The sequence below is a fragment of the Boleophthalmus pectinirostris genome, unplaced genomic scaffold (genome assembly GCF_026225935.1).
Source record: "Boleophthalmus pectinirostris isolate CB_2022bp ecotype Guang Dong unplaced genomic scaffold, ASM2622593v1 HiC_scaffold_2, whole genome shotgun sequence".
In the NCBI taxonomy this organism is placed as follows: Eukaryota; Metazoa; Chordata; class Actinopteri; order Gobiiformes; family Gobiidae; genus Boleophthalmus; species Boleophthalmus pectinirostris.
In genome coordinates, this window is record NW_026571152.1 from 22,234,493 (window position 1) to 22,378,671 (window position 144,179).

Genomic DNA, 144,179 nt, shown 5'->3' on the forward strand with positions numbered 1-144,179 from the left:
TATGGCCCCAGCAACAAAGGAGGGAGGACACGACAACGGCGATTGTTTATGCTCTCTGCTGGGGCATTTATTAATAAGTTACACTAAATATGTGCAAACAGTGCTAAAGTGCGTTGTGACAATCAACTGATGGTGTGGCCAGGTGGAGTCGGGCTAGAGGAGCAGCCCTGGGTGTAGGAGGCTTGTCCCTTTTATAGGCGGCTGGATGCGCTGAGCCCTAGTGCATCCAGGTCACCTCGAAACAGAACAATAGTTAATACAAACACGGCACAACGGGGTCGTAACAAAGTTGTTACGAGTTATTCTTAATAAATTATTTACTCACTATGTTAAATATGAAGTCTTTGTTCATGGAAATCATAATCACATTAGTTGTAGCAGAATATTATAAAAAGCTCTTTTTAAATTAATAACAGCCAGCGATCATCCATTCCAACCATCACCCTGCAAAAACAGGCACAAAATTACAAACATTGTAAATTGCATCATATATATTTGATTGTGCACAGATGAAAGGACTTTGAGTTTCCTGACGCAATTCCTAACAACATTTCACTGGTTCATTTTCTTTTTCAGTGGCTTTGTTTACCTGCACTTCATAACTTAATCACTATCTGATTTTTGGAGTTATCAGGTTATTGAAATGCCATGATGCAAGTAATCAGAGTTCTTTCACACATGTGCAGGATTGAGAGCAAGAAAAAAAAAAATGGGGGTTCTAATGTGTCAAAGACAAAAATGAAAGAGAAAATGTGAGTTATTTTAAGATTCATTTAACTTTATCTTCCAGATATAACAGTTTCTCATCATCATTTCATTTAATCAGATTTCCTTTGTGCATTTCAATGTCCCATTTTTTCTGATCTATGTTATAATGTTTCTCCATCACAAACATATCTGGAGTTGTGTTTTCATTACATAAACATGTGTGACTGAAACAAAACACAACTCTAGGTTCTGTATGTTTTGTTTTTAATACCTCAATAACATAGCTTAAAGTCAGTTTTGAATTTTATAGAACCTTTAAACACACACCACAAATCTGAGGTAATTATTGGCCAATTATTGTTATTAATAATTATTATCTGATCTTTTATTGTGCATGTAAATGCACGTCTCCTTGTATATATGCATGTGTCTCTATAGAGTAACTTGAATGGCCTATTCTCTTCATTGAAATTCCAAAACATAAACCCTCACCATCTCACTAGAAGAATTGTTGCATATTTTCTTTAATGTGGAGACATTTGCAGTATTTTTGTAACAGTCTCTACATGTGAATAAACATTTCAGATAACACAAATGCTTTTGACAGAATCATTCTTATGTAAATGCCCAAGACAGCTAGGATTAAGATAGTAAAATTAAAATGGAATCTGTAATTTGCTGTGGAGGAGCAAGGAGCACCTGAGGGACCCCACTTACGTAACAGTGTCCTTTCAAGTCATCACTTTGCATTGTTCTGGTTTCATAATCGGCATTGTTATAGACAGAAATAATGCTACACTTGGGCCTGATTTCTTCACTAGGCGTCATAATCCCGTTTTATTCTTTTCAGGGGTTGTGGCCAGTTACAGAGACTTGGAGCCTTCAGGGGTCGACTGTAGATACTTGTGTGTGTGGGTGTGTGAAGAGGAGGAGATAAATAAGCTGTGGTGGCTTAATATGGTTCTATTGCTGCAGTGAAAGTATCAAGAATATTTATTTGTTTAGCGCCTTTTAAACAGCGAGAAGGTGCTTCACAGAGCAACTGATACTTTGCAGCTGAAGTCATCCACATTTCCTGGGTGTGTGACGCTAACTGAAAGCACTACTCTGTCAGAAGCTCTGTTACTCAAGAACGCTTGCGGGTAAAAATGACAAAATATTTTATCAGAAGTGCCTTTTGTTTAGACGGTGATGGCATTTTGGGGACTTAAAAATGCAAAAATCTGAAACCACCCTCCAGAGTGGAAAAGCTGAATACGCTCTACCGTAGCGATTCTGTCTACACTGCCCAAGACACAAAACTCTGGTCAGATCTGCTCACGTCGTGTACTCGTTTACATCACATACATCACCATCTACCGTCACCACCTAACCGCCTGGCATGCATACCCAACTGAATTCCACACACTTCTGCGTCACCGTATGCATGCAGATTTCCTTCCGAAAACGCTCGTCTAAACGTAGAATAAAAAATGAAGACGCAACACCACTTTTGCGTTTTCTGTTCAGACCATCATCATATAAACATAGCCTTAGACTTTAATCTGATGTTTATTTGAACACAGTCTGGCAGAAAAGAGCTGACTTAGTTGGAATTACAACAGGTGAGATGATTTGTGCGGTTAAACGGGTTTCTCACACATAAAATTAGTCCCAGTTTTTCAGTTAGTCACTCTCACCTTTTTGTTGAAAATCAAACACCTAAACAGAACTATGAACGCTTGTATCAGTCACAAACACCTGAAAATGTTTTTACTTTTCTTGAGTTTTCAGACAATCTCAAAAGTTTTTTGACAGTGTTTGCTTATGTGTGCATTTTGTCACCGTGGTAACTGACAAACATTCTGCCAATAAAGATACATGTAAAACACCCCCAGCGTGATGTCAATGTAAAGTATCAATAGAAAGGACATATATAGGAGATATATACTGTAGGTATCACTTCAAGATAGTGTTAAAGAGTTAGACTGTTAAAAATATATAAAGATTTTCCGGTGCATGCTGTATGTTGAAGGGGTTACCTGATTTATGTTTTGTCATGTCACTGAGCAAAATTTGTTTGGCCCTTGCCGATATATTGTGGCCAGGTTGGCACCATCTAGTGCCTCAGCTCAATTTCATTTCTCTCCAGTGACTAGGTCAAGAATCGGAATATACTAGACGGTTTGTAAGAACCCCTGAAGTGTGAGTTCAGGCACCGGCCAATCAGCGAAAAGCCATATATTCTGTGTTGGCAACGATTCCAGAGATCAAGGATTTAAAGCCAGAACCAAGAGAATGTTTGTTGAATTTTATCAAGGGGAAAGATGTTATTGCCTTTCTTCCTATGGGATTTGGGAAAAGATTAATATACCAGCTAGCCCCTTTAGCGGCGCATTACATACGTCACGACCAAATAACAGGGATTGGTTAATTAAAAAAGTACCCACCTACGGTTGAGCGAACTAATCCTAATTCTGCTAGGTCATCTGATGAATCAAGCTAGATATATTGTACCTGTTGGGGTTAAAAATAAGGCTGCTGTGTGCTGTTAGCTTTACAGTGAAAAGTTCTTAAACCTCTGAGAAATGCATTAAGTGAAAGAGGAATAGCACTGAACTGATGCAAGCCTCTTAAAATGAGCTAGTAAAATGACTAGCTATGTCCATGCAGTCTGTGGTTTTAACACCCTAAAGTTTGCACTTCATGCAATGTTATTTCAAAGTTATTGATTAAAAAAATATTTGGATGTTTTCAGAAAAGTATCTGAACTTGTATATTAATGCGTCTTCATACATTATAGCTGGAGTGCCCGGTGAAAATCCATCTAAACCTTATTATGACAAATTACTAGACTGTGCAATATCAAATCATTCCTTTGCTCTTTTGATCCTAATGCATGCAAACAGCCTCTCATCCCTGTGTGCCTGTGAGAGCGATAACATCCGATGCACCAATCTAATTATGCTTTTTAATTCTGCCAAAATCATGTCAGCTATTGAGATGTCACTAACCAGAATTAATGAGTACAGAAAATAATATCTTTTAAAACCAGTCCATCAAATGTTTCTCTTCACAGATTCTGACATTTAAACAGGATGGATCTAGAGAAATGTTAATATTCTTATACCACTGTAGTTTTTATGTAGCAGCAGCTAATTTCACTTTTCATTTTTAATGCTCTTGTGTAGTTTTATGAATCATTTTGACACAAGTTTAACTCTGCAGTTATTCATGCTTGAAATTACTACTACTGCCTGTGTATTTAAAGGTCCAAAAATGACGCTTTGTTAAGGCATGTTATAATGCTGTTACCTCAAAATATTGTTTTCCACCTTGTGATATTGTGCGGAGGTAGTTTTCAAGTTAACAGCTACCTTTTACCTTTGTAGTGATTGGCAATTCCAGGACTGAAGTAATCCAAATGATTCAAGTGAAGGTGTATGGAGTTGAAATACACAGTGAATCATAAGATGGAACAGAGTGTTTTCTGTTTGAGAGAAGAACTCAGGGTAATATGCAAGGTTTGTATCTTAAACAAGTGTGAATGAAACAAAACACAACTCCAGGTATGTTTGTGATGAGGAAACTACATTATAACTTAGACAGAAAACAGTGTAATATGGGCCTTTAAGAAGAACATATTACTTACTCAACATATGTATAACCTGTATAATATAATTCACTGTGTTTCTATAGGACACAAGGACATCAGTAAGAGAGGCATTCAACTGAACTGAGCAGGATTCAGACAGGAAAATATTTAGAACAAGAGAGATGACACAAATTATGGTCCCTCCACCGCAGACTTGCTTGTGTTATTTCATTGTTTTGATCTGCTACATGAAAAGGGAAAGTGAAAACTACCAGAGCTTCTGTGTGTTTATTCTTGCTAGCATGCCTAAAAATCCAAGTTAATTTGGTGTGTATCTATATTTGCAAATGTGTGGTTATATGTGTGCTTGCAGCTTTTATTAGCAATTTTATTATTATTTTTTAGTAATGCTATACTTTAACCTGCATGTAGACTGGGACTAGAGGGTTTTTGTTGAGAAGAAGATGAAGAGTTTACTCTGATTTACCTGCCCATGCTCCTGTCAGGTTGGCCCAGCAGCAAAAAAGGGAGAAGTCAAATCCAAGGTTTGGGAATAGGGATGCACCAATACTATACTGGTATTGGATATTGGCATTTTTTAATGGATCAGATACTGGATATCTCTCATTTTAGTCTAAAATTGGTGTAATAAGACAATTTACTGGTCAGTGTTGGCCCAAACACCTCTTAATATTGGAAATATATTTTTCAAAGCTGATCTTTTGTTATGATAAATAGAACAATGCTGTATGCTGTTTGTGTACAAATGCAACAAATGCTGTTTTCAGTTTCTGCCCTGTTATCGGTTGATATTGGTATTGGTAGATACTTCAGGCCAAAGTATCAACATGGGAGCATCACAATTTGGGATTTGCTGTCTCCTAAACACCCTCTCAGTTTATCATTATTTAAAACCTTATACCATTACTTTAAATTCTGATTTTTTTGCAAAATCTAAAAACATTTTTGTATCCACCCTGCATCATCACCTGATCCCAGTGCCCACTACATCACCCACCTACAGATAACCTCCACTGCTTCTTATATAAGTAAATCATTTCAGTCAAACCTCCAGCTTCTTGTCCATTTTCTGCTCTTACCACCTCTTGGATTGGAAGTCTTATCTCACCATTCATACAGGGCCCAATCTCTGGAGTAAAGCTGCAGGCCAGGGTCATGGAGTGAATGTGGCTGTATTAACCACTGTGTAATCCGGGGCAGTGGTTTCCGATTAGTATGCTGTTGACGGTGATGGTCCTGGAGCCCTGGCTGAGAGAGTTTTGTTTCCTTGTCAGGGTGTCAGAGCAAAGTACAAATTCTATCAACAGGCTTTTATTCAATACACTTTGGTGTCACCACAAAACCCACAACAAGAAAATGAAATGATTTTACTTCTGCTTTTTTTTTTTTTTTTTTTTCCAGAGTTCACATCGCACTGTCCAATTAAGGTCTGAAGACATGAGGGAGGGAGCAGGCCCCAATCCAGACTGGACAATCACAGAGTGTGACAGGTGAGAGAGAGAGAGAGAGAGGGAGAGAAAGATCTAGTTATCACAGATGCAGCAATATAGTTTTGTGATGATTCGATTTGTATCTCAACACATCCAATTTCAATACATTTTAGGTGAATAACGAAGAAAGGTTTTATTATTATTTTCAGGCAAATGATCAAAATTATCTGTCAAAGATAAGCACACTTAACCTTTTCATCGCTCTGGTCTGGAGAAAAGACACAAGCATATTGAGCCATACATTTGTATTGAACTGTGAGGGTTGTGTTGACCAATTTAATATTGTTCAGTATTCAGTATTGAGTAGTGTTGCTTCCCTAAGCAGCTGGATTTCCCACAGTAGGGTAACATTACAGAGTTAGTGCAGATTATAATTTTAACTGAGATTGCATGATTATCTGAATTCTCAGACAGATTGACATAAAGCAGCGGTGTCCAAACTTTTTTCATCAAGGGCCACATATCTAAACACAGACGAAGCAGAGGGCCGATCAAGGGCCGTAGACTGGTGCTCAGTACAGGGAATAATTGAAATATGTGCATGTTTAACACGTTAGAATGAGCCATCGGTCTTTATTCATGCTAAGATCCTTAAAATCACACACAAAATATTAAATATTAGCTTCATCAAGGTAGAATTTCAAAAAACTTGCAGTAAATTTTTTTTTTTTTAATTGATGCAAGGTAATTTGGGCTAATTCACCTGGAAGCCTGAGGGCCAAGAAAAATTAGTCTGAGGGCCACATTTGGCCCCCGGGCCATAGTTTGGACATGCCTGACATAAAGTCTTCTTAAATTAGAATTATACAGTTAATTGCAATTAATTATACAAAATTATACCAATCTATTCTAAACTATCTGAATGAAAATACAGAGGACATCTGAGTGTTCAAGAACGTTTCAAATGATCCACCCACAACTCGCATGTGGTATAACAGAAAGACAATCTGGCATTAAACACATAAATATGTTCATCTTTACCACTATAAATTGTATAAAAGTTTTACTTTCTCATAATTTCTTCTCATTTTACTTAACCAGTAATAATGTGGATACAAAAAATATATTTTGTCACATTTTTCTGTTGAAGTATTTTATGTTGATCCAAAGCAAATTATTATTTTTTTTAAGATTATATATTTAAAATATAATTTAAAACATTTATTTTTTATTTTTTATGGATAAACCCTTTGTGACACGCTGTATAACATATCATTAGACTTTACTGATACTCCTATTTGAATAATAGAGGGTGTTTCTTGTATGGCAATGAGATCTTTTTGTCCCAGTGGCGCCCCCTAGCAGCTGTGGTGGGTAGTGCAGCTGCTGGTTGAAGTGGTGTAGGAGTGACATATTGTGACAGGCACATTACAGGTGTTTGTGGCTCGCACAGGACTGAAGTGTGCTTAGATACTGACAGAAGAGCAGAGCCTGTGTCAGGAGCACCACACCGACTGTTTCACCAACCTGCCACTTTCACAAAACCTGCCACTGCATGTTTCAATATAACCTGGGAACTGTCAAAAGGAGGACAGACAGCAAGATTTGTAGAGCTGTTATACGGCCTCCTGCCAACTGGAAATCAATATTTAGCGTTCAAGATTTATATCCACTTGCAAGGGAATTTAAAGCTGTACTGCGCAACTTTTCTGCTTGCTACCACCACAAAGAGACATTCCTGTGTCTGGAAAGTTGGACAGTATAGCATTAAACCTAATCTTCCAGTTATCTCTTTATTGCTCAAAAATATATTTCTCATTGTTAACACAAACACATTTACACAGATCTGACTTGTAACAGTTAGGTCTAGTGACATCACCTGCTTGTCTCTATGGAGTTAGATAAGTTCAATGCCATAGTGTGAATTTTTCCAGATAAAACAATAAGATTTCTGTGGAGAAAAGCACATGTGGGCAAAAAAGTTGACATATCACACTTTTTTAAGCTAATATGTACAATGATAAATGTTAGAATTATGTAGTTTATGTGTACCATAAATGTAGCACTATATTTAAGTAGTATTTCTATAAGTAGTAGCAGTAGCACTAGAAAATACTCTGTATAGCCAGTAGTTACTTATTAACGCTTCCGGCTGTAGTGTTGTTTATATGCAAGTGCTAAAAGCTTGAGATTTTCTGCTAATAATATTACGTTGAAGTACTTCAAGGACTTTATCAAGGCACTGTATTAAAGGCGCACTGTGTAATTTTGTGGCACTTGTCCCATGGAAATGTTACTGCTTAACCTGGAATGTCCCACAGTATTACTTTAAATGTATCCCTATGGAGACAAGCAGGAAGCAGCAGGAGGCAAAGTTACCGGTCAGACCTGTGGAAAGGTGCCATAGCTCATAGTGAGAAAGTGTGTTTTTTGAGGTAATTTCAAGCAATAAAAACACCTGCAGTTGTTTTATAACAATTTCATAGATATATTTAATGCCTTACTGTGGAACATGCCAAGCAAAGCACAATAGCTTCATGGAGACAAGCAGTTGGCAGACTGGGCCATTAACAAAAAAGTTTTATAGTGGACCTTTAAGTGGTACTCCCTCTGTTAAACAAATTCTTATGTTTTAATTTACCAGACGAAACAAGGCACAGGTTGATGGATTGTGTTTGGCACAGATGTAAAACAGCCACCAGAAATAGTCTCAGTAATTTCACTAATAAATCTTTGCGTTCAGTACATGACAAGTACTTAGCTTCAGCAATCAATAAACTAATTCCAGCAACAGTATAAGAATGAGTGCACTCTAAAGATGCCATAGTGCAATATGAGCCTATGCCTCCACAATGACAGGGAGTGTGTGCTATCTCTGAGTGACTGCAAGCTAATTGCCCTTAATTAGTGAGTCTTGATTAAGGTGCAGCAGCTTCAGACTCACAAAAGGAAGCCACGAGCGATGATCCCTGTCACTATCTCTCCATTGTCATTGTTCATTTTAGCATTAATACTGCTTAATTGTTCCTACAAAATTAGCATAATTATACCTTATTTGACTTTTTAGTTTCAGACTAGAAAATTAGTAAATTGGTTAAAAATAGAGGAAATGGCATTGCAGATACAATAGATTTGGTGGCATATGAGAAGTACCTATTGTTTTAACTTTAAAAGTGTTGTGTGAAACCTGCATTTATGTGAAAGCACTTTTTTGAAATAATTTGACTTAAAACGTTACTACCATCACTATAATAAGTCTTCTAATATTTGTGCTATAATTAGTACTTGTGTGCTATCATGGCAACGTGCCTGTGGTCAGTCGCCATTCGGTATGGGGATTTTCCTTTACATTTCCTTTACGTCATTTTAGAGTTACCAGACTGCCAAAGGACCAACAGTCTGAAGGCCATTTTTACACCTTGGAAAACCCATCTGGACCAAGACTGAAAGCCTGAATATGTCTACCTCCTATCTGGGGACACAGAGTCTGACTGTATACAAGTCAAGTTACTTGTATACAATTTCTTTAAATAAAATGTAAGTTTTGAGCCTTTAAGTTGAATTCAGCCTTTGACATCTGTTTTCTTTGCCTATGTTTGGTCCACTACAATGCCCTATTCTATAGCTTCTACTCCAGCTATTACTTACTTCACTGTTGTTGCTACCCACTACTACATACCGTACTTACTAAATACACAGTGGTACACAGTGGTAAACATTGTGGTAGACCGTCTGAGGACACTGTATGTTTGCTTATAATTAGATTTGCATGGTCCAAAGGCTACGCGCTTGTAATCATTGTTATTTCATGAAGCGAGCAGTGCTATCAATCTTCCCCCTCTGACTGGACATTTATATGCAAGGCCGAAAGACATTCTCACTCAGAGTTCAGTTGAGGTTCATAAATTGCTTCACGGACTGTTATTTTATTGTAACTACTGAGGTGGAGCTTAATGGTATAGACTTTATTTTTAGAAACCATGACTTCTAAAAGGTGCAGTGTGTAACTTTTCTAATGGACGTCCTTTATCTGCATGTCTCTATTGACATTATTTTGCCTAAAATGTTCCACAGTATGACATTAAATGTATTCATCTCCATGGAGAGAAGCAGGTGGTGGTGCCACCTAGCAAAGTTACATGCCAGCTCTGTGGAGAGCAATAAAGCAATAAATAAATTCATACCCCTCTAACTTTATAAATATAAGAAATACATTTATTGTCACATTGAGAAAAATTCCAGGCAGTGCAATAACTCCCCATGGTGGCAAGCAGGTGACAAATTCTCCACCTGAAAAGTTACACAGGGCATCTTTAATGTGATGGTCATTCAACAAAACATAATAAATACTATTCAGTAACAGACAGTATGGTGAGTTGAAAGAAGTGTTATAGTGCCCTCTGCCTAAAAATGTTACAACTGCATCCACTAGAGATGCAGTTTTGGAGATGCGAGGGGTTAGATGGGTCCACTTGTTCCTATAGAATCAATTTGGCCTTTAATAAAGTAGGCTATTTATAATAAATTCAAATTTCACTGATAATAACCTCTAGCTCACCCACAAACAGTGTTCAGTCAGTAGACATAACCCTTTGCCTTACCTCTGTATATTTCTTTTTTTTTTTGCTATAACATCCTTTTTACTGTGAGCAGGCCTGCAATGTCACAGAACTGACCTGTCACTGTTACTGTCAGCATCACCTTGTCTCGTCCTGGAGATAGGTAAGTCTAATGTCATACTGTAGAACATTCTAGGCAATGCTATAACATCTCCATAGAGACAAGCAGGTGGCATGCTCTCCATCAGAAAAGTTACATAGTGCACCTTTAAAAATTATGTTAAAAATATAGTCCATGTCATTATAGTGCACCTCTCATCTCCTCTTAAAAGCCCATGATAATGTGCTGCTTTTCATTTCCTTTCAGGGCCTGTTTGATTCCCCAAGGAAATTACCAGTGTTTCCAGTAAGTGTTCAATTCAATTAAAAACATGCTTAATTTCATCCTCATTGAACCTGAGCGTGAATAATCTTGTCGCTTATGTGCACACGTGGGCTTGATGTGATCTGGTGTTACCTGGAAACAATGGGCCACTAGGCAACTGAGGACTCCTGTTTCTTCATAGAGTTATAACAGTGTATAAAACAATAGACCCTTTTCTGAAGATGGATGGATTGTAGATAAGAAAATACATTTGAAACTGATAGCCAGTGACACCTTTTATTGCTTGTTTTTATTTCATGACAACACATTAAAAATTGAGTCGTGGCAATATAAAAAAAAGCAGCAAAAGGTTTATAACATTTAAGTTCGATGTTTCCATAATTTAGAAAACATATTGGATATACTGGTTTTACCTATGTTCTTAGTTCTGCTCTACTTTTAATTATACACAAGTTTTAATTATATATCGATATAGTATTTGTTTATGTTTATGCTTAGTATTTCCATAAGTGGTACTTTGTTAGCCAAGAATTTTCTGGGTTGTCATTTAGTTGGCATTTGCTGTCTAGTCAAAAGTAAATACAATACAGTAACATTTGTCCATCATTGCATTTACATACCATCTTGTTTTGAAATTTCCTTTCTTTCCCAATAAAGGTGCACTATGAAACTTTTCTGATGGAGGGTCAGCCACCTTGTCTCCATGGAGATGTCAACAGCACGGCATAAACTTATCTAGCTCTATAGAGTCAAGCAGTTAACAGCATCAAGCCAAGTTATCGATCAGGTCTGTGGAAAGGCAGCCCTGCTCACAGTAAGAATGCATTTTCAGGGTAATTCTGAAAATAGATAAGTTTAATGCCACGTGAAACAACCCAGACAAAGCATTAGTATCTGCAAGGAGATAAGCAGGTGGCATACTGCCCAGTCTTCACCAGAAAGATTGCATATTCAACCTTTAAAGTTTGTAATAAACACCAACACTTTTAAGATGAAAGTTTAAAAAAGTATTTATAATATGATACAAGGATATTTTGTGCAAGAGGTTGTGTGGGCTATGATCCTGTACAATATGAACAAATGCATTAGAAATTCAATAGCAATCCTGAAAGCAGATCATGACCATATAAGACCATGGTTTGTCAACAACTAACTACTATAGCTACTGCATACTATATGATACAAATGGTTTTCATATACATTGGCTGTATATTAGATTACATATTTATATAAAGTGCAATAAGAATAAACACTTACAGTAAAGGCCTGTAGTGCTTTGTGACTGAAAAACCCACCACCACCACTACTACTACTACTACCACTACCACATGCCGCATGCTGTCTCGACTCATGGCAACAGTCAACAATAACACTAATACAATGTTGGCCAAATATATACTGTAGTATAAAATGTATGAAAGGATTAACAATGCTTTACAAATATAATCGTTCTGAGAAAAAGCTATGGATTTTTTTTTTTTTTTTTTTTTACAAATTCAAATGCTTTAAAATTGCAGCTTCAAAGCATAGCACCACTATTGAGTATGAAATAACCTGAATTCAATCCTGTCCAAGGGGAATGGGGCATCATAAAAAGAGATAAGAAAATATAATGCAAGGTTAGTGACTAGATTACATGTTTGTGTATAGTTCATAGTTCTTTACATGTCCGTATAAGGTTTCAAGGTTACACAAAGAGAGTGAAGTCAGTATCACAGTCTTGAGAATACAGGAGGAGCATGGAGCGGTCCGACTGACTCTGTCCATTGCAGCCACTAACTCCCGCAGCAAGGGATTCTGGGAGTTTGTCTAGGTCTGCTGTGAGCCCTAGAGGAAGAGGATATCAGATAAAAATCTATAAGATTAAACATATAAAACAAAAAAAATAAAGGTCTGGACCACAATATGTATAATATCATTCAGTCAAGTTTTTAGACTTCATATAATTATCTCAATAATGAGATAAAATGTGCCTTTGTTAGATGAAGTTTAAATAGCTCACACAAGGTCAATAGACAGAATTCAAGGTGTCATATTACGCTTTTTTTTACTACTTAAAATGGTCAGTTAGTAATAAAAAATTAAACCATTGACTTTCAGTTAAAAATGCAGAATTGTGAAGTCCCGCCTTTCCTTGTTGCATTTCTTTCTAAGAAACAGCACATTTCCATTTAAATGTTTTTGCTGTTAAAAAATGGCTATGTGACATTTTTCATGTTATGACCCCAAAGGGAAGAAGGTGGAAGTAGGAAGCATGCATGACTCAAAATATAACCCCGAGTAAACTAGTAAGGAAGGAAAACCATTAGAACAAGGCTAAAGCTCATTAAAGGGGCTATATTATATAAAATTGACTCTTGTGATCTTCAAGCCATATTAGGATGTTGTTATCTCATCAAAAACATACCTAGTTTTGTTTCATTCATACATGTTTGAGTAACCCTTTATTCTTAGTCTGTCGACATCTCAAAATCTCAAAATCTTCTGCTCCACGTTATGATGTCATGAAGCTGTAGCTTTCCAAGTTAACAGCTAGGGAATTAATAGGGTAATTTCAATAGAAATGACCTATTTCAGAGCTGCAATTAATTATCTAAATGATTCTAGTGTAGGTCTATGGAGTTTAAAAGCACAGTGAAGCGATTCCTGTCTAAATGTGCACGGCTGATGAAACAAAACAGAACTCAACAATGGATATGTTTATGATGCATAAACATGATAATAAGGTCTTTTTGTAATAGTAATTGGCCATTGGCAGTTTTTGTTATGTTCATTGACAATATCCTAAATATTCAAATTTGACTAATTTGATATATATTTCCCCTTACCGAGTTGGTTCTCTTGCGTTTCCAACAGTCTGGGTTGAGTCTCTTCTGCTCCTCTGCGAGAGCTTTGGCCTCCATGGTGTACATCCTGCGCTCCTCGTTCTTCATCTTCTTCCACTTGTCACCCAGAATGACACTAATGGCTCTGAGGTGAACAGAGGCAGACAGCACATCAAATACTGGACCCCTCCATCTGTCTGTGGGATGGGCTCTGTCTGACACTCAAACCTCCCTCTGCTGTAACTGTCTGAGAAATATCGCAACCTTATACTCTTCATTTCTATATTTTTGTAAAGGCATTTGTCTACTAAACCAATAGCTATCCACTAATCATTAGAATGGAAAACATGAAGAAAGTCATTTTTGGTATTTCATTGTATACAGTTCAAATATGAAATAGGAGGAACACTTAATCGTTTTTGTCAATAGAGTTTCCTTAATTACAAACATTACTGGTAATTCCAGTTTAAAAGGCAACTCTGCCTGCATTATTACAGTTAAATGTGTCATGGTGCAAGTAATTACAGGTGTTTAACTTTGAAGAAAGGCAGCCCCAAAAATCAAGTACATTTTCACTTTGGATTGTTGTATCCTTTTATTATTTAAGGAGTTTATGGGTGTTGTTACAAGCATACTCGAAATCTTATTATTATAAGTTATGAGGCTATTAAAATGATCTGTTAAAAGCACCATTATGTAGTTTCATCCTGATCATGGTCCCTCTGATTACTCACATCAGATTTTCCATTTAAATGGAAAATAAATAAAAAATAATAAATAATAAAATTTTAAAGGTCCAGAAATTAGGTAATAATCAGATTTTGGTATGTATGTAAACAATGTCACTGTGCTCTCAAATGTTTGGCCTTATTTGATTATTATAAAAGTTGTACTCTGAACAGAATCCAGATTTTACAATATAAAAATATAATTAAAAATTGCAACTACATATATATCCAAAATTGTTCAGCCCTACTACATACTAGTACCATACTTCTTACACTGTTATACAGATGTTTTTCAAAGCTAATTCCAAAACTTCATATTGGACTCACCTGTTGTCTTTCCCAGGATACATCTGTGTGTACTCCACTCTGTACTTCTTGGCAAACAACATAAAGGCATTCATGGGCCTCTTGCATTTGGTTGGCGTGGCACTGCTGGTTGTCCCTGAGGTGTGTGCCCTGGATCTGTGGCTGGAGGATTGTGGGGAGTAGGAGCGTTCAAGTTTATCACAGTCTGGACTCACAGCGCCCCCACTGGACAGAGAGGTCCTGCGCTGGCGGGCCATGCTGCTCAGGACATACACAGCTGAAGAGTCAAGTGGGGTGAAGTCATAGCTGAGGAAGGGAAATAAAAGACGGTCTTAGTCTTTCGATGTAAAATACTGTGGCAAATGTAAACATAGTGACTTCACTGGTTTCTTTGTGCACATGAAACTCTTTTCTTTAATAGATCATTACCTTCTGAAAGTGTCAAAGACAACTGAGTCGTCACAGTTTATGGCATCTGGGTGGTTTGGCGGCAGGCATACGTCACCAAGCTGCATCTCATAACAAGGGATACCATGGTGCACCACAGTAAGGCTTGGATAGAAGGAGGACCACCCTGTTGGAAACACCATTTAAAAGCTTAATAGTGTTTTGTGATATTATAGGGAACATAAATCCTGAATGCTACAAGACATTTACCCTTATTTTTTACAAAAAATGGGTGGTCCAACCGACACTCAGCAGTCAGAGGGCTTTGGTCAGGTGAACCAGGGTCAAAGGTCAGTTTAAGAACTGCCTGACCATAAGATACAGTCTCCTCATGGCTCATCAGCTTCAACCCCTCTGATCCATATCTCTGTGCAAGAGCAGAGCAGAGAATCTGAATCAGCAAATGACAATAATACAGCTGTCAATACAGCTTTACCTATTCTGCCTCCTCATGGTCATTATAAGATACTAGATTTTCAGAAGACATCCACACTACTCCACCATACAAGGTAAATCATTTTAATACAAACAGGAAGAGAGTGAGGTGCATTATGTGTTATATGTGAGAGTTTTGTAATGGGTTTGTTTCTCACTTTCAGGGACGTTGAGGGCATCATTGTTTCCTCATCAGAATCATCGTCGGAGTCTCTGAGTTCGTCTGCTTCCTGCCACTCCACATTTGGCCCTCGGTGGAAACGGAGCCGTGTCCCTGGACAACAAACAAGGTAACAGCTATACACATCATGTAACAGGGTATGTTTGTTGTACTGCAGTTTATACACTAGAGGGCAGACATATCTACTGGTGCTTTGCATTGATCTTGTGGAGTAAAATTGGCAAAAATTTACAATCTTTATAAAAACAGAAACAAAAGCATAATTTTCATCATTGTTTAAATAACTTTTTTTTAATAATAAAGTTGTAACAAGACCCCATTGTGCAGTTATTACATACAGTACTACATTAAAAACTGAACAAATGAAGGGCAGTCCATTTAAAAGTGTGTTATCTATCCTTATATTCCTTATATAGCGTAAAGAACAATGAATTACAGTAACAGTCCTAAGCTTCATGAAGCTGCCAGAACAGGTTCTGTTTAAACTAGTGAAATGTGCCTAAAGCAGTTTCTTCGGTTCCCTTTGGGCAAAACAGTTTGAGTTAAAGACTCACCTTTGAGAAAACAATGCCATGCTGTTGTGGGCCAAGAGTGAGACCAGGCCATGTCTTCATCATCAGAGAAAGAGGAGGACATTGAGAAAACCCCAGATTCGGATTCACTGCTGGCCTGTAGTTCATAGTCACATGTTTAATATATGAAGAGAGAATTGTAAGTTTTGAGATCAACAGGGTAAGTTACCCGAACACGCCTGCGCTCCCGAAGATGGCCTCTGGACGGGTTGGGTGCACTGCTAGCTAATGGGGGCCGAGCATAGGAATGTAAGCTATTACTGTTACCAAAAATATGGACAGGAGAAGATCTGTGAAATAAAGAATATAATAATAGTGAATGCATTCACCCACATAATATGTGATGAGATTATATCCTAATACATAAACTACAAAACACATTTGTTGTGAAATGCAGACCTTTTGTGTGGAGCATCCTTCAGTAAGGGGCTCTGGGGGCTAGTGGCGATGTTGGCGAGCTCAGCGAGCCAGTTTGTGTTAGGAGAACAGCTGAGCTCCTGATGAGACAGCCCAGGTGTGACCTGGAACAGGTTCGGAGACCTCTGGTCCTCCTCCACCTCCTGCAGCTCCGGCATGTCATCTACATATTCAAGCATTATTACAACCAAGCTTTCAATTTTACAGCAAATACATTCACAATGAACACAAAGAGAAATACCATATTCCATATGACACCCAGGAGAGGAAGGCAGGTCTTCCGTACATTTAAGTGGATCAAAGGATTCGTCCATTCTTCAAATCTTCTTTTACCTCTTTGTTTGTTTTATCTTCTGTACACTTTATTCCATTTCCACCATTTAAATTTGCTTCACTGGCTATTTTGAGGCAGAGAAGTAAAAAAGGAGATATATGAGAAATCGTTATAAATCATGTTTAACTGCTGTTGTGTCATAGGCCTGCGTGTGTTATTTACTTCAGCAGTGTTATTGTAGTGTTTGTAATGCATGTTATGCAGCCTGGTTGTTGCAGGGCACCTGTGTCATTGACTCAACGTGAACGAGAGCAGTCTTTGGGGAGTCCTTTGTCTGTGAATCGACTTGCTGCTAAACCTCTATGACTGGTCATGTGACTCGCTGCGTGGAGGCCTTGTTTATAAACTTATTGGATTTGACGCATGCGCAGCAAAGCTCATTCATTCACTACTGCGTAACATAAGAGATAGATGGCTGTTTTTGTTCCCCAAAAAGTGCTCTAGTGACTCCTGTGAACACAGGCAATCCGCATATTAACAGGGCACGCGAATATGTTTAATGTGAAGAACAGACTGTGGTTTGTCGATTAAAAAAATTACACCATAAAAAATATGTTTAAAGATACGGAAACAAAAACGAAATAACGCTACTGCCTTTTCGATCAAACGCTTGATTTTCGTTTTGAATGTAGCTATGCGCTCATTGTGACACTGCATTGTCCTATAGGTTATTACACGGTAGTAAATGGTAACAATGCATAAAGACGCCATTTGGTGTCGAAACCTGATGGTTTTCTCTCCACCAAAGCAGTTCGGAGTCCTAAACGCAAACCCAAAGGCTGTGGGATCTAACACTGTAAACAAAAGAATGTCAACAAGTTGAGGCATGACGCAACCTCGCTGTCCCGTTCAAAATGAATGACAAGAAAATATATACGCGTCGCAAAGGCCTTTTCTATTGAAATCATGCTTTTTTGATTGATTTAAAAACGTCTCAAGTCCAGTCAAACTGTTGTCGAAGAGGATTGTTATCATCAAAACATCGTCTCGTAGGAAAAAAAAAACACAGTCGAGCTCTATCTGCAATTTGACACCAAATAAGTGCGTGACAACGCCATAAAAACACACAACCTCAAGCGTAAATACATAGACTACACGATTGACGAGCTAAATTTTACTTTTAACTTTGTATTTTCTCGAAAAAAGTAGACAACTTCCCACTTACCAGATCTGTCGCCATCAAGAAACTCTCTGGCATTCACTCGAGGGGAGGGACTGAGTGTTTTTACAGACGGCCTCCTATTGGTGGACCGCAAAATCAATAACACAAATAAAATCATCCTATTGGTCAGTCGCCTTGGGAAAAACAAAGCGGGCGGGGCTTGGTTTGTTGATCACTGTGTCATTGGATGGCAGTGCATGCCTGTTACCAGCCAGAAACAGCTGATTGGAACAACAGGAACAATGAAGGCTTATTTTTTTTTTATCTTTTTATCTGCAAATCCTGCAACTACTGCGCGAAAATCGCCTTTATCTCCTATATGTCCATGCTCTATTTCAGTACAACCTGGTGACAACTTTTCATTCTTTTTTTTTTTTTACATATTAACTTATGTCTGAAGGGACTTGATAGCCAATGAATGAATGAATGAACTATGCAGATACTATGCAGAAAGAAAACAAATAAAGTGACTAAAAAAGATCTTTAATGACATGAAAAGTGAAACATACAGTTTGTTTAGCCATTAAGATGGGTATACTTTCAAAAAGCCAGCACACTTTGCACAAAAATAAATAAAATAGGCCTATGTATAAATAAATGACAGGGCTTTGATTATCCAGTTACTCAGTTTGAAATAAAAATGGGGTGAATGATTATCCAGTTTGCTCTTGTTAACTGGGAACATTATTTTCCTATCCATATTTAATGGAAGTAGAGGTAGCAGTAATTGATAATCATTGTATGTTTCACAAACACAAAAAGCATGTCTTAAGTTTACAGTAAAACACAGAAAATATAGTTCAAGTAACGCTGCTCATTATGACTAGTCTATTAGGCAATATCAAATGAAAGATGGGCCAAGAAGAACAGTAAATAAGCTACTCAATTTAAAATGCACACATATGTTTGTATGATCTTACAAATTTGTCAGCTAAAGGTCTGTATTTTTTTCTGAAAAAGCATAGTATTAGGCTAACAGCCACAAACACCAACCAACCAACAGTGATTTACAGTTCATGAATAATACTTAAGAGATTCAGTCTTTAAAAAAAGAAAAAAAAATAGTGAAAGTAGCCATATGTGCACAAACATGGAAGTTTTCTAATTAAATGTGCACCGTACACTGCAGGTGTCAGTGCTCCCCAAAGAACACAAAGAGAAAGTGTCACATTTGCTCACACAATAGTGATAAGAAATTAGCTTTGGCATCTGATTTGAATACATGTTTGGAAATTTACAACGTTTTAAATGCTGTGTGTCAGTGGGGGAAGAGGGCGGGATATAAACAAATAATACGGCTAATACTGTCAACAAATGCACATTAACACACTTTTAGGTGAGACTTTGTGAGAAATCTAATTCACTCTTTGAGCACCTCGGCTTTGGCTTAACACTGTGGCAAATGCTGTTCAAATTTAGATTTCAGATTTAAAGTTACATACAGTGCTTCATAGATCGCATGTCATACTAAATATTCACATTTCTTGTTAGAAAAGCTCTTAAAGTAGTTCCACAGAAGCCTTTTTTCCCATGATGCATTGTCCATTAAAGAAACCTCATGCACTTTGTTCGATGTCAGTGCTACTTCCAAACAGTGCCACCAGCTGCTCCTCGTAGTTTTGTATGTTCCTCTTCATGATGTCCATGCACGGGCCCAGCAACCGCTCAAATGCCTTAACATCCATCACTGAAAAGCAACATTTAAAGAGAACTGTCACGCATTTTACAGGGAACATGGAAATCATACAGAGTTTACATTCAGTGCTGTTCAAAAGTTTGATATGTGTGCCAACCATGGACTGTATAAAGGAGTGGAGTGTGGCGTCACCCACAGCGTTTGGCTCCAGTCAAATGAAGTTTGCAATTATAGGAGCGAATTTGGAGCTTCATTATAATATTTTATATTAGGAATAGAATTTATTTACAGTCAAAATAGAACAATAAAAACACTAGGATCATGTAGAGCAGTTTAAGACAAACAATTTAAGACCAAAATGATAGTACTAGAGTTGATGGAGCCTGTAGAGCCCCCATGCTCATTTCCTATTTAAAATGCAACGGCTAGCAGGTCAGCTATGTCCATTTATATATACCATTTATTAAAATTAAAATGGATTATTATTATGTTGTGTACTTCGGCAAAACACCTCAAGTGCTTCTGAATGACACTTGTGATCCTGTATATCTATTCAGGTATAATTGTGCACAACTGGATATACTTGAAAATTTTGACCTTTTTTTTTCTTACATTGAGTTACGTCATCTATTTCATTGACAATCTGGACTGTGGAATTTGTGATATTAAAATTTATTACAATTTATTACATTCATATACATGGAAAGGCACCAAATCGGCCTTTTTGATTTTTTTGTTGTTGAATATTTTTAGGCACTGAAAATTGTCTCCACCAATAATAATATTTTTTTTTAAAAAGCTTTAAAAATGTATGATAACATGAGAAGGGCCTTGGTATTTTTTTTAGCCTTGTCAGCTTGTGCCACTTTTGAGTTCTGTTTTTGCAATGTTTGACACTTCTCCATTTTTTTCAGGGAGAATAACATAAAATGTAATCTTTTTGTATGTATCTTGACTGGTATTGCACAATAAGTGAACCCATCTATTTTGCATTTATTTATTTATTCATTTACAGGAGTTTTAATGCTCAAAAATACAGACATTCTTAGTATGAGTGGACATGCCTCTTCACAGATCTGACCTGTATCTTACGCTGATGCCTTCACCTGCTTGTCCTGAAGTAGATCAGTTTAATGCCATATGGTGGAATATATTAGGGAAAGTAATTACATCTCCATGGAGACAAGGAGGAAGCGGACCCGTCACATGAATGGGCAAAGATTTTTCTACCGTTCAATATTAACGATTATAAAGATTAATACAGTAACATAGGTGTGTTTATTTTTAACGGGGCCATGTTAATCTATTTTCTGATTTATATTACAATGTTGTTTCCCCATCAGAACCATCCCCAGGGTTTGTTTCATACACAATTGTTCCACCTTGTAATGTCATATGGCAATACAGGAAGTGCTCCACTCACTTTTTAAACTCCATACACTTTCACTAGAATGATTTGGATGATTTCAATCCTGGAATTGCCAGTCTCTACTGAATAAAAGATAAAAGGCTGTTATCTTGAAAACTATAGCTTAATGATATCACAAGATGGAACAGAGCATTTTGAGCTTTGGAGATGTAGACAGACTGATAATAAAGGGTTACCCAGACGTGTGAATAAAACAAAACTCACAAGAGTCAATTTTCAGTCTATGTTAAAACTTACCTAGACATTTGACATTTCCCACTGCATATGCTGAGGCCGCTCGAGGTTTGTTTGTGACCAGCGCTAACTCTCCAAAGTACTGCCCCCTGGTGCATGTAGCGATCTCCACCTCCTCCTCCTCCTGCTCCTTTTTTGTCTATGCAGAAAGAAACCAAGCATTCACAAAAACAGGCACACTGCACATCGTTAACAATGGGAAGTATACACAAAAGAACATACCCGGCTTCTCTTCATTGTGATTCTAACTTGGCCAGACTCCACAATGTAGAAACAATCGGCTAAATCACCCTGGAATAAGGTACAATACAGTACACTAATTAGCAATATAGTAATAAACATGTTAAAAAAAATGAAGATGAAATATGAAATTCTACCTGAGCAATTATCTGCTGTGTGTCATTATAGACTCTTGTGGAAAGAACATCTACAACCTTCATCCTCTCTGACAGCTGTGGTTAAAAAAGAAAAAAGTGTAGTTAGAAGCTGCTGAAAATATGATGAAAAGATTTAAATGTAATCGCTAACCTCCAAAGATGTGAGCAGGGGTAGTGTTTCAATAAAGGCTTCATACATCTTCCTTTTCTTTGCATTATTTTTTACTATTATCCTCCTGAATGTGAGACGATCCTAACAGACACACAAATAGAAAGAGTTTATACTGTGACTGAAAACCATGCCACTCCAAATAATCCTGTATTAAGGCTGGGTAATTTGACCAAAAAAATCTATTTTTAAATCCTATATTATTTTCTCATTAAAATTAGTCTAATTGCACAGCCTTACTTAATACATTTGATTTTGTCGTATATTATGAGAATATATAAAGGTTTAAACAAAACTTCACATAAAGACAATGTCAGTGGTTTAGTTAAACAAAATTTGATTATTATTGTAAAATTCATCACTCACATACATGTATTGTAGAAAACTTTTTGTAAACTTTTGCCACTTGATAACACAAAGAAGTTAAAGACTTCTCATTGTGGAAAAAAACTTTTCAGCAATTTTCAAGTGGAATCTGTTCTGTACCACAATGCCTAGTCTCAAGGGTGCCCCCTATCTGCACTACAAGATTCTTCGTATAAACAAACTTGTGCGTAGCCTTTAGTAACTTAAAGGTTACGCTCTTGTAAGTTTACTCATTAATTTGACTAATGATATAATGGAGTTAGACACTGAGTGGTGCTTTACCCTGCTCATCTGTCATTAGTGTAGGATGTAGTTTTGATGGGTAAGATCAGCTACTTCTGAATTTGGCATCACTGTTTCCAGAACAACTGGAAGTTTAATGTCTATATTGTGTCTCTAACATAATTTGAGATTTCAGGTGCTTTGGGGCTACAGCTTCACAGCTTGATCTGAAGTGTACGACTTTACCTTGTGAACTGAAATAAATCCAGTATTGTACATTCATAATATTGGGTATTATAAGAGTGAGCGATTTCCACATAGTTCATGGCCTATGCCCCAATGCCCCACTAGCGTGTAGCCAGTCCCCTGACAGTCCTGCTGAGCTGTCTGTGAAGGGCTGGTGTACTCACCAAGCACCACAGCGCTCCAGGGCAGGTGGCCACGATGGTGGCTGCTCTGGGAGTGTTGTACATCAGTGCCAGTTCACCAAAGCTGCCCCTGTTGTCATAGGAGCCAACCAGCTTCTCTGCACCATCCACTTTCACAAAAATGTTAAACATACCACTGCATACAAAGAAGAAATTGATTAATTTATGACATTAATTAAAGCCTGACAAAGGGTAGATAATGAATTACCTTTGAATTACATAAAAATTATCTCCATCGTCATCTTGATCTATGATGTGTTCTCCCTCTGTGCAAAGTTTCTCAAACATGGCGTCAAGAACCTGAGACATCTCCTCCTGCAGACAGACAGAAGAGAAAAGAAATAAAGGAAAATACTAATATTTCACAGCACTACACAAAGTTCCATATTCATTTATGGTCATTACCCAGTGGTGTCCAGAATAAATAAATTATTTATTTTAAAGGTGCAGTAACTTTTCTGGTGGGGGTCCACCAGCACTTTGTTTCTATGGAGATATTATTGTTTTTGTCTGTAATATTCCATAGTATGGAGTTAAACTGGTAAAAAAAATACCTTGCATTTATTCAATTAAAGGTGTTTCTACAGCTTAAAAATACAGTAGCTGGAAAGGTCTTTCCAGCATTCTTACTGTGATTGTGGTCAGCTCCTCACAGATCTGATCTGAACCTTTTTGCTGTGAGGTGAGAGTGCTAGTCACTTGGCCATGTGCCACATGGTGCAGGAATGTTCCACGTACCTGTTCCAGATTCTTGAATAGAAGAATGTCCCTACACGCTTCCTGTAGCCTCTGTCTCTGCTCGTCTGTTTTTGGATGTGTGACCTGTAAGGCAGACCACACATGTAATTACAGTTTGAGCTGTAAACAAAAGCACAAAACAAAAAACAAAAGTACAATAAAACTCACCCTTGGCTCTCGGTCCTCATCATCTTCATCTGGATTGAACGCTTCAGCACACACTGAAAAGCAAAGACAGTTATTGGAACAAGAGGTAACACAAGTTCAAGTAGAAAGGATTGCATTATTTCATTAGATGATGTACATTCCCACAACAGTTTGCAGGACTGACACAAAGATATACACTGCACCGCACAACCATGAGCAACTATTCATTCTCTAAAGAAACTTAAAGTGACTGTCTTCTCTAGCACATCTGTGACAGAGGGGAGACAACTAATGACCACCCACACAGTAAAGGCATAAAATGCAGAAAATTCTGAACCAAACCAAAACCTCAATCACCACAGATGACATAGGGCAGATAGGAAATCTGTGCATATTGACTGTATTGAGTTAGTGTCCTTAATGTTTGTATTTCCTGTGTTTGACAGAGTCCAGACTGGTTTCTTGATAGATGGTGCTTTTAACAGACAAAGTGTGTTCTCACCTGAAGCTCTTCTGATGTATCTGTTGATCACTGGAGCTGGAACATAAAATACAGCATTAACATGTCAGAGCAGACCACGAGAGACATCTCTCTAAAAAGCTCACTGTCTAATTTGGTTCTGACCTCAATCTCCCTCTCAGAGCAATTAGGCCTACTGCAGATCTCTTTTTCAAACAAGAATTTTGCTCTGATGGGCACATGCATTTAACAGATTTGCTTTAGATTTGTATAACTAAGTGGCCTCTTTATTTACACCTTACTGCAAACTTTAAAAAAAATCATTAATCACTGCATGATTGTTAGTTGTTTAATAATGGCATTAGGCCTATAATTTGTGTAATAGTGTATTTTGTCCTTGTCTTTATGTAAGCATATCCTCAAGCCCTCACTCTTTGGGATGCTGTGTCAGAGCTCCGGTTGCTAAGCTACATGCTGCACCTTGTGGTACTTTTGTCCAAAACGACCCTTGTTACAGAGTTTGACCCCAAATCCTGAGGATAAACGCTTTATTTTAACATCTGCGCATCCCTCTGGAGCTGTCCTCCTCCACTGATTTCTGTATGAGAGCTGTGCTTCATATGAGGCTGTGGGCCCACCAGGCCTCACCTGAAGATGTTTATTCAAATGACCTACGTTTCTCTGTTTTCTCTGGCAAAGTGCTGCCGCTGACAGAGGCCTGTCCTTCCCTCACAACATGTACCCCTCGTGAATGCGGAGCAGGACACGTTCATAATCGCGGATGCTCCGTGACCATATAAGGCAAATGACAGCGCCGTGTGGATGCAAGATGCTGCGGGCTGAGCATCACTGCTCACGGCGTAGGCTCTATCACGCGCATATGCATTTACATGTGTCTCACCATTCATCATTACTGTCCTTATATAGCCATATGCCACATGCGTAAAACATCACATCAATAGCGCACCTATGAATTCCTCGTCATCTTCGTCGTCCTCCTCTCCATTTTCAGAATCAATCTGCATCGCTTCGTCAATGAAATTGACAGCTTTTCCTGGTCTTGGGGCCGAATTTTGGTCATTGCCAAACGAGGCCTCTTTGGTCTCTCTGTCCTTCAGCTGTGTGAAGTATTGTAGCGCGAACTCGAGCAAATCCCTGGGCTGGTTCCTCAACACTTCCACGGTAAAGCTCTGTAACAGCTCCGTCAGTCCTTCAGGGATTTCTATACTCATTCCTGGTCCCAGTCTATCAATGTGGACAAAAGCGGTTTATGCAGATTCCAAGAAGCGGGCTGTAGGCTGTCAGGTGCAGATGGAGGTGCAGTCGGGCCACACAGCCAATCCTCGCGTTTTCTTCAATGAAAATGGCTGTGGATTTTTGGTCCAAGCATCTTCTGCTGCTTCTGGCTACAGGAAACCCACGCATGTGACCCAGGAATCCATGGCAACCACCTATCCAGGGATTGCGTATGAGCAGCGAGGCGCACGGGCTGCAGCCACTACAGATGATGGCAGAGAAGGAAAGCGCGTTTTTGTCAAAAGCAACACGTCGCGTGAGAGGTGACAGCCGACGAGCTGTGGCTTAAAATGTCTGCCTCAGTATACTCTTTGTAGCGGCGAATCAGCCTCGCCTACCATGAGTTTAACGACATGCACTGAAATGTACCTACTCCATCTGTACGACAACGTGCAGGCCACTCAAAATAATTGGATCATTGGAAAGAGGGACAGGGCAGTTTTTGTTGTTTTTTGTTTTGTTTTTTTTGTTTTTTTTAGACTTGTCAGACTGACAAAACAGAAATCGTATGATTTCTGTTCTATCACAGGCAAATGTCTGTTATTAAATTAAATATCCTATTTGTATATCTAGTAGTACACATCTCCATCCTAGTTTTTGGTGTAATATAAAAACGGTTTGGAGCACGGGTGTCTCCAAAGCAATAGTACATCCATGGAGACAAGCAGGTGGCTGACGTTCCACCAGAAAAGTTCAGCTTTATAGTGCAGTGTTTTCTGATAAAATCAGAAAAAGTAAAATTATAGGCCTAAGAAAGACAGGACTCACCTATGCAGTTGGCAGTAGGCCAACCATAAAATTACTTTTATCTTTAGGGTGAGTTATTTCTATTGCTGCCACTTGCCAGCATCTGTCCTTTATTTTGTAGGATCAAACACTTGTGCATTTGGCAAACGATAGGATAGGGCAAAGGCAATACCCCACATTTCCATTATAGGCAATGAAGAACAGTGTAGGCAACAATGTGAAGCAACAATCATCTGGGCTGTAAAGACAATCTCCCTGGGAACCCTTAAGGATGAGGTCAGTGGCCCCTTCCCCCCATATTAAAAAGCCACCACATTAGACAGCAGAAGGACTGAGTCTCGCCTTATAACCACTTATGTACACTGTCATTCTAACCAATGAATGGAGTGATAAACCAGTGTCTAGTCCTGCTCCCTCAAGCATAGATCCCCCAAGATACTCCCTTATGCCCAGTGCTCATCAACACCCAATGAAGCATGCTGCTGCTGTCATTTCAGTTTAAGTGCAAAGTAGTCCAGAGAAAACATAGGACTGTCTCAGATGAATGGAGTAAAATACCAAGCCTAAGTTAAAATACAATAATGCAAATATAGCCAGATAATAGCAAATAATAATGTGTCAGTCTTATAGCACTTTTCCATCCCATTTGCCACTCGCAGCACTTAAACATTGCTCCTAACCTGAGCATGTCTTGGCAGCTGTCAAAAGAAAATGTTGCCACTAACGTAATATTTGATGTTAATATTAAATTGGGAGACAGTGCCATCTACTGGAAGAAAGCAGTGTACCTTTTCCATGTGTCAGTTTTTCATTTTATTTTGAAACTAATATATTGCAAATAAAACATTATCAGCATAATAGCCATCATTTTGAATCTTCTACATCATGATTTATTAAAGAGCCTACATTATTGTATTATCTGATCTGTGTTACATTTCCTTTTCATAAACATACCTGGAGTTATCTGTTACCTATTGTTGTTTTATTCATATATTTAAAACACAAATCCTGTATATTTAGGCTGCATTCTTCTCTCAAAACTGAAAACACTGTTCTGCCTTGTGATGTCATGTGGTAATACAGGAAATGTCCTTCACTAGAATCATTTGCATAATTTCAGCCCCGAAACTGCCAAGTGGAGCAGAGCATTTTGAGCTTTGGAGATGTAGACAGACTAATATAGGTTTACGTAAACATGTGACAAACAAAACTCCAGGTATGTTTTTGAGAAGGACACAACAGTAAAGATTCATTTTGTGCAATACAGGACCTTTAAATACTGACTATATAGATTGGTATTGAGAGGACAATTTGTGTTACCCATGTAGTATGTATGTGTTAAACATGTCCACTGAAATGAAAATCAAATATTTTCATCCTTTTACAGGAAATATTTATTTTTTCCAAGAGACACAATCGCTCCTTCCATAACAGGACAGTTAAATATTAACAAATTTACAGTCATGAGGAATGTAATAAAAAAAAAACAACAACAAATTGTGGCATAAAAAACCCTAACCCCCCACCCAGATGATGTCGACCATGGGTCACCGAAACAGTCGCTCCGCTGGTACATGCTCAGACATTTAGTGCTTCACAGTTCTTCTTTAATATTTTGTGGCTGGACAAAAAAAATAAAAAAATAAAAATGTGAAAGAACTCTAAAATAATTTTACATGTACACTTAACACTATATTATAACATTAAGAGTTCATACCGATTCTTCATCATCATCATCATCATCATCTTCAGCATCTATATTTTCCTCTTTATCTTCAGAGTCTTCCTCAGCAGGCTCCTCCTCCTCTGGCTCTTCTTCAATCTGGAATACATAATAAAAATATAACTCTTCCAACATAGCTCCATGAATAGTTGTGATTAAAGTCACTACTATTAAAAAAAACTTGCCTGTTCTTCCAAAGGTACATTCATACTCAGTCGTAGCATGCGCTCTATTCTGTCCCCATAAGCTTTTGTGTCAGCGAGCTGGTAACCTGAACGCAGTGTCGCTGTCTCAAACAGGACAACAGCCAGATCTGATGCCGTCTGGTCCTCTGCATCATCCTGAATAAAGAGATTCATGTCAATCAAAATGTTTAAATTGTCAGTTTACTTTATATTTGGTTTTAGACACTTACATTGACACGCTTGAGCATCTGCTTGATAAGAGGATGTTTAGGGTTTATTTCTAATGTTTTCTTCTGGCTGGCATAATAGCTAGGGGAAAAAAAAAAAGTTCAGCTGAAATCATTCCATGACATTTTGTATTTAAATGTACCCTTTACATGAGATAATAAACTCACTTTGTAGAGATATCCTTTCCTGTCTGGTAAGCCTGGGCCTTCATGATCCTCTCCATGTTTCCAGACCAGCCGTACTGACTGGCAACAAGAGCACAGGGCGAGTCGGTCAGCCGCTGAGAGAGGACAGCCTTCTCAATCTAAGGGGAGAAATATGGGTGAGTTTGCAAATAAACCATACATGTGGACGTTTGGGAAATCAAGTTGGTGTACCTTATCCTTGAGAGCCTTGTCCTTGAGCCAGGTGGTGAGGGGCTCATATTCCTTCTCCATGGCTTCCCTCTTCTCTTTGGTTTTCTCACTCTCATCAAACTTCACACCCTCTTTGGCAACATTCTGGAAACGTTTTCCATCAAACTCTGGAAGAGCCTGGATGCAGTACTCATCCACAGGCTCTGTCAGGTAGATCACTTCATAGCCTTTCTTCAGCAGCCTCTCCACAAAAGGTGAAGACTCAGCCTGAAGGCACAATTAAGGATGAGTTCCTCCACCCAAAAACATGTGGTTGCTAATAACTCCTTGTGATGTAGTGCTGAGTTCTTACCTCCTTCCTGCTGGTACCAGCCATAAAGTAGATCTTGTCTTGCTTCTCCTTCATGCGCTCCACATACTGCTCCAGACTAGATTGCGTGGTCTCACTGTGGGAGGTCTGGAATCGTAGCAGCTTGGCCAGTCGTGTTCTGTTTGAATGGTCCTCAATCACACCCAGCTTGATGTTTGTGCCAAACTCCTTCCAGAACTTCTCATTGTACTGTTCCTCTGCAATCTTCTTAATCATATCAAGAGTCTTGCGTACAAGTTTTTTGCGAATAACCTGAGAAATACCAAAATGAACCAAAGACCGTTAGTTTTATAAGCATACATGATAATATGTGGGCCATGTACGCAAGTTAGTGATATACAGTGCTCACCTTAAGCAGTTTGTGTTGCTGCAGAGTTTCTCTGGAAACGTTCAGTGGAAGGTCATCAGAGTCAACCTAAACAAAAAGATTTAAGTTAAGAACTCCACGGTAACGCCAACTAAAAACTGTATCAAAAGCCATTAAAGCACAACTTACAACTCCCTTGACAAAGTTCAAGTACTTGGGCATCATGTCATTGAAGTCATCTGTGATGAAAACTCTTCTGACAAACAGCTGTTTAAAATGAAGCCTGTATTAGTTTGTTTATAATGATGCTAATGCTTCAAAAAATAAAAATAAAAAATGAAAGGGAAAATACCTTGATATAATCATTCTTCTTTGATCCATATTCATCAAACAGGCCCCGAGGAGCTGCAGCAGGAACAAACAGGATGGACTTGAATGTGACTTCTCCCTCAGCAGTGAAGTGGATGTGGGCCAGAGGATCATCACTGTCCTGTGACACAAAGGTTTCATTTCATTTACACTAAATGTATTAGTAGCATTCATGTACATGCATGTCAGCACAGTCTCTGACTTACCTTAGAGAAGGTTTTGTAAAAAGCCTTGTACTCATCTTCCTCGACCTCTTTAGCTGGTCTCTGCCAGATGGGCTTGATGTCATTCATAAGTTCCCAGTCCCACACAGTTTTCTCCACCTAGAATTAAAACATGTTTATGAAGAGCCCATTAAATTTAGCATAAGTCTTCATCTTCATTTAAAATGAAAGGCAATGAGTAACCTTCTTGGTCTTTGGCTTGTCCTTGTCCTCTTCTTCCTCCTCCACCTCAGCCTCATCTTCTGTAGTTTCCTTCTCTGGTTCTTCAGTTTCAGCATCTTCATCAATGGGCTCTTCAACAGTTTCTGTCTGTGATCAAATAGGAATAGATCAATATTAAAAATGCACTACAGCTACTGTTAATGTAAAAGTTAGTCAGGTTCTAAGATCAAATGAACAAAAGTAAACTCAAAAAACAATGAATTCAATGAATTACCTTGCTGGCCCAAACATAGATGGGGAAGTTGATGAATTGAGAGTACTTCTTAACAAGGTTCTTAATGGTCTCCAGCTCAAGGTAGTCTGAGGCCTCCTCTTTCAGGACCAGTCTGTAACAAATGAATGACAAATTTAGAGTCAACCTTACAACGTTTGGTGTACCACAGGTCACTGTTTGGATAAAACTTCAAAGTGAACTTACGAGATGGTTGTTCCTCTGCCCAGAGTATCTCCACGAGGGTCCTCAATGACTGAGAACTGGTTTGAATCAGACTCCCAGATGTGTTGGGTGCCGTTGTTGTGCTTTGATGTAACAATCACTTTGTCTGCCACAAGGAAAGCAGAGTAGAAACCAACTCCGAACTGTCCAATCAGCTCTGAGGTAGACTGGCCTTCAGTCTGCATTTCAGTCATTTTGTTGAGGAACTCGCTTGTGCCAGACTTCGCAATTGTGCCCAGGTTCCTGACCAGTTCATCTTTGGTCATTCCTATACCAGTGTCTGTGATATGGAGCATGTTCTTCTCTTTATCAGACTAACAAAGAGTAAAATATTTGGAATTAACAAGTGGCCAACAGAATTTACACTTTTAACCAACCAACATATTGATGAACATACTTTTATTTTGATTGTCAGTTCTTCGTTAGCAGCAAGTGCGTCTTCATTGGTCAAGGACAGCAAGCGAATCTTATCCAAAGCATCTGAGGCATTGGAAATCAATTCCCTGAGGAAGATCTGAGAAGACAAAAACAACATGTTGACAACAGAGGTAAATGCATTTTCAAAGACTAGTTTATGGAGGTTTTACTCACCTCTTTGTTCTTGTATAGGGAGTTAATGATCAGCTTCATCATACGGTTGACCTCAGCTTGGAAGGCATGTTTTTCTGATTTTTCTCTGAGTTCTTTGATTTGAGCAGCATTTAAGCCATCCAGCTGAATCGCCTCTTCTTCCCTGGAGATTGAAAAGTTCTGTTTAGTTCAAAAAAGGCTATTTACACTGTTCTGCAAACAAAGTTATAAGCTGCAGTCAAACAAGTACATGCATAGCAGTGAGCATGACCTTGGCTTGAATTATTAACGCTAGTCTTTGATAAGTAATTGACACTTTATAAAAAGGCTCCCACCTCTGCACCACTTCATCGTCTGTCCTGGAACCGTCTCTACTTTTGCCCAGATCTTCCTCTACTGTCCCATCCACGTCCACTTCATCCTCTGCCCTGACAGCAGCTACAACACAACAGGCCATCATTGAAATATTTCACAATAATCAGGAGTGAGAAAAACTACAGCAGGTTAAAAAGGAAGAGACTCTAAAATTTGCACAAATCATTTTTTTTTCTTGTTGAAAGAGCAACAATGCGATCAGTAGAATTATCTCACAGTATAAAATTAGACTATCATGCAAATGGCTTCATTCAAAATGTACGCTGAAAAAGAAACTTCTCGAAATGAATGACCACACTTAAGACTTCTCAGACATTCTATACAATAAAACGAAATGCATTTCTCTATGTTATAAGAAATAAAAGGCATCGAAAATCTGTATCCAAGTTGTAAAGTTATGCCTGTAAAGTTATGAATGAATGGGCTGAATTTTAACAGAAAGCATGTAGCCCCAAGGCTAATGTTAGCTGAAACGTGATGCACTAAAAAGGAGCGTAGAAAGCAAGTTTCTCTGCTACTCACCAAAAGCTAAAAGTGCAACCACAAGCCCTATGAACCAAACACGTTTCATCTTGAGAAAGTGACTGGATGAAGGTATGTTTCTCGAGCTCTTGAAACAAAAGCCGGGCGAACAGTGCACACTGCACTGGCTTTAGATGAGAGACTGACAGGCTATCTCTGCTAACGAAGGAGCCACTCTGTTAAACTCCCGACCGCCGCCAATGGCAGCGCACCACGCACCACCCCGGACCAACCAGAGCGCGCACTACCGCACATGCGGCCCAATCACATTCTTCTACATAAGCCAGGGCCTGAAACTCGTGGACAGATACGATTGGCCCAAAAGAACACCAGCGCACCACTTCCTAAAATTTACCTCATCATTTGAAAATAAAATCTTGTGAAATCTTGTCTTGTGTACAAAAGCCATGGTTACATTGGCTCCATTATATGCTCTTTAGGTCAAATCACTTGGTAATTTGATGCAGATTTTGAAGCAGCCAACCCATATTCAGGTTTCAACCAAACTTTCTTTCTTCACGTGTCCATAAAATAACCCAGAGCTCTGACAATAGACAAGCCACTGATATGACTCGTCTACATCTGAATTTATTCTTGGTTTTCTTGATAACTGAATATACAGTCCATGTTTGCAGACCACTGTAGAAGATGAACTAGAAAAGGCTCATTGCAATACCGATTCTGTCCATACCATGGCGCTGTTGGTTAAGTTGGTGCGCAGTAAGAATCTATGGTTGATACATTCTTTTGATGTTAGGCATGTATTAGTGTTACTATGAACTATATGGGAAAACACGGGGACTTAAAATGTGCTATTTAAGTATACAAAGTGATAATGGATGCTTGTAAGATTACAGGACACAGATACAATAACACCTGTAAACTCTTGTAAAAGTCTGGGTGTGTCGCATTGTGCTGATTCAGTTTATCACTGTAATATTGTGCAGTTGTGGTTATCTTCATGGTATAGTTAATCCTGCCTTTGCCAGTCGGCAGGTAGATTATTCATGTTAGTGTTGATACCCTAACATTTTTTTTAAATATATTTTTTAGATTATAGTATAGCATTATAAAGATGGGACGTTTAGAATTAATGGCCTTTTAGTAGAGACCTTAAAGTTTTGGGATCAACATTTAGAGATGGAAAAACGGTTGCCTATTTATTAAATTGCAGTTTATTTTACCGTTGAAAATAGCTTTGAAAAAACATGTATTCTTATAGTGAGAGATTGTCTCTCCACAGTTCTTACCTGTAACTTGGTATTGTGTTACCGTGCTTGTTGCTTGTCTCCATGGAGATTGATAAAATAATACTTCCAAGCAAAACAATCCTGTTTCCGTGGACATAAGCAGATGGCTGACCCTCCACCATAAAGTAACATAGGGCACCGTTGTGGTTGAGTATTTAGTTATGTGTAGTTCTATCTTAAATTGATTTGTTGTCTATTATTATTATTATTATTATTATTATTATTATTATTATTATTATTATTATTATTATTATTATTATTATATATTTTTTTACCTTAATCCAAATAAAGTGTTCAATGAGTAAATGTCATAATTTAATGTATCCAGTAGCCAATCGGATTACTCGGGAGGACGTACGGCAGCAATCGCAGTCTCTCTTGATTCGCTGATTGGCTGGCTCGGTGCAAACCCGGAAGTGACGTTCAAAGCAACACTTCAGTTCCAAATGTATAAGCTTGTCAAACGCGTGCTATTATCGACAGGGGCCCACCACGACCTACACACTGAGCCATTTGGACAGACACGACTATGGCGCCCTTGGCAATGCCCCTGTCGTCAATCGTGAGGGCCCGGGACTTCCTGCGCAGGGCGAGTATTTTGTGTGGGATTATACAAGAGCAAAGCCAATGTTCTTGTTTATGGAAGCGGAATTACAGTTCAGTGTCCCGTGGAGACGATCAACGTCGTTCTCAGCAGCGTAGAGCAGTGAAACATGCAGCATCTGTCTGTAGCACCTCAGACAGTCAGGACATGGGACAGAGGCTGTGGGCGATCTATAACGATGCAAAAAGGCAGACTAAAGGTACCAAAACATAAGATCTTGTCATTTCATACATAAATGTTAGGCCTACATTTGAATTAACAGTGTCTCTCAACATTTTGCATTATTATTACCTGTTTATAATACCTTAAAGAGCCCAAGATCAGTCAAACTGATGGTAGGCTGTGGGTGCTATATGTTGCCAATTTGCTATAGAAATCTTTTAAAAATGGAAAGCTAGGGATGTACTTATGATTGTAAAAAGCTTAATCAATTCATAATACTACTTACTGCATTCTGATATAAATGTCTACATGGCAAGGAATATGAGTAAAAATTCAAAATAACTTTAGGAATGAATTATTAAAGTATTTCTTCTCTGAATTTGGAACGTGGGTGAGATCAAAGTATTTAAGTGCAGTGACCTTTGAACCTATGAATTTCAGCCAGACTGTTCCTTTGGTGTCCTGTGCATTAGTCACCAGCTATCTCATTCATCATTTAATTGCACTCAAACAGACAACACCTAAATCAAACTAATCAAACCAAACAAACTTTTTTCTATTTTCAGATCTGATACCGGACATTTCCCCCACAGATCCGGACACTATATTCGCCAACAATGAGATCAGCCTCCGGGACATAGAGATCTACGGTTTTGACTATGACTACACTCTGGCCTTTTACTCCAGACATTTGCACACCTTAATTTTTAACATAGCAAGAGATTTACTCATCACCCAACACAGAGTATGTGCACACCACATAGGAAGTACTGTACTTTGATCATGCAAGCATAATCTTAATGGGATAGTACTTTTTATAGTGTTATTGTTATTTAATTATTATTATGTCATTAAGATAATAATGTATTTGTTTCCATTGGAAATAGTCTTTGTAATCCCTCAGTTGTCCAGGCATGATTCATAGCAAAAGAAAATTTAAATTCTGTCAGCTGGACAAAAAGTTTTTGAGTGAACATGTTTCGCCGCTCATTCAAGCAAAATCTTCAGTTCTGACAGGTGGACACTGCCATATATCTGTCTGAAGGAAGGACCTAACTACACTGAAACTAAGACACCTATTTGTTTAGTTTCTGTTAGTGAGGTCTGTTAAACTACACTAATTTTGAACTGTGCCTGAGTCATATTTTGTTGTTTTGGTTCCTAATGACTGCTCCTGCATCTATTAGCATACTGGCTATTACTATTGTTTTCCTTGTTATGATTTAGATCTGAGGATCGAGTTTTAAATAGGAGATAAATTATGGCTAAACTCCCCATTTCTGTTCAAAGATGGATTGTCTTTCTTAACAAAAACGGCCTTTTTAACTCCCCTCTCAAACCATCTCAATGCTCAAACTTTTTATCCAGTTGACAGAATTAAATTGTTCTTTTGCTTCGTGCCTTTTGTTGTGTTTTTACACAAGGGTAAATATTATTAATATTACATTACATATTGTACTATTTTCTTCTTCTTTCCCTTTGTTATTAGTATCCTGAAGGACTGCGGGACTATGAATATATTCCTGATTTCGCTGTAAGAGGACTGCACTATGATGTTCAAAAGGTAATTCTGTTTTTTATTTTTAATATCTCTAAGCAACATTATTTTTATGCAAATTGTATTTTCAATATAACAGGCTCTTCTTATGAAAATAGATGCTTTCCACTACATACAATTGGGAACTGTGTACAGGTATGAAGGCACTGTAACTGTATTACTGCTCAACGAAGTGTATAAAAAGTGTATCAGTAAGAATGAATGCCTCTAGATTGAATTTCCCTATTTTTTTTTCAGAGGTCTTAATCCTGTGTCCGACCAGGAAGTAATTGCCATGTATGAAGGATGCCATGTGCCTCTGGACATTATGAGTGACTTCTATGGGAAGGTAATTGCTTGTACAAGACAAAATTTAAAACATACATTACAAATGTTGATTTAATAACCTAATATTTCAGAGCACCCATGGCCACACCATGAAGCAGTTTATGGACATATTTTCTCTCCCTGAGATGACGCTGTTGTCCTGTGTCAATGACTTTTTCATGAAGCACAATATTGACTATGAGCCAGTGCATCTGTACAAGGATGTCAAGGTGAATTTAGTTTCATGATTATGTTTCAGTCATTTTACTGCAGATTTTAGCTGTTTATTCTAAGTGTGCAGATACAGCTTGCACCATAGCAATTAAATGTACCCTCTTGATTAGATATGTATGTACTCTATGTACTGTGGTGGGCAGTGATAGTCCAACAAAGTCAGTCCGTCCAATCTTATTTTAGCTCCAAAAGCAAGTGTCTAATTTTAGTGTTGAAGCCCGCCTCCAGCCATCTGCGTCTCTTCTCTGCTCTGTTGCTTCACAGAGAGGGGCAGTGCTGTGTCCCTCTGAGGGCCTGTCTATTGTATCGGACACTGTAGAGTTTTGAAGGATAGCTGTCATTAAACACTTAGACACATACTGGGACCCACAGGCTCCGCTTATATCATTCCAAGGACACTGACAAGCTTGAGTTAACATCAATTATCAACGCTGTCTGTCAGTCTTAATCTGAATCCTTTCTGTTCATCACACAGATGTTTGAATACTAAATCTATGTTTTAAAATGCACTTCCCTAAAGTCTATTTACGAACTCAGGTCGCACATTGTGAAAATAGTGGTGAAAAGTTTGGCTTTAAATCACCTAAGTAACTAACTTCAGGGCCCGTTTTTCATTTTTCATTTGTATGCAGTCATGCACTCCTTTTGTGCTTTTAAAGGAACTGTTTATGTACAAAGTGTTGCTACTCTAGTAGAATACTAATGTTGAACTACTGAAGTCCTGACTGCATGACTTTGGGTTGTTTACGTTTCTCCTCACAGGAAGCTATCCGGGATGTTCACGTTAAGGGCATTATGTACAGAGCTGTAGAAGCAGATATTGGTAAGTAATTATCTTTATTATTATGATTTATTTAATATTATTTTTAATTAAAACCATAAATGCTCAATAATTGTTTAGTTTTGTTCATAAATCTGGATTCATTAACATTCTTTCTCCCATAGACAAATATATTTGCTATGGGGAGGAAAGCCACGCCGTGCTCAAGAAGCTGTCAGAGCATGGAAAAAAGATGTTCCTCATTACCAACAGCCCTTTTGACTTTGTGTAAGTGCAGGAAAACACACTGTTAGTGTTTGTTGGTTTCATTAATTAAAGGTGTCATGTGTGGATGCTCTAATATATCAGAGAGCTGCTACACTCAGTCCCATCTAATACAGAGGGCAAACATCCAAGCTTTTACATTTGTCACTGACTAGAAGCAGCTTGTTGAGAACGCTTGGTCGCACATTATGTACAAATACAAGGTTTCCTGGATACAAGAGACGGTTACACACATCTGATTTTTAATTAAGTTCTTGCATAAGACAAATACAGTTGACCGCACTCAGGTTTATTAAAATGCATATAACTTTCAGGAATCGAGGAATGAACTACATCGTGGGAAAGGACTGGAGAGATCTGTTTGATATTGTCATAGTGCAGGCTGACAAACCGAGCTTCTTCAATGACAGGAGAAAGTGAGTAGATGCTATGTGCCTGGTAGTTATCCACCTGAGGTCTCACACACATTTTTTATTCATGGGCAGCAACAAACAGCAGTGCATTTCTCACCTGTTAATCAGTTTGTTATACCTGCATGTTCAGATGTGATTTTTTTTTATATAAATATATATAGATTTCTGTTTGTCTTGAATAATGTATTTTGTTGCAGACCGTTCCGGCGGGTGACAGATAAAGGGGCACTGCTGTGGGATAGGATTCACAAGTTGGAAAAGGGACAAATTTACAAACAGGTAATGCCTCTTTTTGTATTGTTTCCTTAACTTATTATGTACAGGTGAACAGTTGGATATGCAGACTTCACACTTTTTTCCACAATTTTCTGTGTCAGCATTACATCCCATCTCAGTTGCTTTTAATGCACCACACAAAACTCTAGTCAAAACTTTTGACTGATATTTGCCATGTACAAAACATGGCTGGTTCTAATTCATTTTATATTGAGGTAATTACTTTCTGTAATATAGAAACCTGCAGTTTAGATGCTTTTTCATCTGTGATAGCTCTTTATTGATGGTTACCTTATTGGTCTGTTTATCTTGATGGCTCACTTCAATTATAAAGTAATAAATACAACCTTAATTTAATTCTTCGACACAACATTGCTGATGGAGCTCCCTCCCTGGGGCACAAACAACAACCTCACCTGAAATTGCAATTATGCAAGATCTTATCACTGTCAAAACAGTTAAAATAGACACAGCAATTACCTTATAGACCTGATGTGGGCATTAAGTAGTCAATATATCTTAATATCTTGAGCATAACATGGAAGACATTGAATGTGCATGACAGTACCACAAGTAGTGTACTGTTGTAGAGCATTAGTTGTAGTTTGGATCTATTATGAAACTAACTCATATATTTACATATTATTTTGGTCTTATATCATTATTATGTAGCCAGTGTTACCATCACCCTGTATTTGTAATACATTTTAGGTCAGTTGGGTATATGACCTCTAATAAAAAAAATACCACTTTTTGTTTTTCATCAGGGAAACCTTTATGAGTTCCTGCGGCTCACGGGCTGGAGAGGTTCCAAAGTACTCTACTTTGGTGATCACATTTACAGCGACTTAGCGGTAAGAAGCACTGCTCTTCATACATCACACAAAACCCAGAAGTATGAAAAAACGAAGCATTTAAAGATTTCATTTTAGATAGAGACACTTTCCCTAATCTTAACTCTGGCTATATATATCTTCTAAGCCCTCTTCAGTCTTAAGGTTAGGTACAGAGGAAGTCTTAAAGCGACGACGAAGATGATTAGAATCGGGTTGAAATTGTTTTTGTTCATTAAAAGTTATTTCACACCTACTCATGACTCCTCTGGTAGACTTTTAATTCATTAAAGCAAAATCAACGTTTTACCTTTTGAATTTATGTTTTTTTGGTTTTTTTTTTCATCACAGCAACCTGCCTAATTGTTTTTTTTGTTTTTGTTTTTTTTGTTTTTTTTATGCAAGTCTATCTGTTCTGAGCAAATAGATTTTTTCCACTGCACTAAACTCAGGAAGCATTTACTTGGTGTTAATAAAAGACCTGACATCTTAGGTTGAAAACGCAGCATTGGGCAACCAAGTGTAAAACCTTCCCCACTAATGTATTAGTGGCAAGCTTCGACAAGTTAAGCAGTGCATACAAGCAGACCCCTGTGTGAGAGGGAGTCATTACTGCAGCAGACACTAAATTAATTTGATGTGTTGTTTTGGATTTGAGCATTCATGAAGATGTTATTACTTTTCCTGGAATGTTCCACAGTATGGCATTAAACTTATCTTCTATTAATGAATGAATGAATGAATCTGTAATTTGGTGCGGTGCCCCTCTACAAGAATAGTTACAATGCAAAATCATTCATTTATTAATTATTTTATTAAATTAATGAATGGAGCATTTGTTAAAATAGCACATGGTGTATGGTTTTCTATGGTGAGTCATGTGTCCATTATTGTGCAGGATTTGACACTGAAGCACGGTTGGAGGACAGGTGCCATTATCCCTGAGCTGCGGAAAGAGATTAAAATTATGAACACAGAAGAGTTTGTGCACATGACGACCTGGTTACAGGCTCTCACCGGCCTCATAGAGCAGATGCAGGTCTGTGAAAGAGTATCAAAATGTCATGATTTGTCATTGACATGTTTTTTCTGATATGTTTGTTTATTTGCACTCCTGAACAGGTACACCGTGATCCAGTATCTCAAGCAGTTGTTCAGGAGTGGATCAAAGAGAGGGAAGCCATGAGGTGAGGACATGTTTGAATTACTACAATTGCTACAAAGAACAAGATACAAAACAGTTATGGAGAATGAATATAAAATCTGATCTCTCAGCAAACCTGTTGCTGTTGCTTTTCTTTGAAAACTTTTTTTTCCATTGGCCTTGTACATATAAAGCCAAGACTCTACAGGTGAATAGAAAAATACACATACATTTAGATCAGTTTGTAATGTCTAGTTTTACACTATTACACTTCTATAGATTACTTACATAATGTAGGGAGAAAAAAAATCATTGTGTTTTTTACATATATAAATTTTGCATATTTGGGATATATAAATCTGAAATAACAGACTGAGCCGGATTTAAATTTCTTACTTTATTTTGGAGACATTTTGATCATAACAAAAATACAAATGGGTTTTTGGATATTATTATTTTATCAACTACATCTTGGCATAAAAAAATCAAGTTTTGCCTCATTTTTGGGGGTTAAAACTAAATAAATCTGTTTTATAATTAGCTATCAACAAATTCTTCTGTAAGACAAGTCAAAACAATCACTTTTGTGTTTTGATAGGCCACAGACAAAGGACATCTTCAACGCTCAGTTTGGGAGCCTGTTTCGGACATACCACAACCCCACCTACTTCTCCCGCCGCCTGTCCCGTTTTGCTGATATGTACATGGCGTCCATCAGCTGCCTCCTCAATTACGACTTCAAACACACGTTCTTCCCTCGTCGTACCCCTCTGCAGCACGAGTCCACCTTCTGGCCTCAGCAACGGTCCATCAACAATACTGCCGACAGCCAAGTCCAGCAAAATTAAAGGTTCAACTTGACTCTCAGCTTTTAGATCAGTTATACAAACGCTAGCAATCTTTTTATTGGAATGTAATTTAGTAAAATAGCTTTAACTGTATGCAACAATATGTCTGAAAATGCCACTTTAACAAAGTATTTGCACATGTCATTTTATGGCACTGCCACTAGAGGGCGATCACTCAGTACTTGCAGTAGTAATATTTTAACAGTGGTGAGTCCTTCTTTTTGTGCATCTGTCAGATTGTAAATGAGGGGGTGTTACATTTCAACTGTCATTTGCCTTAACTCAGAAGATATTTCACACTAGCCTCTTTGTTTTTATCGCAAGCTTTAAAATATACCATTTTACATTCAGATTGATGGAAGATGTGCACAAAACAGATGCAATGTGTTGTATGAGTGAGGAGGTGAGACCTGAGTGTTGCTGGTATTTTTAGCAATAGTTTATTTGATCTGTGAAGTCGTTGATGACTGGTACTGTTTTCACAGGTTTGCTGCTTTTATTTTTGCAGAAAATTTGTGAAATGTTTTCACATTTCTGAAATGAAAGGATATATTTAGAAGTAGGATAATTCATGTTTTAAATTATTCTGAACAGGGACTGACTTTCTGTGATGTTTATTTGGTATTTGGTTAGTGCATTTTTATTCACTATTTATTAAAAGTCTCTATGTTACTGATTTAACTTCCTTCTTTTCACAAGCATGAGAATGAACATTCTTGGAACAATAAAACTACTCTGCAGGGTATATAAAGGGATCATTATTAATGTAATATACTTTTGTAGCCACAGCTGCCCTGGAAGGGCAGACACTACACACTAAATGCAAAGTGGGTCAATGTGAAATGTCTGCGTGGCCCAAGGACACAACGTCACAATGCACGAGACAAAGGAGTCTTTGAATCAACAACCTTTTTAGTTATAAAACATTGGGACTGCTGCTATGGGCTATTTTCTTTTATTATGAGATTAACAGTTAACCTTGGTTTTCTACATCACCTGACTCTCTGTAATACCCTCCTTTGTTTTCCTTTTATGCATAATCCCCATAACCAAAATTCTGTTCTATAAAATTTACATTTGTTTATGAAATAATTCGTTAATATCTGCTCTGCAATTACGCTTATAGCAGAGGGTTGTTTGGCATAATCCCGCTAAATCTTGTTAGGCCTCATTTGGCATATTGCATTGGGAGCTTTTTTCTGTGAAGCCAGGTGCACCCTCTTAAAATCAGAGATCCCATATTGTCTCTAAGTGAGGTTCACCGCGGATCAGACATGATAAGATCGTCCACTCATGATCTGAGCACGGTTACGCAGCTGCACTTTCCGTGGGGTCACACTTGGAACCTTATGCGCTATGGACAACAGCAGTACGTCGTGGATCTTTGGAGGAGACGAGGAGACGGCGCTGGTAACTGTGGCCCCAACCATCTTTCCTCGCTTTGGCTACAGTATCCTCTCTTTTCTCATGTTCATCACCACCGTGTTAACCGTGTTCAATAATGGGCTGGTGATTGTAGTGATGGTGAGGAACTCTCTGCTGCAGCCCATGAACGTGCTGATCCTGAGCCTGGCGGTGTCTGACCTCATGATCGGCCTGTGCGGCTCGCTGGTCGTGACCATCACCAACTACAGAGGCTACTTCTTCATTGGGCGTGCCGCCTGTGTCTTCCAGGGATTTGCGGTCAATTATTTCGGTGAGTTGGGAGATGAAAGTTTATTTTATTTAGGTGCAGTGTCTCGGGGCTAAGGCTGTTTTCTTGGGGCCAAAAGGTTAAAGCACAAAAGTTGGCAGGATATTGTTTTCCTCCACACACAGGCTGTTTTTATCCCACAGTGGTTGAGATGACTTTTTATTCCTTAGATAGCCTGTCCATTTCAACAACTTCTTGAAATTTTGCCATAGGCTAAGTATTTTAGAGATACATTGCTTGGTTATTGTGTTACTGCATCAGTATAAAAATGTGAGTCATTTGTGAGAGTGCAGTTTCATGGTTATATGGAACCAAGCAAAAGAATGAATCTACAAAAACCGAGTCTCTCAAGAGTTAAAACAATGGGACTGCTGCTATGGGCTATTACCTCTAATCTAAAGCTTATAATGAGTTAAATGCTCTTTCCATTAAGCCATTAAGTCCAAAACATAGTTTAAATGTAAACGAAGGGTCGTAACAATTAGAACTGTATAAGCAATAAAAGTTGGCTACACTTGAATCACTTTCAAAGACTACTCTCAAAGCAAATGTACTAAGCTGTATGCTACAAATTTATATTGTATATTGCGATATAGTACAACCACAATATGTTTTATCACACATAATAATCTCCATACTATATCCTTTCTTTTCATATGTGGCTGTAATGGATCATAAGATCATGATGTCTCAGCTTGGACTTGAAAGCACAATTTATTTCAGACATTTATTTCTCTTAGAAGATTACTTTCTCCCGAACTCATTGCCCTTAGAACCCTCTTATAAAGATCTCTCGTTGCGACCCTTCACTCACTGCTTCTCTGCTGTCGTGCAGGTCTGGTGTCCCTGTGCACTCTGACCCTGTTGGCCTATGAGCGTTACCATGTGGTGTGTAAGCCGCGGGCAGGGCTTAAGCTGAGTATGAAGAGGAGCATGATGGGTCTGCTCTTCGTCTGGGTCTTCTGCCTCTTCTGGGCTGTTACCCCTCTGTTTGGCTGGAGCGGCTATGGACCAGAGGGGGTCCAGACTTCCTGCTCTTTGGCCTGGGAGGAGAGGTCCTGGAGCAACTACAGCTACCTCATCCTCTACACTCTGCTCTGCTTCCTCATCCCAGTGGCCATCATCATCTACTGCTACTACAAAGTACTCACACACATGAACAAGGTGCCTCTTTTGTACAGAGTATTAGCAATAGTAGTAGTATTATAGTATTATTAGGGCCGTGTGTGCGAATATCTAATCGAATTGTAAACTCATTCCTGTGACAATCTGCTATTTTGAGAAAATCACCATATCACCTTTTTCTCTCGAATGCAGCTCTATGCTCAAATAAAGACATTTTTTTCCTGCCCACATCTCCTATTGATCAGCCTCAGAAACACAAGATTTAACCAATCGAAATGAAGTGTGAGCTTTCAAAAGAAGCAGATGACTTTAGATACCTCTTCAATGAAATATAAAGATACCCTTTATGTGAATCTTGATCAAATCAAAATTGTGATATTATTTGACATATTATATATACAACATAATACAAAAAATGCAATATATTATTGTATTTTTGTTTCTTTTATCTAAATGATTATATGAAGAGCGAATAGTTAAAATCCAAATTCATTTTGTCTTGTCTTGAATGCAGTGATTTGCTTCATAAAATGACATAGCCAAGGATTATTGAAAGAAGGCAGAATCCACCACAGCCCTTAACAGAGCAGCTCTCGTCCTCGGGGACCTTGTCACAGATGTACTGCCTCTGCTTCATCAGTGGAGGACCTAACTGTGAAGTAACCTCTACCTCATAGTCGTAGATCATAGCTAGTCGGTTGCTTAGTTTGACTCTCCAACAATGACCTGTTTAACAGCTCGTTTGGTCTCCCAGAGGCCCTCTCCACAAGGTGCAGTTGTACTCATTATATTTTTTCTCCTCTAGCTGAACCGAAGCGTGGAGCTCCAGGGTGGTCGCTCTAGTCAAGAGGAGAATGAACATGCCATCACTATGGTCCTGTGTATGATCGTAGCCTTCTTCATGTGCTGGCTGCCCTACACTGTCTTATCTGTGGTTGTGGTGGCAGATCCAGAGCTCTATATCCACCCTCTAGTTGCCACCATGCCTATGTACTTTGCCAAGACCAGCCCAGTGTATAACCCAATCATCTACTTCCTGTCCAACAAACAAGTAAGGACTTTCAAATGCAGCTAATAACTAGAGATGCACAGATCTAACAAAATTTTCATTAACAGTGCGGATATCTGATACCAGTATCGGATCGGCACATCTCTACTCATGACACTAATTTTTTGCTGCTGCTGATTTTGTTGTGTCCTAGTTTCGTGATGCCACTCTGGAGGTGCTGTCCTGTGGAAAGTACATCCCCCACGGTCCTGCCTCTTCCAACATCATCATGCAGCCGCTCAACAACAGGGAAACCCGGTTCCCTCTCACACGCACTATTCACAGCAAGGTGCTGCCTCTGTGACATAGAAACACAATATAGATGCAATAGGGATGTACAGACTGTGACTGGAGTTCCACTAAAGAGCAGGTGGGACTGGCCTGTGTTATCCATCCAAGACACCTGTGCTACAGTGAGAGTGGTGCAGGGAAATGTGTTTTTGAAGAACTTGCTTTTTCTAAAACTTTTCTTGCTAGCAAAGCAGGTAACGCCTGTCTATCCACCAGAAGGCCAGGGGTTTTCTAGAGATCTGGGTATTTATAATACACGTTAGTAATTTCTATATGGTGTAGTTATTGCAGTTGATCGACTTTTATTTCAAGGAATATTATTTAATAGTAAAAGTACTTTAAGCAAAGGTGGGTAGAGTAGCCAAAGTTGTACTAAAGGGAGAGCACTGTTACTTCAAAATATTTATACTTAAAATACACTTAAAAGTATAAGGTATAAAAAGGTGTAAGAAATTATTCAGGTAAAAGTAAAAAGTATTTGAAGAAACCACTGTGAGTGAGAGTCACTGTAAATAATGGACAGAATCTGGTATTTTCAAAAAATAACCATAATAAATAATTTAATATTGTCAAAGTAACTTATATAGCAAATAGCAATAGGAAACGTAACCAAACCTTTTACTCAAGTAAGAGTACTGTTACACATAACTACTGTATATTACTCAAGTATGAGTAAAAGTACTGTGTCTGAAACTACTCCAAGATTGTATCATACAAGTGAAACTGAGTAAATGTAGTTAAGTACTACTCACCATTGCCTCATTGCCTAACATTATTGATCAATGATTGTCTCAGCCATGGGGTAAGTAATAAAGAGACTGCAGAGGAAAGACTAGATAACCCATTTTAAAGTCCCAGATATGTTTACTCATCACACATGCCCCCTTTTAGGCAGTAGTTTGTTTTAGTTGAACTTCTTGTTGTTTTTATGTTTCTAGGACAATGAGTGTGAATGCTGGAAAGTAGCCAAAGAGACCAAGAACCAGGGCAGTGTCCTTTGTGCATTTGTAAACCATTTGTAAAAAGCTCTGTGCATTTTAATAATTTAACACTTAAACCATGTAGAAAGTAAATTAGTTGACCCCTTATTTTATTTATAGAGTTTCTGCAGAGATAGTGCTGGACAGTGCATTCCTCCAGTGAGAAAATTGATTTTACATAAATTACATTGTGCAGACCCTTCCATATATTCCCTGTTAAGTTGCTTCTGTGACTTCTCCCACACCACATATGTAAATACCTATGTAAAATGCACGTATAGCCTTTTGTGTTATTACTTTATCGCTGTGGCCAGATTAAATTTTATATGGGTGATGCAATTCACAGGTCATGCCCTTTTTCCAACTCGCACATTTTCCAAAACACATGATTTGATTTTGCCGCAGTGTGGACGGTATAGGAATAATTTCTTTCATAAGTACCTGTGTGGATACTAGCTTTCCTCAATGCAATTACACAAGTGGAGGAGGGGAGACCAAATACAACAAATCCTCTCTTTCTCTCGTGCTCTCTCTCTCTGCTTCACTGTGTCTGTGATAGAGCTGCTAACACAAAGGAGGAAGTCATTTGTTTGAATCAGTTCTGCATTAGCCACAAAAGCACATAATTAAAACAAGACAAATTTGGCAGCGTTTCCAGTTTTCCTGTACTCTATTTAAGCTCACAAAAGTCAAAGAGGAAATGTATTCTCTCCATTTGGTCCCAGTAGTGTGAAATGGGATTGGAGTTTATTAAAGGGTCTGTACTTTTTTATTTTATTTAAATTTTGTATTAAATTCGTCTTGCCCCAGTACAGATATATTGTATAAGCAGCTCCAGAGGTCAAAATAAGTCAACCGAGTGCTATCTGCATCTAATTCGAAATGATATTTATGGTCCAATAAACAGGAAGTGCACATTAGCATTCTAGTTGTCGTCAGCTTTACTCAGAATTCCAGTCTGGTTTCTGAAAGTTTTGGAAAAGGGCTTATAAATGCATCACCGGTGAATAATTAAGATGCTCAGAATGCATAAGGTAAGTGAGGGATAACTAATTGCAAACTGTAAAATGAACTAGATCTGTTTTTCAAATCTGAAGTAAAAATCAGGTGCAGTGCCTTTTAAAGATCCAAATTTGTAGAGAGTGATTTGCGTGATCGGAATATTGTAATGATTTTCAAAGATCATACTTGATAATTATGTTAATTGTGTTTGTCTGGACGGCTCTTTCATTAAAATTATGACAGCTAATGAGTTAAGAGTCAGACAGAGTTCCTCTTGATCGTTATTTTTGAATTTGATATCATCAGGCAGTAGGAGAACATTTTGTCCTCCGAGCGATGGAAAAATGACTGAACAAATGGATTAAAGAACTCACATTTCTTCAGTTCATGTGTTGTGTCCCCAGTCGGCAGAATGGTCAGAGGTCTGTGTCGATCAAAAGTAGCCCAATGTTTGTTGTAATGTGTATGGATTTGATTGCATATGACGTTACAGCACAGAGATGATCAGGTGGTCATAAATCTGTGTATTGTCCTGAAGATAAGAAAGTCAAGATTTCTTGTTTTTCCCCGTTGATCTGCTCAGAGATGCACTACGCAACTTTTCTGGTGTAAAGTCACCACCCACTTGTCTCTGTAGAGTTGTTATTGCTTTGCCTAGAATGTTCAATAGTAATAAAAACAAGAAGATTGATTTAATGCCACACTGAGGAACATTCCAAGCAAAGACAGAACATTTCCATGGATACAAGCAGTTGGTTTTGGTTCAAGTGTAACATCGGTGTTGTTGACTGTCTTGTTGTAAACAGTCCAAATAGGAGCTGATGCTAAATAAAGTTCCTTTCATTTCCCCTTATGCTCTTGTTCTCTTTCTGAGTGGGGAATCTTTCTTCTTCTGCCCTTTTAGTCACTATATTGTAGAACAGCACGGGGCATTTGATCAGCCTAATATGTTTGTGTGCAGTGAAAAAGGCATTGTGTTGATCTAATCCAGATTTGGCGTAGTCCGTAATCTTTTTCACATTTGAGGCAAAGAGCATTTCACACTATATCTCTAAACAGGATTACATAATGTCATGGTATAATCCCACAGCATGGTCGCCCCTCATTTCCCTTCGACAAATGTAGAAGTTTCTCGTCATCCATCTGGCCTTGTTAGTGCCAACTCTTGTGATGTGATCTTTTGGACCATGGGGACAGCTGTGCACTTAACCCAGCAGTGCGTAACAGTGGCTTTTGGTTAAATCTGTACACTCCCCGGAATAGTTCTTTTTATTTTATTTTTGTCCATTCTGGATTTACGACAGCAAATTATCTGATCTCTTGGGTGCATTCTCTTGTGTAAAAACGTGTAAAAGTTAGGGATGCAAGATTAATCAGAAATTGCTATTTGAATGGTCGTAATTAGCAAATCGTAAAATCTGTAATTATTCAAGCCTTTTGCAACGACAAAAATGGTCTTATTCTCAAACATGGGATTCCTGTATTAGTTTAGCAGTTCACGTTTCAGATCTAGTTGTAATTGGGATGCCTGTCAGAGAAATCAGTTTTATTTTTTTTTCAAAAATCTTACAGCACTAGTAAATATTGTGCAGTATTTAGCTCCTGACCTGACATTCTTAATCTATTCAGGCCTGGGTCAGATTTTCAAGATGTCAGTGTTTTGTTTTTTTTTTGTTTTTTTATAGCTCTTCTTTATCTTTCATTCAGCCTAGACCACCCTTTCTTTTAACAGTTGCAGGCAAAATTATAATTGGGATATTTTATAATTTTGATTCAATAGCTGTATTCAACTAGCCAGGCTGGCACCGCCTAGTGCATCCGCTCAATTTCATTTCTCTCCAGTGACTAGGTCAGGAATCGGAATACACTTGACGATTTGCAGAAACCCTGGAAGTTATAGATTGTGCATCGGCTAATCAGCTAAGAGCTGTGAAGCCATGACGTCAAACTCAGTTGCCTGTCTGGGTCCCTTTTGTGATACAGCACAACAGGAAACAAAGAGGTCAAGATGGATGTAGACAAAGCCAAACATTCTGTGTTGGCAACGATTCCTGAGATCGAGAATTTAAAGCTGGAACAAAGAGAATGTTTGGTCAGTTTTATCAAGGGGAAAGATGTTATTGCCCTTCTTCCTACGGGATTTGGGAAAAGCTTAATATACCAGTTAGCCCCTTTAGCGGCGCATTACATACATCACGACCAAATCGCAGAGATTGGTTAAATTTTAAAAAAGTACCTGTCTCCCACCGAGCAAATAAATCCTAATGCTGTGAGGTTAGACGGTTTCCACGAAGTGAGGCTAGTATTCAACCAGTTCAACCAATAAACCATATATTCATATTCTCTTTACCAGACAACTGGGGTGGAAAGTAACTAACATTTAACATTACTGTAATTGTAATTGTTCTGTACTGTGATATTTTGAATAATTTTATTTTTTTAGTAGATTTTTAAACCTGTACTTGTATTTCTAACAGAGAACAGTTCTAACCATGTAATTGTAATGATTGTAATGAGTTACATATAAAATCATACAAGTTTTCTACTCAGACTCACACATAACAGCTTTGCACCGCCTGCACTGATTGGACAGAGCTCAGATAATATGTGGGTTGTGGTTTGTAATGATTAAATTCAGTTTTAAACTGTTAAATTCATATAAATTTCTGATCTAAAATGCTGCTAAAATGTGTTTAAAAAGTAACTAATAATGTACAATTTTGGAAGTAGTACTTAGCTAAAAATTTACTCATTTACAAATATATGTAACTGTACTAAACTTGAGTACTCTTTCCACCACTGAGATAGAAGATAGTCACTCTAGACCAGGGGTGTCAAACTCATTTTGGTCCAGGGGCCGTATCCAACCTACTTTGATCCCAAAGGGGCCGGATCAGAAAACTCATGGCATATAAACCCCAAAAATAACAATAAATTCAAATATTTGTGCAGAGAAACACAAATCTATTACAGAAATCTTTTTTAATTGATGAACTCTTTCTTATTATATTATAATATTATGGAACAACCTGAAACTTTAAGAAAAATTCAATTTCAACATTTAAAATATTTTAGTATAAAAATCACCCAAGGGCCACATTAAAGGTCTTGGAGGGCCGGATCTGGCCCTCGGGCCTTATGTTTGACACCTGTGCTCTAGACTGTTGTCCTGTTATGCAATCTAGCATCATTATTTGTTTCTTTTCGTAGGACATTTTCTCACATTTTCTTCTTAATCAAAAATACCTGGTACGGTCAAGAAGTGATGAAACAAAACAAAAGAGTATAGAGTCTATTACAGATCTTGATTTAATGCTTTTGCCAATAATCTAAAGCTGTTTCACTTAGTCAGAAAAGTGACAAAGATTGACAAATATGAGCGGGTGTGGAGCTGCATTCATCCGTAAAGTACTAAATCACAATATATGAATCTCCCCAGATGTCCAATTTACGATTTCATATAATATCGTCATTATGTCCACCGTAATCTCTTGCATAAGTAATTTGGGCCTTAACGAACTACACATGCTTTCAATTACCCAGCGGCCATTTTTCTGCCACCTCCTCTGAGCTCGCCATGCACAGCTTTTAATGACTGTGAACGATTATGTCTCCCCCATGACCTTCTTGTGGTGTGATGTGCTAATGAAAAGGGCGTGTCTTGTGGCATAACATGTCCGAGCTTTTAGTTTTAACCATAAATAGTCTCCAGGAAGTTCACACATCTTCCATTTGTAGAAGGAGCTCGAAGAGGTCTGGACCAATATCTCAACATGCTGTGATTAGATATGATAGGACACTACTTCTACGCATCGGACAGGAACAGAACCACTTTGGAAACTTATATTGAACTTGGATTTGTCGTGGCAAACTGCTTGATTCTTTTGGCAACCTTTTTTGTTGGTATTGCTGCTAATGTTTTCGTAATGCTAGCTGTATACAAGCAAAAGAGTCTTCAGACCTCCAACAACGCCTTGGTGGTGAACTTGGCGGTCATTGATTTTCTCAGATGCGTCATCGACTGTCCAGTTTTGCTGACAATCATTTCGACTTTAAATCAGAAAGGTCATGTGAATAAAAGTATCATTTGTGATATGCAAGTAGTCTCTTTTTCCTTCAGTTGTTGTATTCAGTTACTAACGCTGGCTTGTATAAGTGCGGAGAGATACCAGGCCATTTCACAACCCTTCAAAACTGCCCAAAGAAGAAAACGCATAATGGTGTGGATCCCACTAACATGGATAATCGCCATTGTGGTTGCCCTATTTTGCTTGATTTTCCTGAAAGACTCCCCTGTTTACCTCAGATGCCACGGAGTTGGGCATGGAACACATCAAGTATCATACGACAGATATGGTCTCTATATGGTCCTTCCTTTATGGGCTGTTTGTTTCAGCATCATTATCGCTTTCTACGCTCGTATCTTCTTCCTGGTCAGATCACACAACAGGAAGATTTTCGATAAAGGCATCATTTCTGTAAAGAAAGAGGAGAGCAAGAAAACAGAACTCAGTATTATCCAAATGGAACCAATGGGGATGGAAGCTGCACAGAAATCACCCAACAAAGATACAGTGTCGGCTTTGTTGACCTCCAACCTCTCACAATGCATCTCTCCAGGCGCCGGGAATGAAAAGGAAAACGCATTGGAGGTAATTGAATTGGAACAGCCTTGTAAGAAAGCAATACAGGATGGAGGGAGAGCTTGTGAAAGTGTGAAGCCAAAGACTACAGGAACAGATGGAGATGTAAAGGACGGGGTTAAAAGCTCAGTCTCCAACTTGCAGCAAATGTCGCACAATCTGAACTCAGAAAATCAAAAAGAAAAAGCACAAAATGACAAACCGGTCTTGGAAAATAACCTTGACGTTCAGACCGCTGCGCAAACAACCAGCCAAGAGCCAGTTTCAGATGTAAAGATGAAAGCTAGTGATAGTGCAACAGTGGATGCAGTATCTCCAATTACAAAAACAGAGGTGGGGAACCCAGTGGAGAACATAGAGGGGGCGGTGTGCATGATGCCTTCAAAGTCAAACAGAGAAAGGGCCAACAAAAAGAAGGAGAGCAAGATGGCCAAACGTGCCGGCTACATCATTGTCACCTTTCTGCTCTTCTGGCTGCCCATCATCATCACCATCATCCTCAACTTTGCACTGCACAGAAATAAGTATATTCAAGTAAGTCACTGAAATTGAAATACAGTGCTTTACATTTCAGAGAGAGATTTATTAGTGTATTTATGTTAGTACTTTTATACGTGTACAGGGGGATGTAACTACTAAACTATTCTTCCATTAAGACGTAGCTGTACTTTTCTTATTACAGAAGTACACATTATTTACTTTTTATCTATAAATCTATATGCTTTTGTGGGCTATGTAACCTTTCTGGCGATGGTCCACCATCTGCTTATCTCCAGGGAGATTTAATGAATGTTCCACAGTATGGCATTAAACATAAGTAGCTTGCATTTAATCAATATTTTATTAATTTCCTTCTCAAAAACATGCATTCTTAATGTGAACATACCAGTGTCGTCTCTTTACAGCTTGGCCTTTTGCTGTCCCCTTCTTGTTTCCATGGAGATAAGTTTAATGCTTTATTGTGGTGGAGTAGGAGCTGTATCCTTCACCAGAAAAGTTACATAGAGTACACCTAGCACAATAAAGTAGTCAGTAATATTTGGATTCAACTAAGCGTAATTATACTTATTAATTAATATCCAAAAAATATAGAAAAATATACATTTTCTAATTGACATTTGAGGAAAAAATAACTAAATAACTAATTTATTCTTAATTTAGTAAACTTCAATGTAATTTTTCCTTGCAGATTGCTGTGGTCCATGACTTGGAGGTGCTGTCTGTGTCAGTGACCTGTGTTACCTCCCTCAGTAACCCCATCATATACGCCGCTGTGAACCCGCAGTTTAGAGCTGAGTTTTACCGACTCAGAAACAAACTTACTAAACAAACTCTGAGCTGCTCTGTCAGATCGTAACCATCAAACATCAGCAACGCTACGGAAAAAGTTAATAAAACAGAACGTCAGGGGCAGAGGAGTGATGGACACAGAGGCGCAACATACAAACTTGGAATATCAGAAAATAATAATTATTCACCTCTCATAAAGTTGTAAAGTTAAACTGCAACATCTCATCCACATGATCCATAGAATTTGTCCTCCGCACATAATGATGCCCAGTCCACAAAATTAATCGCTATTAATCCAGTTTGAGGTTAAAGTAAAAAGGTGAGAGTAGTTCCTCACGTGTGTCTGTTTACATCCGTGCAGCGCACGGATCGGGGTGAAGCTGCAGATTATCCATAGTGACTATCCTGTGTACTTTATCATCAGCCTTCTGTGCATAAAAAATCATGTATATGAAGCTTTGCACCATATTTCACAAATAATAACACAGTTTTGACTTGTATCTAAACTAGAAGTGCAGTGCTCTGATCTTTTGCACACTTAAGAGTCTCAATGTGAGTCGTTTTACTTGACAGGAAACAGCTGACACAAGCTGCACTCACAACTTTATAGCCGGTAGTCTGCAGCCATATCCCGCTGCAGTCTTTGTGACCAGAGATTTAAACTCTCGTAAGATTCTCCTCTGTGCCTGTGGTGAGCACTTTTTGACACATGTTTAAAAATCTTTTAAGAAAAGAATAATCCTATAGTGTGTGTCCGGCCTTAAGTGTAGGAACCAATAATGTAACAGAAAAAATGTTGCCAAAAAATAAAATTGACCTAAAAATAGAACATAATCAATTAACTTTAAATATCTTTTCTATGTTGCTATGTTTGTTTCTGTGTTGCTGCTGCCGAACTATGACTTTCCTTTGGGATCAATGAAGTATCTATCATCATGATAAAAGTACTCAAACTGTTCTAAATACTCAGTACATACATGTGTGTAACTCCTGTCTTGGGTATTTCAGTCATAAAGAGTCGCTGACTTCAGCAGTGCCTATCACCTGCAGAGCCGAGGCACCACACGCTGTTGGAACAATGAGCCCAATGGGGGAAGTTACGCCATCCACAGCTCAAACAAGTGCACATTTCCCCCCTGAGACTCCACATCACAGGGCCCACCGCTGGGACAGTCAGGTCCACACATGTCCTGCAACTCACAATCAGCATGAGGAGAGACCAGTCTGCTATGAGTAACACTTTTTCCTTCTTTCACTCTTTTTTTGTTTGTTTTTAGATTACTGCTTTCTTTGAGCAATACTTTGTATTCTTATTGTTTTGAGGCAGGAGTGTAGCATAAAATTTTGGGCCCTGGGTACAAATCATCTTCTTGGGCCCACACTACATGTTCTCTAATGAAAAATGCATATTGCAAATTTTTGTCTGCCTCCCCAGAACAACAGACCTGTTTTGAAGTAATTGTGGACACTTTAGTAAACATTACTTGAGTAACTGTTATGAACAAAAATCACTTCTAATTATACGCATTTTCTTGCATGGTATTGGAGATGTGGTTGGAGGATATTTGTATTTTTTGTAGTTCTAAATTCAGTTGACAGAATTTAAGTTTAAATCCTGTTTCAGTTTTTTGCAACTCAGTTATGAGGTTTATTTCTTGTGTTTTTCAAAAGTGCACGAAGTAACTTTTCTAGTGGAGGGCCCAACAGCTAGTCTCCATGGAGAGGCTATTGCTTTGCCTGGAATCGGAGTATGGCATAAACATGTCTATCGCCAAGCCAAATTACAGCGGCAGGAGGGGGCCTCGCCCAGGGCACAAATCAGTAAAGGACGGCCACTGCAGATCAGTTTAACGTTAAAGTGAAAAAAAAAAAAAAATGTTATAATGTTACAGTGTTCTCTCATAATTACCTTACTCAAAGTTGTATTTCGAGCAGTTTATGGATATTTGAGTAATCCTGTAATTACTTGAATGAATGATGGTTGAGTGCTCAGAAAACTGCAGTTTTTGCCTACCCCCTATCTCCACCCACACCTTGTTCTTAATGATTCAAATTATTATTCAAAAACTTCAGACTCCCATAAATGAAAATGCACTGCTTATTACAGTGAAATGCCACTGTGAAATAATAATCTGTAATCTTATACTCAATACCCACAAAAACATGTCTCCGCTAATGTCTTATTGTAGAATTTTCCAGGCTTCATGCAAGCAATAACATCTCCACAGAGACAAGTAATGATGAACCTCCTACCAGAAAAAGTTACATGATGCACCTTTAAATATGTTTAAATAATGTTTTTGCTGAATATGAGTTGATATGATTTATCTGTTTACTAAAATACAAACCAAAAAGCATCCACAAGTAATTCACTACTTCTCACCTCTACTAGGTCAAATATTTAGAGTACTAGAGTTATACAGAGTACTTTTGAACACAATTTTAAAGGTCTTATAATACACAATATGGATTTTCGAGATTTAAGGAAGTTAGAATGCTGTTATTTTCTCAAAAATATACCTGTAGTTGAGTTTTGTTTCATTCACACACGTTTGAGAAATCCTATTAATATTAATATTATTAGTAGGTCTACATCTCCAAAGCTCAAAAGGCTCTGTTCCACATTGTGATGTTATGAAGCGGTAGATTTCAACAGCTACCTTTCACCTTTAGTTCAGTAGAGATGATAGTTCCAGGGCTGAAATTATTCAAATGATTCTAGTGAAGGTGTATGGAGTTTAAAAACACAGTGGAGAACTTTCTGTATTACCACAAGACATCACAAGGTGGAACAGAGTGTTTTCTATCTGAGAGAAGAACTCATCCTAAGTATGCAGGGTTTGTGTGTTAAACATGTATGGATTGAACAAAACACAACTTATTATGAGGAAATAAAATTATAACATAAGAAAATAGCAGAATATGGGCCCTTTACTGACACCACCTCTGACTGTAAACCCAAATCCCGTAAAGAAAGACATGGCTCAATAGTTGGATGTTCATTTGAGCTACAGTATTTATTCTATCCACTGCACCAAATGCACAATGTGATATATTTTAACCCTTTCTTTACCTTTTTAATTTGTACTTCATTACAAGATTTCATTAAAATCATTAAAAGTGCTGCTCAATTTACACCATAACATCCCAGTCTCATTTAATTGTCATTCCTCAATCATTTTTCATCATTTTTAAAGGACAAAGCTCAAAACAGGAAGCAGAGAGAGAGAGAGACAAACTTTAAGAAGAAAAAACTGAATTCCGTAATGACAGCATGCAAATCCTTAATTCAACCAGTTAACACACAAAAGCAGTATGCCAACTAAATCTAAAAAGGAAAGTATACCCAACTTTCAAATGCAGATGATCGTCTTTCCGAACAGAGATATTTACAGCAATGGAAAAATGTACAAAATGACGCTTTTAACACAGTGTACCATTAAATCTCACGGGAGAATGCATTAATTTAATATAATTTTTTCCAACATTATGTCCACTTTTGTATTACTTCTCTAGCCAACTATGACTGCAAATACCCTGTATATTTCTCAATTGGTAATTAATGGAAACGGCGTTGACCCAGGATGTCAATAAGCTAACACAGAGAATTGAATTTCATAACTTTCACATTGCACAGTTCACAAACATGTCAGGATGCGTGGTAGTATTTTTACTCAGCGAGCAGTCCATGGATCGGTAATGAGGAGTCACAAAACGGCAATTCATTCCAGATAATGTGATGAATTTCTGAATTTACAAGAACGGGGAAACCTCTTCATTGTGGCTCTTTGAAAATGTATGTAGCAAACTCCTAAATATGGACACAATATTCACAATAAGATGAGAATGAGTGTGCTTTGTCGATACAGGCCATTTTATGTGACCCCGAAACATCCGCCCCTCCTCCTACGATGACAAAAACATTACATATTCAAAAAAATAAAGTTTTTCTCAGTATTTTTAGGCAACACCGATATTTAGACAATCCCAAAAAAATTCTTTCCGCTGTGCTTTAAAGGAGCTGCTGGTTACGTTTCCTTCCCCAAAGTCCATACATCAAGTAGTTACCATGCAGAGATTTGACATCAGATGAAGAGTCGTCTTAGATTATAATCTGGTATAATCTGTCTCTGGAGTATGGCAGGTTGATGCTTGTGTGTGGTCCCCTCTCCTTTCAGCAGTTTTGGTACTTCTACTACAAAGACCAGTTAGCTGATAGGCAGATAGGCTAACAAAATGACATCTACAAGGCAGATACTCGAACTATGTTGCTTTGAGAGTAGACAGCGGCGGTGGAGCTGGTGGAGCCGTCCCCGTCCGATGATGTCACCACGGGGGCTTGCAGGCTGACCATGGCGGGCGAGATGTACGGGTCATCACATTTCAAGGGCACCGTCTCGTCCAGTTTGGCATTCAGGCTGGAGCGGCTGTGGGGAGACAGGGACAAAAGCTTAAGACCTTGCAATATCACATCATCACACCTCCCTCTCTCTCTTTGCCACAGTCGATAAAAATGTTCCTTTTTTTTTTTTTTCAAATAAACCAAGGAAAACACTCAACAATAGGGTTTTTGATTGAAAGAAAAGAGCAAAGATCTATAACACACCACTGACCCTGCAATGATAGAGATGAAAACTATATACAAGGGGAATCCATTACAAATATTTCAAAAGGATACTGTGTGCACCTTATTTAATTTTAATAAAGCATAAATAAATATTTAATTCATGATGAGCACATCATGTTAGTTCATTAAAGGGCCCATTTTACACTGTTTTCTGATCTATGTTATGATGTTTCCTCACCAAAACCATACCTGGACTTGTGTTTTGTTTAATACACTAAGCCTGCATATTTTGGCTGAGTTCTTCTCTCACTCTGTTCCACCTTGTGATGTCATGTGGTAATACAGGAAGTGCTCTACTGTGTTTCGAAACTGTACAGCTTCATTAAATTATATGGCTAATTTCAGACCTGGAACTGCCAATCTTTACTGATCAAAAGAAAAAGGTAGCTGAAATCTACCGCTTCATGACATCACAAGGTGGAACAGAGCATTTTGAGCTCTGAGACTAATAATAGTGTTAGTCAAACATGTGTGAATGAAACAAAACACAGCTCCTGGAATGTTTTTGAGGAGGTAACTATAATTATAACATGGACTTAAAGCTCATAAGAGACAATTTTGCCTAATATGGGACCTTCAAGAATGATTCGGGATTAGTAACTATCTAATTAAGGCATTAGTGCATTAATTAAGCCTGAACTTTTTTTTTTATAAACTTTTTGTTCTAATTAAAGTGTAGTTAGCATAAGGTGTACAGATGCTTTGTCCATGACCTTGCCATCAGACAACACAAATCTGTATATTAAAAGGGCACTATCTAACTTTTCTCATGGAGGGTGCACCACTTCCACGAGACAGAAATGATGATAATGAGATAGATATGCGCAATGCCATACTGTGGAACATTCCAGGCAAAGTAATAATACTGTAAATATGAAGGCAAGCATCTGTCTTGCATATGTCAGACACTGGTCCTATCTCGTAATGACAACACAACGGTACTCTGATCTGGGCAGAGTGAGTGTATGGGCTTTCAAACGAGCCATGAACATTTTGTATTCGACAAGGGCACAATATAATAAAACTAATTATCTATCCCTTTCATGAGTAATGTCTTGATCAGTAGAATCTCACTGAAAATCACCGCTGGATCTTAACAGCAAATTATAGCTACTCCAAAGTGAATTATTATGTCACTGCTTCATTGCTGATGCCACAAAAAACAACACACAAACAAAACCATTGAACGCTGCACTCTTAGTTAATAGCCTTTTTCACAGCCCGCTACACATTTGCTCAGTACTGTATGTGGAGAAAGTGTGTCATAAGGTCAACCCATTTAGGAAACAAATGCTGTGCTTTGCTCTGTGCAGGATAACTTTTAATTTGGCTTTGTCACTGGGTTTAACATATAGACCAACACAGACTTTAATCACAACGCAATTATCAACAAACAAAGCTCACTGATACGCTCAACTTGTCATATTTAACTTTTTTGCTGTTGTGCTAATTGCTTTCTCCTCCGCCACATATTACTACGATTTATCAGTTTGAGTAATGCCAAAGAGTGGGCACTTGAACGGCCATGCTTCCAGAGTGGGGTGGTGGTCAGTGGGTAAGCAGAACTACTACACTGGTGAGTATCATGTTTAAATGTCACTGAGAAAGGGGCAATAATGATAGAATTGCTTTACTGTAATAAATACAACCTTTACAAATAAATCAACCAATAGATAGATATCCAAATATGCCTTACTGTGAAATACATTACCAACAATAAATAATATAGTTATTTAAATCTACCATTTGTAATTCTGTTGCTCAGATATAGGTCAACAACATTTAAAAACTATTCAGGAAGTGATCAACTTAGTCCTTAGGCTCAGTGGTTAGAGCTGTGGTCCCCCAACCCAAAGCCTCTACCAAGTTCTGTTGTTATGTCCTTAGGCAAGACACTTCACCCACATTGTCTAATATGAAAGTGGTGTGTGTGTAAATGATTGTCCCAGGGCCGCTGTGGCTACAGTAGTAGCTTACCACCACTGAGTGTGGAATGAAAAATTAGAACAGTGTATATGAGGGGTTTGGTAAGCCTGTAAAACAAATTACAAATGTGAGCCATTATTAAAAGAGTATCTAGTAGTAACTGTTTTTTTTTTTTTTTTTTTTTTTTTTTTCAACAAAATGAACAACATTCATTTAACTTACTAAATGAAAAAATTCTCTCACTTTGTCACACATTTGAAACTTTTCCTCTACGTGTGCCTACGTGTCTAATATACTGTATGTTTGGTTTTTCACACAAAGTACATCACAAAGTGTAATGTTTTATAAAGCTTGCCTCAAACTTAGCCATTTTCCATTCACAGCTCCACTCTTTTTGAATACATTCTATACTGCTATATTTATGCATGAATACATGTTTCTTTATAAGCCAGTACTGAAATGTAAGTGCTTTGGCTTTATTTCAGGTAAAAGAGCGTGTGCATGTATGAACCATATTAAGTGTGCCACAATGGAGAGATAAATTATGGATGAGCCACTGGTCAGACATTTTGAGCACAGCGAACAGGCCACATGTCCCTGAGTAGCAATTAGGTTAGATACAGTGTAATCTACTTATGATGTATTATTTCGCACCAACTGTTTCCAATGCTATTTTCACCTTGACAACAACGTGTTCACAGTTTCAAGGCTCAGAGTTCACAGCAGTAATGAGGGAACATGTTGACACAGTGCTTGACGCTATATATATATATATATATATATATATGCCTGTAGTTATATCTATTTTTATATTTACATTAACTATAGCTTATAATATATTCCATCTGCACAAATAATGTATGTCTGCTGACTTTCATAAGCTACCAATGACTCTCTTGTGAAAATGACAGACTATGATAATGATAAAACCCTACCCTAACCCTAGAACTGAAGCCAAGAACTAAACAAATGTCTCCATTTGGGGTTTAATATAACATAAAAGCATGACACCTGTATTGTTTAAATTTGATAATGTTAGGACTGTCACATTAAATACTATATCGATTTATTGTACAACACATGAAAGATGGAACAATTATTTTTGTGCGCAATATTTATCGTGTGGACAATTTCTTTGAAATAGTGGGGAGATTGTTGCCATTTTTATGTAATAATGTCAAACTTGAGCTGTGCAGTGTTAAATAAATAACTTCTATGGCTAATTATTGGTTCATTCTGCTATTCATTTGTTACAGCTTAAGCCTTTTAATGACAATGTCTATTTAAAAAGTGGTTTACTGGGATTACCCTGCTTTGTGTCAGTGGCATCTGTATAGCAATATATCGCGCTTTAAAATGTGGTATGGTGACAGATCTAGATAGAAGGTCAGGCAAAATAAATGTAGTTTTGAGTAAAAAACTGAAAACAACCTAATGCTGTATTTGAAGTTTCACTGGCAAAATGTCTACTTTCGGGCCCAAGGAGTCTCATTCACTTTAATGGTATTCTGTTCAGTTCCGACAGACTCCCTATTTTTGTCTATAGAAGAGTTTGAACAGTGATATCACACTTCAGTCAGTCCCTGTGAAGCATGAATTGTATATTGTTTTCACTTCAGTGTAGAATTGTCATATTTTAGCCCATTCTTTATCTTATTATCTGTATGTGTGTGCAGAGCGTACCTGTTGGCCACCGGTCTCTCCCTGATCTGGATGGTGCTCAGCTCCTGGTTGTTGGTGCTGGGCAGGCTGAAGCTGCTTTTCTTGCGGTGCCTTCGGGAGCAGCAGGAGCTCAGGCCGTGTGGAGACGAGGAGAGTGAGGAAGAGCGCGAGCCTGACTTGTTCATCATACTGATCTCCATGCAGTTAGCCTGGAACGTCTGCTCGTCCACAAACTCATGATTCTGTAGAAGGAGAAAGGCACAAATCTGAAGTCAACTAAAACTGCAAATATGTTTATGGTGAGTCCTATAATAATGTAATATAGAAATTGTAAGAAACTAAACTTACTTTGCTCTATGTAATTTTTCAGGGGGAGGGTCCACCACCTGCTTCATCCATTGAAATGGCTTTGACTGAAATGTTCCACAGTATTGGAATAGGTATTTTGGGGCAATTAAAACACCCGCAAAAAGAAAAATGTAAAATAAACTACATTTAATGCCATACTGTCAAGCATCCCATGCAAATAAAATATGTATCCATGGTGGTGGACCCCCTACCAGAAAAGTTACAGTGTGCGCCTTTAAATAATAAATGTAGTGTTTTATCTGTCATTTAGTTCAGCTCCAATTCTGATATATTCTCTCTCTTTTTTTAGATTTCCTTGGGGCAAAGGATTTATTGCACAGCTGAGCTACAGTGTGAAACCACTATTCCGTCGCTTAGTACTCGAAATATATTCTCGTTGGATTTTTGGCGATGACAGTTGACTATTTTAAGCCAGCTCACATGTTATAGTCATACATCTATGTAATACACTAATACACATCCCGTTATTGCAATGTTCAACTGTGCTATTGCATGTTATTCTGAGACTGTCAGAGCTGCTCATGAATCACCATGTTACATCAATAATGATAGGCTGTGCTAACTAATGAGTAAAGATGTTTCACAGTGACGACTAAACAGAGACTCCAGCAAAATTGTTTAATAATTGCTAAATGAATCATCAAGGGGAATCGAAATATATGGGGCCAGATGTCCATATTAAGAGCCATCTGTGAAAACATTCACCACTGTTATCCCTGTGACAAATGGGCTTGACTTGAAGGTCAGTCAGAAATAGTGTCTGTAGTTGTCCAGCAGGGGGCAGGGCAGCACTGATTGAACCACATTAGTACTCCAGCTGCAAACTCTGCTATATAAAGGGACATAATGTATACACTGGCATCTCGCTTGAACCCACGAAGTCTTAATAGGGCTTTTCCCCAAGGCACCAGCCTCCTACTGAGGAGAGGGGATGAGATATGGGGAGAATGCACTCTTGATTTATGGCACGCTCCTGTCTCAGCGCGGAGATCTGGGCTGCCAGTGTGAAAGTCCTGTCACATTAACTCTCTTAGCTCCTGCTCGTCTAAATTATGGATAAGTTTAAATGAAGTGAGCTGGTTTGTTTGGAAGGATTAATGGTACAGGCTGGCACCGTCATGTTATCTTTAGCATGTTGCTGGTGAGTAGACTCAACATAGCCCCATTTACAGCTATTTTTAACTTGTGCTGTAAAGAATAGGAACAGTTTGTGCATGAATGAAAATGGTAACTGTGTCATATAGAAAATGTGTTGCTAAAGACGCACACACTGCAGCAGTTTCATAGAGACCACATTCTTTAAAATCCTATCAGAAAGACTGTAAAATAAAAACAGCATTGCATTACCGTGGTCTTCTCCAGGCAGTGCAGCAAGTGATGGTGCTGGCTCTCGAAAGGCGGGGTGGCAGGCTTGGCCACCAGGGAGTGTGCTGCCTGTTTGGAGGCCTTGGGAAACACAGAGAGATAAGTGTAGATGAGCAGGTCCAAGCCATCAAACACACACAGTCTCAGGCAACAGCTCAGTGATGTAGTGAAGAGGAGGCGAAGCGTAAAGAGTCGAGATGCAGATCTGTAGCACGGCAGCCAGTCTACTGAAACCCTACCATGTTTAAACACAGAACACGTCTCACAGGATAGGTGCCATTCTTTCATTCATTTAATGAGAAGGAACAGAAATTAAGTTTAAAACTGAACATAAAGTCAATGCACAGCAGTGGCACACCTGGACACAGATGAAACACTGCACAGACTCAGACCACAACAACATGACAACACGCTGATGGCTCTGCTCTGGGTGAAGGATGTAGTGTTAGTTTGACCTAAACCTGGATGCTCTAAAAAAAACATTCAAATCACATCAAAAACAGAGTTTAGAGGAGACGCAGGCTGAGCTCAGAGTCCTGTAAGCCTTTGGCAGCTCCTTCCCCTCCAAACCCTGTTGGATAGACATGCTGATGAGTCTCCAGAAGGCCCCTGTGCTGCCCTATGGTCCGAGAGAGTCGACATGTGAGAGAGGTGATGTACCACACAGATGAGAGCAGCCCCTGGGTTACAGCATGGGAAGCCCCCTGCGCCCGGTGTGATGGCATGGTCCCCGAGCACAGCGGCATGCAAGCGTCAGCGCGTCCCGCTCAGCCAGCCCCAGCGCTGCCACGCCCCGTTACCTCCTCCAGTGAGTCGAACAGCAGCCCATTTTGTTTGTAGCGCATATAGGCATTAGTGCCCCGAATCTTCGTAGCGCGGATTCTAGCAAGCCGAGTTTTCTGTTTGAACAAACAGATCTCTGTTTTAGCCTATGACGGTTTGTCTGTCTCTCTAATTGGCTCTGTCTCCCTCTGGCAGCCACAGTATTTAGCTGCAAGCGGCCATGCTAAATCTATGATTAAGAAATTCTGCTATAGCAAACACTTTCAGAAATAAATGCCCATATTTCCATTGAAAAGCTGATGAAACTAAAATCTGAAGATCATTTGTTAAGTCATTGTCATTCCTGCTCTTATTTCTCTCCCACTGAAATACACTCAAGCAAGTATAGCCCACCCGCACAGTCAGACAGAAACACAATACAAGATTAATATTCTGAGAGATAGTGTTTGGCCTGTCATTCTGTTACCAGCGGATAAGACAGCACCAAGAAGGAAAGGCAGATAAAAGCACAAAACAGGCTGAGAGAAGAATAAAAGGCAGACTTGGGACAGTACCCTCTGGGCGCGGCGCTTCTCGGCCCGCTGGCTCTGGTGGTAAATCCGGCTGAAGTTGGACACAATGACAGGGACGGGCAGGGCGATGACCAGCACCCCACTCAGAGAGCAGATGGAGCCAAACACCTTCCCCACGATGGTCTTTGGAACCATGTCGCCATACCTGAAACAAACAAACAAATGGCCCTTAGTACCTTAGTACCACATAAACACAACAAAATGTGACATCTAAGACCTCCATGAAAACACTTTTGAGTTTTTAAAAGTATTTCTAATGTCTTAAAATAGCTGCATCATGACCTTGGATTATTTTACAACTTCAAATGCAAAGTGGCACATTTGAAGTGGGTGAGAACTAAATAGAAGTCTGAAGTCTGTGGCTCTGGCCTACTTTCAACATGCCATCATGATGCGCCTTTAAAATGGTTTCATATATAATTACACACCTGCTGGTATGGGTTAATGCGTTCACGTCGTGACAGTGAACACTACATTTCCCCCATGACCTCACAAGCAAACAGCTCGTGAGAGATCCAAGAGGAGAGGCACGATGGCTAAAAGCAAAAGGGAGCAGTATGATCCTCACTCCAGAGACAACTTTAAGACTGTGCTACTCTGCCACTTCTGTGTTTTGTTCTCTCAATGCTCCATCCAAACAGATGTTGAATATTGAATGTACAACTAACCTACATGAGAACACGCTAAAAGAAAAGGACTGCACTGCAGTGCACCATGGGAGAGTAGTTAAACACAATTTAAATGCTCCACTATGTAAAAAAGCACAGGCTGATTAATAGTGGTACATATCAGTGTCAGGAGGGGCTGAATCATGCCCATTAAAGAGATAGATGTGTCTGTCTCTGAGCACACACCAGTCAACCTGCTCTGCTCTCCACAGAGCCGCTCTAACAGAGGAAACACACCACAGCAAAGCACTGACATTTTACTGCCACAACAAGTGGCAATTATCATTTTACATTAAGATATAATTAGCATTAGCGCTCCTCTAAGGCAATTAGAATCCTGGGCACCAGGATACACAAGAGTATATGTTTGTGTGTTTGCAGTTGGTTTGTGAAGCAAAAATATGTGAGAAAGGAGTGATGTGTACAGCTCATATAGCAGAACATACAGCTGCACATACAGCAGAACATACAGCAGCACGTACAGCAGAACGTTCAGCAGAACGTTCAGCAGAACGTTCAGCAGAACGTACAGCAGAACGTACAGCAGAACGTACAGCAGAACGTACAGCAGCACATACAGCTGAACATACAGCAGCAGACCGCAGGCTGCAGGTGGGAGATGGATGATCAGGACCTTAATGCGTAAATGACCTGAGAAGACCATTAGCACTGGAGAGGAAGATGAATGCAGGTAGAGGAGGACATCAACACTGCTCAGTGGCTGTGACAGCGGCGCGTCTCTCGGCTCAGCCAGCGTAATGTGGATGTATGGCTACACGGGAGGCTGACTATTTCATAAATGAAGTTGTCTAATGCCCACGGCCGTCTGCTTGAGTCATTAGCTGCAGGTTTCCGTCACATTGGGTCTAACACTGGCCTGGGCTCAAAGATGTAAAAGTGGACATTTTAATATCACGCCTGATGAGCCTTCGTGTACAACAGTTTGCTTTCAACTTGAGTGATCTCACAGTGATGTCATTAGTTTCACAGTTCATTACAGGTCAGGTCATTTTCCTATGTAATCACCAGCAAGGCCTGACATCAGGTGTCAATTATAGATCCAGGATGTAATGTTGAAAGCCTATTAAGAAATGCATAAGGAAAGTGTAGGAAAATGATTGGACCATGTGTCATCTTCGAGCCAATATCCCATATCAAATATGTATCTACCTTAGGTTCACAGAAATGTGCAATATTAATGTCCTATGAAAAACTTTGCATATTTTACTTTCTCTGTGCAGAGTAAGTCTGAAAACGTCTGAAAATCGTTTACTGTTGGCCAGGTAAGAAATGTAAGATTTGCACCAAATTAGCAATTTCAGAAGCTGTCTCCAAAACTAGACTTTTTTTTTTCTTCAATGAATGAGCAAGCTATGTTGAGGTAGACCTGGGCAATATGGCAATAAAAATCAAATCCTGTGATGATATGCCATTCTGGTAAAATCACCATATCGTGTTTCCCTATTTTTTTGTTTAATGCAGCTCTATGGTCAAAAACAACACTTTGCACCACTTTTTAATTTTTTCACGTTGGTCTATTTCCATGACGCGCCAAGTGAGGGACAGACAGATTCAGCCAATCACAGCCAAGTCTAAAGTTTGTTTTAGAAACAGCCCATTGCATGAGTTACCTCTTAAATACTATATATAAAATACGAAGAAAACATTGACTATAATAAATTTGAAATCGTGATCTGTATGCCTACATTAAGGTATATTCATTCAAGTAAAACAAAGGCCTTTGAAAACATAAACCAGCTATTCCAAGAAACATAGCTGAAACAAACAAGACTAATATTTGAAATAAAAATGTGATGCAATTACTATCAGAGGAGACCCATTGGGAATCTGATTCAAGAGACGGCCCCCTTTGGGACTTTGCCTTCTTAAGAGACACATTTTATTTCATTACTCCACAACTGCCTCTTTATGAGTGAGTGCCTGTCACATATATTAAAACACACACTCTGCAGTTGATATTGCAATAATAATAAATTGGATTATACAGTATATGACTTATTGGAGCTGTTGCTTTAAGGGTCTGAAACACAAAACCTGCAACACTGGCATTGCCATTTTTATTAACTAATCTGAATGAACACTGCATACATTTGTGCCTCAAACCTGAATCAAAATGATATAAGTTGTATCAGAAAAACAAAGATAAGAAATATTATTCAGCTATCCTGGGGCTTCTTCTTTTTGAACAAAATCTCAAAAGAAAGTATGGCAATGTTATACGGAAGGCAAAGTCCGCAATATGTAGCAGAAACAATGTATTTGGGATCTCTCATGGCTGCAGCGTCTTCTCAAAGCGCAGGTGAAAAAAAGACCAGAGCAAAGCGAGCTCCAGAGAAATGCACTAACAGTGATGGATTGTTCATAAGGGAGAAGCTGAGATACACAGGCCCCCGAATGAGCGCCAGCGCTACGAATTAACAGCAGGAGCACAGATTAAAGTAATGTTCCTTTCTTTGTTCTTGTTGTCTGTGCGTAGCAGGTACCCAGGTTTTGTGGTGCGTCCACCTGACATGAGGGAGACGTAAAGATGGATGGCCAGATTTTTATCCACCCCACAGAGGAGGAAAAGACATGTCGGGATGACTGAGTATCAATTCTCCCCAATCCAGCGCCTTCACTTCAAACAGCGTTGAGAGTTAAATGGAGCTCCGGATGACGCCATTGCAGCACGGCCCACCACCGATGAGTCAAGCAGGACCACCACAGCAGACAATGGAGAGGAAATGTCATGGTAAAGGGAATATTTGAATTCTTGAAGCGAGGACTTGAATGTTCCCCACCCGTCCGGGATAATAGAGCAATCAAACATTCATGAGTTTCTGTGTCAACGCGCGGACAACGGCAGGAGGTCGACCTTAACAGACTCGTGACCTCCAATCTTTGCTACTGTTACCTGGAAGTAAAAAGCAAAAAAAAAAAAGATATTATTATTTACTTCTAGTGATTCACAAATAGGAGGAGTGGGTAAAAGTGTCTGTGTTTGAGCATATGTCGTATTTTATGTTAGAGCCTGTGAAGCGCATTATAAATCTAAGACATCATTATTTCTATAGAGCTGCATTACACAGAGGAGCAGTGAATCATGAGGCAACGCTTTCACCAAAAAGGCATATCACAAGGTTCCTTTTTATTGTAATATCACTGAGACCTTGAAGTACATTTTTAATGGCAGCTCACCCGATAACCAAATTTATGACTTATAAAACTGGTTATATAATTCTTTTTTATCATTTAAAATCGTATTAGCCAGAACAAGTTCTCAACCTTTAAATGAAATGCAGACGAAAAGAAAATGTTTCTAATAGATGAAAAGGAGGTGTGAATGTAAAAGTAACAAGTGAAGAGACTGGCAGAGAGCAGCTATGTTGTTGTGCTACAAAAAAAATACTTTTGTTCGATGCCATTTTACTACAAAATGAGAAATGTCAAGAGGAATGAGTGGAAACAGGCTGTTCACTGACTGATAAATGAACTGATGAGACTGTTGCCATACAAAAAAACAATCTGTGATCTGGAAAAGACATAAAAACACTAGATCACTAATGTATAAAATCTCTGGATTATTTTAGAGCAATGCAAAGATTTATGTAAACTTAGTATTTTTATATTACCTTGAAGTAATTTGTCATCTGCTTCTTCTGAAAATGCACGTTTCATTGGAACTGGTTAAATCCACTTGTCAGTCACTTAGAGTATTCTTGAGGCTGATCAATAGGAGGTGTGGGTGTAGAAAAAAGTCTGTTTTTGAATAGAGAGCTACATTCAAGAGGAGATTAGTAATTAGTCACAATTTAGTTTGATTTAACATTTCACCTGATTTGTTTTGTCCTAAAAACCTGAAAAACAGAACTAGATCATTTCAAAGTGTTTGCAGTGGTTCAAAGTTATTCCTCACTTTCCTTATGTATTCCAAGTTTATAAGAGTTTTTTCACAAGTGTGGCATTTGCTGTCATGGTAAAGTTAACAACTAGCATGCTAACAGTGTATTTCCTGATTATCAAACCAGATACAGACAGTACACCGCAAACACATTCTGACTACAAATACCATACAATATATCTGTACTGAGACAACTTTGATCAAATACATAGAAGACAATCAGGTACATACATGCCCTTTAATCAGAATAGCAGATCCTCACAAGAATGAGACCACAAATCCATTTTTGTCACCGTATCACCCAGCCCTATACTGCTCTTTACTCATCCTATATTTAGTTGAAAAATGTCAATCCCACAATAACAAAGAATCCACCAAAAGTGCTGTGCTTCTGAAGTTAGTATTTTTGGCCCGTATCTCAAAATGCTACAGGATCAACAACACACAGTCACTTTGACAGAGAGATGCCGGTGTGTAGTGGGGAAAAAAGCCTGTAATTTGACATCTAGTTAAAGCAATCCTCCCTCCTGAAAAAGCAATCTTGTTCCTTGATTGTCTTCCAGAACGCAGTGTGTGAAATCTGACTGCCATCTGGTAAGTGTGAAGAGAGAGAGGAACAAACCCGCGCAGATATCTGGATGACTTCACACATACGTCATTTGTTTTTCTGTTCCCGGTCGGAGGGCAGGAGGGTGTGCGGGTACATGACGCACAAATTAATCAAAGTTTATTAGGATTACCCTGTATACTACTGTGCACCTGCATAGTGGCCTTGATGCTGAGCTTGGTTGTAAAGGTTATTGGTACTTTACAGTGATATCATGTTGGGGGAGGTTCTTCATATATCTCTATTGGCAGAATGTTCAGCAGTTACCATGGTGGCACAATGCACACATTAGCAATAAGTCTGAAAACTCAAGAAAACATACAAAATAAATTTAAATAGCACATTTTCAGGAAACTGTGATCATCATGAGTATTAATGGTCCTGTTTAGGTGTCTGATTTTCAACAAAAAAGGTGGGAGTGTTTAACTGAAAAACTGCAACTAAGTTTAAGACCCTCAGGTGGGTTACAAGAGATTTTTTTTTGATCGGCTTATCACTGCATGTAGGTCTGCAACATTTAGGCTGAATACCATTACACCCCTTGGCCATACCACTTTCCCCTACCCCTCTGTTTTGCGCATTCACGTGTAGGAGTCCCAGTTACCGTTATGGCAGAGGGGTAGGGGAAAGTGGTAGAGCTATATACCCCTCCAAATGAAGATTTTTCAGAGGCACACTCCAAACAGAGGGGTATGAGCAATTTCCCAGAATGCCTTGTGAATCACCAGCACGATGGCTACTACCACGACAACAGAGACCAAAGAAGTTCACAAATTAGAGGGCATGTTGGATTTCTGGCAAAAGCTCGTCGCATCTGCTTATGTAAAAATCTGGCGGAGACTATTGATGACGTATGTGAATGCTGAAGGGGTGTCCCGATTCACAGGGATTTATTTTCAACCCCTACCCATTGTTGCTCAGTTTCAAGGGGCAAGCGGTAGGGGAAGGGGTAAGGGTAGAAATTAGAAATGGGAATGGCCCTAAATGTCCAAATAGGCAACTTTTATTGCAGGTTCAGTGACTGTTTTTCATTGTTTAAAACTTGAGTAAACTAATTATTCAGAGAGACATGATCACTCAGTCAACAATAAAATATCCTCATTAACGTTCAATAATGGTCAAATCCACCTTTGTTTTGTGATTTACGAATAATGTTTATTGACTTGGGTCGTGAAGGTTTGTGACGTAAAATATGGGTCCTCAGAAAAAAGTTTGGGAAACCCTGAACTAGAGCGATCCTCCTTTACAAAGCACATTCATACTCCACAAGGAAGGTGGTCCAGAAAGGTTTACCGTGTTTACAGGTGTTTTTATTGATGTTCACATGTGGCCTTGGCATTTTTATAGTAAAACCAGTGGCCTCTCCACAGATCTGAAATGTAATTTGGTAATGTTACGCAGTAGCATAACTGGCGTACAAAGTATATGTAAAGAAGATTGGTAACACTATTCACTTGGTTAAGAGTGATTCAGGCTTAGTAACTTAAAAGAGTTAGGGTTAGAGTCAGGGTTAGGGTGTTAATGAAGTAGTTACTAAACTGTATAATTACTATAAAGTCTTACCTGTGTATTTAAATGGTAATAAGATGACCTTTAGTAGTAATTCCAGGTAGTAATTACAGAAGGATCTTTCCGCATTTGGCAGTAGACTTTGAATGTGTCTCTCTTGAGGGGAACAGGTTGAAGTTTTAAATGTAATCACAAAGGTCTGACCCAGGGCGCGCTGTCTCACTCACTCACTTGCCTCTTGTGATTACGGCCTGCAGCTTAGCAGTGCTGACTTCTGGGATAACCAGGCTCTGTAATGGAGCTTAAAGCTGAGGATGCTGTGGTGATGGTGTCCAACCTCTAGCAAAGTTTTCAGATTTTCATGTAACATTTGTAGTGGGAGCTCTGCCACCAATTTGTCTTCTTAGCGATAGATAAAATGAATGAAATACTGTGGAATGTTACAGGCATAGCAATAAAATGTTACATAATACATAATGCACCTTTAAAGAGTTAATAATTGAAAATGTGAGGTATAATAATAGTATTGATTAAGTTTACAGAACACATAATTTACAGAAATCTATGTTATGCCATGATGTCAACCCTATAATGTTGTCTTCAGATAAAAATGTGCACTGTGTAACATTTCTAGTGGAGGGTCCATCACCTGTTTATCTCCATAGAAATGTTATTGCTGTGTTTAAAATAATACAGATCAAACAATATAGATCAAACCTATTTATCAAAAGGGAGACGAGCAGGTTACGGCACTACGCTGTATTACTATCCAGATCTGTGGAAAGGCGCCCCTATTCACATAAGGAATGAATAAAAATAGAAACACTTGTAATGAATAAATGCTAGATGGATATGTTTAATGTTATACCATGGAAAATACTAGCCAGAGCAATAACATCTCCATGGAGACAAGCAGGTAACACCTTTAAAGTTAAAAAATATATTGGGGTGTGATTAATTAGCACTGGTATGTGATTCTATTATGAAGATGTAATTTAAAAAAATAGTTTTAATCATTAATGCTTTCAGTGCCTATATGACCTCTGGATGACCTCTGGATGACTTCTAGATGTCCAAAAATAGTTATGAACAAAAGTAATACATGACTTTCATTTGAACTCTGCATAAGAAACAGGATCATATGGAGAACATGTAGCTGACAGTCATGAATGGCTATTATAGTCACTGTGTCATGGTTAAGTTATTAAATCTCAGTTTTAATCAAAAAGCACTTCGGTATTTTCAGTAAAAAGCGATGAAAAGAAACTAATTTGATTAAAATCCAAGCATTTTTATTCAGCTGATCAGAAGATAGATTAATTAGCCCTTTGTCCTATCCCAGCACCATCTCTGCCATTCGACTCATCCTGATAATTACTGGTGTGCACGCAATTACATCATCTAACTCTCCAAATTAATTTCCAATCCACCATTTTTTTTTCCTTTTGAGATTGGTTCAACTTCACTGGCCCTCTGCGTGTTTGTATCTGTGTGAGAATCTTTTTCAGAGCCTACTATATTGTGCGAGGTTGAGATGTCGTAAATCGCTTGCGAAAAGGAGACACTTTGTTGAGGAAAATTGTCAAGGTCGGACACTTTCAAATAACTGAGATTACCATTTTTTATCATGGCCAAAAGGAGATATGATTGGTGCTCACTGTGCCGACATGCCTGGGCTAGTGTTTGATAACTGGGAGAATGGGTGCTTCTCTGTTTGACCTTCAGCAAACCGCCCGGTGACGCGATGCTCCGTATCACTGCTTCTGCTGGTAATTCACATGCTCCTTTCACAGTCCAGCAGCTGCACACGAGCCCTGAAGAATAGTCTACCTGTTTGAGCCAAATCTGTCAATGAGCCTCAAACAAGCATCCGGTCACTGGCTGCACCAATCACATGTCTAAAGCTATGTGACAGAGACGGAGTTAGGACAGCGGAAAGGTCGAGAAGAGCGGGGTTTCTTTAAGGTCCTATGTTACGCAAAATTGACTCTTATGAGCTTAAGCCATGTATGTTGTTACCTCATCATTCGTTCCCACATACACGAGTGACCGACTTTATTATTAGTCTGTCCAGATCTCCAGAGCTCAGAATGCTCTGTTCCACCTTGTGATGTCATGAAGCCGTAGTTTTCAGTTTAACAGCTACCTTTAACCTTTTGTTCTATGGACATGGGCAATTCCAGGGCTGAAATGATCCAGATGATTCCAGTGAAGGTGTATGGAGTCTAAAAACACAGTGAAGCACTTCCTGTAGTACTGTATGACATCACAAGGTGGAACTGAGTGTTTTCAGTTTAAAGGAAGAACTCAGCCTAAATACGCAGGGTTTGTGTTTAAAACATGTGAATGAAACAAAACACAACACCAGGTATGTGCGTGATGAGAAAACAACATTACGACATACAGTAGATCAGAAAATAGCATAATATGGGCCTTTTAAAATTAAACAGCTCAAATTCTAGTATACTGGAATACAGTTACTCAGAATTAATATTAAGAACACCTTATTTCTGTACATGTATTCACTTACTTGCCAACATTGCACATAGATGATTTTTGGTGGTTCTACTGCCAAATACAAAAAATATCTTCATATAATCTGAAATTATACACACATCAATTTTAAATCCAGTTTAGCACCAGAGTTCTTTAGCCTGTCATTGCAGCATTAGGATTTGTTCGCTCAATGGTGGGCGGGTACTTTTTTTTATTTAACCAATCGCTCCTATTTGGTCGAGATGTATGTATTGTGCTGGAACGCTCAGTGGTGTCCAAGTAATTGCCAGCTTTACAGCTCTTTGCTGATTGGTTGGTGCGCAGTCTACAACTTCTGGGGTTCTTGCAAACGGTCAAATGTATTCCGACTGCTGACCTAGTTGCTGGAGAGAAATTAAATTGGGTGGCACCAGCCTGGCTAAGAGTTCTTTACACTGAACACAAACCATCTCATATATTTAAATCCCATGCAAACCACTCTAGACCCACACAATGCTCATACATCAGAAACCTCATGTTCAACACAGCATTAAAATCTTACCTAACCTCAACACCAGTGTGATAAAGGCACACTGACCAAGCCGGTGAACCCCCATTTTTTACAAGGAGCAATGACAAGGAGCAAATGGAGCATATCTGTAGCACAACACGTTGCTCCGTACCTTCTCACCAGCAGAGAAAGGACCATATTCATCCCAGCTGACAGTTAAATAATAGATGTACCAAAAAATGTAATTTCACTCCTGAACTCCATCATGCCCATACAACTATGCATTCCAGAAAATGGATTGTACCGAATGTGTGTGTCGCCAAGGCAACATGAGTGACAAGAAATAGATATATTTTGTTTTTGTTTTTTATTTTATTTTATTTTTTGTGAAGACTGGATGATTTATAGGGTACTGCAGACCAGGTCTTGAGGGTGGTTATGTCATTTATGGGCCTTTATAGAAAATTTAGCTGGTAAAAACAAGCGAGTTAAAGCTATAGAATGGGATCTGTCTTTTTCCTGCCAACAAATATTGTAAGCTGGATGCAGTATAAAAAAATACGCAGTGAAGGGGAAATACTGCAGAGGTAATGGTAGTGGAATAAAAAAAACAGTCTATTCGGCCTTCTACTTAGCCATGTTAACTGCAAGCCAAATGTTGTTTTTTTTCTCCAAGTGATAAAATATTAATCAGATTTTGTTTTAGCTTGGCTTTTACTGGCGGCTATCAAAAAAACCTGCAATGATTTTTCAGCGCAGTGCCACAGCTAGAGTGTGAACCACTGCAATGCTCTCCAGAGAGAAATGTGGAAAAATAAAACGCAATGAAAAAGAAGAAAAATCTAAACTTGAACAGCTCTGCCAAAGTATGAGTAAGGTGGAAAATAAATCAGAAATGTTATAATCGTATTGTCTCGGAGATCGGCAAAATTTGAATATTGAGTATATTATCTATATAAAAAGCTGTAATAAATGGAAAGAACAGCAACTTGCAGTGTGATCTTCTAAACAAGGGCATTAAGTGACATTGTGGTACTTTTGTGGTGAATTTTACACTCACTTTTGTGCGGTACTTGAACCTCAACCAAGACATTTATAGCCACGTTTTAGCACATGTCTGATGAATTGCTGTAGTATCTTCTGGATATTGCCATCGAGACAATTCTGACCTCCAGCAACTATAAAAAATAAAAAAGCAAAGTTTTTAAAATTTGAGCCAGCATCTTTCACCTCCAAATTCTCCATTACAGAAATGTGCTAATCTTGAGTCTTTGTGGCAACTAAATCACACAACGAGACAGCCGCATTAACAAGGTGGGTGAAGTGTTTTGCCCAATAACATTATCAGAACATATAGCTGCTACTCAAAGCTGTTTCTAGCAACCAGGTGCAGAGAAAGTAGAGGAAATGGGGGTTTAGGCCAGGGTTTACTCAATTCTAGTCAACATTTGTTCATCAAATGGCCTCTAGTTATCAAAGCTTTCAAAGTCACTTGCACAATGTAAGATTTTGGATTGAATGGATTCTTATGAGCTTTAAATCATGTTAGAATGTTGTTATCTCATCGAAATCATACCTGGAGATGTGTCATTTTTTTCATTCACACATGTTTGAGTAACCCTTTATTGTTAGTCTACCTACTTCTCCAAAACTCAGAATGCTCTGTTCCTCCTTGTCATGTCATTAAGCGGTAGTTTTTGACTCAACATCTACCTTTTACCTTTTGTTCAGTAGAGATTGGCAATTCCAGGGCTGAATTTATCCAAATGATTCTAGTAAAGGTGTATGGAGTTTAAAAACACGGTGGAGCAGAGGATACAGCTGAAAACATTACCATTCCATTCACATATTTCCAAATAAGGGCAGAAAAAATGAATTTTTAAATAGGCTCATTGGTTAATGGTTAATGATCAGTATGAAGCACTAAAGCAAATGAACTGTCCACACAACTTAAGCATAGTACAGCTCCTTTCCCGTGGCGTTTCACTGAAAATATTAATAAGCTTTTACTTTGACTGGCAGCTAGGAACAGCAAAAAACCTGCGCATTTTTCCCAGCAAAGTGCCAGAGCTGCCCTACTACTGCAGAGCTCTCCAGTGGGAACTACAAGCCCCAAGAATCACAGCTTACAATAAATGAACATGATCTTCAACAAGATCCCTAAACGCCACATCTCGTTCTCAGCATTCCGATGTGGTCCTAGGGCACAACACCGGAAAGCACGGGCTAGCCTCGGACATCCACAGAGCAGGGGGATTAGGGGGTGTGTGGGCCGATAGGACAGCCTCTGATGCTATCCCTCAGATATACATCATCATAGAGGGGAGATCCCACAGGCCCTGGGATTAGCCTGCTGGATTTGCACTGCAGGTGATAAGAAGAAGAGAAGGGAAGAGAGGCCTGGTGCACAGACACATCGTAATGGGGAGATGGGGAGGCAGAGATAGCAGGGGAGCCGGAGGAGCCCACAGCCCGCTGGATAATGTGTGCGCTAGGAAAAAACACTGTCAGAGACTGAGTAAGTGAACAATAGCTGTGAGGAACTTTCAAGATAGGTGCTCATCACAAATACAGGGAACTTCTATTGTTGAGAAGGAAAGACGCGGTACGCTTTGTATACAACACTGAGATTGAGTTAGACTTGTGAAAGGCAAAGTCAAGGTTATTGTCATGCATCGTGAAAGAGAATTGGAACATCAACATCAGGTTTTTCGAGGATGTTGGCATTTCAGTTCTGTGAACAAGGATTTTACATATAGTTATCCTCATATCATAATTGCCAAAGTCTTTTTTCAAGGTTTTCAGTAAAATAAATATAGAAAAGAAAATTGCCTGTTTCAACTGGATGATTGGGGTGGTTTGTGTTTTTTTGGCTGTAAAAATCTTTCTGATTGGCCAAGGACAAAGCTAATGACACCTACAGATGCAGCAGGGTCTGGAGAGGCGAATGAGACAGAAGACTCAATTTTGCCAAAAAATGACTTCGGCAATTATGCTATGAGGCCAGTGGGATCTTAGTGTTAAAATAATTGAGACAAAACATCTTTTAAAATAATTTTTTACTTGTATCATAATGATTCGCAGATCATGGATACAAGCAGTCGAAATGAGTTTCCTCCACAAGGTGGCTGAGCGCTCCTTTAGAGATAAGGTGAGGAACTCGGTCACACGGGAGGAGCTCGGAGTAGAGCTGCTGCTCCTCCACATCGAGAGGAGTCAGCTGAGGTGGCTCGGGCATCTGTTCTGGATGCCTCCTGGGCACCGCCCTCAGGAGGTGTTCCGGGCATGTCCCACCGGAAGGAGGCCCGGGGAAGACCCAGGACATGCTGGAGGGACTGTGTCTCTCAGCTGGCCTAGGAACACCTCAGGGTCCCCCGGAGGAACTGGAGGAAGTGTCTGACAACTGCCCCTGTGACCCGGCCCCGGATAAGCGGAAGAAAATGGATGGATGGCTCATAACAATTATCAATTAACAAATTAATCTCAACATCCTTGTTTGTAAAGACCTGTAGGAACCCTATAAACCAAAGACTGCTGCCTCAATCACCAGGGCATAATCCCATTGTGTCCTTTGGCTAGACACTTCATCAACGTATCATTCAGGTGGTGTTTTTAAATGTGATCGAAATTTGGCTTAAACATTGTCTTCAGTATTTTATGGACCTGTTGAATGTACTGGGTGATACAGTACATGTAGCAAGAAATACGAGCTGGGAGAGAGCAAACGCTGCGGGGAACTTTTGCAGTATTCATTACTAACAGAAGTAAAAATGTGGTTCAAATCCATTCAAATCCATCTGAGTCTGTCTGTGAAAGAAAGGGAGTGCAGTCAAGGTTAGCACTAGCATGCGTCGCTACATGCCTGTCACTGCTAATGCATTGTAAATGAAGACTTTGTGATGCATCGGTGTCAGCACTAGCTTTGATCTCCCGCCTCAACATTTACCCTGGAGCCTCCGTAAGCTACACGCAGCCAATAAAGAACCTGCAAAAAAATCTTCTATTAGAGCCAAGCAGACAGTGATAAACCATATAGAATAATCCGCACATATATAGCTCTGGCAAAGGCACCTCAGCCAGCTCTCTCGCTCTCATATCAAACATGTATTCCCTGTGAGTCCCAAATCCAGGCTTAACCCTCACCCCGAGAAGGCAGGCGCAGCTAGTTATCGGAGTGACATTAGCATGCACGCCCTCCCTCATTTGGGAGATCTTCTTAAGAGTCAGGGATGATAAAACAGGCTTTACTCTCCTCTCCCAGTCCTGACTTTGACTCACCCTTCTTTTCTCTGGACCTGCTCGGGGTCCCACTATGAGCTGGAGATGAAACGCATCATTCCCTTTTCTCTTTACCCGCCTGTTCTATTATCATGCGGCGTACTTCGAGCAGCCTGCGTGACATTTTTTCTTTTCTTCTGCTCCTCAGCCCACACCTGCTGACACTTGAGAAACAACTGCTGTCCTATGCAAAAAAGAACAGCTTTTTGTCGCTATTATGTGCCAAGTCACCTCCACTTCAACACCTCCTCCTTGTGATTACAACCAATTCCTCGTGGCGATGCCTTTTAATTACCACGCAAATGGCTTTTCAGTATTAATAGAAGTTTTATGAGGGTTAAGTGTTCACACGGGCTGGTAAAATGACATGCTATACCCCTGGAAGATATGCAAATGTGTGCGAGAACATTTTAGAATAACTCAATACTATTAAGAAGCAATAAACCATTTATGAATATATCTTTTTTTCCATTCAGCTTGTCACTGTAAATTGCTCTATACTTTGTGCTGATTTGGCAAAGTTCTACCTAACATAAGGCTCTCCTTTTGAGATTGGAAAGAACATTATGCTTACATGTGCTTTTCAAAGCTGGATTAAAGCATTTACTAATATCTAAAATATACTAATATAATATATAATATTACAATATAATTAACAGGAGTATTATTATTATTATTATTATTATTATTATTATTATTATTGGTATATATAGTTATTACGTAAAGTCAGTGATGTTTTTAATGTTGGAATAATGCTTTATGGCTGGGTTTCGATGACAGCACAACATTATAAATCAATCATATTTAATGCAGACGAGCTCTAGAATCTAGTTACTATAACATTTGATGATATTTTATTTGGATATTTCTTATGAAAATAGAAGTCTTGCTCCTCTCTTGATGTGATGGTGTCATACTCTCAGATGGGCTCTTGCTTCCCATCTGAGAGTATCTGAAAACCACTTATTTTGAAACATTCCCTGGGAGTGTGACGATAACTTGAGGCACTGCTCTGTCTGAAGCTCTGTTACTCAAATTAAACTTTAATCTGAGTTTTGTTTTAACACAATCTGAATGGAAAGAACTGATCTACCGGGTGGTAGTAGCTCTCTTGGTAAGAGTGTTTGTCCACTGATCAGAAGGTCGGTGGTTTGAATCCCACTCTCGGCATAAAAACATCATCGGTCAGATCCACAGGTTGGCGGTGTGATTCCAGTTTCCACAGATGACGATGCTGTGTCTTTGGGCAAGATACTTAACTCACCTCAACCCCAGTGTCTGCATACACTTGTGTATGAATGTGTGTGTGAATGGGTGAGTGGTTCCTTGTTGTAAACTGCTTTGAGTGCCTTGAAGGTGGAAAAGTGCTATACAAAAATTTGACCATTTAGCTGGAACTGCAAGAGGTGATCTGACTTGTGCTGCTAAACAAGTCTCTCAAATAACATTACAGTCACAAGCTAAAATGAACAGTTTTTCAGTTAGTCACTCTCAGCTTTTTGCTGAAAATCAAACTCCTAAACCAGACCATCCAATACTCATATTGATCACGGTCTCCTGAAAATGTCAAATCTTTTTTTGGCAGTGTTTCCTAATGTTTGCAATGTGTCACCATGGTAACTGATGAACTTTCCATCATATAGATACACGTAGAACACCCCCAGCCTGATGTCACTGCAAATATCCTTAAAAGTTGCATTAATGGATTTTCAAATCGTCAAAGGAGGTATTTAAATCAAACTCATTCAGAACCCTCGAGAATTTCACACACATGATTTTGGGCATGTACTTAAAACTATGACTTTTTAAGATTGTGATATCAAGCCTCATGACATCACAAGGTGGAACAGAGCATTTTAAGATTTGGAGATGTAGATAGACTAATAGACCAGGATTATTCAAATATGAGTGAATGAAACAAAGCACAACTCCAGGTATGTACTTGAAAAGGTAACAATGTTATAAGATTAAAGCCTGCAAGAGTCAAATTGTTGTAATATAGGACTCTTGCTAGTCTTACCAGTGTGCAAAATGAAAAGTGCCAGTCCATGATGGCGGTGCTATTGCTAAAGGGAATCGAGCGTTGCTAATTCCTCATTCTGTGTTTACATTGTGGCCCCTCCTCCTTACATTACCTTGGAAAGCTGGGGGCTAAAAATATATTCCCACTCTGCCGGTATAATACTTTGATAATGCAATTACACTGCTTGGTGGCTCAATTGGCAGGGCAGAGGAACATGAAAGAGGGGTTGGGAGCACGGAGAGGCGCTGTGCTATGGATTATAGGAGACGAACGTGATAATAAAATGAAATCATCAGGCACTCAGAAGCTTATGCTAATCACCTCATTTCATATTCATCATAGGTTAATCGTTGCGCACTTGAGCCATGACATTTGCTTGAACACAAAAGGTTTTGGTTCAGCATCCAGTCACCTCCCCCTTCGAGCTACAGAGGCCAGCAGGTCAAAGGTGAAAGATTTTAATTACAAGTCATGATAAGCATAAATATAAAAATGTTATGTTACTTTAAACAATAAAACATGAATATAATATAAGTGAAGTGTTCAAAGCAACGCCTGTTGGAAATAAGAAAAATATAAATTTGATACTTAAAAAAGTTATATGGACCATCTTTGAACTTGTAAGTCATGGGTTTAAGTTTAAATTAGAAGCGGCTTTTCATAAGATTTTAGTTTAAACTGCCATTCGCTATAGCAACAGTCCTAAATTTTTATTATGAAGCTCACGGACACTGGCAGGTAATCAAACAGAAGCTCCAGGACGATACCTGTTGCAATCAAAATCACCAGTGACCAATTGTCTTCATTTACTCCAGGTAACCTATGTTTCCAAATATATTTTATACACTTGATGAGTGATTGTGCATCTTGTATTTACATTTTAGTTTTTGGTATGCTATATAAACATTATACTAAACTTTTAATAGCATTAAGAAGGATGCAATCTTAGTAACTACTTAATTAATACCCTAACTACTGACCTTAACCCCTTAATTAGTTACTAAGCCTCAGTCATTCTCAATAAACTTTAAAAAATTAATTCAGTTGTTGTTCATGCTTTGTTACGGCTAATTAAGATGTAGTTACTCTAAGGTGGTAGTGATTTTTTACACTGGTTGCATTTCTTTTTACTAGGGTTGTAGAGTAAGAAGCCATGAATTACTAAAACAGCTGAGGAGTGTGATTTTCTTACATACATAGCTGTGTAGATGCGTCACGCTCCACAAAAGCAAACAGAGCGTCTTCCCCTGCCGTCCACATAACAGCCTGTACTAACGCTTAAAGACTATTGACCGGCCCGGAGATTTAAGCACGACCCCATGACCTCTGCAGCGCTCGGAGATGATGGAGAGGACGGAAAATGGAGGAAGGTCTGAGCTGCTCTGTGTGTGTTGTAAAAAAGGGGAACCGGTCCAGGAGCCTCATCACCCTGACAGCAGATTAGTGCTCCGCGGCGCCAGGGCAGACGGTGCAAGATTAACTTTGATGTGCGATTCCACCAAGCAGCCGCTGGATATCTGCTCCCCTCTACCAAATAGCCCCTTAACTGGGAGTCTGCAATGTGTGCATTTGCAAGCTGCTCTATCTGAAAGAAATCTGACTCTTCACAACACAAAGCTATGACAGTATCACGTCTATGCTACATGTGGTCTATATGGCTACACAAAATATGATGACTTATCTTACAATATAGTTTATGCAACTCTTTATATTATCGAAAGTCCACTGCAAACTAGAAAAAAGATCTTCTTGTACCTGTTACTTAGATCTCTACAAACATGTTCTGAAATGCATGGGATTCTTGTATTAGTTTGTCAGTTCATATTTCAGTCTTCTCTCATTAATGCTCCTTGACTTGTGAACAGAATCCTACGTATTAAAGGGTCTGTACAAATTATGTTTGCCTTAAACTTTTATCCCTGCCCATTTGGTCCTTTCTGCCACTGTGATATTGCACCATGACACAGAATCAAGTGTCTGGGATAGTATCAGGCAGTTATTTCCATAGTTCTGTAATCTGTCCATCATATTTTGGTATGTAACTCTTAAAAATGCACCATGACAGAGAATTAAGTGTCTAGAGTAATGTCAAGCAGTTGGTTTACGATGATTCTTAGCAACAATGTGCGTAATTAAATGAGAAAGGTGACCCTTGGTTGCCTCTTTATAGTTATTTCCTGAGAAAATGTTATGTAAAATTAATTTGTTATATTTAAGAGTGCACTGTATAAGATTTTCTAGTAGAGGGTCCGTCACCTCCTTGTCTTCAAAGAGATGTTATAGCTTTGTCTGGAATGTTCTGGAGAGGCAATAGACATTTCTATCTTGCATTTACTCAGTAATGTAGATTTACTCACCTAAAAACTTTCATTCTTACTAGATTTGACAAATAACTTGGTCCTAAGAGAGTAATGCATTACTGTGGAACATTCCAGGCAACATCTCCATGGAAAGAAGCAAGTGATGGACACTCTACCAGAAAAGTTACACAGTGCAAGTATAAACCCTTTGATAATCACAACTGCAATATCTGTCAGAAAAAAATGCAGTTAGATTCTTTTTCAAAATCGTGCAGCCGTAATGCAGTCTGGTAATAAAATAATAAATAAAATTAAAAGATGAAGATGATAATGTCTAATCTTTTTAATGGGCTTAATCAATTTAAAGCATGAAAATAAAAGCAGTTACCTCCCCGTTTTGCTACTTTAGATACAATCTAGCAGAGATACGCACTATTTTGGAAAATTGGAAAAGACGATAACAACTAAATGAGGATGGTGGAAGTTGCTATTAAGAAAAATAGGACAGAATTATTTCCAGGAGAAACAAACATTAGCCCAAATCTCTTCCTTCCTTTTTAACTTTTCTCTTTCCGCTACAAATTATCTCTACTAATGTGCACGAATTTTCATATTAATTTGTCACAGGTTATTACCTCAGATGCCCAATACTTGTGATACGAACTTGTGATATCATGCAAAAAAAATTATGAAATACTTTATAATACAAATTTTAAGCTTTTTTTATACATCCTTTAAACATGCGTCCTATGAGTAATAACTACCAATCTCATAAAATGACCGCAATACATCCAATGACCTCTGGATGCTCACTTTTGGGTCACCTTGAACACATTTTTTACATCTTTAAAGAGGGGGTATTTTACTTCTAATTACACATTTAGATCACCATGTTTGAAAATTATATATTTGCCAAAAAAAACCAACAACAATGTATTAATATGTTTAATAAGTTTCAGTTTCGTTCTCCACGCTAGATCACGCCCTCTTCAGAATGATATCGCAACACAATCGTTGTACATCCTGATAATGAAACAACTGCACATTGCATCAGGTTTGTGAAGTTGTTGTGTACAGTTATATCATCCTTTTGTATATTTGAGGGCATGTTTACACGAGAACGCTTGCGGGTAAAAACGACAAAATATTTTATCGGAAGTGCCTTTAGTTTCGACGGTGACGGTGTTTTTGGGGCTTAAAAATGCAAAAATCTGAAACCACCCTCCAGAGTGGAAAAGTTGAATTCACTCCGCCATAGCGTTTCTGTCTACATTGCCCAAGACGCAAAACTCTGGTCAGATCTCCTCACGCCACGTACACGTTTAGGTTACAGCCATACAGTACACAGAAACCTGGCATGCATACCAAATTAAATTCCACACACTTTTGCGTCACCGTATGCACGCAGATTTCCTCCCGAAAGCACTCATCTAAACAAGGAATAAAAAGTGAAGACGTGACGCCACTTTTGAGTCTTCTGTTTAGACTGTAATCATATAAACGTAACCTTTGGAGAATTGTCATATGGGAGCACTGTTGATGTAGGTTTGTGAGTTTGAACAGAGCCAGGGAGAGATCACTAGATCACTCAAACATGTATGAAAATTAAATGTCTTCAGGCATGTTTTTGATGAGGGAACAGCATTATAATATGGTAGAAAGCAAAATAAAATAGCATAATAAACAAATTACAAATAGTAAAAACATTGATCACTTTTTTTCCTTGTATTGATCGGTCACAAATTCAGTTTTTTTCTATTAAAGCAAATGAATACAGCTTTGAAGATTAATCTAATGAACACACGGATTAACACAAAAATGTCCACTCCAAACCACATGACTAAGACCCAAAGCTGATCAATGACCATTTGAAACTACTGGATCTTGATTAGATTAAACTTCGATTTGTTGCACAGCCCTAGTTCTACATACAATAATAAGACAGGGTGATAATAAGATAATAGACATATCAGCCGATTCACCTGGCTCATTAGTTCATTAGATGTCCGTGGGTGTAGCTGGTCCATTGTTCAGCCTTAGATAGCGCGTGGTGTACTAATGATTTTATGTCATGATGCTCAGTGCCATCTCTTTTAAAAACACACTGCTTTTGTTCGCTGTGGCAGAGACAGATGATTTGAACTTTACTGTAGACTGTAGCGAGCTGAAGCACTATTGATTTAGAAGGCCATATTGATATAACTATTGTATCCTCTAATCCTGGACATAGACATAGAGAACACAGGTAACTATAATTATTATATCGATGTATTGTTCAGTATATGAAAGGTGGAACAATATATTTTGGGGTTCAATATTCATTGTGTGTATTGTGTGCATTTCTTTGTAAGAGTGTGAAGATTTGAGAATTTTTGTTGTAATATAGGAGTTGAGCTGTAAAAGGCTGAATGGCTAATTATAACTTTATTCTGTTACTTATTAGTTACAGCTCAATCCTCTTTATGTTATCATGACAGGTCTACTAATAAGGAAGAAACTATTGATTGGGGCTGAACAATTAAAAAAAATAAATGAATTGTGACTTTTCTGGCAGATATTGCAATTTCGATTTCTTTCAAATCAAGTTTTAGTGCACATGAACATTTGCTAACATCACAGAAACTTAAATCATACCAGAGTCCTGCACCGAGGATTTGATGCTGGACCATTTGCGTACATTTGTTAACATTTTACAGAAACAAAACTTAAAACCACATGGCTAATTTGCATAAAGTATAAAGGCTGAAAAAAAAAAAACGGCTCGCTCCTTGTGCCACTGATGCAGTCAGCTTCTGTCGGACTAAAGGACACGACTCAGTGGAATATGAGTGTTCTCTTTGTGACAGAGGATGTGCTTTTGATGGTGAGTCTGTTCTGTGCTTCTATTGCGTTGGAGATGGTTCATGTTAAACTTTACAAGAACACTAGATTTAAATCCTAGCCTCTTATCGTTGTGGTGGTGAATTACTTTGCGGTGCATAGACCTTGACGCAGACCCATAAATCAAAAACAACGGCGACAAGGCAATGGCAGCAGTGTACGTTGAGTGAATGCAGAATTAAACTTTGCCCTTAAAATTGGGCTTTAGGAGCACTGCAAAAAAAACACAGCTTTGACACTTCCAAAGTTTTGTTGTCTGAGATCGCGATATTTGGTCCAGACCAACAGATCGTTCAACCCTACTACTGATGCTTTGCAGTTGACGTCATCAATATTCCCTGGGGGTGTAAAGGTAACTGTGGGTTCTGCTCTGTCTGATGCTTTATTAGACTTTAATCTGTGCTTTATTTTAACACAATCAGAAAAAGACTGCATCAAGTGAGCTGATTTGTGCCACCACTGAAAGTCAAACATCTAAACAGGACCATGAATGCTTGTATTGATCATTGGCTCCTGAAAATGCATTGTTTTAAGTTTTCAGACAATCTTGAAACTTTTTTGACAGTGTTTACTAATGTGTGCATTGTGTCACCATGGTAACTCCTAAATATTCCACCAATAGACATACATACAGAACACCCCCAGCGTAATATCACTGCAAAGTATAAAAAGCATGGCTAGTCAAGATGATACACCCTGCAACCATGTCCTTCTGTATCCAGTTCTGAGGGATTTGATTGACAGGTGGTTGAACCAATCAGAGAAACATATGATCTGTTTGTGAATTACATTAGAGATATAGACGAAGACTATATAGCGTGGTCAGTCAGTTCTACATGCTATCTTGTTACCCTTCCCTATCTCATCCAATTCTGATGACTATGACTGACAGGCGGATTAAAAGCAGAGAAAAGCATGGTCTGGCTGCTGAAACCAACTTGGCAGTGAAGTGTTGAGAGGTCCCACACACTCAGTCTAAGATGAAGAGTAAAAATGAATGGAAATTAGAGACAGACTGATATATTGTATAACTATCGGCCTTAAATTTCCAGCAACACTTAATTGCGAAAAGATAACAGCAGAAAACATGACTACACAGCTCTACACCGGTTTGTGGTTAAAAAAAAGGGCTACGTGTGAGTTTAAATTGCGCAGTTTGGGGAAAACAATCACGATTGGCCCAATATAGTACCCCAAAAATCTCACCAGAGCTTATTGGTTTCTCTGGATTCTAAATAATCAGTATGGGCATCGGCTATGAAAAAAAAAAACTTATAGACTGATCTCTAATGGAAATAATACAAAAAGCTGTAATCATCTGTAAGCAGTCTAAGCTACACTTCATACTATCCTCTTCTTGCTGGCCCCAAGCCTCAATAACTGGAAATGGTTGCATCAAGAAGGGCACCTGTCTAAAAAGTTGCAGAAATATAAACTAAAATGTGTTTTTTTTCCACCGGCCTGCTCTATCCCAGGAGAAAATATGTTGACAGTAAGAAGAAAAATAAGCGAAATAAAGTTGGGGAGTTGAGGAGTGAATAATCGATTTTGCTAAATATAACAAACAAAAACTCTTGCAGCTCCAACTTAAAGTGTCTGTATCAGCTTTTGTGTACAGCTGCGGTTTTCTTGTACAAGCAAAGCAATGTACTTTACCTTGCAATACAGATAATGCAAAGTACAGGTTACAACGTATACTGACACATAATCTATTAAAGAAATGCCTTTGGAGTTTTTGCTACACAGGCAAAGATCCCCCAGTTACATCCCCCAGGAGACCATCTTTGAAACACACATCAAGATAAAAAATCTGACCATTTAAAAAAGTAAAGCCTTCAAAATGTCAACGTGTGAAACTGAGGCTATGATGAGACCCAAAGAGCGCTCAAGCAGACAAATGTAGAGAGTGAGGAGTGGACTGCAGCAGGCACAGCACGCCAACAGAGCCTGACAGCCACAGGAGCTTGGTAATAGGGAATATTGTCACCTTTTCTACTGCATGAACTACACTGCCGAAAAAGAGACAGATACTGATTTTTTAAAGCACTTTTTTGTCATGGAGGATGAGTTTGTATGATGTGTTTGTAATATATTACAGAAGAGAAGTATAACTACTTTTGATTAGTCCTGTTAACAGTTTTGATAAGTCACATGATTCACAAAAATACTGATACTGAAAAATTTGCTGGATCAGATATCAGTTGCTAAATATCTATTCAGCCAATATTCTGTTGCTTAAAAATGCAAGTAGTATGACTATTCCCTGGTCGTACAGTCAGCCCAGAAAGTCTAAATTTTTTAACTTTTATTTATACAAAGTTTTTCTGGAGTTATTTGAGAGATAAACCATAGCTGCATTTGGATCAGTTTTGTCTTATTGCATTTCTGTTTAAAGGAAATAAATGCTGATTTAAATCTCTGCACTGGTATCAGTTAACATTAGGTTTCAGAGGTGGGACCAAGTCGTTGGTTTGCAAGTCTCAAGTAAGTCTCAAGTCTTTGACCTCAAGTCCGAGTCAAGTCCCATGTCAAATACAGGCAAGTCCAAGTCAAGTCTCAAGTCAATGGCCTATAAGTCCATGTCAAGTCCAAGTCATCTGCTTTGAGCTTCATGTCAATTCAGGTCTTAAAACCAAAGTAACTTAGATTTTTGCAATTTATATGACTTTTAAGATAAATTGTACTTTAAAAAAAATCATAGTATATTGATATATAAGGAGTTGTAGTTTTAAATGTGTAGACAAGATCTCAGTGTGAATCATTACGGTCAAAATAGAAATAATTCAGATTTAAAAGTGCTTCTCAAGTCTTCTCAAGTCAAAGGTGTCAAGTCCAAGTCAAGTCTCAAGTCACTGACCTTCAAGTCCAAGTCAAGTCCCAAGTCTTAGTCCACTTTATCAAGTCAAGTCTAAAGTCCTACAAAATAGTGACTCAAGTCTGACTTGAGTCCCCACCTCTGTTAGGTTTTGACAGATACTTAAAGCTTCAGTATCGGAATTGGTATTGGTGAAAAAGCTGGATCAGTACATCCTTAATCAATACACTTAACTACCAGATGTACAGAGAAAAGGGCTAACCTATATAGCAACTGGGACTCATAAGGAGCTAAGTGGGCTGCATTGGGAAAGAGTACCTGGCCCTGCGGCTGTGGACACACTGCACCCCCATCCCTCTTTACCCCCAACTCCCCCACACACGATATCATTACCTTTTCCATTTCACTCCACGGCGCCTCTGCTGTCACGTCCAAAAATGACACGAAAATAATAACTGCGGGGCTGTACGGCCTGCACACCAACAAATCCAAAAGGTCATCGTGCGGTTGAAAACTGGCACGGCGTCCATGCAATCTATCACTCATCAATAGCGTTATTACATCGCGCTCCTGCTACAGAGGTGAACAAATCGTGAATTAAAACCACCCCGAGCCACAACTTTCATGAAATGAATAACACAAAAGATGTAATTTTAAACTTTTTTTTTGTTTCAACGCCTAATGAATAATGATGTTTAAAGCGCGCTGTGTTGATTTGGCTGAACGGCAGACCTAACACTTAACAAACGAAGGTTATTCATTTTAATCACACTACAGCACGCCCCCCCTCCCTCCCACTGTCCCGGGGGGTTGCTGCTATATTTAAGCGCTTTTTCATTTCTTCGTCTTTTTTCTCGGTCTTGGCTGATGGCAAGGCAATCGCTTGGTGGGAAGTCTGCCCTTGAAGAAGCAGACAGAAGGAGATATTTAAATTGACTATATAGTGAGTTGATGCAAATTGAACATATTCTGCTTTAGTTTTGTTAACAATTAAAATTACAGTTATGCATGTTATTTGGTTTATGCTCGAACAGTGATTCTTAAAGGGCCTATATTACGCAAAACTGACTATCCATGTTAGAATGTTATTGCCTCTTCAAAAACGTAGTTGGAGTTGTGTTTTGTTTTATTCACATGTTTGAGTAATCCTGCATTATTAGACTACCAACATCTCCAAAGCTCAAAATACTCCTTGTGATGTCATGTAGTGGTAGGTTTCAAGTTAACAGCTACTTTTTACCTTAAATTCAGTACAGACTGGCAATTCCAGGTCTGAAATCATCCAAATGATTCCAAATAATTCTAGTGAAGGTCAGTGTTGGGAAGGTTACTTTTAAAATGTAATCCCCTACAGATTACAGATTACACACCCCAAAATGTAGTTCGTAACGTAATCCATTAAATTACTTAAAGTGAGTAACGTAATCTGATTACTTTGGATTACTTGATATTGTCATGTTTTTTTAAACGACATGAATGTAGCAACCACATCCTGAAAATTCTTGTTTGTTGTCTTCAAATTGTCTGAGCCCAAGTCTCCATGAATAAGCAACTGTTTGCTGTAGAGAAACAAACACCACGATATCTTAATATAAGAGGTTTTGTCTGTTAAAAGACAATAACAAGATAAGCTTTTCCTTCACCATATAAAGAGAAATTATTTTTTATATGAGATCACCTTAAATTATGTCAACCTACTGTTAGCTGTCATGTTGTTTAGACCTGGTGTAGTCCTGGTTTAGTCCTGATTTTTAGACCTGGTTTGCTCCTGATTTTAGACCTGGTTTAGACCAGGTCTTTAGTTCTGGTTTAGTCGTGGTTTATTCTTAGTTTAAACCTGGTTCAGTCCTGCTTTAGTCCTGGTTTAGTCCTGGGTTAGTCCTGGTTTAGTTTTGGTGTTAGTTCTGGTTTAGAGGCGCACAGGAGGAAGCGCGGTTTACGCGAGAAAACACATTCCACACACGGCGCACGAGACGGCGGTGTCCGCGCAGTAACTACGGAAGTAGTAGTAGTTTGATGACGATGATGAAGGTGTGTGTTTGTGTGTGTTTGTGTGTGTTGTGTGTGTTGTGTGTGTGTGTGTCTGTGTGTGTTTGTGTGTGTTTGTGTGTGTTTGTGTGTGTTGTGTGTGTTGTGTGTGTGTGTGTGTGTGTGTGTGTGTGTTTGTGTGTGTTTGTGTGTGTTTGTGTGTGTCTGTGTGTGTTTGTGTGTGTTTGTGTGTGTTGTGTGTGTTTGTGTGTGTTTGTGTGTGTGTTGTGTGTGTTTGTGTGTGTTTGTGTGTGTTTGTGTGTGTGTTGTGTTGTGTGTTTGTGTTGTGTTTTGTGTGTTTGTGTGTGTCTGTGTGTGTGTGTGTGTGTGTTTGTGTGTGTTTGTGTGTGTTTGTGTGTGTTTGTGTGTGTTGTGTGTGTGTGTGTGTGTGTGTTTGTGTGTGTTGTGTGTGTTGTGTGTGTTTGTGTGTGTTTGTGTTTGTGTGTATTTGTGTTTGTGTTTGTGTGTGTTTGTGTGCGTGTCCCCTCATGTGGCAGGTCACTATAGGACAGTAGAGCAGATATTTTGAGTCTATGCAGTTTGTTTTCACCAGTGCCAGTAGCTCCTGTTTCACATTTAAGTTGTAGGCGATTTTATATTTGTTTTTTTTTATATATATATCTCACATCGGAAGAAGAATTTCCAAGACACAAATGCGTTTTTACCAATGCACTGCTGCTTCCATTGTGTGACTGACACCGCCAACTTTAACATGACGTTTACATCGCTCTTATTGCGCGCGTTCTGTTTGGGTTTCCAGCAATGAGTGGAAATACCGAAATAAAAAATAAATAAATGGGATGTAGCACAAAATGTGAAAACAGGAAAATACCGCCTTGTAATCCACTTATTTCAGCAAAGTAACTGTAATCCAATTACCACTCATTGAAACAGTAACTGTAACGGAATACAGTTACTCATAATTTGTACTCTGATTACATAACGGCGGTACAAGTAATCCGTTACTCCCCAACACTGGTGAAGGTGTATGGAGTTTAAAAAAAAAAACAGAAAAGGACACAGCCTAAATGAGGAGGGTTCATGTGCATGAAGCAAAACACAATGTCAGGTATGTATGCTTTTGATGAGTAAACAACATTATAACATCAGAAATGCTTTGGTTTATAAGCAGAAATTCAAAAGAGTATTTCTTATTCAGTTCTTTTGAATGTATCCTTGCTTTTGTCCTAATTAAAGCTGAAAATCCTGATTTTCAAACTGTGAAAACAGGATATTTCTACTGTTAACTGACTCTTAACTTGTTACTATCACTCTTCCAAACTCTTTGTCACATCTGCTCTATCAGAGTTAACCAGCCGTCATCCTAAGATCTATCAGAAACGTATTCAGCTCTTTAATCATGCAGGTTTTTATGTACTTTTTTTGTTTGTACACTAAATTATTTTACTTAAATTATTGCAGTCTTTGCTTTTTGCTAATTACCACCATTCAAATTGATTCAGATTTCAATTCGATTACAGGCCTAGTGTAAACCTGAATTTCTGGTTTAGTAGAATCATGATAGTCCTGATTTAGGTCAGGTTCATCCCTGGTTAAGTCCTTATTATGTTCCGGTATAGTGATTAACGATATGCATTTTTTCATGACCGATGCTCATCGAGAGAAATCAATTGCCGATGACCTCTACTGATATTTTTGGGCCGATATACAGAGCCAGTTTAGGTAATCCACAAACTTTATTAAAAACTGTGTAGAGAGAAGTATAGTCACATTTTCAGTCTCCTCTTCAGTCTGAAGTGTTCAAATAAAGCTTTATACATACAGTATATTTTTCATGCATACTTAGGCTGCTGGTTGAGCCAAACAAAATATCGACCTCTACTGGAGATTTCTGGCCAATAGCCGATGCGCTAAAAAGGGCAAATATTGGCATACCGGTCTACCTCTACTCAGGACTGCGTTATTCCTGTGTTAGCAGGTCGTGGTTCAGGCCTGGGTCAATAAGAAAAAAAATACACTAAAAAGTAAATCTAGCCAAGGGAACAAGACTTTTTGTAGTTAAAATATGAAAATACATCTTCCTACACAGAAAAAAAAAAAAAAAAACTCTTTGCACTAAGAAACAGAATCTAATGTTGCTGGAATTAAGAAAAATACACTTATTTTATTAGTAGATTATGGTATTTTATTTGTCAAGTTGAATCTACTCAAATAAAGTAAAATGTTCTTAATTTAAGTCATTTAAACTTATCTAGATATTGCTTTTTGTAGTGTACTCCTCAGTGTGGTTTAATTCAGTTCAATTTAATCGTAATTTTGTAATTTTAGTACTGGTAGTCCTTGCTGTGACCTTCTGCGTTAATCCTTATTTGTTTGTCTAGTGTTTCATGGAAATGTGGTTAAATATTTCTTAAAACTCAAAACATATTATTTTGTCTTTTGGTCCACTTATACCACTTGATATGAAAAGTTTGACTGCACTAAACACCACCGCTGCTGTTTTACGCACCTGTCCTCATCCCTCATAACTATTTTCCGTTGTCCTGGGAGACAGACCAACAGTAGAACATTTGTCTCCATTTTCCTCCATTCAAACGCCTCCTTTCTAATTGGACTTCTCCATCTGTTGAGGTCTTAGGGGGATGTGGCTGCTAAAACATCCCAATCCAGCACACACATAAACACAGTGCACAAGGGATAGGCAAATTGGAGAGGAGCCATAGGAAAGTCTATAAACGTGTGCTTTGGGTAATCACATATAATACAGCTTGAAGATAAGCAGATAGACATATAGTGTGTCCCCTCAACACAGATACGCGGAAAATTAATCTACTCTCCAGCACAGAGCAAATCTCCCTGTGGCCTGGGAATACTATAATAAGAATCTCCTCACAGTATATGACAACATAAAGGGCTGCTTGTACAAAAATCAGTAGTATTGACTAATATTTTCGGTCCCGATAGAGATACACAAGGACTTACAGAATGTAGTTATAAAGGTTTGTATAATTTTTTTTATTTTTGGACCATTAATTACAAGGGAGCAGAGACTGTTGAAAAGGACGCATTTTAATCACGACTAAAATTCCATCAATTACAAAAATTATGAAAAGAAAAAGATTAAAATTTGGTTCTGAATGGTAGGGCAGTGTTTGTTCTTAACCTTAAAATCTGGAGCACAGCCAACCATTTAATATACTGTATGGCTTTTAAAACATGAAGAAAAACTTGGGCTGTGCAATTAATCAAATCGTAATTGAATGGAAGTCCAATCATTTCAAATTGCCAATGATCTTCTTGGGTAATTTTAATCAAGGGGTCTACAGCCCATCCTCTGCCACTATTTAGTGTTAAAAGTCTGCAAAATCATTATTGAAAGTACAAAATATATCAAAACAAATTGAAAATCATTATCGTTCAATGTGTTTAATCAATCTTGCCCTCAACAGGTTACTTTGATGGTATTATGGTACTTCAAAAACTACAGCTTTTAAGATTTGCTTTCAATAGTGATTAAACTTGCAGCCCGACCTTACAATGCAGTTTGAAATTCGATGAAAAACTAAAACTTAAAGGGAACACATGTCAAATCAACTTGTGAGTATTTATTCAAAGTTGTATCTCAATTGTTTGAGTGCTCAGAAAATGTATGTATTCACCAACTGTCCAACATATAACATTTCTTCTTTAATTTGTAATGGCCAATCGTCTGACTCATTCTCTATGTATTCTCAAGTCTATATTAGACTATAAGATGGCTGAAAGTAGGCATGTCAATGGTTGAATCAGTGCTGCAGTCATTACAATTGTGTCACTAGAGATGTACAAATGTATTTATGTGAAAATGTGTTGTTATTATTATGCAAATGTGGATTTACAAGAAAGGCAAATAATAGTGATGTCACACCAATATAGTGTTAAAATTTTTATCAGATATTTTCTATATTCTATAATAATAATAAAAATAAGGTAACACTGGAAATCTTTTAGCCTTAGCTCCAATAACAATTTAAAAATTGATACCTGAGCTAATTGTTCAGCTAAAGGTTAAACACTCTCACCTTACAGCAAAATGGTTCCAGATTAGATTCCCAGGTCACCCATGACTTTTTGTGCCGAGTTTGCACATTTCTATACCAATTTAGAAATTGATACCTGAGCTCTTAGTTACATCTAATTAATTATCTAAACGTCTACTGTCTTCCTCTAGACACTCCAATTTCCCCATCAAATGCAGAGGAAAAATGGCGCTATATGGGGACAATAGAGTGTATCTTACTTTTCAGTGGCCTCCGTTCCAGAATTTTGAACATTCTGATAACATGGGATATTAAAAGGTCTATAAAATATATTATTAAAAAAATAAAACACATAAAAGCTACTGTATTGAAGTGATGATTTTATGTAGGCATGTATAAGGCTGAACGATTTGGGAAAAATATCTAATTGTGATTTTCCTGACAGAGGGGGTTGTTGTCCCTGGCCCCAGAATTGCAAACTCTACCTTTTAATTTATATTAGAGGGGGGCCTCTGTGACACTTTTTGCCCCTGGTCCCCAAATTCTGTGTCGACGGGCTTGATATTTGTGATTAGGATTCATTTGTTCATTTTAGGGAGTTAATATCATTTATTTTGTATCCATCCAAACAACTGAGGACATTTCATCTAGTCGGTCAGGAGACTAATCTATGCGAGAACAGCAGGTACCGTAACAGCCAGGGAATAATTTAATAAGAACTTTTCAATATGCCAGTGTCGACTGCAGCATGACACCCACCATCACTTGTACTGAGTGTGTGTCTAATACATGTTATCCACAACAGTCCCCAAATATGCTCTAAATCCTGCCAAACTTCCTCAGATTCTGATCCAGTCCTCAGCGTGAGTTGTTAATGATATGGCAAATAGTGTTCCTGGTGCTTGTCACTCTTTCCATCCCATTGACTAGGAGTTGAATACTCAGGAGCGAGCAGTGGGATGTGTGACAGTGTATTTGTGCTGATCATTATAGCCCATTAACTTTGATGGATGCCATTTCAGAGCAAAGACAATGCGCGTGGCAACCAAGGAGGCGACGCTTGTTTTTCCCCCTTAACATAGTACGCACATAAAACTGCGTACAAAAGACCCGAGGAGTCAAAAGTCCACGCGAAATTGATTTTAGGATCGGAATGGGGCCACTTCACCTTTGGAGGTAATTGAATGTCACATAGAAGAGGCAACCTTTGCAGAAGTCTCCCAGGACCTGACCTCCAGAGGATCCAAGCGTCCTCCCGGCAGATACATTCCAGATGTAAATGGTTTGTGGGCCAAAATACGTCCTGTGCATGTTGAGTGGGGCTCTGTGTGTGCTTCTTTGGGGCAAGGCCTGTGTGAAAATGTGGAATTGATTGCTGTGTCCGTTGTCATTAACACTGCTGTCCAGGACGGCTTTGGTCTCCTTGCTGGCCTGTCTTTGGACATTTGTATAACATGCATACATTAAGGCTCATTCTGAACAACAAGTGAGGATATTAGGTAAGGTATGGAGTGAGGTATACATAGTAAACCCTAATTTACACTTTACCAGGAGAAGTGGTGTTTTTCTTTCAAATTAAAAGTAAAACCCTAATCTTTCTAATCATTCTTTTATGAAATTTGATATGTATTTTGTGCAATCTTTAAAACCAAGATAATTTTCATAATGCAATGCACACAGCTCGTGATCTGAGACATTTGTTGTCAGATTTTTTTTTTTTTTGGACTAAAAACTGTAACATTTGGTGCTTTGTCCTATCAGAATTACACTGACTAAGAATAAGCTGCACGTGCAAGAACAAGCTTTGTTTAAAAATGTGTTCTGTGTTTTCTTTTACAAATAGCTCACTCAAATAGTATAACTGAAAAAGAATCATTGCCTGTTTGCAAACTCTCACCTCACCAAACATACTGAACTACATACTCTATCATAAAACACAGTTTTCAATGGAAAAAATGAAATCTTAAATGGATAGCTTTAAATCCATCTTTGTGATGCAACAGTCATTTTCAATTTGTTAAACATTGCATGATTAGATTGTCAGTGTTCATCCTTGTTCTCTATTTGTTTTTCTTAGTGCTCATTTTCCTATACAAACAAACTTTAATATATTCCATCTTTTAGCTTTGGTACATGATTATGTAACTTTGTTTTTTTCATTTATTTTTTTGCCGACTGTCAATTTCTACCAGGCCTCCACAAATTCAAACATTTCTGTTCATAAGTGAGAAACAATACAAAAGAAGACTTCATTCAATACAACCAACAAAACAATCCTTTTATAGAAGTGTGAGCAGTCAAAATAATCCTCACAATTAGTGTTGTCCAAAGTATCGAAATAGATACTAAAACTAGTATCGAAACTCACATTTCCTGAATAACTTTAGAATGATCTTGAACTGTACCAGAACAAATTTAAGACCACATAGACTAGTGTACGCCCACGGACCACCATTGACCCTATCTGGACAACTGAGGGATTACACAGATATAAGGTCAAATGAATAAATGCATAAATCAATAAATAATTTTAAGAACTGCAGTATTTCTCCGTTCACACCTAAGCTGTGTCAGACAAAGCTACTGGCTATAGGCCCATAGTGCAGTTCTTACATTTGTGCTATGTAAAATATAACAGCCAAAGATTACAGAGAATTAAGCTAAATATAGAACAATAAAAAACATCAACAGATCTGCTTTGTCATTGTGCGCGGTAGTGAAGTAGAAGTGAATACCTTTACATGCTAATCCAATACTCGCAGTTCAGACGATGAGCTGAGATGCAAATAGGAAATCCTGTGCGTGGGAGAATAAACAACATACATCCCCATAGTGATCACCTGTCTGCTCTCACTAAAGCTTTAAACTGGTGCCAACAAATCAGGGTCGCATCAATAAGCAGCGCCGCGATTGGATTTGCCATTATTACTGTTATGTTACTGTAGACATGAACACACTGTACTAGCCTAGCGTGACCTCCACACTGGTTACAGCATACGGCCTGCGGTGAATCCAGCCCAGCAGGTGGACCTCCTACACTTATATAACACTTGTTTGTTTTCATAACTGTCAATTACTATTATTAAGTTATTCTCAGGAAATGCTTAAAAGGGACATATTACGTAAAGTTAACTTTTATGAGCTTAACCACGTTACAATGCGGCTCCCCATTGTTAGCATCGCTGACGTCACCCATAGCGTTAGGTTCCAGTCAAAAGAGGCTTACAGTGCTTGCAGTTACAGTGGTGAATTTCGAGCCAGGTCCATATTAGGAATAGGAATTTATTTATGTACAAAACAGCAAAATAAAAACACTAAGATCATGCAGAGCAGTTTAATATGAACATTTTAAGGCCAAAATGATGAGGCTCACGGCAGCAGTTAGACAGAGAGGGGTGACAATTATTCAAAGTAAAGTGAATTAGAAGAAGAGTCGGTGGAGCCGGAAGCATCCCCATGAACACTTCCTATTTGGAAAAGGCAGCTAGCAGGTTAGCTATGTCCATTTTTATACACAGTCCATGATTAGAGTACTCAAAGTTGTATTTCAATTGAATCAAGCATGTTTGAATAGTCCAGTATTATGTTCGGTTTTCACCTACCACCTATCTCTGCCCACATCTCTGCACTTAGTGGTGATTACTCAAAAGATTCAGATTCATGTCCCTTAGCCATTTTCCAACAATAAAATGTGTTAAAACCCTCTTCTTGGCACAGTGAAATGCCACTGTATTCTCAGTTCTGCAGTTTTAAACAGGAAGTCAGTGAACCTGTTTCTATTATTAAGATCAATATTGGGATCAATATTAGGATTAACAACCATTATTTAGATCAATACTGGGGTTAACAATGACATATGTTATAGCTGATAATAAATACCTGAAAAAAAAAAAAAAAAAACACATGTCATCTTAAAAAAAAAAAACAGTTTTTGATCTTGCTTAATCTGGGTTAAGCTTCTCTGAAAAAAAGGTACATACAACAAGATTTTGTTGTATCCCTTAAAAGAGATAAATCTAAAGATACAGTAAAGAGACCTTCTGAATGCTGACTCTCAACATAAAAATAACTGCCAGGTCTGGGCTAATTTTCATAGCAAGTGAGAGGTAATGCCTTTGTGGAGGTCTTCACTGGGCTATCTGTTTATTATAATTATATCATTAAATTATATTTGAGAGATATGATCAGTCTAAAGGAAATTTCAAGAGTTGCTCATTCTTTATTTGTCAGGGAGCCTGTTCAAACACATTTATCTCACTTGAGAGGAGATTATTTTTATCAGATTTGGCTTCACACTAATTTCCACCCACCACTATCCTATAGACGCTCGTTATTCCGTTTTTGAGTCAGCACTTTTATTTAGAGTTTGGAGGAGGCTGCTGGCTTTGTTTTGGGCTAAAAAGATACAACTCGGCTAATCTTAGTTATTTTGCACCAGTTCTTCTGACCTGAAAAAGCGTCGGGTTCACTGTCTGAAAATTATGTTGAAATAAAAGTCAGACAGATCTGTGATTCCTTCAAGCTGTCATGTAATTTAGAGCGGAGCGCCGTAATAAAAGCATCTCCACTTGTCTGTGAAGATTTAATACTGTCTTTTTTATTAAGCAATAAATCTCAAACAATAAAGCCATGATTTACCCACTAGGATCATTTAGGGACTGCAGTTTTATATAATTACCCCACGCACTGATAGATTGCCGCCATTTTTTGACCAATTCCATTAACTTAACACATTTTGAAGACCTTGGCACTGATGGCATCAAAATAGTCATTATATATTCTTTGAGAAAAACAATTTAACTGTCACGACTTAAACTATGGAGATCAATTGGACGTCTTCAGGTGAATAATGGCACTATGGGACTGGCTTTTATAATATCATCCATCTGTCTGGGCCCCCATAGAGACAGGTATTGAAGAACAGAAATACAGAGCGCGCTCTGACAACACACACCTGTACATGAGGAATTAGTTTGAAGGTGAACGAGACAAATACTGCCCCCAGAGCGCCCTGCCCGCTGTAGATTCTGGATTTGACCAAACGGCCTACATTAGGTGATATATTCGGCTATTTTTAGAAAGCTGGGGCAGGGCTTGAAACAGCTGCTATGCGTCAGGGTGACACGGTGACACATCCCTCATCTGGGTGGGACCTCCCGCCAGGCGAAGACGGGCGCAGGGAGCTTTGTACCTGCGCCCAAATAGGACAGAGGACTCTTATCATTCACCGTGCATAGAGGGACTAATAATCCATGGAGCCTGTGGCAAAGAATCAACAATGAAAAGTGGGTTAGCAGCAGTGGCCGTGTGGGCAGCTGGATGCACTCTCTACCACGCTTTAGGGAGATCGCTATTCAGACTCAACAATGTGCTTTTTATCCACTATCACTCATAACCAGGTTTAATGTGGGATTCTGCTGCAGCTCTGAAAATACTACAAATGTTTGGTAAGAACAGAAAAAAAAAAACACATATCTGAAACTCATAAGTATTACAAAATATTTCTCTTACATCAGATGCCCTCGTGTCACTAGCAAATGTGTCATGATTAGACAATGGGTAAAGGGCAGGTCTGCAGGCATTGAACCATAAAACGTCCTGTTAAGAGGCTCAGTTTTTATACCGCTGCTGCTACTTTTGACAACTTGCTGTATAGCTTTACTTCTTTAATGCCTGTCGCGATAATTATATAACTTTGTCAAGCGTTAAAATATAGACAACGATAATACTGAGAACAAACCATAAATCAGAATTATCACCAATAAAGTATTCTAAATGTACAATATAGTTGAAAATATTAGCTGCAATAAATAAATAATAGAATGAAACACTTTTGTAATTAGTTTGTATCTATAATGAATGATAGAAGGTCATAATTCAGCCTTATACAGCTCAAATCGCATTATAGTACAGAAAAATTCTCCCATTAATACAAAGAAAAAGCACCCCTGAAAAATAAGTTGAGATAGCTGAGATAGTATTTATAGTGACAGGCCTATATACTTGGTAAAATAGCCAAAAATTGTGCTCACATTAAAAAATATATATATATTTTGGAGAAATACTATTGGAGAAATACTACTGAAGTAAGAGTAACTGAACCTGATTAACTGTCTGGACAAAATATGTGATTTCTTTTTTAATGTAAGATGAAGATCAAACGATTCAATACATGAAGATCCACCAAAAGGAGAAAAATATATGTGTAGAAGCAGTGCAACAAAAAAATGTGTACACAAACCATTCAATATTGCCAAAGTAAAGCTTTTGACACTTGTTGCTTTTCAGTGGGATGTCAAAACATTTATTCATGTACAGTTACACTTAAGCAGGAGAAAACTACTATATTAAAAAATTGATTCTTGTGAACTTTAAGTCACGTTTTAATGTTGTTACCTTCTCAAAACATACCTGAGTTGTGTTTTGTTTCATTCACACATGTTTGAGTAATCCTGCTTTATAAGTCTGTCTTCATCCCCAAATCTCAAAATGCTCTGTTCCACCTTGTGATGTCATGATGTCATGAAGCCATGAAGCGGTAGTTTTCAAGTTACCAGCTCCTTTTAACCTTTAGTTCAGCGGAGATGGGCAATTCCAGGACTGAAATAATCCAGCGATTTTAGTGAAGAGGTATGAATCTTAAAAACACAGTGGAGCACTCCCTGTATTACTACATGATATCACAAGATTGAACAAAGTGTTTATCCATTTGAGAGTAAAACTTTGCCTAAATATGCAGGATTTGTGTGTTAAATATATGAATGAAAGAAAACACAACTCCAAGCAAGTTTTTGATGAGGAAACGACATTATAACACAGATCAGAAAATAGAGTAATAAAAGCTCTTCTGGTATTGTGGTTTTTTTGCTCCATCAAGTACAGACTAAATCTTCCAGTCAATATTGAGGATTCTTTGCGAGGTCGTTTAGGTATTACCAATGGGCTTTAGTTTCAATTAATGCGTCGCCATCAAAGTTTCCGTGCTTGCTCTTAAATTGATTATGTTGGGCTCAGGGACATGAAAGACTCTATTGATTTTAGCAGGCCTCTTACAACACTGTAACAGCACTCGGCATTACACAATCAAAGTGTGTCAGTAAAACAAACACATGGCATCTGCGCCCAAATAGGGAGACACAAACACAGAATACAAGATATCTACAGCTCTACAGCCACAAAGAGGTGAGGACTAGACTATGGAGACTGCGGAAAATGTCAACAGTAAATACAAACGTTGCTATTAAAAAAAGATTAAAGATGCACTCAAGTAAGTCACAGTCTATCTAGCTATCTCCATGGAGACAAGCAGGTGGCACCTCCAGGACAAGTAACGACTCAGATCTGTGTAGAGACGACTCACATTAGCAAAACTGAACAAATCCAAAATAGACAGGTTTTATGCCATACTGCGGAAAATGCCAGGCAAAGCAATACCAATTATCCATTGAAACAGGCAGGTGGAGGGCCTTTTAACATAAAAATTACAGTGTGCACCTTTAGATAACTTTATGATTTTTATCAGACTGCTACTAAATACAATATACGACCATATTAGTAAAGTGCAGGCTGAAAGGCCCTGTACGTGAAGTATTTAAGAAACATTTTCCATGCCCCAGTAAAGATATATTGTATAAGCAGCTCTTGGGTTCAAAATAAGTCAGCTGCATACTATCTGCATCTAATTAGTAGGATCAGAAAGTACATGTTAGCCTGCTAGTTTTTGTTGGTGTCGGCATGGCGAAACTCTGCTCTTGTCTCTGAGAGTTGTGAAAAACACAACACAGTGAATTATTAGGATGCTCAGAGTGCAAAATGTAAGTGAAGAATAACTTACCACTGCAAACCGTTTAAAATGAACAAATCAGGTACCTAAAAATCACAGTTTATTCCTAGATCTGTGTTGGACATTGCAAGAAAGAGTGACTGATTTTGCTGCAGATAATTCAATAGTTGGTCTAGAAGTTACATTAATGACTCACAGAGTAATGAGTCATTTGCTATATATATTTATTCATTGGCTTTGGTGACCTATAGACTAAACAGAAGGGACCAAATGAGTCAACAAGTCACAATTTATATTTATATTATGGATATTTATATCAACTACGCAACTATGACTTCAAGGTCCTATAATCCACAAAAATGTCTCTTATGAGCAATGTTATAATGTTGTTACTTCATTAAAACATATCAGGAGTTGTGTTTTGTTTCATTCACACTTTTGCGTAATACTTCATTATTGGGCTGTCCACATCTCTAAAGCTCAAAATGCTCTGTTCCATCTTGTGATGTAATATTGTGGTAGTTTTCACATTAGTAGCTACCCTTTACCTTTTGTTCAGTAGAGATTGGTAATTCCAGGTCTGAAATTATCCAAATGATTCTAGTGAAGATGTATGGAGTTAAAAAACCCAACATCACAAGGTTGAAATTGGAAAGTTTTTTTCTGTTTGAGAGAAGAACTCAACCTAAATATGCAAGGTTTGTTTGTTTAAGATGTGAATGAAACAAAACACAACTATGTTTATGTTTTTGAAGCAAACGCGTAGACTACTATACAAACTATGAAGGTTAATTTCTAATATTCACTGCTACACAGTTATTTCTTTGCCATGTGTTTTCTTTGTAGACTCTCTCAAAAAGAATAATACTTTCATCTTGATCATGTTCAAACTATTTCTGCCGCGTCTCAAATGAGGTGCCAGACGCGTTACATCACTCTTCTTCTTCTTCTTCTTCTTCTTGTGCAGACGGATGACTGCTGTTAGCTCTAATCTGCGGATGGCGCCTGATCACAGATGCGGCTTGTTGGCTGAGGGGTGTTTTTGATAAAGAGACAAATGTCAAAAGGGGGAGGGATCCACTCTCTCACTTTGGCATTACGGGAGCAGGGCGGGCTTCAGCATATTGTGTTAGTATGCTGTCCCACACCACCAATGAGAAATGGGTGAGGGGAGCATTATAATGGCCCTTCTAAGCACTGATGGGTGGGACTTTCAGCACCTTCCTGAATAATTGTCTAATCTTACATCTGTGCTGCCAACCTGGCCTCTCTGGGGTCAAACAGGGGCAATGACAACAGATTTAGGATGATTGCTGTTGTTGGGTGTTTGTTTCTAAAGTTAGAGACAACTAAAAATAAAAGGCAATGGCAACTTCAGCTATAGCACTATATGCCAACAAGGCTTCTCTAGAGTCTCACACGAATCACACTAATCTATGATAAGGTGCTAAGTGGTTGCTCTAAATATAACAACCAACATATTGTAATTTTAAAGGTGAAGTGCTTTTTATATTTGTGTTTATATTTGTGTATGGTTTGGTAAATATAACTACAACTTTTCCTGCTTGTCTCCATGGAGTTATTGCTTGTATGGCGATTAAATTTATCTATCTCCATGGAGACAAGCAGGTGACGCAAACAACCAACAAAGTTACAGGGGACACCGCTTACAGTAAGAATGCATGTTTTTCTAGATATTTTAGAGCAATAAAAATACTTGCAACTGAATAAATGCAAGACATAGAAGTTCATGCCATTCATTGGAACATTCCAGGCAAAGCAATAACAACAGAGACAAGCAGGTAGCGGACCCTCCACAAGAAAAGTAACATAGTGCACATTTAAAACAGTTGGAAAGTAGCATATATGACGTTTCGGTCTTTTAAAAAATCCCACATTTTAGTCAGAGAACAGTGGAAATGTGAAAAGGACAGATAATAGAAGTACTGAGAAATGTAATATCTACCAGTTTGATGATTAAATGTGAATAAAGTTATAAGAGTGGCTTGTTTTTAGATTAACTTTCTTATAATACATAATTTACTCATGCAAGTAAAAAGATGAAACTGCAGGTACAAAAAGTCTCCAGAACATGAGCCAATATCTCCTTAAAAGACCATTTAGAAGTGATTTTTATTCTGTTTATATTTGTGTACAGTCCTATTTTGTGTGTTATCCAAAATGTCAAATGAAATGTGTCAAGAAACTGTGTTCACTATTTGATCTATAGTGAATTATGCATCGGTTGCAAATGAAGCTTGTATTTCTCCATCAAATAAAAGCAATATTGGGAATTACAACACTTGTTGGGTTTAAATTTGGCTCACAGTCTGGAAATTACTTGTTTAGTGAAGCAAGATATAAGATTTGGGAGCGGCAATCATTTAATGCACTACAAATCATGTGCTAATCAATATGTATTGATGTCTGCTAGTGTCATAAATCAATTATAGAAGCTGGTGTAAGATATTCTACTTAAATGCAACTACAGGGCCTAATGAAAAAGGGAGATTTACAGAAGTAGTCCCCCCCTTACACACACACACATAAACACATTTGCACAACTATAAAATAAAACTAAAATAAACAACTGCACTTCTGCACTATGTGGCCAACATCTTTTCTAATAGCAGTGATGATAATATAGCAGTTTAAACAATTTTCTTTATGTTAATGTTTAATGTTCTAATGTCCTGGGCCTTTTCTCTGCGCATGGTGTTTTAGGGTCTGTGAACATACAGCCAACTATTAATCATTAACTAAATGAGTTGACAGTTAGTTCAATAATCAGTCAGATGCAGTTACAGTAAAGGTCCTGTAGTTGTACCCAATTGTTTCCCATTTATTTGAACAAAATGTAATCTGTCTCAGTTCAGATATAATGTATAAGCAGTTCCTGGCATCAAAATAAGTGTGTACTAGGGATGTAACAATAACCTAAAAATCATGATATCGTATCGTCAAAAGTCTTACAATAATATCGTGGATTGTCAGAATATATCAAATTATAAAATCCTTTGCTTAAATGCATAGTTTTATAGTACCAACAGCTAATAAACATCGGAAACTATATATCTCATGATTCATTTCAGCGCAGACAACATGAAGAAACATGTTTTTTACTTGAATTCTTAGCATTATGACATATGAAATAATTCACACCAAAATCTTGTCAAGGTATTTTAAAAGCAAAAAAGTGTGCCATTTACAATTATATCAGCCTCTTCAAAATATTGCAATAAATATCGTACAGTGAGATGCATATCGTGAGTTAAAGTGTTTTATTGTCCAGTAATCAGGAAGTGCATGTGACTGCATAACTTCACTGTGGTCTCTCAAAGTTGTGGTCTTATAAACTCATTTCAGAGGATAATTAGGACGCTCGGAATGCACAGGGTAAAATGAAAGGAAGAAAAGTTAGTGAGGAATAACACTGGACCACTGCAAACCATTTGAAATGAAGCTGTCCTGTTTTTAATTCAGCACCTTTAATCAATTAATTTGTTCCAGCCCTAGCTCTGAGTCTAAGCAATCACGATTTTGCCCTTGTCAAACTCACTCAAAGACTTATTATTATACCTGCTACTACTTTTCTGTCTGATAACTCTCTCCCGCAAACAGGTGCCACGCTAGAGGAAAAAAATCTGTCTTCTCCATTCCCCCTGTCACTGTTTATAACATTTTACCCCACCGATCTATATGTGAGACGTTAACCACACATTTGTATCACTTTTCCATCACGGCTTTCCCACTCAGACAGAATGAGCTCTCATATTGTGGAGTCAAATTCCGGAGATCACAGGGATCAGGGAGATAGTGACATAGTAATTGCGTGGATGCAGTAGTAAGCACAATGTAAACCAGAGCAGAGGAACCACTTAGAGCTGTGCCGAACATTTCAGCAAAGTGATGAGGAGGCATTATGCATGTCTGCCCAGCGATTTCCATGACCAGACAAACCATTTTCATCTGTATGTTAATGCTGCTGAGTATGTAAATAAGCGAGGGGTCTATGGAGGATTGCTATGGCTGCTGCTACTGCTTTGGTTTCATGTGCACTCTGTGTGATCCACTGATCCAAATAGCTTCAACAGCATATCACGCTTTCAGCACATAGGACAGCCAAATACAAAAGTCAAAAGGTGATAAGAAAGCTATAAACGTAGAAGTGGTCTGGTAAAATAGGTTATATTTTGGAATCCAGACCTGGTCATACTGTTTCAAACATAAAAGGTCATCTTTCTTGTCTCATAACAAGAAGGTTTCAGGTTCAAATCCCACAATGCATGAATCATTTTATGTGAGTTTTGCATTTTGCTCTCTAAATTGCTCCAGCCAGGTACTCCCTCCTAAAGACTGTACAAGTATACATGAATGTAACAGCTCGCCACCAAAAAGGAAGCGATCATGAGGGCGCTTCCCGCTCCAATTCACTTTACTTTGAAAAACTGCCACTTCTCTCCGTGTAACTGCTGCGGTGAGCCTCATCATTTTGGTCTTAAAATGTTCGTATTAACCTGCTCTAAATAATCCTGGTGTTTTTATTTAGCTGTTTGGTCTGTAAATCAAGACATATTAAGAACAGACCAATCAGGTGCCTTCTTTCTCCAAGGTCACTCCTGCTAGTGTTGGCAACAGGTTTGATTGACAGCATTGCTAATCACCCGCTCCCAGCTAAACCAGCGGTATGGGGCAGTACATTACATCTCAACAGCTTCACTCCAGATGGTCTCTTTGGTTGTTATGATACTCGCAGCTCCAAATTCTCTCCTGTAACTGCTAGCCTCGAAGAGCTTCATTTGACTGGAGCCAAACATTCACTTAGGTCACTTCTTTAAACAGTCTATGGGTCCTCTTAACCTTGATCCCAGCTTAAAATGGGTGTTTAAGTGCTGCTTTATATTCTTGCAGTATGTTCTACAATATGGCATTAAATCTATCTATCTCCGTGCAGACAAACAGGAATAGGTTCCAAGTATTTTTGCACAGTGAAAACACTTGCAAATGAACAAATGCAAGTTTATACCATACTATATTACAATTATTATTTATTGTTTCATCTCCAAAGCACAGTTGCCAGATTTTTGTTCAGTTTTTGCCAAAGAAGGTTTTCTGATTTAGCCAGGCTGCCGCCACCTAGTGCCTCCACTCAATTTCATTTCTTTCCAGCAAAAAGGTCAGGAATCGGAATACAGTGTATACAGAGGCAGTTTGCAAGAACTCCGGAAGTTGTAGATTGTGCACCGGCCAGTCAGTGAAGAGCTGAACTAACCCGAGTTGCGATAATAGACTGCATACACTATCTTCCATTGGACTTCCTTTGTCAAATACAAACTTTGCATTTTTATTGCACCTGTAATTCGGAAGTTCATCTTACAGAAACAACAATGATTGTTGACAGACATGTTCACTCTCTGCTTTGTTTGCTGTTGTGCCACAATTACTTGGACACCACTGAGCGTTCCGGTGCATTACATATGTCACGACCAAATAACAGTGACTGGTTAAATTAAAAAAGTACCCGCCTACTGTCGAGAGAACGAATCTTAATACTGCGAGGTCAGACAGTTTCCATGAAGTGAAACCGGCTGATGAATCAGGCTATTTGTGATCTCTATGGAAACAAGCAGATGGCAGACCTCCCACCAGAAACGTTACATAGTGCACCTTTAAATAATATATATATACAAACAAGTTAATAATTTGGTCTATGACCCATTGCTGACCATGCAAAAATTATTCTCAATACAATATAAAACAACATATTTTGTGTCTCACTAAACTACACAGCACCCAACTGGAAACCCTCCCTGATTTGATTCATTGGCTCATGCTGGGACAGGCGCGGGTCTGTTGCTCTGGAGGGAAGTGGAGCAAATGCTTTCTAACAACAGTGAAATCTCGGTGATGTGTTTTCTCACATTTCTCCCTATTTCCTAATGCAGTGACGGCACATTTGTTGGAGGTAAGTTTAATCTTGTTCTGGAAAATTCCATTAATCTTTGGTGCTCCTCGGCAATACAAAGAAGAAGATGAAAATGCTGAGCGCTGGGAAAAACACCAACCCTGTATTTTATGTCCTCACACTACGTTACCCAGCAGCCCCTTGTGCGGAATGTGGGACAGGCTATTTCATTGTTTAATGCTGCATAATCAGAAGGACTTAATGAAACCCTGTGCACGACATGAGTATTAGAGGTGCTGCTTTTAAAGGCCCATATTATACTATTTTCTGATCTATGTTATAATGTTGTTTCCTCATCAAAAACATACCTGGAGTTGTGTTTTGTTTAATTCACACATGTTTAAATGCAAACCCTGCATATTTAGGCTGTGTTCTTCTCTCAGACTGAAAACACTCTGTTCCACCTTGTGATGTCATGTGGTAATACAGTGATTCACTCTGTTTTTAAACTCCACACATCTTTACTAGAATTGTTTGGATGATTTCAGTCCTGGAAATGCCAGTCTCTACTCAGCTAAAGGTAAAAGGAGCTGTTAAATTGAAAACTACCACTTCATGACATCACAAGGTGCAACAAACAAACAAGGTGAGCACTTTGAGATTTGGAGATGCAGAGAAACTAATAAAGCAGGATTACCCATACATGTGTGAATGAAACAAAACACAACTCCAGGTATGTTTTTGAGAAGGTAACAGCATTATAACATGACAAGTATTTTATGTAATACAGGACCTTTAAGAAGAGTTGTCATAGAAATCGAATCGAAAAGAACGACAGCCATTTTGTCCTTGCCATATAGATTATTTATCAATCTGAGGGGCCGCAGTGACACAGGCTGCTTCCAGAGTCCGTTCACACACACACACACTAGACTCACATTAACCAACCAGCTGCCCATAATCTGTTTCTCAGCCCTGGCCAGCTGACCACAAATGCATCTTCATTTGGACTATTGCATTAGACACAATCTAAAATAAATCAAAAACAGGGAGAGGCTCTAATCTAGTGCTGTGTATTTATCAAGTAGCCTGGTTAGACCGATGAATGATGTGTGGCTTGAGGTAATGCGCATTGGTCTTCTTTAGAGCTGCATTGACAAGAAGTAAGCTAGGGGTGGAGCGGGCGATAGGGGAAAAAATAATTTTCTTACAGCCAAGATCACAATTCCAATATCTTATTTATCATATTTGCTCAAGCTTACAAGTTAAAGGCAATGTACCTGATTTTTACTGAATTAAAAACATGAAAAACAGAACTCATTTTAAACCTCACTTAGCTTGTTCATTCTGAGCATTCTAATTATTCACAGCAATTAGTTTATAAGCACCATAAAGATAACAACAAATAGCATGTTAATCGCACATCTCCTGATATTTGGACAATAGAATGGTCTAGAATTTTAAGGTCCTATATTATACAAAATTGACACTTGTGAGCTTTAAGCCATGTTATAATGTTGTTATTGCATAAAAAACATACCTGGAGTTGTGTTTTGTTTCATTCACACATGTTTGAGTAATCCTTTATTATGTCTCTCTACATCTCTAAAGCTCAAAATGCTCAACTTGTGATGCCATGAAGTGGTAGTTTAAGCTAACAGCTACTTTTTACCATTTGTTCAGTAGAAATAGACAAGTCCAGGGCTGATACTATCCAAATGATTCTAGTGAAGGTGTATGGAGTTTACAGAACTATGCAAGGCTTTGTGTGTGCTATGTGTGAATGTAACAAAACAAAACTCCAGGTATGTTTGTGATGAGGAAACATTATAACATAGATCAGAAAATAGAGCACCCTTTAATGAGATGCATACAATACGCAGTGGATTTATTTTGACCTCAACAGCAGCTTATACAATATATCTGTACTAGGGCAGGACCCATTTTGCTCAAATGCATGGTGAAAAATCTGGTACGGGGCCTTGAACTAAAGCTTTCTGGGAATAGATCATCTGTCACTGTGATTGGTTAATCCGGGTGTCACTCAGAGCATGATGAAGGTTCACCAGTAACAAATGGATGTGTCTGTAAGTAGAAAAGCACTAAATTACAAAATGCTTCACCATCACAATCCACAATAACTCCAGTTTTATTCCAGCTTCTGCTATATTGCTTGTGCCTAAAATTTGCTAAATAATAGATGTCTTATGTCATAATTTATATATCAAGTAAAAAACAACATTATTATTATTTATTTACAACTTAGATTTTTAAAAACCTCACCTTTAAACAAGAACGTCAGTCTAAGTACACCTCTGCAGCATAAAACAGTTCAATTATTAATCAGAACATGGAGTGCTGTTTTTGCCTTTATATATATATATATATATATATATATATATATATATATATATATATATATGTGTGTGTGTGTGTGTGTGTGTGTGTATATATATATATATATATATATATATATATATGAAATGAAAGTGCTTTCAGAAGGAATGTTTGAAGCATTATTTTCTAGAAGACAGAAATAAGGAAATTAGAAATTGCAAAATACATCATACATCTTCAGTTGACTTTAGTATTTTGTTGATGCTGTGTGTACCTGAATAAAACATTGGAGAATTTTCACGATCCCACTTTAACGCCACTACCTATGTGTAAAGCAGCAGTAATAAATCTATAATATATGAATGACTATAAAATCTTAATCAATCACGCAGCCTACATCTCCCCTCTTAAATTCCCATCAGCGTGAAGTGTGGCGAAAAAAGGGTATCAAATTATAAGAGGGCATATCTTCACTGAAAAAAACCCATGTCTTCCATAATGATCTCATTAAGGGATGGTCTGATACAGATTTTTCTGAGACGATACCAATATCCTATATCTGTCATGCTGTTGTGGCTGATCAGTATTTGCCGATACTGTTATTCAGCTTCTTAAAATGAATAAGAAGGCTCGCACATTTGGTTATTAGACTCTGTTTTTATATATGTTGTTTAATTATTATGTTTTGTAGCACTTTGGTCAACCTGTGTTATTTTTAAAGTATGTTATAAATAAATTGCAGCTGCAGTTGCAGTAAAACTAACTTGGTTTCACAACCCTTTAACACATTTAAGCATCCATATGAGTTCATTTTTGGGTGCGTGCTTGTTCAGAAGGCAAAGTTAAACTGGGGTGGACCACCCAAGCAAAGCCAATCAAAGTGCTACTTTTGGCACTTACTTCCGGGTTGACAAGAGAGAGAGAGAAATAAAGCTGCAGACAGTATGCAGTGGTTGAGTTTTGTCCCATAGTGATGCTTTCACAATATACTCTTTGGGGGAGATTTCAGTTATAGTAAAGTTCACATGTTAATGTTTTACTTTTGTAATTAAAGGTTCTATATTACAAACTAACAATCATTTATTGTTAGTTTGTCTACATCTCCAAAACTCAAAATGCTCTGTTCCACCTTGTGATGTCAAATTGTGATATGCTAACAACATTATAACAAAGATCAGAAAATATTGTAATATAGGCCCTACAAAAAAAAAAAAAAAAAAGCATTTATCTGGACTATAAAATAAAAAAATAACAGAGACAAACAGGGAATGACATAGTGTGGTCACACAGAGACTGGGGCAGATTAGAAAAAACACCGGTGCCAAATATCAGCAAATTTTATACTGTTATCAGGGAAGCCCTTTAGATCTCATTGATTACAATATTAGAAGAAATATCACCCATGCCTACTCTTAATCTTCACAGCATGCTCTGTTCCCAAACCTCTCTCTTCCACCATTCCCAGGCTCATTTGCATGGACGAGATGACGCTCATGAAACACATTGCATTGCCAGGTCCTGTTCATTAAGTCACCTGTCACTTCAGTCCCATTATAGCAGCCTCATATTAGAATCACCTCTTGTCCAAAATAAAGCAGCTGGAGGGGGGGCGTGCCTATAGCCTCCCCCCAGGCTAATGGCGACCTGCACACATGTCCCATCAGCCACCTCTGGTTGTTGTTCTACACGCTGATGTATCACGGCGCAGTCTAATGGGCCGCTTGGTTTTGCATAATGTGCGTTACATACACAATGCCAAGAGCTCTAATGTATTCTCGTCAACAGCAGAAATTACAGCCATTGCGGTACATAATCAAACAGGCCAAATGTTCGCACTGACTGTTGAGAAAAAGGAGTGAGATTTCTGTGTGGCGACGGCCAGGGGATTGGTAACTCATCCAACCATTGAAGATGATTATATTAGTGGCTTTCAGACTGTACTGTGTGTTTTTGGAGTAGGCCTTGAGTTTTTTAGCTTGGTTTAGGAACACTTTTGGAGTTATGACAGCGGCAATCATTTGAAGTGTGAACAAATGCTAGATTTAGTAGTCCTAAAAAATTTCAGCTTTATTTATTCTTTAAACTGATCCAAGATAAGTCCTGGTTGACAGTTACATTTACTTTAGAGGTTTTTCAATCTGACTAAGTTCTTGGTTAGTACTTATAACAAGTGTGATCATTGGCCATAGATTTGTTAGGAGTTGGACAAATCTACAATCTGTTGCCTGTGTTGCTCTTTTAGTGATAAATTCATATTGTTATTCAGTGCTCTTTTGTCTAATGCAAGTCTGTGCTCAAATATAGACCACAAAATCAAAGTGAAGTGTGTACTCTCCAAAGAATTAGATAGCCCTCTTTAAGACTATATAAAAAGGGTACATGAATCATGATCAAATCAAAACAGTGATTCTCAATTTGTTGTTGTCTAATCCTGAAATGCTTTTCAAGTTTGAGTCATTTTGTCTCATCATTGCATTAAGACTTATCCCACTCACTAATGTTAGTTAAGCATCATAACTTATTTTATCACACGGCGATAAACTATTTCAGTGCGCTGACAACATCGCCAGCTAACAGTACAACTTCATGTTAACAGCAGCACTTTCAGCACTTTGCGTGTGCATCCGCTGTGCTGATAAACAAATAATCTGTCTATAACAAAGGCAATCCATTTATCTAATACAAATATAAATCAGTAGCAAACGGACCAGTGGTAGAAGTGCAACAAATGCTCGGCGCTGCACCACTAACTAAACTGAACAGTGATTTGAGTTCAAACTTTTCTGAGTCTCAGCAGCATCCCAAGTTGCAGGAGATAATGGTTATACTTGTACTGTTTACGAGCTCCATGGTGACCCTCGTGTCTGTTAACCTTGCCTCCTCTGTCGTATAAATCCAGCCTTGAAAGCTTTATAGGTCTCACTTGTCGCTGGTATTTTGTGGGTGGAGCAGTGCCACGGAAAAATGGAAGAGCAATCAATTATACATTTGTTGTATGACCGCAATGTACAGCTGTGTTTGTGGGCCTAAAGAACAAATCACCTACAGACCACAAATCATCAGTTCATATTGAAAACAAAGCAAATGAATTGATATTTAAATGAGACCTGCTGTTCACTATTACAGTGTACGGCTATGCACTGCTAGACATTTTAACAAAAGCAGTGCAGGTTGAAAATGCCCAATAAATCTGGCCACTAAATGTATTAGATTGTTATCATTGCTCATTCTTATGCAGTGTGATTTTTAGTGTTAGTAGTGGTCCACTGAGAATAAGGCGTTCCTCTTAAAGGTAAGGCTAGTGTCCAGATGACTGTGGCACGGGGAGAGCCTGTCCGCTCACACTTCCCTTGTGTGTTGCGCTTGACTTCCAGCGTTTTCACAGCTGCCTCAGCAGTGCACTCCATTACACCTTAAATCACTTAAAAGATCTCAAGCACCAAAAGTCCCTGTGCAGCTAATTCTCCCTGACTGTGGATCATCTGTGAGAAGAGGAGAGGCAAATACAGCAGGATTGCAGCTTAATAAAGTGTGTTGTTATCTTCCTATTGGAATCTGCCACCTTAAATGGATTGCATTAAATCAGGCTCAAATGATGCTCTGGAAGCTTAGCGCAGTATTCAGAGATAGAGTAAAGCGGTGGTGGAGAAGATAGAGATCTCACATTTACAGCATATCTGAAGATGTGTGTTTGACAGAGGATGCTCCTGCACACAGAGATTAGGCTGCATGAATATGGAGCATAAGAGGGTCTTGTCCTGGTGAGGAGGCAGCAGCAGCAGACACAGAGGCGTGACACGCAGCTGCACACTGCTATTGATTCTCTACTGGTCTCCAGGCTCCTCCGCTCTCATTCAGGCTGACTGCCAAGTGCCTCTGAACAGGAGCCCTGCTCTCCCAATGTCTGCACGTCTGCTTAAGCACAATCAATGGGCCATCAGCAGGGGAGCGAGCGCTCGCCACTGTCTTTACTTCCACAGCGCGTGAGTCAGGGAAATTGAAAATATATGTAGTGGAAAGGCATCATGATTCCACGCCGACATAAACCATCAATGACTACCCGAATGAAATCAGATGCTTTCAGAGGCTCCAAATGGAGGCACAAAGCCCATTCATTTCTGACTCCAATAACTATTTGTTGGATGGCTTTAAATGTTTCTTCACGCTGCGCTCAGAAACAAACCGTCAGAAGAGCTCATTCCCGAGAGCAGATAAGAATCTGCAGGTTACTGGAGGAGAATATAACAGGCCGTTTCCTTACAGTGTTGTCAGCATACAATGACAACCATCCTTCACCTTTACCGGCCCATTATTTCAGAGATGATTTCTGAAAATCCCATCCTCACACTGATGGATCCTGAGGAGCAGTGCACTTTGTCTCTCAGCCTCTCCATGGTGGTCCTTTGGTGCAGTCTGCACCACTGCAAGGCTCTGTACAGGTGCACATCTGTCACACTGCTGTCACACTTCACAAAGGAGGGACACAACTGTTCCCATTATCAAGGGCATAGGAGTTTTGTTCACTTCGCATAACATTCTTTAGAACCCAACACAAAAGGTATTCAGGCTTTGAATGCAGCAATATCTTTGTAGCTGTCCAAATATAAATAATAAAATTGCCTGCACAATTTGTGTTTAATCTGCCCTCATTCTGATAGGAGCTGGAGTGATGCTGCACTGGTGATGGCAGCCTCAATCACTGGCTGCTGCATATCACTAATTATGCTCTCATTGGTCATCTGAGGCAGAGAGGTACTTCCACTGAGATTGAATGAATGCAGGGGAAGCTTCAGGCAGCTTCTCTATCACTGCAGCAGCCTGATAACAGCAGATAGGGATAACATAGAGTACAGTATACCCAAGTCTTAAAATATAACAAATAACATTTCAAATGTAAGCACTGCAGCATCAAAGCAATCAAATACAAAAGAACACATCATTAAAGCAGTTTAAAATGGGGCGTGCTCAAATGCACTGAATAATATACATGCTCACATGTGCCTCTGGCTATTTATTTAGCGTATTTAATCTCTGATGCTTTGACTTTGCAAAGACAGGCCAACATGGTTTCAACAGGACTTCATTTGTGTGTCATGGTTGATTGGGAGGTGATGAGGACTGTAGGCTTTGCCTGAGTGCCTGTGTTTACACGGCAGCTGGGATATTTTTACACACAAATTAGCTACGACTTGATTATTATTTCTCTCTGAGTGTGAGACGGACTGCCTCAGGCAGCTCACTGCTGTATCCACTTTATTATAAAGCTATTTGCAACACATCCAAGCCAAATTACAGCCACTTGGCTCATTGAGACAACATTGGGAAGCAAGGTGGGAAATAATAATAAGTGTTTGCGTTTATTAATTTGATGTAATTGTCTGAGTTTAATTAATTTATGCTACACCAGCACATACTATGGATTGTTCTTCAAAATTCAATATTTACTCTTCTTAAAATAAGTAGGGGGAAAAAAGCAGAACAGCAAGTGTCTCTAACTCAAGCTTACATTAAAGGCTTTAAAGGGATAAGAACGCTTTCTCTTGGGTTCAGGTGCAAACTCATTGATAAACAGCTCTAAGCCCCCCTTACCAGCTGGAGACCCAACACAGACCACTGAAGCGCACCTGTAGCCTGAGCAGCAACAATTCATTAGACATTTGATAATGACCCTGGGATATAATATAATAGGCTACCATACGTTTGAAATAACATATGATCTATGGCCTGTGCAAAAGAGGGAGAAGCCCACACTCCAATAACAGTAACATTAAGCATTGCCTGATGAAAATAGGCTATATTCATATCTGGGAAAAGAGCCTTATTATAATAGCGCCTGTGACACTCGTGAAGCCCCCCACAGACCCTGATAGGACAGTTGTATGGCGCGTGAGAGAAAGCGCTGTCACCTACCCCAGTGTTGTCATGGTGACGATGGTGTACCAAAACGCAGCGGGGATACTGGTGAACTTGCTGGCTGTGGAGCCTTTCTCTGCATAAAACATGACTGTGGCAAAGATAATGATGGCCATAGTGAGGGAGAATAGTAGGAAGCCCAGCTCGGAGGCGCAGCTCTTTAAAGTGTAGCCCAGGATCCGGAGTCCCGCGGAATGCCGGGAGAATTTGAAAATCCGAAAGACTCTGAAGACTCTTAGCGTAACAAAAGCCCCGCTCACCTGGTCATTGTCAGTCATGACCAGTCCGATATAGTAAGGCATGATGGCCACCACATCAATGACGCTCATCACACTTTTAACAAACTTGAAGCGGCTAGGGGCTGCAATTAGTCGGAGAAGATACTCGACCGTGAATATCATGACGCACGCCGTGTCCAAACAAAAGAAGGCCAGTGCGTAACGATCCCCACAGGAGATCTCTTTGGACCTGTTGGGCAAAGTCCCGCACGGTACCGTCTCCACCACGTTGGCCATCACAGAGATGGCGATGAAGAAGCCAGTGACATAGTAGAAGACCAGAGCTAAGGTGCTGGTGTGAGGGTTTTCAAAAGCCCGCCACAGATACTCCCGGTACGTCAGGTTCACCGGCGTGACGTCATTGCTCGCGTCCATTTCCTCGTCGTCCTGCAGCCTCTCCGCGTTTTCGCGCCTCCTGTCTTTGTACTCCTCATAGCAATCTCCAATAATCTCAGGAATGATGCCGAAGAAGGCGAGTTCCTCGTCGTAGGCAGAGATGCATTCTTGGCGTGGGTAGTGGAGCTTTCCCGTGCGATAGAAATTTAGAACATGTCTAAAAATATCAGGGTCACGGTCAAAAAAGTACTCATTTGTCTCCTCGTGGAAAAAGAAGTCTCTTTCTGTACTACCCAGCAAAGTGTCCGGATACCTCTCCAAAGTGGTTCGCCAGGTCTGAAACTTAGTCCCGCTCACGTTGAGCACCACCAGTCCATCCTGGGTCTTTTTTCGGTCTTGGGGAGGTATCGGCATCGGGGTGCTTGCCACAGGCATCCATCCTATGGCTGCCGCTCGGGCGAATGGGAGCCATGCCGCTACACCTGCTGCCATACTGACCTGTAGTGTTTAATACGACCCCTCCGATTTCCACAGTGCTACGGCTCACAGATGAATTGCATCTGCAGGAGGACAGCAGAGACACTGATAAGAAAACACACGCTTACTTCTATCACTGCGCATTGCATTGTTGAGTATCACTCAGCCTCATTCACTGTATAACTGTGGAAGCTCACTTTGCGGCAGAATATCAATTGGATTTCGTCAGCCCCACACGCACAGCACAGGCTGCTCATTCAATTACAACGTAAATAGTAAAACAAAATTACCTACCTCAAATATACCGCTCTTTAAAGTGCGTCCGTAGAAAGAGTACCTATCCACGGAAAGCTGTTGCAACCCCGACACCCATGTATGTGCCACTGCAGCCGAACTAATGAGAAAACAGTGTAATAACGACGCATCAACAAGTTAAACAATTCGGGCGGCAGTTTCCCAGACTGGAGCGGTCATTTGTCCGAGCGCGGTCCTCTGCTCACGCGTAGTCCCCTCTGTCAGCTCCGAGACCGCAAGGCAGCAGCGCTCAAACGTTTTCCCTCCCGTTGCAGCTACTCCTCAGTAAACTCCTATATTCCGCTCGTCGACTGCAAGACCACCCTCCCCCTCCTCAGCGCCGACTGGGGAAAGAGAGAAAATCGCATGCGGAGAGCGAGAAAGAGGCAGGGAGATAGATAGAGGAGTGGTCCTGTCCTTTCTGCACCCACAAATTCCTCTGCTACGTGCTCCAAGAGAGGAACTAATCAATGCGTAACGGTGGTCCAACAAGGCAGCATGTCCAGACTTCAAGTGAGCGCCCACGTTTCAGACAAAAGTTAGTCCAGTCTGTTAAAAGATAAAGTCATATTTAGGGCTTTTATTTTTGTTTTATGTGGTCTTAAGAAAGTCCACCGAAGTTTCTGTTTTTTATAAAAATAAGAATAAAGAGAATTATAACTCATGAATCCCTCTCATATTTCTTAAAAGAAGTGCCCATACAGATTTCTGATATGCAGCAAATTACAATCAATATTGTTCCTTGGATTCCATCATTCTGTGTTGCTGTTCGACAGAGTTACGCCGCTTAAAAGGTCAACATCATTGGACCACTCCGCACTACTGACATTTTCCAAAATAACCATAATCAATGAAATGTCTCTTGTGTTTCTGATACCACAGCATTTGCGCCTTTTGGAGAGGCTGGAGACAGTTGCGTCCAGTTTTAGTCATATGCATTGACCATTGATGCCTTTGATTTTTAGCCATAAGGACATTCAGAAACAATGACACCAAAAGCAAGCGCATTTCAGTTTAATTTCAATGTTTTTTAAGATTTCAGCACCATGGACAGCTCTGCTCTTTCGCTAGAGTCTCTTCTGTATGTGCACAGGTTACAACTGCTTCACACCAGTCACTATTTCTTCCCAGGCCACACAGACACACATGCACAGGGTTGGCCAAGTACACACAGCTGCTGAGCTTCCACAAAAAGGATGGTGTCTCTGACCATTAACCCGGCCCCAGTAGAAATGAGGTGGAGATTCTATTCTTTTAGAAAATTTACTGCAGCTGTTGCACTCATCCAAAGTACTGTAATTTGCAACAAGTGTGGAGGACTGACCCGGTGTCTTGTTCAAGGGCAGTGTGACGGGATAAGTGGCGCCTGATGGACACTCAGATGTTGCACCAGTCAGACCTGTGGCCCCGTGCTTTCTCCGTCTTCAGCCAGCGCTCTAGAGCTGGAACTCCAGAGCCGCGCGCCTCTGTTGGCTCTGGGCCAGGCTTTAGCAGGATGAATGCACGGGACTGTCAGAAGTCCCATTAGTGTATGCTGCGCATGTCAGAGCACACTCAGTGTTCGCTTTGAGCAGTCAGGCCCAGGGGCTATGTATTCATCAGGGCATTTAAATATTCCAGCGGTTGCCAAATGGCACCAAACACAAGCATCCCACAAGAGTGGGATGCCAGACTCACAGTGAGGCTGTCAGAACACACTGGCCTGAGCGTTTTAATTTAAAAAGGCTGCCCAAATTGTTTTGTATTCAGTATCTACATTTACAAACAACTCTAAATGTAAAGTGAAGTTATTGTAATTTTATGACTTTTTTAGAAAAACATCTGGACTTTTTTGTTTATAACATATTTTAAATGTATAATCCATTTTCAGGCTGAATCAAGACCATCTGTCTATTTCAAAGTTTTAACATCATGCTGCTTTCATTTGGTATTGCACAGAGCACTTTTCACATCGTTTGTAATTGATCATACTTTAGGGAAAGAAAAGAAACTATTGCATGCATTTTAAACCATACTCCATAGTAAGCATAAAATGGGACAAGGTAATAGCATGACATTGACGTGGATAAAAGGGCTGAAATCATCTAAGGTGCTGACATACTTACAGACTGAAAATGTCCTCCAAGGTCGAGCCTGATGATTGGTGTTGACACAGAGGGCTGCGCACTATTGCATTACATCATTTGTGTGTTTATGGATTTACTCTTTGGATGTTGTAATTAGCGAGTGTCCTCAGCAAGGTGAAGACTTGCTCTAAACTTTGCAGAAAAATTAAAAGGATTTGAACCCATCATTTGTGGCATTGTTTAACAATAGTAACACAAATCTCTGCTGTTTTGCCTGATAATGCTCCTGTCATCTTGAATTTGTACAATGAAGTGGTGCAGAGCCCTTTTGGATTATGGTTGTGTAACAGGATACATTTTGTAAACAAGACTTTTAAGTGTGCTTAAAACGCAAACACAGTCCACCAAAACAAACATGCCGAGAGCTTGATAATATTTAGACACTACGTAGGCTTAAGTATCTTTTATGATCCTCTGGCAGCAACAGTCTGTCCAGTCTGTGTAGTACAATACCACTGCCCACATGGGGCTTGTATGGGGCTATTTTTAGACAGGTCTCGCCGAGTGATTGAGATGATTAAACAGATGAGTCCCCTTCACTGGACACGTGCCAGGCCTTGTTAAAGACGAAGTGAAAGAGGGCTTCCGCTATTTGATACGGGTCATCACCGAACTATGTTTAAAAATATTTAAAACTATTGATGTGCTTAAGGAAGTTTGAGCCAGAAATAACAAGAATGAATCATCTCCAGTACAAATGTTGGCTTCAGAGTTTTACCAGGGCTTTTTATAGACTTCTAGGGACTAGTGCTATGTGTGGGTACTCTGTGTATGTTTCAAGAACATCCTCACAAAGAAGAGCCAATCACCTTGTTTGTACTTTAAGTGTCTGTGTTTGGCTAATTTATAGGCAAAAGAGAGATTATATGTGGTTTTATAGGGTAATATTACACAGGATTCTAATTATGTTTCACCGTAAACCTACAACCGTTTCATTTATTGGTGCAACTCGAAAATGAACACAGGCTTTTTTTTCCTATCTTGAATGGATGTGCGTCAGTCCTGGACACATCTACAGTCTGTCCATTGGTTCATTCCTGGTTTATTCCTGGTTCAGTTTTGGTTTAGTCCTGGTTGTGTCCCAGCTTAGTCCTGGTTCAGTCCTGGTTCAGTTCTGGTTCAGTCCCAGTTTAATCCTGTTTGTGTCCTGATTCATTCCTGATTAAATCTTGGTTCAATCCTGTTTTTTTTGGGGGGTTTTTCCTTGACGAGAAGCAGGGTCTAAGGACAGTTATTTGCTTGTACCCTGTGAATGTTGTCTTTTATTGACTGTTTGGGACCATTTCATTGTTGATTTCCTTACCTTCCATTAAATCAACAACTTTGTGAAGCCCTGTGAGGCGAATGCTGCTTTGATTTTGTTCTCTAAAAATAAACTGAATTGTCACCATTTGATTTGATACATAAGACACAATGCATAAACATACACAACAGAACACAGTCAGACGTAAGCCACTGTCACTGTGATCTTGAAACACCAACAATATGTCTGTCACACATAGAAAAGACATGAAGCATTATATTTTACACATATATGGCAGACTGGCTCAACATCTCATTAAACTCAATTTTATAGACTGTTTCAATGAGATGCAAAGTTCACAACAAATGATAAAAAGGTGATAAATACAATGGCAGTAAAATGTTCAAATTAAAATAGCTTGGGGCGAATAAAAACAGGCAAATTACACATCCAAGCCTATTTGAGGCCTTGAAACACTGGGGATGTTTTATGACACTGTGTTAATGAAGTCGTGAATCCTTCTCGTGACCTCTGGGTGCAATGACATGCTGATATCCTCAGGTGAACAGCCCCCGGTCACCTCCCCCTGCTGCTGTTGCCGCTGTTCCCTTTGCCCTAACGAGTTATTGACCCCCCGCCGACAAGCAAAATAGAGACGGCCTTCACAGTGTTTTATTGTATTTGCGGGGCCTGTGTTGTCCTGTCCAGTAGCAGGCGACTACAAGAGGTTCTGTGAGGCTGTACAACAGTCTGTGATGAATACGTGAGAAAAGCAACGTTATTATCTCCTTTATCACATTTTGTATGAACCACCAAATTACCTTATAAGTGTCTTTGCATAACAGTGTGAGTGCTCAGAGAGGAATCACATTGAAAGGAAACACTGATTTCTAAACTGAACCTTGATTTCAACTTTATATTTAACACCAATTATTACAGGTCCTATATTACACAAAATTGACTCTTGTGAGCTTTAAGTCAAGTTAGAATGTTGTTACCTCATCAAAAACATACCTGGAGTTGTGTTTTGTTTCATTCACACATGTTTGAGTAATCCTTTATTATTAGTCTGTCTATCTCCAAAGCTCAAGCACCTTGTAATGTCATGTAGTGGTAGCTTTCAAGTTAACAGCTTCTTCATACGTTTTGTTCAGTAGAGACTGGCAATTCCAGGGCTGAAATCACCCAAATGATTCTAGCCACATGACATCACAAGGTGAAACAGAGCATTTTCTGTTTGAGAGAACTCAACCTAAATATGCAGGGTTTGTGTGTTTAACATGTGAATGAAACAAAACACAACTCCAGGTATGTTTCTGATGATGAAACACCATTATAACATAGATCAAAAAATAACATTCACCAATGAGACGAGCAGGTAAATGCCCTCTTCCAGGAAAGTAGCAGGTTTGTGGAGATTTGAGCCCACTCAGAGTAAGGACACATGTATTTTCAATGTTTTTAAGTGCAATAAAAACATTTAAAATGAATATTAGACACCATCTCACCATTTTTTATTTTAGTCTATTTTTGGGCACAAAACATTTCATGCTGGAGCTTTAATCAGTTTATTAATAACAACTGGTTTGAATGTTAGCCAGTAGAGAGTGTGGTTAAATGTCTTATCTACATTGGTACATATTGCTTTACTCAACACAGTTATTGAAAATTACATATTTTTCCACTACGCAACCCTATGTGGAGCTACTCAAACTGCGCTCCGATATGTAGCAATGTTCAATGCAGAGGGCGCTTCTCGTTGAGGACTGTGTGACTAGTTTTATCCCTGTCAGGATTGCTGGGATAATCTGTAATTTAACAACTGCTGCTCGTGAGAGAGCTACAAATAGGCCATATGGGTATACAAGGAGTTCGCAGCACTTGTAACTGAGAGGGCTGCGCCTGACTCTTTCCTTCTTCTTACAAAGATAATTAAAGAAGAGACACAGCAAGTATTTTAACAGTGAGGAATAAATGGTTTTTACTAAAGGCTGGGGCAAAACATGATACATGGCTTGTAATATTATATTCTATATTAAATATTTAATTGTAATGCAAACAGAAATCTATTTGTCATTGTTAAATCTAGGCATGGGCATGCTTTATTGGAGAGCATTTATCTTATAGAAATATAAGTGTCCATACAATACAAGGGATACAATGCAAAATTAATCATTCAAACAGTCATCATTTTCAGCATGAAAAGTTGATTAGTAAAATTTTGACACAAATAACTTTTGGTAAATTTCTTTGGACATTTATTGCTCAAAAATACCCTAAAAACAAGCATTCTTACTGTGAGTAGGCCGCTTCTCCACAGATCTAACCTTTTGCTCCATAGAGATGTCTTTCTTTTGAAAATTGCAGGCAAAGCAATAGCATCTCCATGGATACAGGGATGTGGCAGACATCCTGCTAGAAAAGTTACAAAGTGCACCTTTAGGCTATACACTCAATATTGCAACCGTACCCAGGTGAAAAACTACTTTAGTATTATCAGGGCTGCAGCGCAGTGTGTTGGCGGTTCATTGTGACCTGGACTAGTATTATGCATACACACTTTTAAAACCCAAGGCTACATATGAGCACATCCCATGCATATGTAAATTTCTAACAAAATCCTATATATTCAATATGTTCTAGTCCATAACCCCATCTGACTAAGACAAGTGTTCCTCCCACTAACGTGCGTTTAATTGTTTTTCTCCCCGCTCCCTCTCTTCAAGTCTGTGCAAAGTGTCTCTTGTCAGCTGGTGAAGAGGTGTAACGGGGATTAGTGGAGAGAGTGGGGTGCCTGTCACCGCTGTGCCTATAGCTAGAACATGAATACTGCAATATGTGTCTGCGGTTTTCAAACACTTCTCGATCAACACTACACCAAAAAAGCTGCAAAAATTAGCTAAAAGGAAAATCATGTAAATTTGTAAATTTTAGTCCAAAAGGGGGGTTTAAACGAATAACTACATTTTATAGTCTGGATCGCTTGACATTTTTTAGCTCACTAGTCACTGTAGCTAGTCTTTTTCAGTTACAAGTCAAGGGTTTATAGCACAGATATGGTGGCTGTAAAGTTGTGGTGTAAAATGGGGCCACAAAATCTCTATTGGGATGAGTTGTAACATTACATTTGGTGTAAAATGTGTATAGATTCGTGGGTGAATCAGTAAGACAGGCAAGGTGGGCTGTCGTCTTTGGCTTTCTTTAGACAGTACGTTAATTGATATTTGTCTTACAATTATGGCAATTAAAGGTGCACTGTGTAACTTTTCCGGTAGGAGATCCACATTTATTCAATTATCGGTGTTTTTATTTCTCAAAATTACTATGAAAAACATGCATTCTTACAGTGAGTGAGCTCACCTCTCCACAGATCTGTCCTGTAACATTGTGGGCTTGTCTTCATGGAAATAGAGATGCCATACTGTGGGACATTCTAGACAAAGCAATAACATCTCTATGTAAATAAGCAGGTGGCGGACCCTCCACCAGAAAGTTACACAGTGCTCCATTAACCAGTATTTGTCTATATCAATATTTGAGTAAAGTTGTAGGTAAGTTCATGAATTAAATATATTTTTTCTTTTTGTAACAATCAGGTTTTCTCTAACATAATACATACAGCCACTCTACATACTCTACATAGAGCTTATTGCTTTTATATTTTTATAAGAAAAAGAACAAATCTGTTGGCCTGATATATCAGGAAACAGTATCACTATTGATAAATGAAAACACACATGCAGTTAGTATTGTATATTGTGTACCACTTTAAAATAAGAACACCTCAACTAGCCTTAAAACAGCACAAAACCAACCTAATTTATAATGAACAAATAGTACATTGGATAAAATAAAGGGTTAATCCAACATATTTTTGAAATAACACTTGCTCTGCATTTTTCATAGTGTTTCTCGAGGTATCTAACAAGGGCACATTAGTTATATATAGCACTTTTCCACCTTCAAGTGCTTCACATCAAGGGACCACTCACCCACTCATACACAGATTCATACACCACTGTACGCAGGCACGTTTATATCAAGAGTGGCTTTGAACCACCAACCTTTGAATCAATGGACAATCACTCGACCGACTGAGCTACTGTCGCCCTGTAGTGGTAAATGTAGATGCTAAACCCAAATTGTACATTTTCTTTGCTACTCTTGTCAGTTTAAACTTGCAGTATTTTTGTTTCAGCCTTTTAACAGTGCAGAGAAATACAGATGTACACCTATCTCTGAGTGTATAATTAAAACCAAAAGTTTGCATGGTGCCAGAGTACAGAGCCTCCACTGAAATAGTCAGCCTTTTTCCAAGGACATTACATTGTTTACCCACTGCAGAGGTGCTGAACAGATGCTGGCCGAACATTTCAAATCAAGACGTTTACCGGTTCTCACTTGTGTCTGTCCCTCTGAAATGTATCCCCTTCTTCTGAGGGGAAGTGATGAAACCTTTATGTCCCAGCTGCCGGAGGAGTGTCAGCTAAAATAAGGCACAGATTAAAAGCAGTTCAGATCAAGGTTACATCTGACAGTGAGTAACACTGCACAGGGAAAGATGATTATTTTGGCATAGGTACAAAAGGTGGTACTTTCTTCCTAATGACTTTATAATTCTTTAAGGTCCTATATTATGCAACATTGACTCTTGTGAGCTTTAAGCTATGTTAGAATGGTGTACCTAATTAAAAACATACCTGGAGTTATGTTTTGTTATTTATTCACTCCACATTCAGTGGTGGTAAGCTACTACTGTAGCCACAGCTGCCCTGGGGCAGAATCATTTGAGTGAATCATTTGTATCTAGAGTGTGATAATATGCAAGACACATTTCACGTAGTTTGTGTTTCTCTACAACAGGGCTGGTCATTATCATATCACTGGTGGTTTATATCGTGATATGGCAATAATATGAAATTATTTTATATTTTTAAATAATAGCATGTGCAGCAAATTTTCCTCTCAGTTGCATGGGAAGGCAGACAAAAACTCTGGCTAGATGCTGCTGCTAAAGCCTATAGTGACTTACACATTGATTGTGGAGTTTCTGCAGAGGCTAAAAACTCTAATAATCAAAGAGGAACGGAAGACCAACTTAAATAGACTGAAACAAGGCCACATTTAAGCAGGTATATTGCCAAATAGATTGTTATGGCAAATTTAATCTTTTATATTGTGATAACTATTTTTTCAACTTTATCTTCTTTCATTTGGGGTTGAAGGCTGTAGACTATGCCTCCAAACCTCAGGATGTCTGCTGGGGTTCACCTGGACAGAGGCCAGGGCCTGCAGAATGAAAAGAAAGGCTTAGGAATACACCTAGCACATTTGTGATTTTGGAGAGTGTTCATCTCAAGATTACTTCTGACACTAACCACCAGACTCTGGGTTTTTGGCACACATAAAATTATGTGATGGTTATTTTGGCAGACTGAGAATTACTTCCAAGATAGAAATATGATCTAATCTGCTTCAGCATTGAAATCATATTTCCTGGCAGATGTGGGGCTCTCTTTCTCCGGACCTTGTGCAGAATTTCATTTTAATAAATGTCACTGACTGTAATGTGCTTGGCGGTGACACAGATCTTCAATCTATCCCTGCTGCTTGCATTCTTCCTTGTGCACGAGTGACAATTCATAAGTGCCGCCATTTTAAACCATCAGTGTTTTCTCCACACTCCTAAAGTTCTGTCGCTCCCTGAAGATGGATTAAGGGCATTTTGAAGCACTCAGCTCTTCTCCAGAGAGGAACAGACAGTGAGTGAGAGACTGACGCCTGCATAAGCCTTAATTCATACATCATTACTGAGAAACTGTTAGCCTGGTCACTGTCAATTTGGCACTGCTTTTGTACCAACACTAAAACAGTATCAAATATTTATACATTGACTAAGTGGACTTTGGTTAATCTAGCCCCAAAAGGTCACAAGCAAGTGTATTTTTCTTGCCTGTTTTACAATGCATTTTTCATTCACTCCCCACACTACTGCCTCACTGCCGGGGGGATGACTGAGAGATGTGGTGGCCAATATCCAAACGCCAACCATCACTCATTTACACACTGCTGTACATATATATACAGTATGTATGTGGGATGGTCAAAGCTTCTTGCCCAAGGACACAATAGCTGTATGCACTGGTTAGAGCTAGGATCAATGACTAACATGGGTTCTAAGATAATCACTCACCCACCTGAGCCTCTTTTGACCCATGAAAAATAAATGCTTCTTGGGGAACATTACATTCATTTTCTTATGACCATCCTAACCATATCCATAGTCACTACTTACCTAACCTTAAACGTTATCTATTTTAAACTATATCTTAACTTTAAATGTTAATGTTGATCTAATTTGCAAATGGAGACCTGACTTTTGTCCACATAGGGGAACAGGTACCCCTGATGTGGGCATGTATTCTGATTTTAGTCCCCCACAATGTGATAAATACCCACCCACACATTCCATTCAATTTTGCTATTGATAAAATCATAAACAGGGTTCATCTCAGCACTCATCATCTCTTGTCTCGTGTCACAGACATTGAGTGTGAGAGTGTGTGGTCTGGATAAGCCTTAATTCCTAGATCGCATCAGGGTCATTACAACTGTCTGCTGGTGAAGCAAAGGTCACGGGACGAGTGGACGATTGGACGGACGGTGCCCGGCTGTTTGGGCGGTGAGAATGTGGGCTTCTCCTGACGTCAGTGCCCCGGGACTTGGCATTGGCTGGCATGACCGCTGACATTTGCTTTCTCACCATGTGGCCCCTGTACTTTGAGGCCAGATGGCAGATGATGCCTCCAAAGCAGACAACACACACACATTCTATCGCACATCGGACACGCGCACACGGGCGCACACACACACACACACATACATACACACACACGCACGCACACACACATGCACACACACACACACACACACACACACACACACACACACACACTGAGGATAGACAACCAGCAAAAGCATTTACATAAGCGGTACACACACCACTTTCCAACTACACAGGGGCCCAGCCGGCAGCAGATCGATTCGTCACCCGAAATAATTCATAAAGTCCTGATAGAATGCCAGAAAGTAAACTTGGGTAAAAGTGGATGTATTATGATTGGAGTTTGGGGGGATCAATGCTTTTCTTTCTCTGTGTGTGGCTAGGCTTTTTTGCGCAGGGTGAAATATCATCATGAGGCCTGGCACACTGCTCTTACACCTTTATCTCTGCAACGGGATTTGTAACTTTTCTGTCCACCCCCCGTTTCTTTTGTCGATGTGTAAAACACAAATCTGAAGTATATAGACAAAAATTATTAAAGTAAAGATCAAACTGCCCCTTATATGTCTTGTGTTTAACCTTCATTTAAAGTGCCAACCTTTAATGTTGTAATGCAGTTTCCTCATCAAAAACATACCTGGAGTTGTGTTTTGTTTCATTCACACATGTTTAGGACACAGACCCTGAATATTTAGTTCTTCTCTCAAATACAAAGCACTCTGTTCCACCTTGTTAATGCAGGATGTGCACTTTGCTTTTAAACTCCATAAACCTTCACTATAATCATTTGGATGAATTCAGCACTCTGAACTAATATTTAACTTGAAAACTATCATTACATGAATCACAAGGTGGAACAGAGCATTTTGCGTTTTGGAGACATAGACCGACTAATAATAACTGATTACTTAAACATGTATGAATGAAACAAAAGACAACTCCAGGTATGTTTTTGAGAAGGTAACAACTTGGCTTAAAGCTAACAAGAGTCAATTTTGCATAATTTAGGACCTTTAACTAAAAAAAAAAAAAAAAAGATCAGATTTACAAGTAGGGGTAGTTAGATTTTCTTGAGTAACTTTTTAAAGGCATTGTACTTTTCAGAGTATATTTCTACCAGCCTACTTTTACTGTTAATTGAGTAATATTTTTAATAATAATTCATTTTAATGTAATAGTATTCCTACTTGATTAAAAGTAAAAAAAAAAAAGGTTACTCTTCCCACTGTGAGTAAGTCTACAACTGACAAGTATTATGTTGACAATATTAAATGATTTGAACATTTCAGATATGATTTAGTTTACTCTTAATTTTTACTCTTACTTGAGTAATTTCTTGGAACACTACATTGTATTTCTACTTGAATAATATATTAGTAGCATTACTCTTACGTGAGCGCAATTTTGGCTTCTCTACCCACCTCTGCTTGCAAGGTCAAGAACAAGTCAAAAGCAAAATGAGTAAACAGAAATTGTTTAAGTGCTAAAGATTGAAATCAAATATTAGACAGTGTATTGTGTACTAGTAGAAAACAGTATGAATTAATAATGTATTTCAAACTTTGGTAAAATGAATGACAAACTTTGAAAATACCACTTTTATTTTACTTTTTCTTTTGCTTTGACTGACAAAATTACCCTTCTGAATTCTTATCAACTAAAGTTTAAAAGTGTTGCTTCAAGCCAGCTATTCAGGTTTTGAGAAAGTAGTATTTAGATTGTCACTGGAGGAGATATTTGAAGATACACTCTAGCAGGCGAAAACATTGAACTATTTGTAGAGGTTTATCACTATGGCCTATTAACCCCACTGGGCGAACGCAAATCAATTGAGTCCTTTTGAAACTTTTATCAATCATACACATCACACCTCGGAGGAAGACGAAGTGAAAAACAGCTATTTCAAATACATCATGAGTCAGATAAGAATCCACGCTTTTATCTCCATTTCCTTTGAGCTGTTTTTGTAAAAAGGTTCTCCTCTATCCACACAGAATCAATGCACGCTCAATGATAAACGGATCCTAGCATGTTTCATTATTTCTTATTTACCACCTGAGATTATAAAAATAATTATGCAAGACTCACCCAGCTGTGAAGTAAATTATTTAAAGACATGTGCAGCTATTTTTGTAATTGTAATCACTGCTGTTAACTGTGAGACCTGTGCGTGAATGCTATGTGTCATAAACTCAATTGAAATTCCGCCGAACAGAAGCTCGCCGGGACCTTTAAAGAAAATCTTTACACTGAACAGCTTGATACAAAGATAATGATGTATTTGAGTGTAGGAGAACGTGCGAAACAGCAAATGAAGAGGGGACCGCGCCAATGAGTAACGAGATAACCTGACTATTAAGAAAAAAAGGGGCGGTGTTGAGGTCATCCACTCCCAAGCAGCCGCTATTGGATCGCAGTTCAATTTGAGAGGGGCGGACCATCCAGGGAGAGTTTTGTAATTAATCAAAGCCCCCACCAATGCCACTTCCCCTTTAAGCCCAACTACTGCACATTCAATTTTATCTGCTCGTCTCCCACATGCAAAAAGAAAGCCCCCGTGTGATGTGAACCCATATCTTAATTACTCTCAGATCAGTGATACCCGCGCACACACGCACACACTCATGGTATCTTTGTGCGGAGACAGAAAATCATTTTACAGCTGAGCAGATAAGTCCCTCTGCTCCCTTTAACAGCGCCGCTAGCCACAGCACATCTCACAGTGGAGAGGAGTGACAGACAGACAGGCAGCCAGGCCCGTGTTACCATAATGCTTTAGCTGCACACTTGTAAAGAGCCCCCCTCCTTCAGCCCGTGCCAGCGATGGATTTCAAATCGAGCCTGTGCAAAAATATTACAGATTCAAAGCAGACATACATCGATAATATGTTATTAATGGTGATGGCGGATGGGAACAGATTGCTTTGGAAAGTTGAGTGAAAGATCATTACTGAATGGATGTCTCAGCGTAACCATTGCCCAATTGAGTTTATGCCCTGCTTTGGGACCAGTGCTAAAGCCACTAATTACTGAATCTAATGTGATGTCATGTTTGGATTAATACGGCTTTTGATCATTTTTGGTCGCTTGCCAAATTCAGTCTTCTGCAAAATATTATTAGTAAATACGTCAAAATTTCGTCTTCATACAGTATATGCAAGAGCATTTTCAGTGAATTTAAAAGCACTTTATCTATAAGAAGCTACACCAAGTATACAGAAGGAACTGATGATAAACATTGGATGAAAGCAGGACAAGATCCAAAATTTTGTAGGAAAATCTATGAGGAAGACCTTAGCCCCTCTAAAGGTCTTCCATGGTAGCACATGCTCAAAGGTTGTGAGTTTTTGGCCATGTTATAATGTTTTTACCTCATCAAAAACATATGTAGAGCTGTGTTTTGTTTTATTCACACATGTATGAGTAATCCTTTAATTAGTCTGTCTACATCTCCAAAGCTCAAAATGCTCTGTTCCACTTTGTGATATCATGTAGTGGGAGTTTTTAAGTTAATAGCTACCTTTTACCTTTTGTTCAACAGAGATTGGCAATTTCAGGGCTGAAATGATCCAAATGATTTCAGTGAAGGTGTAAACAACATTATAACATAGATCACAAAATGGCTTTAAATGTAGTTAGTGAGTTATACGCCAAATGTGGAGTTCTCTTCTGGTCAAACTTTCAAAACTTTGTGGTTGCCACTTCAAGATTTTTGGTTGAGGTTGGCTCGCCCCTGGATGAAAGAGTGTGTATAACGCAGCGGCTTGAAATCCAATTGAAATTCCATTGTACTTCATGCACAATTTATGAAGTAGAAATAGAAAAGTATGAGGTACTTCTGTTTTTTCTATAGCACCTCACAGCCTACACACAACAGGTCAACACAGCTAGCGCAAAGGAAAAATCAAACCTAAATATTTGCTTTTCCTGACTGCAAGCACAGCAGCAGAGTACAGGGAGCCGCATAGACCTGTTGCCATACGTACATAACATCTTTTACACCGTAAGAACTACATCTCCCAAGGCACTACAAACTGAGGTATAATCTTAGAGCAAAGTCCTGTCATTGCTGTGCACTACAACTTTGTCTTAGGATTGGAGCCTTTATTAAATTACGCAGGTCTCCCTAAAGCTTTTCTGCACAAATTGCTTCAAGGTCAGGTTCTAAAAGTTGAAAGTGAACCGCTTTGCCCTGAGCCACTATTTCATACTTTCACATCAACACATCACTTTGAACTGAGGCTTTCAACATAACATTTGCACACAGAATTTAGATGGGTTGCTAGCTTTTTATGACGCTAAAATAAAATGCCTTGTAGGAATTGCAAAGTAATTACAAAGATTAACAAAGATTAGCTAACTGGCTTTCGACTGCAGCGCTGGGATGACATTTAAATAAAACCAATAAGGATCTGAGAAGAGTTTATGAGGCATTAGCCATATTTGGAAAAAGGTCAAAGTTCAAGAAAGGGTGAAGCATGCCCTCAACGAAATTAGCAACAGTCGATGAAGCCAGCAATGCTAATAACAATAAAGTAAATGTCAAAATGGTATTATTAGAGTTAATTGTGTTAGGTAGCCTCTCTGAAATTAAAAATGGCACGCAAGACTTGATGATGATTGATTGATGTATTGATCACTTTAATTTTGTTTTATTACAACACAGAAGACTTTTAATATTCATTCCCTGAACGTGAACAAAACAGATCATAATAATCAGTGCTGTTTAAAGTCTAAAATTCATCAAATTTCTTTTGCCAAAGTCTGAACTCTGCACCAAACCTCTGAGGATTGGTTGATCTCACTATTAAAATGTCCTAAGCATCATTAACAATTAGTACTGATTGAATTCTTGATTTTGATTCGAATTTGAACAACTGTACAGCCTTAATGACAGGTATTAAAGGTCCTACAGTATATTATGACTCCTGTTATAATGTTGTTACCTCCTTAAAAACATACTGTACCTAGAGTTGTGTTTTGTTTCATTCACACATGTTTGAGTAATCCTGCTTTATTACTCTGTCTACTTTGCCAAAGTGCAAAATGCTCTGTTTCATCTTGTGATGTGTCATGAAGTGGTAGTTTTCAAGTTAACAGCTACCCTTTTCCCTTTAATTCAGTAGACATTGGCAATTCCAGGGCTGAAATTACCCAAATGATTCTAATGAAGGTATATGAAGTTTAAAAACACAGTGGAGCACTTTCTATATTACCACATGACAACACAAGGTGGAGCAGAATGTTAAAGAGAAGACCTCAGCCTAAAATATGCAGGATTTTGTGTGTCAAACGTGTGTTATGAGGAAACATGTTTTTGATGAGGAAATAAAATTACAACAAAAATCTGAAAATAGCGTAATATGAGCCCCTTAAATCGTGTATGAATGGTTGGACATTCTGGTCATAAAATAAGAACAGACTGGCAAACAGAAAGAAAAGAGCCAAGTATGTGTTTCTCACTTGAAAACCATCTGGGAATATTATAGTGTTATCTGTAGAATTCCTTGTAGCAGTCAAAGGCAGTAAAAGAATGTTTCTCTGGGCTTTATCATAGGGTAGCAACTATTGTGGTGCTGTTTCATTCTTTATTTTTTTAAGCTTTCTTTACTGCTCTCTTGTTCAATGGAGTTTCGTTAAAAGTTAATCCATAAAAGCTTTAATGTATGTTTTATAGCTAATTAGAGATTCTTACTCCCATGAGTCATGAGCCTGAGCTGAACAAAGGTATTGCTTTAACAAACAGAATAGAAACTTTTCATTATGGTAAATTATTAAAATCTTGCAAAATCACGATCACTGGATGCGCATTACTGTTAAGTGCCTCAAGCTGCGCATCAGCCATTATCATGTTGAGACGCACACACATAAACCCACAGTATCTTGTTCTGCTCTTGAAATAATTATAAATCCTCTTTCTCTTGCACATATAAACATGCCACGTTGGAGAAGGATATTTTGATATGCGAGGCCATGTGTTTCTTTATGAGTCGAAGAGAGAGCGCCAGAGGCCATCACTGCGGCTTTCAGCATAGCTCTGGGCCTACGCTGACAACACAAGCATGCGGTTAAATTAAACACGAGACTGAAATAAACAGAAGGTGAGTGACCAATACAGCACTACCTTATTAAATGGAATTCAGCTTCTGATTCACCTGAGCTCACGCAGCACACAGAAAACAGTCTTTGAGTTAGCCGCAGTGAGCCCTGAGCCCAAAGCCCAGATGGAAAGAACATTTTATTACAAATTTCAGATTCCCATTACAGACACAGCACAGGGCTAAACATCGTTAGAGAAAAGCTCTGCAGCGTGAAGCAACACAAACATTCACCTGTAGTTTTCCCTCTGGAAGATGAATCAGCATGCCCCTCTCTAATCACCTCCTTTCACTCTTTCAGCTTGTTACGGGCTAATCGCACTCATTTAAACGCCTCACATGTGTAATTACAGCAGTCAAACAGTCCCAGGACTAACAGGTCAGCGAGCTTCAACGGCTGGGGCCATTATGTCCATGTTAAGTTATGATCATCGCTCTGAGCCAGCTGTAGAGATACAGCCCTCGGGAACAAACGCCAGCTTCTCATTGGGAAATAAAGTGTTTGTGTAACATGTAACGACGCATGTGCAGGGTGTAGCCTTTATTATTGAGATTAGCATAATTGACTATCAGTCACTTATGGCTCATCAGAGGCTTCTGTCTCCCAATCACACCATTTCAGCACAACTCAACAGTCCATAATGACGGGGACTTTGTGTTTTTGTGTAAGCGCATAAAAAGTCTAATTGCATTAGAGGAAGCTAATGGTCGTCATCATGCAGCCGAGAGCTGGATTGTTTGTGTTGCTTTGTAAAAGATGGAGGAAAGGCAGAGCACCAGATAGCACCATCTAAAAAGTGTCTGTACTTACCTTCCAAAAAGGCTCTTATTAGGCATGCAGCGGGTGCAATGACACTCAGAGGATTAGCTGCTGCCGCTTCCATAAAGCCAAAGCGCTCTCAGGACGCCTGCAAGTCGCTCTCACTTCCCATTTAACTGTGTGTTTTCTCTGCTCTCCTCCATCTCCTCTTCTTCCATCTCTCCATCACCATGGTCCCAGGAGGTGAGGGAGTCAGTCCAAGCTGTTGGAGAAGTGAGAACAGGGTGAACACAAATCCACTGGCTGTTGCTCGAACATGTGAATGAGCTGCGCTAGGATACACAGACAGACATCTGGGGAGGCTCTGGTTCCTGTGGGCCATTAAACAATGTTAAAAAACCACTGCATATCTCACAGCTGGATAAAACCTGTGTTATGGCTGCTTTATGGACTGTGCCCATCCAATCAGGGCTCTAATTAAGGACGAGGAGGTTTGCTTCTGCATAATAGAAAGATTATGTTGTTGTTTACCCTATCCAAAAGATTGCTCAGCACCATGTTGACTAAGTCCTTTAATAACGAGCAAATACTGTTTTTTCACAGTGGCTTCCCGGCTTGAAAGAGTGGTGGTGCGGCAGACCCAGGAGGCAGTACCTTCTATTTCATTTCCATTTGAAAAACAGTGCAGTGGAAATGACAAATGTGTGAAGCATATTGAGGAGCCTTCAGGGCAGCAATGTAAATAACACAAATTAATCATCTTCTCCAAAGAGGAAGAAACAAGCGCCTCACTCTCACGACAAAGGTCACAAATGTGGCCCACGCCTTCACATCGTCACAACAAGAAATGACAGACTTCTGACACGCCACTGGTGTTTGACTGCGTGACAGTATCAGTGTGTGCATCTCCCGAGCCTATATTTTATCTAGCTTTTATTTGTTTATGAGTGTGGAAGCTGTGCATGCTAAACCACAATTTCAAACCCACCTTTTGTCTGTTTGAGTGAGTGTTTGCTGGTCAGATTCACGGGATACCTTTTTCTCTCTCTCTCACACGCTGAACCATCTACTTTTAGCTGACAGCAAATAGTTGAGCAGAACCAATTTAATCTTGTTTTTCAGCCTGGGTTGACATACGGCGGTATAAAGCAGCGAAGCTTGTCCTAGCTCTCCTGCAGGAGCCAGCCACTCTGGGCAGCGCTACATTGAGGATACATGGTAATTGCAATGTGGTGATTTTGAGCGTTATTGGCATCGTGGGGACGCTATGGCAACACATAGTGGTATTACCATTGAGCAGACTGCAGAGTCTCTTTTAGCCGGCTAACTGCTTCTAGGGAAACTAATTTGCAGCTCAGGAAAATACTAGCTGACAGATCGATTCACCAGTTGTACCTGCAATTAATGGACGATTCGCTCTCACGGATAAAAAGGATCCAAGCATAGGCAAAAAAGGAGAAGAGAGCAGAATGTTGCAACCGCATATCTCATAAATGTCACAATTAAGACTAACCACAAGCACTGTGTACGTTACAATGCCTCTCGGGGGACAGCTTGACATTTGGACAATCATGTCGAGTTTCTCATGATGAAAGAAGTTGGATTTTATGTTTCCTGAAGAGTTGGCGCATTGCAGCATTATTGGGCTCATTTGGAGAGAGAGAGGGAAAAGGCTATTGCTTTGGAAATAAAACACAGCACAATGTTATATTCATAGCATGGAGACTCACCCAAAATAGGCTTTTCAATGAATCTATACATAGCGCTGGTCTGAGCTGGAGTTGGATGGCTCAGGATCACCAGCTGTCAGGGAGGGAGAAGAAAATAGCTTTCATCATTGGAGGGAGAGGAGTGCCGGGCTACGGGGAAGCACATACAAAATCAGTCATACATTTTCAAATAAACTCATCTGGTACACTAGGATTTGACTGCAGGAATCCTCCCTAATATACATAACATTGTTGAAAAACTGCTGTGCCTACCCCAGAGTTCTCCTAACACAGAATAAAGCGACAAACTGCAAATCCTATTCAATTTCCTACAATTCTGCAGAGGCCAGACCAGATTAAAACAAGCTTTGCACCAATGGAGTAGTCAGTGAAATTTTAAGTCGAAGGACAGCGGTTTGTTTAACAGAAACAGATAGCCAAGTGCGATCACAATAACAAATTTTGAAGCATACAGTATTGATACAGCGATTTACTGCAATAAACGATAATATTGGAACGACTTTATGCCACTGATACAATGGAAATAAAGCAAGAAATTTTTAAAGGTACACTATGCAACTTTTTGGTTTGGAGTCCATCACCATTTTGTTTCTATGGATATGTCATTGCTCTGCCTGGAATGTTCCACAGTGTGACATTAAACAGCACTACCTTACATTTATCCCATTACAGGTGGTTTGATAGCTCAAAACCATCTAGAAAAACAGGCGTTCTGACTGTGAGCGGGGTCACCTCTCCACATCTGACCTGTAATTTGGTCTCATTTGGTCTCCATGAAGGCAGAAAGGTTTAATACCATACTGTGGAACACTCCAGACAAAGCAATAACATCTCCGAGGAGAAAAGCATTTGATGGACCCTCCACCAGAAGTTACACAATGCACCTTTAAATAAACTGCAACCCTCTACAGCTCAGATTGTTTTGTACAAACAAAAATAACAGAAATCTTTCCAATTTTGCAAAAATAAGAGTACGAACTATAAATATTGATCCCCAAAATATATTGTTCCAGCTTTCATATATTGAAGAATAAGTCGATATAGTAATTATCGTCTACTGAACGGACTCTATCTAGACTCTTAATGTAAAAACTGGGGGGCGGGTAATCATTGCCCTGTTGCCCATGTTATTGTTGACTGACAAAATTATGGGATTTTGACTAAGAGGATTAAAATGACAGCGGTTAATGAGACACAGCTGGGACTGGTTCACAACAGACAAAATTGTATTCTTTCCCCCCCTTTCGCAATCACAAAGCCATAAACACATCAGCACATATGTTCCCTGGGCTTTCAAGTCTGTCTCTTCATGCACACACCTGCAGCCCTGAAGCACTCTGCCACTCACATGCTTAATATAATGCCCATTACACAAGCTTTTATTATCCCATTGAAACTAACCAGATTAATTCAGCACTTTTTCACAGGATTTCAAGTATTTAGCCTAACCGGACAACCAGGGAATAATAGCAGGGCTGTAAGCTACTCCCTCACTTTGCTTCTGTAAATTAACACAGTGCCTTTTAGGTAATATGGTTTCATTTTATTCAGACAGTTATGGAGATACAGGGGGCTCTAGGCAGATGGCACCAGGGGCCCTAATGCATACAACAGCGAAGCAAGAAAATCCTGTCTTAAAATGATATAGGAATTATGTCTGTTTGGGGTACCCTTATACCTTGCAATACTTGCCATAGGCTCGTTTACAAGATCTGTTGCCAAAGCTCCTGTTGCTTGTACAGTAGATTTAATGTATCTTCATACTGTACCTCATGTTGAATCTTTGTCTCTGCCGCTGTTCCTCAATGCTCCATTTCTAATTTGCCACCTTATCCGATGTTCTTCTTGAAAATAGAAGGGAACATTATTTTTTCATAAAAAGCATTGATATGTCATCATTAAAATTACATTATTTGTTATAAGATGTGAAAGGAGGAACAAACTCTTTTATTTTTCTCATTCACTCTTGTAAGCTTGATAACATTAATATATTTATAGTTTATGAGATCAAGAAGACACTCCCATGTTTAGTCTTACAGTCTATATGCAAAGCTGCTATGTAGGTCAGAATTACTTTAAAAAAAACATACAAATTAGTCAATATGTAACGCTGCAAAAGTTAGCCAGCCTCACAGTCAATGTTCGCATACTTTTACGTTTCTCTTTTGCCTTGTATCCTGCAGCGTTTCGTTCATCACTTTGTTCCGGGTTTGCAAACTTGCAAATGAAAAGGACGTTTTGATTGGCTAATGCTTTTAGTGATAGACAGATGATCTGACCAATCACGTCAGCTATGTTATATTGCTATATATTTGCAGTGCTTTGGAGGTCTTCATGGAAATCCTTCTCTGAAATTGAATAATAGATTGGCTAATACACACATAAAATAAAAACTAAAACTGGTGGTGATGATGTGGAGTCTTTAGGTAACTGAAATTGAGTTGGTTTTAATCTTAATTGAATTCCCCTTAATTTATAACTTCATCAAATTTTCTGGTTTAGTTATAAAATAAAGAAAAAACAGGTAGAAGAATTTCATAATGATTTTGTGACTCATCTCTCTCCGTTCGTAATGAGTTTAAGTTCAACAATCAATTAACTTTTATGATTGTTTTGTTTACTACTTCTCCTAAATATGTGATTAAAATATGAGCAGAAAAACTGGAAAATACGAAAAAGCACTTGGAGAGGTAGCTTGTTGTATGAGCTACCAACAACAACATTTTTACCATGGGAACATTTTCTTCTCTGTCTCTAAGGTCTTTAGGTCCATACAGAGAAAGGCTATACTGAAGCAGAACACATTTACAGATGGCTCAGGTGAGAGGTCAGAGCTTTCTATAGAAGTAAAGTGTGCAATGTGGTATATGCTATATTTTAGAAATGAATTTTGAAATATTTTTGACTCAGCCTAACCCTGTAGAAGCCAATGCATCAAAGTTGTCATGAAATCCCTGGTGGCTTTCATCCATTTGTAAACTATAGCTGCAAATAATGAAGAAATAATGATACTGTCATTCACATAGAGGTCATAAACATTAAATTTTTTGTTCTTAATGATCCGCGTATTGTCATGGGGTTATGTAAAATATGTATAAGATGAGCCTATCAACATATAGGTCTATGGGCCTTTTAATAGCTGTCATATATCGTATGTGCTGTCGAATTATCGTGCATCTGGACTGGTCTCAACTACAATTAGCGTTAGTCAGCAACGAGACCTGCAAATCTGAAACACACTTTTAAGTTTGTTATACAGAAATTCAAATGTTTGACTTTATTATCTCAAAGGTTCACATCATTTATCCTTGTCTGGAAAGTTCCATAATATACCATTAAATGCATCTATATCCATGGAAACAAGCAGGTCACGTCACTAGGCTAAATTGCAGGTCAGATCTGTGGAGAGCTGACCCTGCCCACGTAAGGCATGCTTTTCAAGGTGAAATCCCATAATAAAATAAATGCAAGATAAATATTTAGTGCCACTGTGTAGAACATTCCAGGCAAAGCAATAATATCTCCATGGATACAAGCAGGTATATGGATGCCCCACCAGAAAAGTTGCACAGTGTACCTTTAAGAGATGAACTCTCAGAAGACTATGCTTCCAAATTACTCACTGAAGTCAGCTTCTGGGTTGTTGTAATGTTATGCCTGTATATTCCAACCTAATTTTGTTCATGCATCTGTTCTATGCTGTCACCAAATATGAGGCAGAGCTTTCCTTCTTTTTAATGACTCTAAAATGTTCATATGTGTTCAAAGCTGCCACGTTTGTCAGAAAATCCCTGTAGGCAGACCATAGTCTTTTATCTCCCTCACATAAGTAATGACAGCAGTGACAGTGTGTACCATATACTGGGAATAGGATGTCCAGTATCTATAAAACGTTAATGACATCCTCGGACATGATGTTCTTTGGAGCGGCCATTTTACCTCCACACACCCACATGAGAGCGGCTGCTTAATTGCATTCATAGAGCAAGTGATGGGCCTAATGTGACTTGAACGTACAGGATAATGCAATATACATGTTAATAAAGAGGCACTGAGAATGCAGATTGTAAATAATGTAAGATGCACAATATTAATCATGACACAGGCACGTGCAGAAGATATGGCTGCTGCAATGTGTGTATATTAAAACCAATCAGGAATCTTACATGTGTGCTATAATAATCATAATGCATTGGATTTCTACTGTGCTTTTTAACACACCAAAAGCACTTAAAATTGCATCAAGTGTAATGACTTGCAAAAGGATTTTATATTGAAATCTTTTTGAAAAACTTGAAAATTTGAACACTGAAAATTGTAGCAACCAAAAAATGTTTTTTCTTGAGGCATGCAACTGCAACTTAATATTTTGTTACTTTTTGTATTATGTTTGTGTTGTCTGCTACCTTGGCTAAACCTCTCTAGTAAATAAAGGCATAACTAAAATAAAAAGAATAATATCATTATTATAACCACAACTGCCCTGAGGTAATTTTGACTGATACCTGAGGTTTTACCACAAATTCCGCAGATTTCCTCTTAAGTGCTCAGGTTTTAACCATTAACCTAAAACAAACATAGGTTAATCCTCCAGCTATTTAATACTAGCACTAACTACAATTCTTGTTCAAAATCTGGAGAAAAACATGTTGTCATATAAGCTACAATGAAATATGACTTGAATGCAGAGATCTAACTTCTATACAGGGACTGTCAGACCTCTGAGTCCTGGTTTTGGCACAAAGTCTTTACAATTGCGAGATGGGATTAGCGCCTTGGCAGAGCGTTACTGAGTAGTACACACTTCATAGTAATGCTGAGGTACTGTATTTTGTAAATTTATGCACTTTTTGGAACTTAGTCTTTAGTGTAGTAGTAGTATATAAAGTCATGAATTGTAGCTGTATTTTTGTCATTTTTAACATTTCTTGTTGAAGCCATCTCTTGTTGATCTGATGTACTTGAAAATAGAAACCATTGTAAATAAACTTTAACTTACTCGCGGTTTCTCACTCAGATGTGTGGGTGACAAAAAAAAAAACAAAAGCAGAAAGGACTGTAAACTCAAATATTCACAGCATGAGAGCGGCTGCTGTGGTTGTGAAAATCAGTGACATGATGTGATCTGAGCCTGTCCATCCACAGGGCTGCCTCAATCAGTCTGACGGACACTATGCAAAACAACACTGCATATGTGTGTTTGCAATCATGTTCGCCAACAGTAAACAGGGGCCAGCTTCAATATTTGTAAACATGTGCCCTCTTGAAGCTCCCAGGCCAAAGCTCTGTTTAACTTGGCCTTATGTTGTGGTGAATTAGTCAATTTGCCTGAGTTTGTTGAATGCAATTATGCAAATATTTGGCATCCCATCTGTAAGGGGTTCAGAAAGGATGTGTTTCTGTTGAAGCAGGCTGTTTCTTTGCTGTACAACATTTAACCACCTGTACACAAATCCAAAAAGGCTTTTACACAGGGACAGTCAGGAGCTCTGAAGAAATGTGCTATAAAAGGAACTGGCATATTCAGTGAGATGATGTGAAACACAGAGCAGTGACCCACAGGGCCATGTCATGGCCTGGTTAAAAACTGATTGAGACCAATGATTTGACTCTTACAGTGGGAGGGAGAACAAAGTTATGCTACTATTTCAAATCAGCCTGAGTTTCAGTCCACACAGGACATGCTTCACTGGCCTGAGAAATTACTGAATACGACCCTTTCCAATTTCCCCAGTCTCGGACCAGGCTGTTGGACACTTCTGAAACAATTACCCAAGGGGCCTGGATAACCTTGTTTATAGCTCATTGAGCATCTGCGGTTCCAATTCAACACAGGTAATTACAGCGTCGTTATCTTCTCTTAAATCTTCACTGAGGTGGTGCCACACTGCGCTCTTTGGCTGGGCGTCTGGCCATTTGGACATTGATTGAAACCAGCAGCATCAGTATGCCCAGTGTTTCTTGGCCGGACTTATGTTGGTGGTGCAGGTGTCGGTGACCCGCTGCAGCCCGATCACCCAGAACACATCAGTCACACTAACACTGGTCTGTCGGCCCAGCAGACCCACTCCATCACAGCCTCTCTCCCCTTCAGTGTCCCGTCCGCTCCAAGAGGACAAACAAATCTTGTGATTTGCCTCTAATCTGCAGTCTCCCCTCAGCGTGTGCCACCGTCAGCCCAGCACATCAAGGACACGCGCTCCATAGGAGGCCTGTCCATTAGCACAGCATCTTCCCTGCACCACAGTGCACTGGGACAGGGCGTCAGGATGCGCGCCAATTAGAGTTGGACACGTGGGGACTGTGCCCCTGACATGCCCCTGTTGCTCTATGAAACAAGTGTGAACACACCTTTCTGCTAAAGAAGTCTTCTGAGCGTCTCTCTTTCACCTGGAGCGGTGCTGCGTGCTCACTTCATGCAGCCGAAGCATTTGGCATCATGCTGTTCCTTTTCATGTGTGATGCAGTCTGGGCGTGTGCCCATTACCATGAGTGACTGGTCACCTCTACTCTGTGTCTGTCTGTGTGTCTGTGTGTGTCTGAGTGTCTGTGTGTCTGTGTGTGTCTGTGTGTCTGTGTGTGTCTGTGTGTCTGTGTGTATGTGTGTGTTCGTGTCTGTGTGTGTGTACATGTACGTGTGTGTGTGTGTGTGTGTACGTGTCTGTGTGTCTGTGTGTGTGTACATGTCTGTCCATCTGTGTGTGTGTCTGTGTGTCTGAGTGCATCTGTGAGTCTGTGTGTCTGTGTGTGTCTGTGTGTGTCTGAGTGTGTCTGAGTGTGTCTGAGTGTGTGTATCTGTGTGGAAGGCGCTGTGGGCTTGCTCTTTGGCGCCTCTGTGAAATCTTGGGGTGGTCTTTGGCATGCATCTCTCGTCTGAAGCCTCCATCAACAGAACTCCCCCTCTGTAGTGCAGCGGCTCAGCCTGTGCTGGGCTGGGGTTGGACCGGCTTCATGCTTCAAGCATTTGCATGCTGCATGAACACAATCTGCTGACGCCCAGTGGGAGCACCTTCCATCCATTTGCATTGTTGTTTGCACTGCTTCGCAATGGGAACTCATTTGTGTCCGCTGTCCGACTGATTCTTAATCAGGGCTTGTGTACATGAGAACCACAGACGCCGAGGAGAGACTGGCAACAACACTGTGATATGAATATTTGATCTGGTTTCTATATGAATAAAACACTACATGGTCTTGATTCATCCACAGCACTGCATACCTTCACTGCTCAAATGGATATAGCCATTTTAAAGGGAGGAGATCAGTTCTCTGGCATGGGTTAGATTAATCTTTTCAGTGAATCTAAATGCCTCGAGTCCACAGTTAAACATAGACACAGCCAAGACCAAATGTATATGCTTGATTATGCATCGGATCAACTATGCATGAAGCAATTACATATGGAGGCCCAGGGCTCGGATGGAAACTCAATGGCTGAATTCCTCTCTCATCCTCTCTGTACATGTCCATTCATTAATCTGGCAGCAGAGCCAAATACTCATTTAGCAGTTTGTTTGTCTGTTTACTCAGCCATACACATCTTTTTTTCTTTTCATTTATTTTCTCATGCTTCTGGGAGACTCTTGAGAGCATCTTTGGGGGGCTGCTAAGTAAAGGTCAGAGGTGGAGGCAGGAAGCGTGAGGGAGAGGGGTTTGTGGTGACAAAAGACCAGAGTAGAGAAATAAACCACTGAGTCCACAGAGGCTTAGATTGATCGGAGAGTAAAGAAACCAGGCAAAAATTAAACTAGGAGAGAGAGGGAGGAGGAGAGCAAGAAGTCAGCATTATCAACCCACGGAATGAGAATTTTGCCCTGAGAACTTCAAAAGCTTTTGGGGGCTTGGCTTCTTTGCGCAATTTGACTGTTAAC

At 38.9% G+C, this 144,179-nt stretch overlaps 7 protein-coding genes across 8 annotated transcripts; 3 read left to right on the forward strand and 4 right to left on the reverse strand.

The window, feature by feature from the left end:
* Positions 1-10,939: 10,939 nt before the first annotated feature.
* On the reverse strand, positions 10,940-18,173 carry hbp1 (HMG-box transcription factor 1). The gene is made up of 11 exons (XM_020934909.2): positions 18,088-18,173; positions 16,830-16,986; positions 16,571-16,751; positions 16,341-16,461; positions 16,154-16,268; positions 15,577-15,692; positions 15,194-15,350; positions 14,966-15,110; positions 14,558-14,842; positions 13,506-13,647; positions 10,940-12,504 (listed from the first exon to the last, which is right to left on the reverse strand). The coding sequence occupies exons 2-11, from the start codon at positions 16,900-16,902 to the stop codon at positions 12,487-12,489; spliced, it is 1,353 nt and encodes a 450-aa protein (XP_020790568.1). The 5' UTR covers positions 16,903-16,986; positions 18,088-18,173; the 3' UTR covers positions 10,940-12,486.
* Positions 18,174-18,551: 378 nt separating this feature from the next.
* LOC110169686 (cAMP-dependent protein kinase type II-beta regulatory subunit) lies at positions 18,552-25,735 on the reverse strand. The gene is made up of 11 exons (XM_020935264.2): positions 25,258-25,735; positions 24,333-24,368; positions 23,852-23,904; positions 23,684-23,767; positions 23,154-23,260; positions 22,928-23,081; positions 21,912-22,013; positions 21,761-21,835; positions 21,606-21,674; positions 21,387-21,522; positions 18,552-19,771 (listed from the first exon to the last, which is right to left on the reverse strand). Exons 1-11 carry the CDS (start codon positions 25,520-25,522, stop codon positions 19,641-19,643), a joined length of 1,212 nt encoding a protein of 403 aa, XP_020790923.2. The 5' UTR covers positions 25,523-25,735; the 3' UTR covers positions 18,552-19,640.
* A 1,968-nt stretch (positions 25,736-27,703) lies between these two features.
* On the reverse strand, positions 27,704-32,389 carry hsp90b1 (heat shock protein 90, beta (grp94), member 1). The gene is made up of 18 exons (XM_020935050.2): positions 32,221-32,389; positions 31,659-31,761; positions 31,345-31,486; positions 31,151-31,267; positions 30,736-31,067; positions 30,532-30,643; positions 30,279-30,404; positions 30,078-30,194; positions 29,855-29,992; positions 29,692-29,769; positions 29,545-29,610; positions 29,178-29,447; positions 28,847-29,092; positions 28,637-28,773; positions 28,472-28,550; positions 28,242-28,397; positions 28,051-28,155; positions 27,704-27,954 (listed from the first exon to the last, which is right to left on the reverse strand). The coding sequence occupies exons 1-18, from the start codon at positions 32,267-32,269 to the stop codon at positions 27,928-27,930; spliced, it is 2,400 nt and encodes a 799-aa protein (XP_020790709.2). The 5' UTR covers positions 32,270-32,389; the 3' UTR covers positions 27,704-27,927.
* Positions 32,390-33,894: 1,505 nt separating this feature from the next.
* On the forward strand, positions 33,895-41,569 carry nt5dc3 (5'-nucleotidase domain containing 3). Its single transcript, XM_020935051.2, has 14 exons — positions 33,895-34,273; positions 34,803-34,981; positions 35,726-35,800; positions 35,874-35,929; positions 36,032-36,122; positions 36,193-36,330; positions 37,097-37,157; positions 37,280-37,382; positions 37,694-37,795; positions 37,990-38,071; positions 38,836-38,922; positions 39,800-39,940; positions 40,024-40,088; positions 40,644-41,569. Exons 1-14 carry the CDS (start codon positions 34,000-34,002, stop codon positions 40,891-40,893), a joined length of 1,704 nt encoding a protein of 567 aa, XP_020790710.1. The 5' UTR covers positions 33,895-33,999; the 3' UTR covers positions 40,894-41,569.
* A 130-nt stretch (positions 41,570-41,699) lies between these two features.
* parietopsin lies at positions 41,700-45,801 on the forward strand. Its single transcript, XM_055155971.1, has 4 exons — positions 41,700-42,589; positions 43,422-43,750; positions 44,517-44,762; positions 44,914-45,801. The coding sequence occupies exons 1-4, from the start codon at positions 42,250-42,252 to the stop codon at positions 45,061-45,063; spliced, it is 1,065 nt and encodes a 354-aa protein (XP_055011946.1). The 5' UTR covers positions 41,700-42,249; the 3' UTR covers positions 45,064-45,801.
* A 5,019-nt stretch (positions 45,802-50,820) lies between these two features.
* LOC129409517 (dopamine D2-like receptor) lies at positions 50,821-55,733 on the forward strand (the record flags this gene model as incomplete). Its single annotated transcript, XM_055155875.1, has 3 exons — positions 50,821-52,209; positions 52,865-52,978; positions 55,701-55,733. Coding segments are annotated over exons 1-3 (1,536 nt in total), but the record flags the coding sequence as incomplete, so codon positions are not given.
* A 301-nt stretch (positions 55,734-56,034) lies between these two features.
* Positions 56,035-117,288, reverse strand: LOC110169730 (potassium voltage-gated channel subfamily D member 2-like). Of its 2 annotated transcripts, XM_055155567.1 has the most exons (6): positions 116,180-117,288; positions 64,252-64,414; positions 63,705-63,813; positions 62,897-62,979; positions 61,202-61,422; positions 56,035-57,392 (listed from the first exon to the last, which is right to left on the reverse strand). In XM_055155567.1, the coding sequence occupies exons 1-6, from the start codon at positions 117,286-117,288 to the stop codon at positions 57,209-57,211; spliced, it is 1,869 nt and encodes a 622-aa protein (XP_055011542.1). In that variant the 3' UTR covers positions 56,035-57,208. The 2 variants fall into 2 exon arrangements, with proteins under 2 accessions (XP_055011542.1, XP_055011543.1); XM_055155568.1 differs by lacking the exon at positions 63,705-63,813 and having other exon boundaries at positions 62,897-62,995.
* Positions 117,289-144,179: the final 26,891 nt, after the last annotated feature.

Coding starts and splice junctions, on each gene's coding strand:
- hbp1 (XM_020934909.2), bottom strand. CDS start 16,902: ATGGACGAATCCTTTGATCCACTTAAATGTACGGAAGACCTGCCTTCC. Junction 15,351..15,576: donor TGCCCTCAACGTCCCTGAAA/GTGAGAAACAAA, acceptor GCTCTTGCACAG/AGATATGGATCAGAGGGGTT. Junction 14,843..14,965: donor GTCTTTGACACTTTCAGAAG/GTAATGATCTAT, acceptor TCCCTTCCTCAG/CTATGACTTCACCCCACTTG.
- LOC110169686 (XM_020935264.2), bottom strand. CDS start 25,522: ATGAGTATAGAAATCCCTGAAGGACTGACGGAGCTGTTACAGAGCTTT. Junction 23,261..23,683: donor TATTCAAGAATCTGGAACAG/GTACGTGGAACA, acceptor GTCTGTCTGCAG/GAGGAGATGTCTCAGGTTCT. Junction 21,523..21,605: donor TCACAATGAAGAGAAGCCGG/GTATGTTCTTTT, acceptor CTTTCTGCATAG/ACAAAAAAGGAGCAGGAGGA.
- hsp90b1 (XM_020935050.2), bottom strand. CDS start 32,269: ATGAAACGTGTTTGGTTCATAGGGCTTGTGGTTGCACTTTTAGCTTTT. Junction 31,487..31,658: donor GACGATGAAGTGGTGCAGAG/GTGGGAGCCTTT, acceptor TTCAATCTCCAG/GGAAGAAGAGGCGATTCAGC. Junction 28,774..28,846: donor ACAAGGCTCTCAAGGATAAG/GTACACCAACTT, acceptor TTCTCCCCTTAG/ATTGAGAAGGCTGTCCTCTC.
- nt5dc3 (XM_020935051.2), top strand. CDS start 34,000: ATGGCGCCCTTGGCAATGCCCCTGTCGTCAATCGTGAGGGCCCGGGAC. Junction 36,123..36,192: donor TGAGTGACTTCTATGGGAAG/GTAATTGCTTGT, acceptor CTAATATTTCAG/AGCACCCATGGCCACACCAT. Junction 36,331..37,096: donor ATCTGTACAAGGATGTCAAG/GTGAATTTAGTT, acceptor TTCTCCTCACAG/GAAGCTATCCGGGATGTTCA.
- parietopsin (XM_055155971.1), top strand. CDS start 42,250: ATGGACAACAGCAGTACGTCGTGGATCTTTGGAGGAGACGAGGAGACG. Junction 43,751..44,516: donor TACTCACACACATGAACAAG/GTGCCTCTTTTG, acceptor TTTCTCCTCTAG/CTGAACCGAAGCGTGGAGCT. Junction 44,763..44,913: donor ACTTCCTGTCCAACAAACAA/GTAAGGACTTTC, acceptor GTTGTGTCCTAG/TTTCGTGATGCCACTCTGGA.
- LOC110169730 (XM_055155567.1), bottom strand. CDS start 117,288: ATGGCAGCAGGTGTAGCGGCATGGCTCCCATTCGCCCGAGCGGCAGCC. Junction 61,423..62,896: donor ACTGCCTGGAGAAGACCACG/GTAATGCAATGC, acceptor CTCCTTCTACAG/AATCATGAGTTTGTGGACGA. Junction 57,393..61,201: donor GAGAGACCGGTGGCCAACAG/GTACGCTCTGCA, acceptor GTCTCCCCACAG/CCGCTCCAGCCTGAATGCCA.